At 38.9% G+C, this 144179-nt stretch overlaps 5 protein-coding genes and 2 long non-coding RNA genes across 12 annotated transcripts in view; 1 reads left to right on the forward strand and 6 right to left on the reverse strand.

The window, feature by feature from the left end:
• Positions 1-1555: 1555 nt before the first annotated feature.
• Positions 1556-26315, reverse strand: LOC144055294 (complement C3-like). Its single transcript, XM_077571145.1, has 43 exons — positions 26171-26315; positions 24630-24828; positions 24392-24554; positions 24210-24310; positions 23358-23446; positions 22982-23064; positions 22804-22891; positions 22603-22705; positions 22039-22162; positions 21242-21357; positions 20551-20703; positions 17645-17744; positions 17466-17560; positions 17188-17379; positions 16911-17066; positions 16557-16686; positions 15284-15352; positions 14962-15156; positions 14761-14881; positions 14417-14505; positions 14148-14287; positions 13789-14001; positions 12967-13030; positions 12770-12859; positions 12422-12628; positions 12220-12298; positions 11947-12106; positions 11740-11835; positions 8088-8238; positions 7771-7856; positions 7478-7555; positions 7246-7401; positions 7089-7151; positions 6682-6763; positions 6532-6580; positions 6294-6384; positions 6129-6218; positions 5931-6033; positions 4603-4692; positions 4123-4215; positions 3954-4037; positions 1936-2080; positions 1556-1816 (listed from the first exon to the last, which is right to left on the reverse strand). Exons 1-43 carry the CDS (start codon positions 26242-26244, stop codon positions 1675-1677), a joined length of 4992 nt encoding a protein of 1663 aa, XP_077427271.1. The 5' UTR covers positions 26245-26315; the 3' UTR covers positions 1556-1674.
• A 2411-nt stretch (positions 26316-28726) lies between these two features.
• On the reverse strand, positions 28727-34543 carry LOC144055299 (uncharacterized). Its single transcript, XR_013294829.1, has 2 exons — positions 30688-34543; positions 28727-30540 (listed from the first exon to the last, which is right to left on the reverse strand). It is a non-coding gene; the product is annotated as an uncharacterized LOC144055299 (long non-coding RNA).
• A 995-nt stretch (positions 34544-35538) lies between these two features.
• Positions 35539-93693, forward strand: LOC144055298 (uncharacterized). Its single transcript, XR_013294828.1, has 4 exons — positions 35539-35653; positions 91884-91974; positions 92543-92593; positions 93678-93693. It is a non-coding gene; the product is annotated as an uncharacterized LOC144055298 (long non-coding RNA).
• Positions 60020-87037, reverse strand: LOC144055295 (complement C3-like). 2 transcript variants are annotated; one of them, XM_077571146.1, is made up of 43 exons: positions 86908-87037; positions 82736-82934; positions 82498-82660; positions 82316-82416; positions 81467-81555; positions 80889-80971; positions 80711-80798; positions 80510-80612; positions 80069-80192; positions 79335-79450; positions 78640-78792; positions 75713-75812; positions 75534-75628; positions 75258-75449; positions 74981-75136; positions 74627-74756; positions 73352-73420; positions 73030-73224; positions 72828-72948; positions 72482-72570; positions 72213-72352; positions 71854-72066; positions 70989-71052; positions 70792-70881; positions 70446-70652; positions 70244-70322; positions 69972-70131; positions 69765-69860; positions 66619-66769; positions 66301-66386; positions 65985-66062; positions 65753-65908; positions 65596-65658; positions 65189-65270; positions 65040-65088; positions 64802-64892; positions 64637-64726; positions 64439-64541; positions 63111-63200; positions 62637-62729; positions 62468-62551; positions 60307-60451; positions 60020-60187 (listed from the first exon to the last, which is right to left on the reverse strand). In XM_077571146.1, the coding sequence occupies exons 1-43, from the start codon at positions 86979-86981 to the stop codon at positions 60046-60048; spliced, it is 4992 nt and encodes a 1663-aa protein (XP_077427272.1). In that variant the 5' UTR covers positions 86982-87037; the 3' UTR covers positions 60020-60045. The 2 variants fall into 2 exon arrangements, 1 of the variants encoding a protein (XP_077427272.1); XR_013294827.1 differs by lacking the exons at positions 60020-60187; positions 60307-60451; positions 62468-62551; ... (2 more) ...; positions 64439-64541; positions 65189-65270 and having other exon boundaries at positions 64668-64726.
• Positions 93694-93972: 279 nt separating the features above from the next.
• dennd1c (DENN domain containing 1C) lies at positions 93973-109023 on the reverse strand. 3 transcript variants are annotated; one of them, XM_077571147.1, is made up of 22 exons: positions 108809-109023; positions 108409-108473; positions 105487-105530; positions 105345-105394; positions 104010-104129; positions 103872-103941; positions 103719-103799; positions 102839-102892; positions 102609-102719; positions 102418-102518; positions 102304-102349; positions 102134-102238; positions 99986-100111; positions 99616-99717; positions 98761-98848; positions 98638-98678; positions 98493-98546; positions 98369-98416; positions 97936-98043; positions 96476-96555; positions 95505-95715; positions 93973-95245 (listed from the first exon to the last, which is right to left on the reverse strand). In XM_077571147.1, the coding sequence occupies exons 1-22, from the start codon at positions 108823-108825 to the stop codon at positions 94517-94519; spliced, it is 2451 nt and encodes an 816-aa protein (XP_077427273.1). In that variant the 5' UTR covers positions 108826-109023; the 3' UTR covers positions 93973-94516. The 3 variants fall into 3 exon arrangements, with proteins under 3 accessions (XP_077427273.1, XP_077427274.1, XP_077427275.1); XM_077571148.1 differs by lacking the exon at positions 98369-98416; XM_077571149.1 differs by lacking the exons at positions 97936-98043; positions 98369-98416.
• Positions 109024-109151: 128 nt separating this feature from the next.
• On the reverse strand, positions 109152-116953 carry LOC144055297 (tubulin beta chain-like). Its single transcript, XM_077571150.1, has 5 exons — positions 116809-116953; positions 113863-113971; positions 113671-113781; positions 113313-113557; positions 109152-111753 (listed from the first exon to the last, which is right to left on the reverse strand). The coding sequence occupies exons 1-5, from the start codon at positions 116863-116865 to the stop codon at positions 110941-110943; spliced, it is 1335 nt and encodes a 444-aa protein (XP_077427276.1). The 5' UTR covers positions 116866-116953; the 3' UTR covers positions 109152-110940.
• A 17119-nt stretch (positions 116954-134072) lies between these two features.
• Positions 134073-144179, reverse strand: part of gcgrb (glucagon receptor b) — a 27279-nt gene continuing 17172 nt past the window's right edge. For all 3 annotated transcript variants that reach the window (XM_077571972.1, XM_077571974.1, XM_077571973.1), the window contains 10 exons: positions 143051-143139; positions 142684-142790; positions 142397-142553; positions 140451-140610; positions 140212-140272; positions 139997-140066; positions 139199-139287; positions 137815-137959; positions 137512-137553; positions 134073-137236 (listed from right to left, as the gene is read on the reverse strand). In XM_077571972.1, the coding sequence (XP_077428098.1) occupies positions 136850-137236; positions 137512-137553; positions 137815-137959; positions 139199-139287; positions 139997-140066; positions 140212-140272; positions 140451-140610; positions 142397-142553; positions 142684-142790; positions 143051-143139 (1307 nt within the window). In that variant the 3' untranslated portion in view covers positions 134073-136849. The remainder of the gene's footprint in view (positions 137237-137511; positions 137554-137814; positions 137960-139198; positions 139288-139996; positions 140067-140211; positions 140273-140450; positions 140611-142396; positions 142554-142683; positions 142791-143050; positions 143140-144179) is intronic.

Here is a 144179-nt window from a genome sequence, read left to right on the forward strand (position 1 = left end):
AGTTTAAGCAGGAATATTTATTTTATATAAACATATTTTATATAAACATATTTTATATATACATATTTTTTTTATCTTTCTATTTTATATATACACCTATTTGGCGAAATACACTATTTTGTACACAAAATATTGACGCCATGAGTCCAAAACCGCACTAAGAATCAGGCGCCGAGGGGAGAAAAAAAATTGGCAATGTGATGAGGCCCGTGATTGACTCACTCACAGGTAAGTGTCCTGCTGCAATTGCTCGTTTGCTGTTAGTAGTTAGCAACAAGCTAACATATTATTGCCCCAGGCTAAGTATTGTCACAGTAAACCTCCAGTCACTCAAAACATTTTCTATTAATTCTGTAAAGTGCAAAGCAGTACAGTTTAAAGCAGATGCACCACCTGCAATGTCACTTTCAGTGTGTGCAAAATTGATCACAGCAAAAAAAAATAAAAAATAAAATAATGTATAATAATGTATCCATTCCATTGTAAAGCATCTTTGAGTGTCTAGAAAAGCGCTATATAATTCCAATGCATTAATATTATTCACTTACCTGCTTGTTATTAATGTATTCATTTAATTTACTTGTGTACTTTTACCTACTTATAATTATTTTATTTTGTTATTTTGTTTCACTTGTATTTATTGCACGGCTGAATTCTATTCCACGTACAACACTTTGTTTGCAGCAATGGTTGTTTTAAAGTGCTTCATAAATAAAGTTGAGTCGAGTTATTTTTGTGGTGTATCTGTATGTTATTTTGAAGGTATGTTTAATGTTACGATAGTGACCAGAGTCAGAGAGTGTTAGGGCAGTGGTAGCCAACAAAGGTGGGTGAGAGAAAGGGGAGAAGAGATTGTTGAAACTGACAACTTTATTTCAGCTGTTGAAAAATAACATTAATGGAGTGTTTAATAATAGAGAAAGAACTATGGAATTGCTGGTTCTTGTTCTTTATTTTTTTTCCACTTTTTTTAAATTTATTTTTTTATCATTGCCTTTGGGCCGAAACCTCGTAAGTCACAATTTGGCAAATTTGCTATTTTTTTCCAAAAATGATACTTTTGATCTGTCCGCATGTGGGTGGCATCTAAAGTGTTGAACATTTCTTGTTCTTTTTGATGATGCAATGTTAATGGTTGAAAAAATGTGTCGTTATTGGGGTCTCCTGAAGAGTGAAAGTTAAAGTTTTGAAGGTACAAGGTTTTGGTCCAACACCAGCAATATATAATTTGTTCAGGGGGCAGAAAGGATGTTAACAAAGACTTTGATGTTAAATACATGCTTTCATGTTATGTTGTTGGCGCAATGTTATGAGAAGGCTGCTGCTAATAAAGTAGCATACGAGTACACAGTGGATTCCCGTTTAGCAATCTCTATGTCCCCCAACGGCCCGTGGTAAAATTGTCAAGTGTTGATTGGTCCATAGTGATAAAAAGGTTGGGGACCACTACGCTAAAGAATCAGTTGCATGGCTCCAGACTACCCTTAAATTTTATCACTAGTCAAACTGACTTTCTATTTCTAATTCATTACAAAGTTAAACAGACACAGTGAGATTAGTAATCATTTAATTTTATTTAGTGCGGTATAACATTTCATGAAATAAAAGGAATGGATTTACATGATGGAAATTGCACACAAAAAATATGTTTTTATTGTATATGCTTGAGTTTGACTATAGCTCGCATCCAAAAGCTTTATATTTGTTTTTCAGTGACTCCATCCCTAAGCAAGTTGGTCCGTGCTTTGGGGTTTGACACTCTGCACTTGTTGGCCAGTATTCGATCCAGGTTTGCTCTCCAAGAATATATTGGAACCTGAAGACAAGCGGGTGAAAACAATTTCATGTTTCAAGTACACCTTACAAAACCATCCTTGATGCAAAAAAGACAATCTATTTAGGGCTTGCACAGACAGTACACATCGAGAGACTCACGTTTGTCGCTGTTCATCTTTGTGAATATCTCTTGATGCGCCCATGATTAAATAGGATTTGCCTATCTCCAATTCTAAAGCATCCCTGCAGTGTGGATAACTGAGGAATGTGCGCAGTTGGCCTTGGGCGGCAATATCTTCATTTCCTGTAATGGCAGCACGGGAGAAGAAAGAAAATACGTTGAAGGAAGAAGTATCAGTATGAGAGCATCAATATCGTCAGTGTCAGGCCAAAACCTCCTACAGGGCTTAAAAAAAAAAATCCTGAGCCTGAACTTTTTCTGGGGAGCGGTGGTGCAGTGTCCAACGTGCCGATTCGTTGTTCGACCAACATCAAGCCATTACGATTCGATTCGTCGCTGTGGATGGACTTGGCATTTGGGAAACTCATGAAATTCCCGATGACCAGTCCTCCCCAAGTGTCAGGTCATCTCTGTCATTATCCATTTATATTATGTATAGTACATCATAGCACTGTGGGTTGCAGTTCCCTCTAGTGGCGGTCGTTGCTCAGGGTGTTGAGACGATGTTTGATCCCTGCTCTCCCCGAGTCATGTGTTGTCGTGTCCTTGGGCAAGGCACTTCGCACACATTGCCTCCAGTGCTACTCATACTGGTGTATGGAAGGTGCGAATAATCAGGTATTTGGATAAAAATTATATTTTCGCATATTGAAAGAACAATTATGAATACAGAAGACATAAAAAATATATTTTCACTTAATAATGATCGACCAACTTTCATTTCTAAATAATAAACTTTTTATTTTAACTTAAATTTAAATTGTGCTTAACAGCACATTATTTCCTCTCTAGAAAGTTTAGGAGATTTTCGACAAATCTCTCCCCATGGATTTTGAAATAACCTTGTTAAATATTAGGAAACCTCCCTCTCTGCATACTCTTAAAACACATCTTTGTTCTTTGCCGTTTGACTCGGCATGAGACTCATCATTGTTGTTTTATGGTGCTTGATGTATTTTGTTATTAATTTATTTATTTACTAACTTGTGTTATTTTATAAGATAATGATTAATTTATTTGGTGTTATTTTGTATGAAATCAAATTCTGAGTTGAGTAGTTTTTGGTCTGTGAGACAAAGTGACCTCAGAAGTACAGTTGTGATTTTGCCGACCGTCAACTGCACAAGTGAGTGAGCTTGGTTTATTAAACTGATCTCTAGGAACGGCAACTGTATCCGGTTGTCAGCATCAAAGTGTGCAAATCATCACGTCGTTTAGACTGCCTTTGAAAAGTAGTCCGACGGTTCTAGCTGCAGCCGCAAGCACCGTTAGCATGCTAACACTGTAGACGCCCTAAACACTGGCAACAGGCACCGTGCAATACAATGTCAGCGTAATTAATGCTTTTAGTCCCTTTAAATGGCAATCAAACTTGATTTTAGTACGAAGTTGTTTTGTTGACTTTGGTCGCAATAATTTACGCCGGCAATAAGATTGGCAGACACACGTTCCACAAGACGGGTCAAGTCATCCATTGCGCCGCGACTGGCAAAACTCTCCCAGGAAAAACTTCTAAATAAAAACGTTTCTTGGCATTGCGCTCCACATATTACTTGGTATGGGAAGATTTATTTTGAAGTTGGCCTTCTCTCCGCATTGGCGGTGTTTTGCCAGACTGTCAAATATTCCCCACATGTAAACTGTTTACTTTGCTGGATTTGTCATTGCGCTAGTGGCTCTTACGTCGGAAATCCGGTACCGTGCCGGAGTACTTTAAGCCCTGCTCCTATGTCCAATTTTCACCCTTTTCTACAAATCCATGCAATTGGCAAGTTCCCATGTGGGTTTGTTATTTTTACAATTCATTGACCAGTTTAAAGTGTTGAAACGAGTTTGCTTTCTTTAATGGTGTAATTTAGTGGCTCAACAAACGTGCCGTTCTTTTTGTTTGTTTCCTGCAAAGTGATGGTTTTGGAGATGCTAGAATTCTTTCTGACACCAGTGAATATGCAAGACAGAAAATATATTTCTTAGGTCATTGGAAATCAAATCCCACCTTCTTTGATGACTTCGGTCACCCGCGCTTCATAGATGTCAGTTGACAGGCCATCTTTGAGTTCTTCCAATTGTATGCGGTACACTGAGGTCAGATAAGTTATACATTATCCTTTAAGTTAATCCTCGAATACGACAAATTAAATCAATATACTGTACATTTATCTTACCATAGTCTATCTTGCTGGTTGGGGTACTCTCACAAGACTTTTTAATGCGCAAATCATTACTGACTTGACCCTTCTTTTGAAGACTACAGTTCTCTGGGTGTGGGGGAAGAAAAAGACAAAATGTAAGTGGACATAATGATGTGTTAGTGCTGCTAGTAGTCAAGATTTCTTTTTGTCCAGTCCAGCAGGATCTTACAGCTGCTTAGTGACATATAATATACTGTTCATATACTGGAGTAGTGGTCATTTAAATTATACATGGAGAAAAAATATTTAATTAAATGTTCACTCGTGTGTGGCTCATGTTTAGATGGCGTATGTGAACAATGCTTAACGAAAACGTTTTAATGCAACAAATTTACCAGATTTCAATATCAAATGTAAATCTGTACAAACATGGAATCTATTTGTTCTTATTGTATTTCTCAGAAAATTCACTTGATACAGTCTGAGTGAACTGGAGGTTGCCTTCCATCTTACCTTCAGCACAGGTGCATTCATTACTTTTACATAGTCTCAGCAGCTCACCAGCTTTCCTCTCGGGATGGTAGAATTTCACACAATGCGTCTCTACAAATAGACAAGCAGTTTTTGTTGATCTAACACAAATCTTCAGTTTTTGTTGTCTTGTTTATCTGTGAATTGTGGTGTTAAGAAACTTGTGGTATATGGACCAAAGTACTAAGAGTCCGTTCTTATTTAATTAGTAAACCTGATTTGACAAGACCAATTAGTTCTCCCTGACTCTTCTTCATTTTATCAACACATTTAGGAAAAGTCTATGCTTCCAACTTTGTGGCAAATGTTGCGGGAAGGCCTTCTTCTGTTCCCAATACACAAGGCAAAGTCCACGAAAGCATTCTCATTTGGTGCAGATGAACAAACATGATATAACTAGAACAACATTTATAAGTGCATTGATTACATAAGTGACCTCACAAATTCTCAAGTTCATCTGGGTCTCTATGGATGACAATAGACAAAAAGCCCAGACTCTAAAATATTTCAAAAAGTTAGATTAACTCTATTTATGGTAGGATTTTTTTTTAACCAATACTGTACTACTACTGTAATACTGTACAATGAAATTCTACGACTTAGTTGAATTTAAAATAGCACAAATAATGTATAAAGTACACAATAATCTACTTTGCCCCAGTACTCAGAAGCTGTTTGAAATTAGAGAGAGTCCTTATAACATAAGGGGTACAAGTGTCTACAAAAAAAAATAAAACAAGAACAAATATTAAGCAAAGGTGTGTTTCTGTAAAAGGGGTTAATTTGTGGAATTAATTTGGAAGTGACCTGAAAAGATGTCAGTCACTTGCTGAATTAAAAAAAAATGTTTAAAAGCAAAATTCCCAAAAATTACTTACATCAGTCATGAGCTGTTAAAAATGTATATATGCTGTAATGAAAATGGTATATGTGAGTATGAGGATATGATTTATAAATGTATTATGGTATATGTCTATGAATTTCATGTACATATGTCGCTGGCAGATTTGCGAATGTTAAAGTGCACTTGTATATATGATTAGGTTTATACATTTCCTTGTGTTGAAATACATTACCTTATCATTTTATCAACATAAAACAAATAAGGGGTAGGACAAGATAGGTTTTTAACTTCCTCCTACCCCTTTTGAACACAAACTATTTTCATTCTTCCTATTCTTGTTTTCTTTTTTACTTCAATTTATATTTTAGACTTGTAATGTGCTTTCTTTATGTTTATATGTTCAATAAAACCATAAACCAAACTAATATAAACCACAGTCTGAGGCAGGAGTGACTTTGTGACTCACGATCATAGTATTCATAAACGGACACGGCAGCCGGTTGTAAGATGCCAACTTTCAGGGTTTGGATGATCCGAAAGCTGATTTCTTCACGGCGCTTATGAGAGACCTGTGGAGAAGGTAAGAAACAAAAGGGAAGCAGCTCTAAATGAGCAAAAGGGACATAAGTGTCAGGCAAGGTGAAGAGATGTCTGTCCGTCTTACTTTGTCCAGGTAGATGATGAGAGAGCCCTTCTCTGACAAGACTGTGTTCATCTCATACTTTGAAATGGTGGGGGCGTGTCCTTTGGACAGCTACATGGAAACATACAATCAGAAACTCTCCGAAGCTCTATTAACAATGTAAGGTTTGTCTGTGAGGGCTCGTACCAACTCAAGGTCTCTCTTGTCAACACGGAAGCCGGTCAACAAGCCAATGTCTAAGATTGTCATGGATGCATCATGCTCTTTGCTCACATACCTGCTCAGACACAAAACATCACATTATTTCATGAGAAACTAAAACAGAATCATATTTTATTTGTTATATTTTCAACGGGAAGGCAGGGGACAAGGATCAAATTTCCAACCTTACAGTTGCTAGTCTTATTTTTCTTGTGGTACTTACATGACCTCTATTTTTAGCTTGTATATCTTCTCTTCTTGATCAATTTTTTCTACAAACACATCATACGCAGATGTTCATGCAAATATTCAGGCAGATGTGCACATTACAATATTAAATACTTTTTTTTTTTATGGCAAGTATTTAAATTACCTGGGATAAGTTCCACCCACATGTTAAAGTTCTGACAGTCACTTTCTTTTTCAGAAGGCAGGGCATAATACAACGACACCATCTGTTAAATTGACAACAGCTAATTATGTGATGGAACTCATTTGAAAGGGATGAACATTATAGGATTTCTTCTTGTGTAACCTTTTTTGTAAACAGTACAGAACTTATAACTAGGGTTGCAGGAGAGCTGGAGCCTATCCCAGATGAATTTGTACTAGGGGCTGGCGACACCCTAAATCAGTCACCAGCCAATCGCAGTGGCCCAAATCTGATCCCAAAAAATGGTTATTGTATGAATTAAAAAATAATAATTTTAAATCTACAGTAGGCCTATACTGTAGCTGTTAACAACATCTTATCAGAACATGAAAAATGTGTTGACTTACTGTAAATGTTGCTTCTCCACTACCTTCGGCTATCACTGTCACATCTTGGTTAATTTTCTTCATCTAAGGGTTAAAAATGCACACAAAGGCCTTTATATAGCAACGAATTTGGACTGTAGCAGGAATGCTTACTTAATGCAACATTAGGCACGCTTACATCAGATGTTCTTGTGGCATGTTGGTTTTGCCTGTTAAAGGTATATTTGAGTGGTTTACTTCTGCCCGGCGACTCAATGTCCACTTTCAGATCGTAGTCTGGCTCTTTGGCATTGGCCCAGTATTCCGATATGGCTTGATACACCATGACTGTAGCCTAAACAGAGGAAAATGAGGAAAAAGTTTTAGTTGAGCCCAGATGACACGACTATTGCCGTAAAATCTTTTCTCACCTGCGTTGATCCATAGCCGCCGCCTACGAACCCCTGTTTTTTAAACCAACTCACCACTGGTCTTGCATCCTCATAGGCCTTTATGAACAGATGAAAAGAAAAACAATGCAAAGTAAATGTAGGAACTATCAACTACAATACTGTCAAAGGTGGTATTCTGAATTGTGCATTATAGTGAAGTTTTACATTGATTTTGACATATACGTGGTGACAAGATCAGTCTCAAACACAGTTTCTTTCAAGAAAATGTCACGATTTTTTTTCTGTAGCCACTATTAATCTCAGCAACTTACCCCAGCCTTAACCAAAGCCAGAAGAGCATAGGCTGTAGCCTCTAGTGTATAAATATGTCCTCTAGGCACAGGCCAATGGCTCAATTCTGCAAAGGAGACATGGAATTTGTAAAATAGTTTTCTTTTCTGTTTATGTTTGATCATACACAGTAAATTCGGTAAATATTAATCCAAACAGAGTCTATTTGGTCCCACTCTAAACAGAGTCAAATTTACACTTTGACTCTTTTCTATCATATATTCAAAAGTAACAGATAATCTGTTACTTTTGAATATATGATAGAAAAGAGTCAAATGAAAGCTGTTTTAGAATTCACCTGGGGAAGCGAACTTGAAGAGGATCTCCTTGTTCAGCTTATTCTTATTCGCTAAAGCATATGATGTCATGGCTACAGCATAAGGGTTGGTGAGGCTGGGCAGACATTTTTCAAGGTAAGACAGAGCTTTAGCTTCACTGTCTTCCAAACTCTGAAGAGAAAGGGAGGAGAAAATAAGTTAAAGGATCATGATGTTACCTACTACCAATACTAGAGTTAAATGACTTGGCTAAAAGATCATAATACAAAAAGGTGGAGAAGTTTGTTCACTTCGGTGAGCAAAACTCTTGGAAAGAGTGTTATAAGCAAGTGACAAATGAGAACTATTTTTGTTTAATGTAGCATTTAATGTACTGCACATGTTTTTTGGAAGATATAAAGCCTCTTTTGTTTCTAACTAGCGCGAGGAAAAATCCATTCTTATTTGTCTTTACTTGTATGTGGTCCTGATACAGATGTTTGCTTTCTGCTCATGTCAATAAATAATCAATATTTTTGCTAACTTGTAACGTACTGCCAACTTTCATGATTTGAATTTGTGCCATTAGCTAAAAACATTGCGCCTGATGTGTGCCTTGCAGTGGATTAAAACGTTCTGAATGTTGAAAGAAGATCAGTTCTGTTTTACCCCTACTGGGCCACCAAGGCAGTAGCCTACTTAAAGGCCAACACACACGATATGGCAGAACTCCACTCAACGCTCACACATTGTGTGGGGTTCTGCCACAAAATTTCACGAGTGGACGCAACTCGGTCACTGGTTTAGCTAAATTTGAATCGCAGGTGCATGATGTTTCAACGTCGCAATTATAGCCAATCAAACTGCATGAAAGCTTTCACCAAGGCACAAAATCAATTTCCAGGTTTTCCGCCTGTACGTTGGGGTTTACCACGGTGAATGAGAGGGTAGCCTCCCTCCGCCTTCGGGTGGGGGGACGGGTCATGACTGTTGTTTGTGCTTATGCACCGAACAGCAGCTCAGAGTACCCACCCTTTCTGGAGTCCTTGGAGGGTGTGCTGGAGAGCGCACCCCCTGGGGACTCCCTCGTTCTACTGGGGGACTTCAACGCTCACGTGGGTAATGACAGTGAGACCTGGAGGGGCGTGATTGGGAGGAATGGCCCCCCCGATCGAAACCCGAGCGGTGTTTTGTTATTGGACTTCTGTACTCGCCACGGACTGACCATAACGGACACCATGTTCAAGCACAAGATTGTCCATATGTGCACTTGGCACCAGGACACCCTAGGCCGCAGTTCGATGATCGACTTTGTAGTCGTGTCATCGGATTTGTGGCCGTATGTGTTGGACACTCGGGTTAAGAGAGGGGCGTAGCTGTCAACTGATCACCACCTGGTGGTGTGTTGGCTCCGATGGCGGGGTAAGATGCCGGTCCGACCAGGCAGGCCCAAACGTATTGTGAGGGTCTGTTGGGAACGTCTGGCAGAATACACTGTCAGAAAGAGTTTCAACACCCATCTCCGGCAGAGCTTCTCCATTGTCCCGGGGGAGGCGGGGGACATTGAGTCCGAGTGGACCATGTTCCGCGCTTCCATTGTTGAGGCGGCCGATCGGAGCTGTGGCCGTAAGGTGGTTGGTGCCTGTCGTGGCGGCAATCCTCGAACCCCCTGGTGGACACCAGCGGTAAGGGTTGCCGTCAAGCTGAAGAAGGTGTCCTATTGGGCCTTTTTGGCCTGTGGGACTCCAGAGGCTGCTGACAGGTACCGGCTGGCCAAGCGGAATGAGGCTTCGGTGGTCGCTGACGCAAAAACTCGAACATGGGAGGAGTTCAGTGAGGCCATGGAAAATGACTTCCGGACGGCTTTGAGGAAATTCTGGTCCACCCTCCGGCGTCTCAGGAGAGGAAAACAGTGCGCCGTTAACACTGTGTATAGTGGAAATGGGGTGCTGTTGACCTCGGGACGTCGTGAATTGGTGGGGAGAGTACTTCGAAGTCCTCCTCAATTCCACCGACACGCCTTCCTTTGAGGAAGCAGGGTCTGGGGACTCTGAGGTGGGCTCCCCTATCTCTGGGGTCGAAGTCGCCGAGGTGGTTGGAAAGCTTCTCGGTGGCAGGGTCTATTCAGGGGTGCTGGAGAGGAGGGTCCATCGGGAGGTCGAAACTCGGATTCAGGAGGAGCAGTGTGGTTTTCGTCCGGGCCGTGGAACAGTGGACCAGCTCTACACCCTCAGCAGGGTCCTCGAGGGTTCGTGGGAGTTCGCCCAACCACTCCACATGTGCTTTGTGGACTTGGAGAAGGCGTTTGACCGTTTCCCTCGGGGAGTCCTGTGGGGGGTGCTTCGGGAGTATGGGGTACCGAGCCCCCTGATACGGGCTATTCGGTCCCTGTACGACCGATGTCAGAGTTTGGTCCGTATTGCCGGCAGTAAGTCGAATTTGTTTCCTGTGAGGGTTGGACCTCCCCAAGTTTGCCCTTTGTCACCGATTCTGTTCATAACTTTCATGGACAGAATTTCTAGGCATAGCCGAGGCGTTGAGGGGGTCCGGTTTGGTGGCCTCAGCATTAAATCTCTGCTTTTTGCAGATGATGTGGTGCTGTTGGCTTCTTCAAGCCGTGATCTCCAGCTCTCACTGGAGCGGTTCGCAGTCGAGTGTGAAGCGGTTGGGATGAGGATCAGCACCTCCAAATTCGAGACAATGGTCCTCAGTCGGAAAAGGGTGGAGTGCCCTCTCCGGGTCGGGGATGAGATCCTGGCTCAAGTGGAGGAGTTCAAGTATCTTGGGGTCTTGTTCACGAGTGAGGGTAGGTTAGAGCGGGAGATCGACAGGCGGATCGGTGCAGCGTCTGCAGTGATGCGGACGCTGTATCAGTCCGTTGTAGTGAAGAAGGAGCTGAGCCGAAAGGCAAAGCTCTCGATTTACCGGTCGATCTACGTTCCTGCCCTCACCTATGGTCACGAGCTGTGGGTCGTGACCGAAAGAACAAGATCCCGGAAACAAGCGGCCGAAATGAGTTTCCTCCACAGGGTAGCCGGGCTCTCCCTTAGAGATGGGGTGAGAAGCTCGGTCATCCGGGAGGGACTCAGCGTCGAGCCGCTACTCCTCCACGTTGAGAGGAACCAGTTGAGGTGGCTCGGGCATCTGGTTCGGATGCCTCCTGGACGCCTCCCTGGGGAGGTGTTCTGGGCATGTCCTACCGGCGGGAGGCCCCGGGGATGACCAAGGACACGCTGGAGAGACTATGTCTCTCGGCTGTCCTGGGAACGCCTTGGGGTCCCGTTGGAGGAGCTGGCTGAAGTGGCTGGGGAAAGGGAAGTCTGGGCTTCCCTGCTAAAGCTGCTGCCCCCGCGACCTGACCCCGGATAAGCAGAAGAAGACGGACGGACGGACGGAATATTGGTAATTTTAGCAAATTTATTTCAGAAGTTTGTATCAAACTGGTAGCCCATTGCATTAATCAGGATCCAAAAAGTAGCTTTTAATTTTAATAAGGTTGGTGACCTTTTCCCTACACTGGGACAGTAAAGGATTATCCTTATAACCAAAAAGGGGATAAAAAAAAAATAAAAAAGAGAGGGTGACCTTATCAATCGTATGATGCAGCATTTTTTTGTCCATCACATTTTTGAAGTCACTTTCTGAAGCCACTAGTTAAAAGATAATGCCAAATAAATTGAGTTCAGTACTCACATTAACAGTGGCAGCACAAAGTGCTCTTGACTCCTGTATTGTAATGAGATGGAAGGCCGTCATAGACGCGTCTGTGTCTGCACCCTTCACGTCGCCCTACATGCATGCACACATGCACGCGCACACGAAATGTAGATAAAGCTACGTTAGCATCAGAATCGTTGGCAAAAACATCAATTCACAGCAATGAAAAACGATTGCCCTTACATTCATTTCGCCGTGAATTAGCTTGCCTACTTCCCTAAACATGCCATCAGGTTGCTGTGCATGGAGAATAAGAAACTTGACAGCATCACAGATCACATCACTTGGCACTGCCACCAGCTGTTCAGCCATGGCAAACACTTTGGCAACATAGGCTGTCAGCCTGAAGGACGAGAGGGCACACTTAAGTTCCATTCATTTGCGTATGCAAGAGTCTGACTTTATTATTTAGGAATAATGACAGATACATCGTTTTTTTTTATTTGTTTGACTCACCAGCTGCTACTACTACCTTTATCGGCCCACACAGCAAAAGAACCATCTTTCCTCCGGTAAGCAAGCTGATTTTTGTAGCCTGTGCCAAAAACAGTTGACATCCAGTTACAGTCTCTTTCATCACCTCCTCGGTGTGCAGTAATTAAGATTTGTACTTATTTTATTTAACGCCTGTTCCTTGAACAATATATTGTAAACCTACCAGTCTGTATGTGTTGCAGGGCTTCATCACGTTTCTTAAAGCCCACAGCCTCCCACTGGTTGGTTTTGTCCAAATAGGTGGTTGCAATTACAGGCAGGGTCATGCCAATCATGTTCTGCTCTCCACAACCTCGAGGCTGTCGAATCAAACTACCCATTGATGTCCCAGCAATGGCATTCTCCACCAGTCCACTAACTTGTTCTCTACCTGCACGCACACAGATATACACAGTTTAATAATCACCAACACATATTGTATTGTTGTTGCACATTTTGTTATACAACTCTATATTTTATTCATGTTTCAGCACGTTTTTGTAGATGGCTGGATCCAACCAAAATATCTCACCCATCAAAGAGATTTGTGTGACAGATTCTGTGCCTGGTACCACATCTTTTGTGGGAATGTGACTATTGATAGTGACTTCTTGTTTTCCATCTACAATGTACACACACAAGTTTGAGGATTAGTCGCCAAATTATTCAAATATTACACAATTACAATCTTCTTGCCACAGAGTGTAGTCGTGGAATGTGGAAACTCACTTATTCCCTTTTTAGCAGGGTTAAGTTCTATTGTCTGGGGAAACTTAGTCAGGACGCCTTCAGGCTGGAAAAGAAAAAAGAAAAAAAAGAAACTTAAAACTAAAAACTAAAAACATACGTTGAGTACAGGCCAAAAGTTTAGACACACTCAATGTGTTAATTGGTTTATTCTCATTACAATTTCTAGTGAAATGAAAATGAAGCTTTGTGATATATATTTTTTACTCCCCTAGATGGCACTCTTGGTATAAAGATGCAGTGATAATGTAATCACTTTCAATTGCCCTAGCCTTTATATTTACATCAAGAACACCATCTAGAGGAGTTTAAAAAATAATCACAAGTGCTTCATGAAGCAACTATGAATGAACACATGTGGAATTATGTACTTAAAAAAAGGTGAAATAATCAAAAATATGTTTTATATTCTTATCTCTTCAAAATAGGCACTCTTTGCTCTGATGATTTTATTTTTTATTTTTTTGCACACTCTTGGCATTCCCTCGATGAGCTTCAAGAGTAGTAATATAAATAGTACATTATACATTTTATAATATGTTTGGATTGCTGACATAAAGCCTTTTTTCCCTTGTATTTTGTTCATACAAATTTGACTTGACAGACAGCTTGCGGACAGAAACTTGGAGCTAGCACGGCTGCTTTAGAGTGCCTCAGGGAAAACTGAGTGTTCAAGTGTCCCATGCTCACCCCCGCATGAGAAGTGTATGTCGTGCAATAAAATGGCCAATATCAGTGGTCGGCACAACTGAGTTGGTCGACTTTTTCCCCAGCCCCACTAGCCGCTCTTAAATGTTCTTTTACCACCACTTTCAGCTGCTTCATTATTCCGTCAGAGAGATATGAGTCTCTCACGGCTGCTTTGACCTCGATGGCAAACGTTCCTTTTTGCATGGGAATGATGATAAAGGGCACAGCTAGCGTAGTTTGGGGCCCCAATTCAACCTCCTGGCTGAACTTTGAGCGCTTGTAGGCTGAACTGCACACATGCTCCGTCTCAAACAGATCCACACGCACCTCAAACACAAAGATGGAGAAGGGAACTGAAGGATGGTCACGTTTTATGGTGTCCACACATTGTTACAGCCAACAACAGAATGTCTATGCTCTTAAATATGGGTTCTTCTTCTAAAACAGCAATGTGAACACACACATAGACTTACTGTGTGTTCATCAGGGCTGTAGTTGTGGAGGATCGCCTTGATTTCAATCTGCTCTCCACGCACAGCCGAATAAGGAATCTTGAGGTCAATGAAGAACTCCTTCCTTACTATCACTTCTAAAGGTTCACTGACACAGATTCCTACAAGATAGCACACATTAAAAAAAAAAAAAAAAGTTCAATGGGAAGGAGCATTCAGAGCTAGCAGAACATTAAACAGTAAAAGCGGCTTTTGGTTTTAAGGAGAATTTGAAATGAGTGGCTGCTCACCATGTGTTTTAGATAGACTAATACCCATGAACTGCCATGTTGTTATGGAGTCTTGCATGGGAACATAACTCAAATCTGATGTGGTGGTACTGAAACAAAGAAAACATTTTTTTTAAATGCACAGGGTGTATGTATATCTCAGTGCTATATGGAAAATAATTGGACTTCACTAACTTATAATAAACTAAAGCCAGAGGCTATGTTAAATGAACAACTCTCTTAAGTGCCAATTATATCTGAAGTTTTTTTTTGTTTTTGTAAACAGCTCTTGTATTTGGATCTTATGCGATGTGCAAGTGTACCTACTCAGTATATGTTGACAGCAAATAGACCAGTTTCCTTACCAGTTAGGCTTTTGTGGAGGGCAAGCATTTAATGTGATTTCAGACCAAAGCCAGCTTTCAGGGAAATTTGTGCGGGAAACAATTTCAATGTTGTCCAAGTAAACGTGGTTGTTTTTCTGACCTTAAAAAGAGATTTAAAGAGTCACACGAGAAAATGATTTCAGTGGGCTATGCATAATGTCAAATGTGTCCATCTCTTACTCCGAGCTATTTGAAGGGTGTCGTGCTTCATCTCAGCTCGCTGGCCTTCCAACTCCTTGCAGCAATTCAAGAAGGCCTCAACACACTTTGCGCCCTCAGTAATGTACTCGCTGCGTGTTTCACAAGTGTATGAGAGACGAGTTTCCGCCATGCCATCCAAACAACATTCCTTCTGTTGCCCTTGGTATTTACCCGCTGAAAACAAGGAAATGTGAAATATCGGCGGCCAGTCAATATCTTTATGGTATATGTCTGATGCCAGTGTTTTTTTGTTTCGCAGTCGTTATGCATACATTGACTAGAAGTGTAGAGATAACTTTACCTAAGGTTGAAGTAAGCTGTAATAGAGTTGTAGCCCGTTTCCTCCTGCTGGGCGATGGACATTTCAGCTCTGGAAATGTAGCACAGTTTAATCAGAAAAACAACTCAGATACAGATTAGCTCTGTTGGTTAAATGTTGGTTATCTGCATTGTTAGGCATCATATTAGTTAATCAATTAGGAGACAATATTCATCCTTTATAAAATAAAAAAATGAATAATAACTGCAACTATCAATGAGACAAGTTTAACTCGAGGAAGCCAACTCGTGAGTCAGGAGGGTCCTAATACATTTTATAATTTTTAGTTTTTAACAGCTTTCTTTTTTTTTCGGGCATGTTGCAAGATTTAATGTGTTTTGATTAAAAGCCCAATGTACTGTAAGAGAAAATTAATTAACATGGTAAGAATCTAGCATTTTCAAATTCCTTATGCTATTCTATTGACAAATACGCTTACAGTAATGCTTAAGCACCTTAGCCTGGAAAGCAGACTCATCGCTGTAACTAGTGGATGAGTCTGGTCGCTGTCGGCATCAAGGGCATCCGGAAAAGTCGGCGATTTGATTAACTTGGTAAAAACAGCATGCAGCAGAAGGTAAGGGTTCAAACTAGCGATCTCCAACTAAAGTAAATATCGTGCTCTCTGAGTCCCGACTAAATGTGCAACTCCGACTGACAGGCGACCTTTGGTTGAAGTAGTAGATCCCATGGCACTATGGGCAATAATAACTTTTAATTTGTAAAATAGCAGTCACTAAAACACTCCAGGTCACGCCCACTTCTATTCAACAATCATTTTCTTCCGGCGTCCGTCATAGGGCAGTCACGTGATCACATGACATCGGTGCAAATGATCAATAAGCACCTGTCCTTTTGCCTGAATGAGAAAACAGCCCATTCTGTTGAAGCTCTTATTCCCCCCATTTACATGAAGTGAATAAGTAAGTAAAGTAATACAGTTTTCCCTAACTACTTCACAATTTGGTTGTTGCAGATTCACTCTACTATGGATTTTCATTTGTGACCATAACTTCTTCTATTGCAGTTTTACCTCACTATTTTACAGTTTTTCTTGCTATTTTAATTTCTTCTAAGTGAGCCCAATCCCAAAAAAATTAGGGGACAGGATATTTGTTTTACAAAAACTAAACATGAGAAAGCTTGTCACCCTAAATCCCCGTTTCTCATCATAGGTGTGTTCTGAAACACGCTCCAAGCGCGCTGCCAAAGGTGAGGCAGCACTTTAGACAGAAACCCCCCCCCAATCTGTCACCTTGTCGGTAAGGGGTTCCATGCCCAGCGCTGGTCTCAAACACCAGCCCAGCATCGTAGAACACACCCATTGCATCCTTGCCTCCACCTGGTGTGCAGCCTGGGTCGTCCTTCTCCACGGTTTCCCACACCTGTTAAGCAATTGGTAATTAATAGACCTAAAATTACCTAACAAGTCACATACTAAAATATGAATCTTGATCATTTTCTACTTTGCACAGTATTTGTATGATTGTTGTGTAAATGATTATTTATTATTATAATGAAAATTATCAGCTACTTGTGCAAAATCAATTCTCATCTGGAAGCATATTGATCCTAATGAGCACCAAACAAAGAAGTCAAAAGTGTTTACCTTTTTCTGGGTCAGACGGTGCTTCTTGTTCAGAACAAAAACCCCTTTATCAACTGCCACCAGGCCCACAGTGGCCCCTAGGTCTCCAGTGACGTTTAGTCCAAACATCTTGCGAGGTTCATAGGATGGTATCGGTCTTGATGGTTCCAGTTTGAGCTAAATAAATGATGAGAAACAGATCTATGTTTTCAATTCATGAAATCACTTAATCTTTTATACTGAGAATAAAACTTCACAATTATGGGTGAGAATTATGATAGTTTAACTGTGATTTTACCGTTCCCATGCAGGAGTCCTTGACATCCACCCAAACAGAGTCTGACACCACCTCACTGTTATCTGGACGGTAGTAAGCTACGATACGGAATGATGGGACCATATCTTTGGTGATGGGAATATTGAGGGAGATCAAAGTTTGGCCTATCGTCCTGTAACGGCCATATTTCACCAGTTGTCCCCTGCCAATGACCTGAAGAGGCAAACGTCAGGCGTTGAGCTTAGAAAATGACAATCAAACACACACACACACACACACTGGTATAAAACACCTCTCACCAAGTATGTGATGTCAGTATCTCGAGTTGGCGCCTTGTTTAGATTGAGGTTGATTTTTAGGGTGTCTCCCAAATCTAGTTCAGCTGTGTCCACACCTGCAAAAGTCACACTTTGAAGATGACATACTGAAATAGCTTCTGCAATGTAGTACATAGAATAATGATAGCGCGTCCTTTTACCGATGTGAATGTAGTTGTTGCTTTCGGTGTTATATGGTAACGCTTCCATTTCAGCAAATGCTTGCCTTTCTCTGGTAATTTTTGGGTCATTGGTCCGTACCTGTTGAAGAACAACACACAAGCAGACTATGGTGAATCTTTTTAAAGGACCCTCATCACGCTGTTTTAAGCCCTTCTACATTTAAAGGGACTACACCATGGTATTTTAAGCCCTTCCACAGTTAACTATAGACATTTAATGATGAAATCTTACCTTTGGCACAATCGCGATGTAATTTCTGTGGGTATTTACCCGGAAGTCAAACGTTCCGGTTCAGTAAAACCCCGCCTCTCCCCCTGTGGCTGCCACGCCCCTCCCATGACGTCGTCGCGCAACGCCCACGAAACATACAGATAGGTTTTAAGCCAATTTTTAAAATGGACTCTAAATTTCACGGGCTGCTAGAGCTCGGCGTTTGGTCACACAAGCCATTCATTCTTGAATAAACATTTGAAATACTTCAGAATCCAGCTACAGTCCAGACCAGACATCACCTACTACCCTCCGGGTTACCAACCAGAATCTTTCACCAACCCCAGAAGTAAGACACCTGATGCATTATTATTGTTATTATAGTCCACTAAAACCCCGCCTCTCCCCATGTGGCTGTCACGCCCCTTTCATCATGTTGTCCCGAAGACATCTGCTGCATACACTGGCCCCGAAACAGTAAATATGGAAGAACATATTGGGGAGCCTCAAGTCCTCGATCCAGAGTCAAGTGGCAGTCTTTAAACGGCATTGATGTACTATTCATCCATGCACATGCTAATGTGTGTCAAGTAAGTTTATTTTTTTATGCAACAAAGCTAACATTAGCACTTTAATGTTAATATAATGTCATCATTTAGTTTGGGGTTTGATTTACTGATTTACTCCCGTCAGGTTTAATTGTGGTAATTTCGCCAGTTTTAAGGTTTAATTTCTCCGGCCAATGGGCAATGGTACTGGGCAAGGTTCGCCAGGCAGTCCTCTGAAAAATGACGACAAATGCCGGGGAGGCCGGGTCATAGCACCTCTTTCCCGGATACACTTGTCTGGTGTCCGCAGGCTGCTGAGATAAAAGTGGGTGTGTGTTTAGTCTGTAGGGGCAATACGGGAGTGGGTCCTTATTTTTCTACATCGCGAAGTAAAACCCAGTCATTTTCTTGGGTTGTTAGAGGCTGGTGCTTGGAGAGCAGGAATGCTCAGAGATGCGTGAATGGAGGAATACACCACTTTGGGGGTGCTTTGGGTTAGGGCTGGATGATTATGAAAAAAACAATAATCAATCATTTTGATTGTGATTGAAATCACAAATAATAAAACGATTATTGAATTTAAATCAATATTTTTTTCAACTACTAAAACTAAACTACTCACAACTATGGTCATAGCCTTACGCCCATTCATCCCTTTACGTTGAACACTTTATTTTTGAACACTATTCCTTTTGTCAAGTATAAAATCACCTTGTAATTGTCATATGAAATTCAAGCCTCTTGCATTTTCATTCTTCATAATTCAAACTTAAGCATTGCATTACTCTCTTTATTATATTTATTTTATCTTATGTTATTTTTTACATGTCTGGGGACTTAGTGGGGTAACCTGCGACCTCAGATTTTATTTTGTGCTATGTCATTTGGAAATGTGTGTTGGTATGACAAAAATAAACAAAAATATAAAAAGATATTTGTGTCCTTGAATTTTGAGTATAGGAAAATATTCTTGAATCCTTGAAAACTTAGCTTCAAATATTTCTTAAAAGGACAACAATAAATAAAATTAGTAACAAAGTTACTAAAATAACATTAGAAAATAAATACAGTGTGTTCCTGTGCATTTTGGCCACTTAGGGGCACATACAATGAGAACAGAGGAATTCTATTAAAATGTTTTGTATTCAAATAAACAGTTGATGTAATTCTTCTTGTCCTGTGTTTAGTTTTACAGTTAGCTCCAACTAGGGTGTCATTAAATAGCCTAAAGGATAACTCAACACCAAATTAACTTTTTAATTTAATTAATTAATTTAATTTTTTCTGATAAACTGTATAAACTGGTGTCTACAAATGCTGTCTACATGAGCTGGTCATTACTTTGACATTTTAGTGCATGTTTGTTGAAAGCTTGAATTTGGGGCTAAAACCGTGTGTTAGGAGCCATATTCAGGTAACACACTGGGATGAACTCAATTTGGCTGTTTGTCCTCGCATTACACGAGAAAATACGTACTACGTCACTTGTTCCGCATGACGTAGTCGCCCCCGCCGTCCACCGGCTCATTCTCGTACACGCCTCCTTAAACGGCTTCTTAGCAAGTTGTTATGGGTCACAGCCAGACCACGCCCAACCCTCTCCCCATTTTCAACCCAACGGTCCTCCAGGCAACACCCCCTTTGAGCGCCATTTTCAAATCTTAGTGAGGGGTGGAGCAAGAGTCTGACTTCCTGTTGAGTTCTCCTATAAAGGGCACTTAGGGACGGCAGAATCAAATTGATTTGCTCCGGGCTAAATTGCAACAAGCAACATGGTAGCGGTGCATTCTGGGTACTTTCACAACGTAGGGAACTGGTAAACGCACCGCAGCGTGAAGCACATTAATCGTTTTTATTTATTATTTAGTTTATTATTTCGTTTTAACGATTGAGAGAAGCCAAAATCGAAATCATGATAAAATTTTGATTAATCCTCCAGCCTTACTTTGGTTGAGGATGTAGTATTGTAATATGGTGAAAAGCTAAAAAAAAAAAAGAGAAGAAGTTGATTTTGCACAATAAGTTGACAAACTGTGAAATTTCAAACAGGCCAGACGCCGACATGCACTGTTTTGTCCATGTCCTTTGCTAAGATCACCCACACTTAAAACATAGAAGAGACTTACATTGATCTTCAAATTGGGAATTGGATTCTTTGCAACTGTATTGACAGTGAGCTTGGCTACGCCGTTGTTTCCGGTGAAGCCGACCACCTCGCCTGGGTTCACCACCACAGGAACACGTTGTGCTGGAGTTTCATCAGGATTCACAACCTTAAGCTGCCTCCCAAGACACAAAAAACTGATTCGTCAGCAAACATTCAACTTTTTCATTCTATATTATTACCATAAGCCAAGTTTTACCGTTAAATCCCGTGAATAACACGCACCACTGTATGATACGTCCCAGCCCAATTCACCCTTAAAAAGCATTTTTTTCTCAGTACATCTGTGTGTTTTTAAAATCACGTTTTCAAAAATCATGCTGTTTTAGTAATTTTAACAAGCTATTTTTTATTTATTTTTATTTACTCTGCTTTTAACTATTTTTAAAGTAAGTGAAGCATATTCAGTTACGTTGTGTATGGAAAGCACTATAAATCAGTTACTCTATTAATTTTTTCTCTTTTCCTAGGACGATATTAGGTAATGTGTAGGTACTGGTCAACATTTAAACAATGTGAATTTTTTTTGTTTTTTATTAAGCCCCCTGTACAACAATGTAAAATAATTTCCCCCTTTTAGAAGCCATCAAAATTATTTGGAATTTTCTTTCTTATTGTTTTATTGTAGGCATCTACGTATGTATGCTCTTTACCGTGACTTCAAAGGACATTCCAGGTTTGTAATATTTGGGTGTCTTTGTGAATTGGATGGTGTATGGAGATGTGACAATCTGGATGCCTCGCAACTCTGCTTCCACCATTTCACTACCTGTAAACACAAATTGAACACACATGACAATGCACTTTTATACCCATGTAAGTGCAACTAATTAATTATTATCTGTGGCAGCAGAAATAAATCCTTTCTAGGGATGTAACAATAAAGGAAATATCGTGATATTAAAATTGTCACGATATCATCGTCTTCATTCTACGATCTTAAAAGTAGCACATCTGTTAACCCCTGGGCGTTATTTGACCATTTTTTGGCTTTTTGTTGGTTCTGACCCAGCCATTTCAAACAAAAATAACACCCAGGGGATTCCGTTTGTGCAGTTCTAGCACCCTCTGGTGGTTAGTTTTCAGTGCAGTTTATTTGTAATTACGAATGTTTTAGCCACTGCGGTGATTATCACTAAAATAAATCAGTCATACCATCAAATATTTTTCAACATCTCCATCAAATAACATCACATTTTGCCTGTTTCAGCCGAACACAGCATTGACTACGTTTACATGCAGGCAATAACCCAATGTAAACGTAGTCATTGTGAACTACATAGACAAATGATACTTTGCACCACATGACAATGACACGGCCGAGTTACTTCTTTGTCACTGCTGTTATTATTTTTCCAAGATTTTTTTGATGATGTTGTTGTTGGATATTGTAATCTGTTACATAATAAATTCTTACATGACAAATCAATCATTCAGAACATTTTCTTACCACTCAACGTCATTACGCTGGCAGACACAAATATGTGACTTCCCACCAATTCATTAATGTTTGGGACTGCTGGTGTGATGATCTGCGCGCGCTTGAGTGTGGCCACTCCATAGCCTTTCTCGATCTAAAAGTCCAAAACACAAATACACACACACACATATATATATATATATATATATATATATATATATATATATATATATATATATATATATATATATATATATATATATATATATATAATTTTTTATATATATATATATATATATGTATGTATATATAATTTCCTTCACTGTGTTTTTGTTTTGTTTCTCATTCTTTGCCTTTTTTAAACAAAATATTCAATGTTTAATTGTTGAAACGATTGTTGCAAAATGGTTATGTTTAAGATGAATACATCTGTGAAAAGACATTATCCATAGTATTTTTTTAGCTGTTAATTCATACAGGAATAATGTTACAAAAACCCCAATCGATTAATTGATCAGTGATTGTCCTCATTAAGTTATTTATGTATGAACTAACATAAAGTACATCATGGTGTGCGGTCTTGCATGCACTTACAGGCACTCTCTGAAGAGATTCAGAAAAGCTCCTCTTTTCGCCATCCTTGAGATACCCAAACACCACAAAGGCCGTCCCATCTACCTCTTTACCAAATAGATATCTAAATTGCATGGAAAGGAAGTGAAGTTCTCACAATGATTATAAACAATTGTAGAGCACAGACACTCGCTTTTCTGCACCAAAATAATTTTCACTTACGTGGCTGTGATGTCAACAGTGAACTCTTGACTATCGTGATAGAAGAAGGAGACCAAAGGTTTTAATTTGACTTCAAAACTGGGGAGCACTGAAAGCAATGAAAACATTTCATTTTTTTAATTGGATACAAAGTAACAGACTTTTGTGTGAAACGATTCACAATATGGTCGGTTCTCACCATACTCTTTGACCTCAAACTCTGCATAGTAGCTCTGCTGTGGGTGACTTTGGAACTTGGCCACTATTTTCCACAGTCCAGGACTACACAGAAATGCAAATACATTTTTAAAATTCGTTTGAAAAATATACTCTAGGGAGAGGTCACACTCTTTTTTTTCTTAAAAAAAAAAAAATAGGATTTACCTTGCATTAATAAACAAACAAAATTCAAGTCAAGAGTCAAAGAAAACAAGCAGAATGATGTAAAAATAAAACAAAAACAAAAATAAAATATATATATATACATACATACTGTATATAAACAAAATTTCCTTTATTTTTGACTCAAAAAAAGTAAGCAGAATAATGTAAAAAAATAAATAAAAATAAATCACCTGACTATCTCAGCAAGTTTGAAGTTTCCACTGAAGATCCCGGACTTCAAAAAGACTGACTCAAGAGGTAAAATGATGTCTTCAGGGGTCTAAGGATAAAGAATATTGAACAAATCATCATCAGCCTCACGTTTCTTTCTGATCATGTATTAGAGCCACTCCATAATAGGCTGCGAAGACGCCACAACAGGGCCGTCAACCCAGGCAATTGTTTCGGGCGCTGAGTTGAAGGCAAGAGATTGGCCTGACATTTGCCCATGTCAATGACAAAAAGCCAATAGCACTACTCGACTTAATCTCTTGCGTAGGGCCCCTTATTTGCTCCTTACCAACAATACAATTGGAACAACACACTGCAATAACAAGTCGGAGGAAGAGGATGTTAAAAAAAAAAAAACTGATAGTGATGGGTTTGAATGTGTATCTGTTACAAAAGAAGTGGTACCTGTAAAGAAGTGACCCCAGTTTTTCCCCAGTGCCACCAAGCACCCAAAAGGTTTATCACACATTATTAGCTCATATTAGTTAAACAACAGATCAGCTCCTACGCTTGTTGAGACCTAACAATATAAATCTGTTGAATTTGTTTACACAGCACATGTAGAAATATGTCTTATGAGATTAAGAATTCATTTGTTGTTGAACAATATGAACCTCAATTCTGCTGTCAGCTTTTTATATCCAAACGCCATAGTAATACTAATACTTCTGTATGATAAATGTTACTCGCAATTATTATTATATATATATTTTTCGTTTTAGTGTTTCATTTCATGTGAATTACTAGCTACTAATGACCTCACTTTCACCTACTGTCTACCGGCTGGGAACATTTGAGATAAAAATGCTAACCATCATCTCAATGATTACGGCGGCGGCATCATCATCTTGATTTTGGTCATCTTTCTCGATAGGTATCATGGTAGGCGTCAGTCCAAACATCCTGTATTTCACTGAAAGACAGCATGACACATTTTATTTGCGATAAGTTGATTTGAGCTATATGGCTGATGTTAACGCCACCCGTTGCGCACCCGTGCTGTCAGGGGTGTAGAGATTCTTGTCCGTCTGGATGAAGATGTATCCAGACTGGAAGGACACTAACACAACTTTCTCCAACAGCCGGTCAGGGAATTGAGCTTGCAGGTACACATACTGCTTCATGGTGGGGTCTGTGCTAAAGCCCTTTGCCGGTATCTAAGACAAAGACGGATATGTTGTATTCAAGTGTTCAGAGACATCCAAAGTATACTCATAGTGTCTCTGTTTTACCAAAATTTGTCCAAAGCCTTGGAAGTTGTTAGCACTAGTCAGGGTCACAGACGCACCCAATCCAAGCTTTGTGGTTTTGGTTGGATGGTTCATCACGTTTATGGCCACTTTTATGTCACCCCCAGTGCAGTCTTGACATTCCACAAAAATGTTTTCTGCTGTTCCTACCCGCAAAAGGTTGGGGGAAGACATCAGCTTCCTGCAGCACATTAGAGGGAGAATCACAAGTTAGTCACATCATTAGGTACACCAACACAATATAATGACTCTCAGTTGCAGGTGAAGGGCTATACTGTATATATATATGTATATTTTATAATTGCACAAAATATTAGAAACAACATGTTGTTACTAATACTTTTTTAAAGGACAGATTTACTGGATTTGCTTATCTGTTTAATCTTTTCTTTTCTTTTTTTTTTGCATCAGGGTTTGGAGTGAACAGTTTAAAAACAAATAAATGTTTTTTTCTCTCCCTCTCTGATTATTTCGATCATGTCACGACCATGATCTGAACACACCATCATGTTGTGTCTCAAGATAACCTCACATGCACCCGCCCTTACATGGACTCTGCAAACAATGAGTCAACTATTGATAATAAGGACTAAAATCCATTATTTGATAAGTAGTCTACATTTCACCACTGCACTGTTTACCGTGTTTGATGTAACGACACAAATAAAGACTAACGACTACTAACGACTGGCCATATTGATCAAATTACCTTGACTTGTGAAACGGCAAACTACTGGTCTGCTAATCATTATGCGAGTGGGCAAAGCCAATGTTTACAATTCGTTCATGTTATTAATAAGGGAAGTGCGCATTACGTTTGCGCATGCGTGAAAATCAAGTTTAAAAAACCTTGCTACCAAACAAAGCTGTCATTTGATTTGGCAGCGGATGGAGTGCTGAAAGTGTTTGCGTAACCACACACCTTAAAGCTTGCAAGCATTGTTTAAACGGCTTTCAGCCTTAAGTGACAAAACAACAGATGCACTTGGTGCCATTTTTAACTGTCCTAATGGAGTTATATAGGCAAAAAAAAAAACACCATTGCAAAGCTCGAGAAGACTGAAGTGTACGCTTGTAAACCTCCGTCCACTCTTCCCAATTTCCAGACAGAAAAGAAAGATCCAAACGGACGTTTTAGAGGCTAAAATGGAAAATTTCTTGAACACATTTATTTGGTCAATATCCTGAAACCGAGGGAGCAGACGGAAGCATCACGAAGCTTGCTAGCGGACGTACGTGTAACGAAACTAATGGAGTGATGGTCATTTAAGAACCTGCTTCTAGCCCCAATTGACCCCTTCAGTGAAGAAAGGTGCACGCTGGCACGATTGCACATATTTTGTCCATATTTCAAAGGCATTTTTGTCATTCATTGCTAGGAAGTATGTGGTCCTATGTGGCCCCCGAGTAGCACTGATGAAAAATTGTGGCCCCCTCCAGCATTGACATTACCCATCCCTGCTGTAGAGAGTACAAGCAGATCCTGTTGAAAGTGTTGGAAGGCGTGTGCAAAGTCTACTTACAGTGGAACACCATCAACCACAGAAGACAAATAGGCAAAGGCCAGTGAGGCCAGCAGCCACAGAGGAGTACACATGGTTCCCCCGATCCTGAGCTGCTGTCGATTTAGAGTTCAGCTCCGCAACGCTCCACTTTTATATTCCAACCAATCTCCTCCCATTGGGTCAACATAAAGGAGACAACATCATTTCCCGCAAGAAGCAGTTGCTTAACTGCTGAAATTGGCAAGGTCCACGAAAGATAAAGTTCAACAGACTTTCTTTTTGATGAAAAGGGTTCATAAATAATAAAAATAAGTGGTAAATGGAGTGTACTTATATTGTGCTTTTATCTATGTCTAGAACAACACACAAATAAACAAAGGTGTTTAGATGATTGGATGAATCTCAAATGTACATTTATAATTTTCATAATTTCTATTTAATGAACAATTCCGTTAGCATCTACAATGTGTGGAGTTGACACGTTTGTGTTGGTTTTCTCCAGGTATTCCGACTTTTCCGCACCTCCCAATGACACGCTATTAAAGTTAATCTAAATTTCCCATTAGTGAATAGAAAGCCGCACATCCAATGAACATTTTCTGACATACAAAAGTGCATCTATTTTTTGGGTACAGTCATTTTAGTTGATGTTCATTTTCTGAGCCTGTTGGGTCGATATGTCTTTTGAACATGCCCAAGCACACAAGGTTCAAGTTGTGTAATCACTGACAAACATTTTAGGAGTTTCAACAGCATGGAAATTTCCCCGATGGCAAACTTGTGCTTGGTAAATGTGATGGCCTTTGACTGATTTTCCCAAAATGGCTCTATTGATCAACTTTTGTCATTAAAGTCTGATGATTAAAATTCAAATTAAAATTATGTTCATTATCATTCTGGTATAGCAGTGATAACTAACTGATTGTGATTACCGATGTATTTAACAAGTTGCAACTGGGGCATCTTTACTAAAACAACCTCATGGTGACCAATTTTCAGACAAAGTACCTTTTCAGATCAATGCAATTCAACTTTTTATTTATATGAACCTTTTGTTTAAACTTGAAAGGAATAAATGAAAACTTCACTTTGTGTGAATTAAAGAAAAAAACAGTCTGCCACTCCAAGCGAGTGAAAAAGATATATATATATTTTTAACTTTTAATGTTTTGCTTTATTTGCTGCTCTTTTCATGAACAAAACAAATGGATTATATATTTAACCCACTCACATAATCAATAAATAAATCATTCATTCTCATGAGCACGCCTTCAAATTGCAGCGGTTTTGTAACACTTAAAATCAATATGGAGTCCAGATTTAATCATGTTAACACACACTGTGACAGGATCAACGAGACCAGTTATATTTCTTTTGCCACCAGCAACAATATCAAAGAATAATTTAAAGAATTTTGCTGCAAGGCAGTCAATCCTAAAACCGGGACCGTGTATGCATGTATGTGTGTGTGTGTGTGTGTGTGTTTGTGTGAGTGAATGCACAAAAAAAAAAAAAAACACTGCCAGCCTCCTACTATCAGCTGATGTTGCCAGAGAGATATGGGGAGAGATTTGTCTAAAAAATATACACACAAATACATTTCTGATTTTCACATGTGTTTTTCAGATCCACAAATGTATACGCGATTTTCATGTTTTTTAATTTTTTTGTGTGCATTTATTTATTTATTTTTATTTATTTATTTTATTACGCGCATTTATGTTTTAGACAAACATCACGCTGTTTCGAGATATTTACACACACAAGCTCTCAGATATTCACGTGTCTAAGGGCCCGTCCCGTTCCTCCGCCGTCCACGGCGAGGAAGTGTTACTGTCTCCATTGAACGGGAACGAGACGTTTCTGTTTCTCGTTTAAAATCGCGGATACATTTGTGGATCTGAAAAACACGTGAAAATCACAAATTTATTTGTGTGAATATATATATATATATATATATATATATATATATATATATCTTTGTCTCCTGTAAAAATTGTTCAACTCTGCTACTGATGGCGTAAAGATATAATTTGTAATCTTTTGCGTGTCCCAAAAAATTGAAGATGAGACTTCTTTGTGAAAAGGGTCCTTGCAAGGATGATTTATTACAGAGATCTCCGGTCACACAGTTGAATATCACGTAAAGAGTGCCATCCAAGAGTGCTTCAAGTTGTATTGAGTTTAACATTATTTCACCTGCTCTACACATCTATAACTAAATTCAACATGGTTAAGATATAAAATAAAGAATTAAAAATGTTAATAATGTTAACATTCCCTCTGTTGGTCTTGAAAAAGCCCAAAAACTAAACATTTAAACATTTTTACCAAAAGATTCCAGCGGGATCTTCATCGTCGCAATGGCTGGTGCAACATTAAAATAAGAGCAAATGAAAACATTATTTTAGCAGGAGAGGAGGTCAGTCATATGTCAAGAACAATGTGATTCATTAAAAGATTTTTTCAGTGAAATAAGCATATCATATATGAAGACGATGTGTTGTGGTTATGTTCAAAGTTGTGGTGAGGGGATCCCAGAAATACCAGATTGGCATGACAGTCAATATGAGAAAGAGTGTCATGATGTAACCGCAATTGAAGACGCAATTGAAGACGTGTTGTCGCTTTGAGTGCTGAAGTTCTTTGTTGAATGAGAAGGACGTTTGTCAGTTCCGTTTTTGTTCTTGCGTTTGTTTTTTTTTGTTTTTTTTAAGAGGGTCCTTCAGCTTCTTTTAGAACCCACGTCAACTGCCAGAGATGCAAGGATTGATCACCGGGATTTATCTTCCCAAGGTGTGACTCAATCTTTGTGGAATGATGCCCGGAAAAGGACACGAGACTCAATCTCCATCGAGTGATGTCCTCAGCGAGACTCAATATCCATTGAGTGATGTCCTCAGCTCGTCAGGTGGACACTGGAAGCAGGCCTGGTTTTCCAGTTGACTCGTCAGGTCGTTCCCGTTGGTGGGGGTTGAGCAGGAGGCGGACCCGGCAGGTCTGATAGGCAAGATGTGGAACGATGTGCCCCCAGTGAACTGGACCAGATTGACCTCTCCTTCACCTCATCTGTGTGCAGAACATTTTCATTTAGTCACTAATAAACATACATATTCACATCCCTTCTTTTTGAAAGAGCATCTGGTAGTTTTTTGTTAGTTTGGAGTTAGTAAATGTTAGTGAAGTTCTGTAGGTCCGTCTTGGGGAAAATTTCTGTTTGTTGTGACAGTCAATCAGAATCCAGCCTTTGGCTGAGTTTAATGACCTAAGCACATTCATTAATGCAACAATGAAAATCTTATAGCCAATTCAAATCTGACGAGGCCAATTTTTGTCTACAACTTATAATGGGTTCCATTGTGAAATGTTTTACCATAATATTTACTGTTATAGATATGGCATGAATGTGCTTCCAGCCATAAAATAAATGCAACTATCACCAGCATGTAAAAATCATCAAATAACATCTGACCCCAGGGCCGTCACGTCCGGCCGGACCGTGAGCACCCTGGGGAGAGATCCCTCAATTGTTTCGGAAATAGAACATATTCACCTTATTTTCGCCGTCTTTGCCAAAACTTACTCTTCTCCATGGTCAAAGTCCAATCACCAATCATCAATTGTCCTCCTGTGAATTCATTCATTCTCACGGACTATATAATTATCACATTGAGACTAACTTGTAATTCTATATTTATTTAATTCAACATGGACTGTTTGTGTGCATATCTCCCTTCGCGACGTTCCACACAGACAGACCAGTAATTCCCCCATCTGAAAAAAGATCGACTCAGATCATTTTTCAGACCAGTATATAAAAAAAAAATAGAACTGCAGCAGTAAATAAATTGTTGCTTTAAAAAGAGGGGAATTTTTAAAAAATTTAACCAGCAAATTCGCCAATGAGTCCCAACTCACTTGTTTAAATTTCAAAAGAGAAATGGGCAAAATATTAGAAGACCAAATTCAACAAGCCTCAAATAACGGAAAATATAATAATTAAGATTTAAATAAATTTTATCCTATCCTACTTCACATAAGCTGTTTTCAATTTCCGAAACCACATGAAATTTACCAGTATTTTCTTTTCTACTATAAAATAGAAATATTGTAGCTTAGGCCCATAAATTTACAAAGAACCCCCGTTTTCAGCCAACCATCAATTATTATTAAGATATGAAGTCGTCCTTCATTTATCATTAATATTGCGGCACCCAAACGGAGTGGGGTATTAATTTTAAAAAGTTATTAGAGCCACTTTAGACAGGCCCACATCAGTTGGGTCAATAGACCACAGTGCCGCAGTTTAGTTTAGTTTTGTAGTTTTAACATGTCACCATCAAGCTTGCTAGTCCCCCTTGTTGATGTCGGTCCAAAAGCTGATTGTTCTAAAACAGACATGGAGACAAACAAATCAGATTAAATCAAAATAGGCATCAAGAGTTTTAGAATATAATAAATCTGTGTGTATAGAGTGTTGCCAATCAGTTGCTTCTGTGTAAGGAATGTTTTATTGTATATGTTATCACCTATACCTGTCAAAAATAGAGTGCAGTGTACACAGTCAGATACCGCATCATATGGTCTGAGATCACTAACTCAAGGAAACATTCTGGGTGGGGGCGGAGTCACCAGCGCAGTGGAGCAGTTTTTATGAGAAGATCCTTTCCCATAGGATTCACAGGACAGTTCGGGGCGCAGGACAGTTCGGGGCGTACACGAATGCATGCAAGAAAGTCTGTGCGGAGCACTGTGTGTGTATTGGAGTAGTTTGTTTTCTTTTAAGACCTTTGCATGTGAGTTCAGGGTCCAGTCATTGCGGAAACCGTCCACCATGTGGCGCCAGGAACTGCTGCTGTTCATCAGGTGGCGGCAGGAACTGCTGTTTAGGGAGGGGCTTTGTTGTTGGCCTCCGCTCCGGATGCCACGTGAGTGCTGTCCACAGTCATTTGCAGTCATTTGCCCAGTAGCCGGCTTGACCTCAGTTGAAATAATGATCTCGATCAATGAACGGCACTGATTGAAACATAATAAAATCTGCCCCAACATTATTAGGTGATGACATATCAGTAGAAAGTCGGAAGAACAAAATCCTCCTTTATTTAAAAAAAAATAAATAAATAAATAAAATATAAAAAAAATAAAAAAAATAAAAAAAATAAAAATTCTGAAAGTTTGCAATTAAATAATGGCTAATTATAATTCAGTATTGTTATGTTTTACAGTACTGTATTTAATTTAATATTTTTTGCATACCTTCGTAAATAATATTTAAGATGAGATAGGACAGCTTTGCTCTAAAAATTTACAAATATGATACAGAGTCAGTTGGCAAGTGTCCAGTTTTCAACGAATATTCCACAAGAGCACCGTCAATGAAGGCCGCAGCCCCCTTGTCAGCTTTTGGTAAAACATCAAGTCAGAGATTATTTTTAATTACATATCATCCTCAAATTATGTTAAAAATGTGACAACTTCCAGATGGCGCCCTCATGGAAAGTTCTGTCCAGTCTCAGGGACTCGCACGCAAAATGGCCGACTTCAAATTCTGAAATGGGACTCAGATAGAAAACAAAGGTTAAATAATGTTCTCGCGTACGAGGAAAATTATGAGGGAGAAACAATTAACTATAACAAAAATATTTCATTTAAAAAAAAAAAAGAATAAAAAAAACAACCATATATTTCTAAAAGCAGACCTAATTATAAAAATAAAAATACGGTCGTCACCTGACTCTAGTATCTGTAAAAGTAGACCTAATTAAAACATATACAAGCGCAACAATCACACAATTAACCCTATCTCTTTTATAGAAAAAAATTATATTCCCTCCAAAGGTTTTGAGGCTTTCGGCTATTTAATTTGGAAAAAGAGTGACATCTGGCGGTCAGCTAGAGTCATAGTAACTATAATCTTCAAAGTGATTCGCCTAATTAATTTATATTCAATATCACAGCAATACATTCAGTCTTACAGTTGTGTATGTCTAATAAACGTGAGGTACACATGGAAGTGTTGCAATATTTTGACACTGTACCTCCATGTTATTTGCTGTTATTCGTTCGATTTGTATTAAACATAATTTAGATATGACGCAAGTGCGCTGTGAAGCCAGATAATCAAGTATTTCAACATCAGTCTTTAGGAGATGTGATTGAGGGCCTTAGAGAATCAGTTACGGCAACAATTTATGTAATGTCGTATAATTATTTAACGTAGGCACTGTAAAACAGAGTCGCGTTAGTAATATTACCGTCCCAATCCATTTATCCCGTTCAGCTTTTACTAAACAGTTTTATTTATTTTATTACGTAAATTTGTCGTCTACTGTCATGTTTAGTTTCAGTTTTGTTTACTCCCTGTCATGTTTTCCTTGTGTGTTCCCCTTGTCTTGTCATTTCCTGTTTTATTGTGAAAAGTCTACTCCTCTCGTTTCTGGTCACTTCCCCTTCCTCGTGTGGTGTCTGTGTCAACCCTGATTGTGTCCCCATCACCCTCATGTGTCATCCAATCAGTGCCCTCAGCCAGGTGTGTCTTGTCATGTCATTAGTGTTGGTGTATTTAGTCGGTTGTCTCCCCCCTGTCTGTGTCGGTTCATTTTTGCTGTTGCCACGTTCGTAAGTCTTTCGCCACGTCACGCTGACCTCTTTGCCTTATCCGGATCCATGTCATGTTGTTAGTCTCGCCTTAGTTGTTTTTTCATGTTTTGCTTCAGGTTTTGTTAGTTCCATTTGTTTTGTACTTTGAAGTTAGCCTTTTTTTGATTTGATATTAAAACCTCTTTTGGACTGCACCTCTGCCTCCTTGCTCTGCCTTCCCGCATCTGGGTCCTAAAGCCCCACCTTACTGACAGTCTACAGCTGTTTTTATTTGCAAAGCGAGAAAAATAGAAAGCTATTTACTTAGATATCATCAAAGCCATCCGCGCGATCTTTACAGAACCACCCAAAGTCAACATTTCAGCATTAATCATCATTTAATACACTTTTCTTACAGTTACGTCTGGGTTTTTCCTCTATATAAAAAATACATATATCTCTAACACTTTTGTAACCAGCGATCGGCGTTTACGTACACATACAGTTAAAATGCCTCCATCAAAGACATCAAGCAAACCACAGATCTTATCGGAGAGAACTAACCTTTTCCACAATAAATCTAAGTCCAGTCGTTCAATATTAAATACATTTCACGTCATTATTTGACGGCTGATTACAAAACCCGGAAGCTTCTCAAGACGTCTAGCGGAAGTACAATCAGGTCAAACCATTCGGTGTCGCGGACAAAAGCGCCCCCGTAATTTATATTAAACATTAACCTGTCTAGTTATTGTAATAAAGTTATATAAATAGTTATAAATGCAGTGACGTCTCACTTATAATACAATACCATTAGTCGACAAAATAGCTCATTGCGCCCCCGTAAAAATAGTAATAAATGACGTCAGACAATTATATTTCAGACAAACATAAAATATTGTTTTCGCGATTTACAAAAAAAAAAAAAATCATGATCTCTGTCCTCTTAAAATAATAAATACTGCTTTAAGTCAATCACGAAGCAGTCTCTCGGCTCCTTCGCAGCGAAACGTTGTTTCCAACTTTACAAATAGTTAACAATTGCCTCAGAAATGTAAGGACTTACACTCTCTAAGATTCCTTCAGAACGAGACTGCCATGTGTTTTCAGCAATTTAATAAAACGCCTACTTCAGCCTGTTTGTCACAATTATTTGATTCAATTGTGCAAAATCCATCGTAACGTTACGTACCAAACTCTGGTAGGATATCCTCATCTGCGCATGCGTAAATCTGTTGTCTTTCAGCTGAACAAACTTGTCCAAGAATCTTTAATACCAAATCATTCAAGGACCTCTCATTGCTCTAACAGCGGTGTACTAAATCCGCTTGTGTCAATCTGTTTTACAACGCTGAATAAATGTTCAAGGATCTTTACGATGTCTCAACAGCGGCAGTACTCTCCGCTGTGTCAATCTGTAGTCCTTCCGAAATTTATCCAAGAACCTCTCGTTTGTGTAAACAAACTGTTTTCATTGGCAGCTGCACACTTACATTGGCAGCTGCGCACAAGGATTTTAACAACAAATTATTCAAGTAACTCTCGTTTGTCTAAAACAAACTGTTTTACAATTCAGCTGCGTATAAACCAACGTGACGGCATTTCCGTAAACAATGCTCCCGTCACAACGTACGTGTACAGTTCAAACACCGTAGTAAAATCCGAAATCAGGGACTTTGCGTCCAACAAAACGACTTCAAATTTTACTACTACCTGTTCACACAGATCTCATCTCCAATGTAATTTTACAAGACGAATACCAGCTGTAGCGCTTCCAAACAGACAGAATTCCTTAAACGTGGATAAAATGTCCACTTACCGTAATTAATGGGGCCTGGAATTCTATCTGTCCGTGAACGCCACAGCCCGTAAAACGTCGTTCGTCGGGTGGTCACCATTTGATGGCGTAAAGATATAATTTGTAATCTTTTGCGTGTCCCAAAAAATTGAAGATGAGACATCTTTGTGAAAAGGGTCCTTGCAAGGATGATTTATTACAGAGATCTCCGGTCACACAGTTGAATATCACGTAAAGAGTGCCATCCAAGAGTGCGTGCTCCCCCCCTGAGAGACAGCCCTTTATTACAATCCGAGTTTGAAAGAAAAACGCCTCTTCTCCTCCCATCGAATAGAAAAAACAGATTGGTTCTCACAATATGTTATGTTGATCTTTTCATGTGGGAACAAAACAGAATCTCAATATGCCAGCTTGCACTTTCTTCACTTTTTAGACATAACAGATTCTCAGTGTGCCAGTTTGTACTTTTTTCCCAAAACAGAATCTCAATATGTCAGATTGAACTTGACAGCTCCTGTAGTAGTGGGAACAGCGTGTGTGTGTGTGTGTGTGTGTGTGCTTTCTCAAGCAAGACACTGGAAAGGGAATTGAGACAAAAACAAGATAACAGATAGGTTAAGGTCGAGTTGTATTGAGTTTAACATTATTTCACCTGCTCTACACATCTATAACAAAATTCAACATGGTTAAGATGTAAAATAAGGAAGTAAAAATGTTAATAATGTTAACACTACCTACCTTCTATCTGTCTAGCCAAATCCTTAGACAGGCCCAATTCTTGGGTTATTTTACAAATGGTCAGTCAATCAGTCCTGAGAGCATATACAACCCTCTCTCTCATCTTGGTGTGCACGCACGTTATAATAATAATAATAAAATTATCCAAGTGTGTAAAACAAACCAAAAGTTTTTTTAACGGCTCCTCGACCGATAATGAGAGACACTTCTGATTGGTCGATATGATTCACATGACCTGCTTTATTTCCATACAGACAGTCAGGTAGTGTTGTACCAAATAGTTTCGGTTGTGCTGAGGGCACGTCGATGTCTCGCTGTCTTTAAGCTGGGGCATTCACAAACGACGTGCTTCATTTCACCTGGACAGGTTCCCGGATCTTGGACAGGTAATTTTTCTCTCAAGTAACGTCATAGGTCTTAATGTTAACTGCAGCTAAGAAGCCGAGTGTTGGTGAGGGCTCTCAATTCGGTTCCTCCTACTGCTTGTGGCGGCTCCCAGCAACAGTCAGCCGAGCAAACAGGTGTATCAGGACGGGCTGCATTCCTTCCTGGCCGCAGAACCGCATCCTGATCTGCCACTCAGCACTGTTAACATATCGGCCTGGCAAAGGCAAAAATCTTATAGTGGTGGGCAGCACATCTACTTTTACTTTAGGCCTTCTTAGTTTCAGTGCTCAACTTGAGTGTTCCTCGGACCAGATTTTTACTTTCCCACTCTACATATGAAAACAGATACTGTATCAAGCGGTGTTTGTGATCATTTCGGAGGTAGGGGATGGAGTAATCCAAATGATGCATTCAAACCTTCCTCTCGGTAGACTAGTGAACACGAGTTAAGCATAGTACGTCGCCAATGTATACAAAATGTCATCAAAATTTACATCATTCTTACAAACATATTACACACAAAACGGAAAGGAAGTGAAAATGTTTAGAATTTTTTTTGAAGATATTATTTTTGAAGCAAGAAATCCCCACCAAAACCTCAATTTGTGAGACTTTGTTCAGTAATTCCCCAAAATATACTTTCCATAACCCAAATAATTCTATAATCATCATTTTCAATAATATTTTTTTTGTTATTGGAAATGAATAATCTACTAAAGTCTATTGACATGAGTAATATGGGGTAGGACTATAAATTCTTGTATTTCTTCCTACTCCCTTTGTAACCTGCATTAAACTGTGACATATTTTGATGATCCCTTTCTTTCTTTCAGCTTTTAATGTTCACAACTTGTTATGTTCAATAAATAATTCAATCAATGTGAACGTGAGGATGTAAAAATGTGAATGTAGAATTGGTCCAACACACAATAGTAGACATTTACTATAGTGGATTCATGGATCCACCATGAATTTTGCCATCCATCTCTTTATTAGAGAACAGCAGGCTGCTGTGTAAAAAATACAGAAGCACTGAATATTTGGAGATGTGCATTCACCTTTTTAGGGAAGGTTAAATTCATCCAAATATCATTGTCTTTTTATTGTTTTTCTCTACTTATCGGATATAGGAATGCTTGCCAATGTATATATTGTATTGTTAAATTAATACAATATAATACAATTTGGTCCAGTTGGGTCTCTGTTCTCTTTAATTTGATGTAGAAAAGAGCGTTTCTCTGATTGGTAAATTCTCTATACATGGGCTTCTAGTGTTCTAGTCTAGTCATTGTGCTGGCAATGTTGGAATTCAGCAGACCTGGTGCTGGTGTTTAGCAAAATTTGTGGAGGATGGCAACATAAGCTTTTACACACGTACAAATACATTTCCGAGTTTTAAGCGGAAGTGCTGCTAACATAGAAGAAGATAGCAATTTTGCCATTCAGCATCATCAAAATAACATTTGGGTATATGTATGACTGTTTTGATGAAAATGTACGTTAAGTAGTGAAGAGCGGCTATACAGTGTACCATCCTTGTTGCAGTCTGTGCAGCTGCTAGTCCCCCATTTCTCGTAGCCACGTGTAGTTTGCCGGCCACTCATCACACCAAGCAGATGCAGGAAACAACTGTCCACATTCGTGGGCCCCAGCCCAATCCAGCACGTCGTCGTGTCACCCAAGAAAAACACCTCTGGCCAATGATTGAACCTGCTTGACACATGATACACTCGTAATAGACAGAGGGAGATGAGATCACATCAAAAGAGTACTATCTGCTTATTGTATTTAATTTTTTTATTTATTTTATTATTATTTTTTTTTAATTCATTCACTACACTATAGCAAGTAGTATTAGTATATTTACGCATATGTCTACCATAGACTTCTTCTTCATTACATGTTACCTCAAATTATGCTTAAAATATGACAACTACCAGTCAGTGTCCACATGGGGGTCCAAAGCCTCAGGACTGCCCTTCAAAATGGCCGACACCAAATTCTGGAATGAAACTCAGAGAGAGAGAACAAAGGTTAAATCATTTTCACGCCCACGACTGAGTTATCAGGGAGGTAGGGGGGGAAAAAAAGAAAGAAAAATCTTTATCAAAAAACAATTATTACTCCACATTCAACTATAAAAGCAGACCTAATCATATAAAATAATATGGATGCCTTGTACCTAACATCCAGACCTCAACAGCTGTGCACAGCTTGAAGCCAACCAGTCCTGATGAGTCCTGCAAACACTCATTAAAATAACAAGCAGACGGTGCCTGAGACAAAAGATTACAAGTCTCCTTCTTAAAACAACAGCTCACCCCCACCTTTAATCCCACAGGCCTGTGTTGAAACAAGGGTAGGGGGAAGAGCTTAAAAATTCTCACAGACAAAGGAGGAATTCTCCCCCACAACAAAATATGTAGAACCAGTTCTACAACATTCCAATCTCACATACTTTATATTTGGGGACAAAGGAAAGAGAGAGAGAGGATTTTTTTTTTTTACTTTTCACCCTTCACAATAAAACCTGTTTTTACCACTTACCTATGCAAACGCCATTACCACACCTACTTTTATCTGTCACCCACATTTGGAGACAATGAAAAATACTTGTCTCCAACAAACTCTCTCCTCCTTTCTATTCTTTTCCATTTTTATAACAAAGAACATCAGAACACCATCAATAGACATCCTTAAACATACAGGTAAAGACAGTGAGGAGAAAAAAACACAAATACTTCCCTTTTACTTCAATACTCTCCCAGGACCAAATGCAATCCACCTTTTTCATTGTCACGGTCACTCAACGTATACAACAAAACATCAACTTCCTGCAGGCACACAAACAAGAACCCCCCCCCCTGAAGAGGAATGTAAATAAATTTTCCTCTTTACGTGTTCCAAAAATGAAGATAGATTTAATGTAAGAAAAATACACCTTTGCAAAAATTATTTAATGTAAGAAAAAGGTCAGAGATCTCTGGACAAATAACAGCCTCTAATTCATCACTTAAACAGGTGGGATTCAGAGCATCAAATTTAGCTCTTCCGCGTGCACAATGGTTTCTTATGGTTAAAAAGACCTCCTCCTTTTCATTTATAGACTAAACATATTCTTGGTACTTTTCCGTGAGCAGATGGCGTAAACAAGGTCAGGTGTGGGTGTTCAAAACAGATTCTGTTCTCAAGGACCAAATGTGTTTTTGCACAAAACTAAATAATATGTCCCAGTTTAAGGTCAGATTATGCCGAAATCAACACCATCTGCTCTGCACAGGACACAAAACATTTCGACAAGGTTAATATAAAGAATTAAAATGTTAATAATGTGTAACAATGGTTAATGAAATAAAATGAAGTATTAAAAATGTTATAATATCTATCAGTCCACCCTTTGGGCTTATTTAAAATAAAGCCCAATAACTAAATATTTAAACATTTTTAACAAAGGATTCCTGCGGGATCTTCATCATCGCAATGGCAGGTGCAACATAGGAAGAAGAGAAAAATGAAAACATTCTTTTTAGCAGGAGAGGAGGTCAGTCATATGTCAAAACAATGTGATTCATTAAAAGATTTTTTCAGTAAAATAAGCATATCATATATGAAGACAATGTGTTGTGATTATGTTAAAAAATTGTGGTGGGGGATCCCAGAAATAGCAAATTGGCATGACAGTCAGTATGAGAAAGAGTGTCATTATGTACGTGCAATTGGAGACGCGATTGAAGACTTGTTGTCGTTTGGGCTAGGGAAGCTTTGTTGACGTTTGTCAGTTCCGTTTTCGTTCTTGCGTTTGTTTTTTCAAACCGAGTCCTTCAGCTTTGCGATTGGCTGGCAACCTGTTCAGGTTGCACCCCGCCTGCTGCCCGAAGCCAGTTGGGATAGGCTCCAGTACCCTCACAATCCTTGTGAGGACAAGCGGTCAAGGGAATGGATGGATGGATCCTTCAGCCCACATCAACTGCCAGAGATGATCACCGGGCCCAAGGTGTGACTCATTCTTTGTGGAACGCCCCGGAAAAGGGACACATTCCTCCTATCTCCATTGGGTAATCCTCAGGTCATCTGGTGGAAACTGGAAGCAGTTGAATGGCCTCTCAGCTGGCACGTCTGGTCACTGGAGCAGTTGACTGGTTTCTCAGTTGGCTCCCGCTGGTGGCTGGCTCCTGAAGGTGGGGGTTGAGCAGAAGGCGGACCCCCTGCTGGTCTGATAGGCAAGATGTGGAAACAGGTGCCCCGTGGACTGGACTAGATTGACCTTTTCATCACCTCATCTGGGTGCAAAATATTTTCATTTAGTCACTAATAAACATTTATTCACATCCCTTCTTTTTGAATGAGCATTTTGGTAGTGTTATTAGTTAGGAGTTAGTAAATGTTAGTAAAGTTCTGTAGGCCTCTCCTGTGGGAAAAAATTCTGTTTTTTGTGAAATTCAATTAGGATCCAGCCTTTGGCTGACTTTAATGACCTGAGCACATTCATTAATGCAAAAAATGAAAATCTTAGCCAATTCAAATCTGACAAGGCCAATTTTGTTTACAGAATATAATGATTATTGAAATGTTTTATTATAATATTTATTGTTATAGATATAGCATGAATGTGCTTCCAGCCATTAAATAAATGCAACTTTCGCCAACAAATAAAACAAAAAAAACAACAAAACATCTAACCCCAGGGCCCCAGGGGAAAATAGAAATGGAACATATTCACCTTATTTTCGCCGTCCCTGCCAAAACTTACTCCTTCTCCATGGTCAAGGAAATCCCCAATTGTCCTCCTGTAAAATTCATTCTCACGGACTATCTATAATTATCACATTAAGACTAACTTTTAATTTTATATGTATTTAATTCAACATGGACTGTTTGTGTCCTTCGCAACGATATACCCAGACCAACCAATAATTCCCCCATCTGAAAAAATCGACTTAGAGAATTTTTCAGACTCTAATAATATACAAGTTCTGCAGTAAATAAATTTTGCTTGCTTTTTGTTTAAAAAGAGGGGAAAATTTTACATTTAAACAGTAAATTCAACAATGCGTCCCAAGCAACTATTTAAATTTCAAAAGAGAATTTGGAAAATATTAAAAGACTAAATTCAATAAGCGTAAAATATAATAATTAAGATTGAGATAAATTGTATCTTATCTTTATTCACATTAGCTGTTTTCAATTTCTGAAACCACACAAAATTTACCTGTATTATCTTTTGTACTATAAAAATATTGTAGCTTAAGTCAATGAATTTTACAAAGAATCTCAGTTTTCAGCCAATCCATCAAATATTATTCATACATTAGGTTGCCCTTAGTTTTAATGTTACCATTAATCTTGCTAGTCCCCCTTGTTGATGTTTGTCCAAAAAGCTGACTGTTTTAAAATAGACAGAGATAAACAAATCAGCTCAAATCCAAATAAACATCAAAAGTTTTAAAATATAATAAATCTGTGTGTATAGAGTGTTGTCAATCAGTTCGTTCTATTTACGTAATGTTTTACTGTAAATGTTATCACCTTATATCTGTCAAAATATAGAGTGCAGTGTAAACATTCAGTATCACATCATATGATCTGGTATCACTAACTCAAGGGAACATTGTTGGTGGAGTCACCATCGTAGTGGAGCAGTTTTTTCACAGGACAGTTCGGGATGCAGGAATGCTTTAAGGAAGCATTGGAGCAGTTTTTCATTTAAGACTTTTGCATGTGAGTTCAGGGTGCAGTCATTGTGGAAACTTTCCACCAGGTGGCGCCAGGTACCTCTGCTCTCCATCCGGTGGCGGTGGGTAGTGCTGTTTAGGGAAAAAGGGCAAGTATTGTTGTGATGATGCCCGCATACTTAAACCACGCCCCCTCTGCTGGTGGTAGTAGCCCCGCCCATATTGTTCATGTTGATTGAAGCCGCGAACATGTTGTTGATGGAGGTTATGATCATTCTGCTGTCCGCGGCCTTTGCTCCAGATATTATGTGGCTGCTGTCGGCATTCTTTTGTCCAGTGGCCAGTTTGACCACATTTGTAGCATTCATTTCTACCCGCAAAAGGACGTGGCTGGAACACAACGCGATCTCTCACAACATTAGGTGATGTAATACCCGTGGTGGGCGGAACAACAAGGTGCTCGTCTTTTTTCTCATGTGCTTTTGCCCGCGAGTGCTGTCTGCAAGCACTGGCCCAGTGTCCAGAACGTCCGCACTTGAAACAGCAATCCCGACCAATGAACGGCACTCTGTGAAACTTATTAAAATCTGCCCCAACATTATCAGGTGATGACATTTTAGTAAATATTAAAAAACCAAATCTTCCTTTATTTCAAAAAAAAATTCAAAAAATTTTGAGAAATTTTTTTTTTTTTTAAAAAAAAAAATAATAATAAAAAATAAAATAAAAATAATTAAAACAATGAAAGTTTACAATTTTAAATAATTGCTAATTATATGTCAATATTGTTATGGTTTACAATATTTAATTTAATATGTTTTGCATACCTTCATAAATAATACTTAGGATGAGATAGGACAGATATACTCTAACAATTTACAAATATAGTCAATTAATAAGTGTGTAGTTTTCAATTAATGTTTTCAAGAAACGCCTAGTCCGCTTTTTGGTCAAACATCAAAGCACAAATTATTTTTTAATTTCATAGTCAAAAATGTGATTCTTCCAGATAGCTCCTCCATGGAACGGTCCAATCTCCAGGACTCGCTTGGCCTACTCCAAATTCTGAAATGGGACTTCAGGCAGAAATTTACAGGTTAAATATATACAGGAATAATTAAAAAATTATTTTCTACTTATAAGCATGGGAAAAAACCCTTTTAAATTGTAATTAACACATTATTTCATCCCCAGGACCGGAATATGGCAGTTGTTGGGGAATTCTCTCTATAATGGGTGTGGCTCCTGATTCTGTAAAGATATTCAAAATTAAATAATGTTCTCGCGTACGAGAAAAATCATAATAGAAGAAACAATCATCTTATAACAAAATATTCCACATTAGTTGCCATCCAAATTATTCGTTTTTAATTAATTATTATTATTATTCAAATAAGAAAAAATATGGCTGAAATATGTCATATATACCTCTTTACATTAGTTGATTTGCTCTTGGCATTTTTAATTTGAAAAAGGGGGACATCTGGCGGTCAAAATGAGTCACAACAACTATAATTTCCAGTTGACCCGCGTCATTAATTTATTAAAGGGTGACACCTAGCGGTCAGCTAGGGTCATAGCAACTACAATCAGTCTTAAAGTTTTTTGTTCAATAAGCGTATGAAATGCATCGAAATTTTACAATATCTTAAAACTATACCTCTCTATGTTATTTGTGTATTAATATTGGTTCATTTTATATCAAACATAATTTTAAATATGACGTATTTGCACTCGAGAAGCCAGATTAAGTATTCAACATTAGTACTTAAGAAATTTATATAAGGGGCTTATAAAATCAGTTGCGGCAACAATTTATGTAATGTCGTTCAATTATTTAACACAGACCCTGAAGCTTGCCGTTTTAGCGTGGAAATTTTATTTGTAATTTTACCGTCTAATTAATTCATCCCGTTTAGCGTTTATTAACCATTTTCATTTATTTTATTACGTAAATTTGTATTATACAGCTGTTTTATTTGCAAAGCAACATTTCAGCATTAATCATTATTTAATACACTTTTCTTAAAGTTACGTCCGGGATTTTCCCCTATATTAAAATACATATAACCCTAATACTTTTTCTAATCCGCGGTCGGCGTTTACGGAAATACAAAGTTAAACTGCCGCCTTTGAAACCATCGAACAGATTACATATTTTATTAGAATAAACCAACCTTTTTCACAATATAATCAAGTCCCGTTGTTCAATATTAATTACATTTTATGTCATTATTTAACAGATGATAATTTAACCCAGAAGTTTTAATTACGGCTAGCAAAATCATTTAGTCATTCAGAACAAAAGCACACCGTAGCCCCAACATTATTACTTTATTTAAAGTTATATAAATGGTTATAACTTCACCAAAATACCTAAAGCTAATATTCTAGCATTATTCATCATCTTATCCAAAAATACACGATCATGTGTTGTTCTTATTTCACTCGTAAAAGCGTTCTATATCTCGTATTTCCACGTCGAACGCCCGGCGGCGCAAGCCTCAACGTCCCCCATCAATAAAATTAACTTACCGTAGCTTATAACGGCGCCATAAGATTTATTCCACCGCAATCGTGCACCCAGTCGTGCAATTATTTTATTTCTCATCTTTATTTCATACCTTTCACCGTTGACACCAGCGCATACGCTCTCAACCTTTTCCTAGCGTCATCCCGTAGTTTAACGGAAGCTTATTCGGGTCAAACAATTATATTACGCGCTCGAATAAAGCGTACATTTCTCTTCTTATTTATTGACTCCCGTATGTTATTAGCTTATTATATTATATTATATTGTAGTTAAGTCGTATTAATATTTAAAAATGAAGTGACGTCTCACTTATAACAGAATTAGTCAACTGTTCTCGTCGCGGTCACTTTAAGATTTTACCGTGACGTCAGATTTTCATCACCGACAAGACGGCATACAAACAAACGAATATCTCCTCCTAAAGTATTAAATACTGCTTTAAGTCAATTACGAAGCAGTCTCTCGACTAATATAGCCTGTCTGTTCACAATTATTCGATTCAATTGTGCAGAAACCCCTCGTAACGTTACGTACCAATATCCTCATCTGCGCATTCATATTTCTGTTGTAACAATGACGTGACACGCAACAAATAACATACTGCTTTAAGTCAATTATGAAGCAGTCTATCGGCATTTTAATAGCGTATCATCTTTGTCAATTAAAATTGTATGTCCATTTCAGCCTGTCTGTTCACAATTATTAATTCAATTGTGCAGAAACCTCATCTGCGCTGATAAAACAATCCATTATTCAAGGATCTATTATCGACATCTTCACAGCGGGCGATCTAGCCGTTGTGTCAATCATAATCTTCCTAATTCCATCCAAGAATCTCCCGACATTTAGTTTTATGCCTATTTTTCATTTTATTCAAGGAACTTTTTTATTTTAGATTTTACTACCAGCGGGCGATCTCTCCGCTGCTTCAATCTAGAATCTTTCCCTAATTCCATCCAAGAATCTCCCGACATTTAGTTTTATGCCTATTTTTCATTTTATTCAAGGAACTTTTTTATTTTCGATTTTACTACCAGCGGGCGATCTCTCCGCTGCTTCAATCTAGAATCTTTCCCTAATTCCATCCAAGAATCTCCCGACATTTAGGTTTATGCCTATTTTTCATTCAGCGCAGCTCCATTTCATCTTTATTTCATATTAGCGCATTTCCCAACAACGTGACAGCATTTCCGTATACAATGCTTACGTCACCACGTACGTGTACTTCAAACACCGTGGTAAAATCCGAAATCTGGGACTTCGCGTCCAACCAAACCACTTCAAAATTTATCACTATTTTTCTTACACAAATTCCATCCTCAATATAATTTTGCAAGACAAATTTATCAGCCGCAGCGTTCTCAGACAGACAGAACTCCTAAAACGTGGATAAAGTGTCCACTTACCTTGATTAATGTGGCCGGGAGTTCTATCCGTCTGTGAACGCACCGCTACAAAACGTCGTTCTACGTCGGGGTTCACCATTTGAAGAGGAATGTAAGTAAATTTTCCTCTTTACGTGTTCCAAAAACTAAGATAGATTTAATGTAAGAAAAATACACCTTTGCAAAAATGATTTAATGTAAGAAAAAGGTCAGAGATCTCTGGACAAATAACAGCCTCTAATTCATCACTTAAACAGGTGGAATTCAGAGCGTCAGATGTAGCTCTTCCGCGTGCACAATGGTTTCTTATAGTTAAAAAGAACTCCTCCTTTTCATTTATAGACTAAACATATTCTTGGTACTTTTCCGTGAGCAGATGGCGTAAACAAGGTCAGGTGTGGGTGTTCAAAACAGATTCTGTTCTCAAGGACCAAATGTGTTTTCGCACAAAACGCTGAGAAGGAACTTTTTTAGATTAAATAGTATGTCCCAGTTTAAGGTCAGATTATACCAAAATCAACACCATCTGCTCTGCACAGGACACAAAACATTTCGACAAGGTTAATATAAAGAATTAAAATGTTAATAATGTGTAACAATGGTTAATAAAATAAAATGAAGTATTAAAAATGTTATATATCTATCACCCCCCCAAAAAAAATCACACAATTCACTCTGGCCATTACACAACAAAAAACATCTCTTACAAGTCACACATTTCACAAATGATAGCCACATATTCCTGTACACAGATTCATCACACAGTCTAGCAAACAAATTCACATTCCATCTGGCTCCAGCACACACTCATCATACGCAACACGGATAAACCATCATCATTAATTCAGTGACGTCTCACTTGTTGTACCAGTTCAATAGGTTATATCCCTTACAGCAACGTTGCTCATCACTCCCCCAAAAAATAAAAATAACTACAGACGAACACAAAATATCTCCGAAGTGCACGGACTCACTTAATAAAATAGACCGTGCCTTCGTCGAAAAATAAATATATCTAGATCTATCGATTACTTCGCAAGCGGCTAAACACAACAAAACGAACAATAAACAACAAAAACAACAAAGCCGCTCGCTTCAACCTGTTCCTCTTAAAACTCATATCTCACGATTGCTCCGTAAGCAACCTGTACACCTCTTCTGCGCATAATCCATCGTAACGTTACGTCCTTAACTCCAACCTAGGTAGTCACGACACAAACTCGTCGCGCACATTTTAGAAGACTCCAGAAAACTCCACAACGGAACGAACAAACAAACGCGTACACTAAACAAAAATAATACCTGTTTACTCAGATCTCACGTACAACTTAGCTAAATTTAGCTGACGAAACTCGTCACAGAGTCCTCCACAGACAGGAATCCATTGTTTAACGAGGATAATTTGTCCCCTTACCTTACATTTAACTTGGCGCGATGGATCCTGTCTGTCGAGACTCCGCAACCAGCAACGTCGAACGGCAAATCTCGAACGTCAGGGTCACCATTTGAAGGATGAAGGAGTTTTACTATTTGCGTGTTCATGCCGTCAATTAATAAAACATACAATGAGATCAGTGAATTCAGGCATTTTCTTGTAGATTTATTCACAAATTCAAGGACAGGAGAATATGCAGTCTATTCACTCATATTGTTTCTCAACTGTCAAGCCCAACCCCCTGCTCGTCACTAATATCTCTCTTTGTCCTTTAAGATCCCTCCCATAGTCACATGATACCTCCGTCTTTTCTTCCCCCTCTAGTCACAATGATGTTACACAGAGATCAGATAAGAGTTGACGTTGTTTTTCAGAGGAGACTTGCTGGCGCCTAGCATAAACAAAGGGATCTAATTAACACATTCGTTTTCCCCCATCTCATATGTTCTAAGGAGAGAACAAAGAGAATCAACGCCCAAATTCGACATATTGAATCAGCGTCGGGGCATTTGATCACTGTGATTGGCTGTTATCCCGCCCCCTTAAAGAAGTTTTCGGTTGCCTTTAGGAATAATGACTACCGCCGCCGATTGTATAGAGGGGAATTACTTCTCGCGCATGCGCTGAAAGTATGTAATAGTCGGGGTCGGTGCTATGTGTATTTACGTCATTTTTCTACGCGACGTGCAGATGCCACAGGGAATGTGACCGGATTGGTGTATCTAGGCCTTTATGCCAATAGCTTCTCATTAAAATGACTGCGCTTCCAATCCCACATTACCGAGAGGAATGCTATACTATAGATCAGCTTCAAAATCTGTGCTCCCTTTAACACCCATGTGAAACTTAATTCCTGGTTAATTAGGTCTCTCTTCACTCACACAGACAAATTCACTATTCCATACTTATCATTTGTGAATTCTAAATTCACTTTGATAAATTGGCTGGTTTGCAGACATGTCACACTTGATACACATTCGGCTTGATAGGCTTTTTTCTTTTTTTGATGACTTGTGTGTGTCAGTATTTTGTCTCATTGCGACTTGGCAACTTTATCAATCTTCACGACCATTTTAAATGTTTAAATGTGTCTTAGTGAAATCATGTCACGCTAACTAACACAAACAAGCTCAGTTTGGTGAAGGAACGCATAATGTTACATACAGTTAAGTAATGGTATCTCAGGTTTGAACATATCACTCGGTGGGGACATTTGATGAAACATAGCTAACATGTTGAAGGAGAAATGTCAAGTTCTGGTCAGAATTCAAAAGGAACAAAAGGGAATTTGTCGATATTTTGATTCGTGTCTTCCACACGTTTGCCCTTCCATTTGGTTTTGTGGACAAAAGTTGTGTTATCTGCGGTCAGATCGCACCTGCTGTGCATGTTTTTAAACTGAAAGAGACCATCTGAGGAAAACTGCTTCTGTATTATCAGAGCACTTTGATCATCTGTCATTGATGCTGCTGGTCTTATTTGTGTGTGTGTGTGTTTTAATATCCTACGACTCAGCTCAAGCCATCACCTCTTTTTTATGCTTTATTCCATGGAGTAATGTTTCACAAAAAAAAAAAACGAGCATAACAGATTGAGCTGGCCAGGAAAAGCGAAAGCATCTGCAGCTAGCTGTTGGAGAGGCTAACATGGTTCTTAGTGTAGTGTATACATGTGGTCAGTCACTCCTTAAGCTATGACAGCAAGTGTTTTGACAACAGATTTTAAACATTCTAAAACAAAACAACCATCAAAGCTTCTTAGTGTAATTTTATAGCTTCTGTACATTTTGATGCACCGCCATTTAGGGGAGACCGGAGCTTGATGTTACACTTTTTACATCTTTTTGGAATCAATACATCACATATGTACAACAAAATGTATACCAGATGAAAGACCAAATTATCAGGTATATATTTTGTATTCATGTCATTTTCATATTTTGTGTCAGTGCCGAGTTATAAGCAATCAAATATTGAGTGTGAACATGTGACATGCAGCCCCACCATCGGGGAGGTTGTCTCACTCTAGGGGTAAAATGGCACATTGTATTTTGTAATAAAACAAGGGCAAAAGTATTGTTTTTGTTTTACTTGAAAGTGAGCTTTTACGTCAGCTAAATAACATTTTCATAATTACCTTGAAAAATGTGTTGAACATTTGTCATTTTGCAAGTCCTTAGGAACAGCTGGCATGTAGCTCATGGCTCTTAGCTTCAGATGCCAGTTTTGCCTTCCTTTGATTGAAAATTCAAGATTAAATTTAATTACAAAAAGAAAGCGCTGCTTCATCATGAAATTTAAACCAGACCTGAAATGTGGACATAGTTACAACAATAACTGGGCGATCCATTTTTTTTAAACACTCTGACAAACCAATTTCCTTACTCGTCAGATTTATCATCCGAAATTCAATTCTGGCATAAACCGGTTTGCCAGCAGAGCATTTTTCATTGGCCCATTCTTTGGATGTCTGACCCAAAAAAATGACATGTTGCTTCAAACTAAGATGTTGGCTAATATCAGCTCTAGGTTAAAGTTAGCTTAAAACAGACCAATGACTGAGGCATGAAAAGATTTCTGAACCTTGTTAGACATTATTAACATTTTTAATTCTTTATTTCATATATTAACCATGTTGAAATGTTTTATAGATGTGTAGAGTAGGTGAAATAGTGTTGAACTCAGTATAATTTGACCTTAACCTTGTTTTTGTCTAAAAATTCCTCCTCAGTGGTTTGCGCACACACATTCTCTTCGTGAGAACAGATTTTGCCACACACATACCCTGAGAGCACCATCACTCATGGCCACTCTAAATCCAGTTCAATTTGTTTGTGAGATATTGTTTTGGGAAGAAGTACGAAAAGTACCCTGAGAGTATATTTTGTCTAAAAAGATGAACACAGCTGCGGACTGTGTACGAAAATAATATTATGTAACATATTGTGTGAGAACCAATCTGTTTTACTTATTCATGATGGGAGGAGAATAGGTGTTCTCTTACTGATTTGGATTCTTTAAAAGCTGTATTCCGCAAAGGAGGGGGACACACGCACCCTGGAATTCCACCTTTTACGTGATGTTCATTGTTGTGTGACCGGAGAATTCTCTGTAATAAATCATCTTTGCAAGGAGTTTTTCTTACAAGAAGTCTATCTTCAAATTTTTGGAACACGCAAAAGAGGACAAATAATTAGCCTCTAACAACCTCCCCTCGAACGAGTCCACATGAATTTCTGCTAGAATGTGTACAAAATGTGTTGGGCTGAAATCTTATGTCACAAATTGGTAAATTTTATATTTCTCAAAAAATCTGTACTATTGGTCATGTGTGGGTGTTATTTATTTATTCATTTATTAATTATTATTATTATTGTTATCCATCCATTTTCCAAACTTAATATGCTTAATATTATTTTTTATTAAATTTTTGTAAAAAAAAATACATACAAATCATTGACCAAGCTAAAGTGTTGAAAATGTCTTTCTCTCGTTGATGGTGCAATATTAATGGTTAAACACGTTTTGGGGGTCTCCTGAAAAGTGTCTATTTTGGAGGTAGAATATTTCGGACTGATGCCAGCGATATATTAGGTTGAAATATTTTCCTTGCAAAATAGTTAACTCCTTCCAGTTCATAATGTGCTATTTTCTTTTCAGACAGGGTATTCCACTTTTTAGTTGCGCCCTCTGGTGGAGAAAATAATTACACACTGTCATGTTTAGTTTCTGTTTTCCTTGTGTGTCTTCCTTGTCTTGTTAATTGTGATCCTGCCCTTCCTCGTGTTATCCAATCAGTGCCCTCAGCCACTTGTGTCTTGCCCAAGTGTGTCTTGTTGTGTCATTAGTGTTTGTGTATTTAGTCTGCTGTCGCCCCTCTGTCTGTGTCGGTTCATTGTTTTTCCCCACGTCATGCTGCTTGTTTTTCCTTGTCATTGTCCCAGATCATGCTGCTTGCTTTTTCCTTGTTGTTCCCTCCCATGTTTTGCTTTGTGATTGGTTTTATTTTGTACTTTGGAAGATCTTTTCGTTTCATAGAAATTAAATCCTTTTTTTGATTGGGCCTCTGCCTCCTCGCCTTGTCTTCCCGCGTTTGGGTCCCCAAGCTTCCCCGTCGTGACAGTGACAACTTAACCCGTATGACAAAAAGCCCTTGTCTCCCTTACTAGTTCTCAATATTTTAGTCGAATTTCACACAGAAAGTTGTGTGCTGTAAGGCACTTCATCTGCAGTAGTTTGTATAAAATTGATGTTTTTTTTATGAATTTGACAATGAATGTGGAGGGGAAAAGAAAGGGGTGATTGGTAGTATTGGTAGGCTGACTTTCGTACATCTGGTGTGGGCTCAGTGCCGCATTTGGAATTGCCCTGTGATGATTTCATTCTTAGTCTTGGCCCCTACAGGATTCCTTTCAATGTCTGCATGATGACTCAAAGGATGTGTCCCCAGGTTTAGTACACAACTTTTTTCTTTCTTTTTTTACTCATTTCTATCACTTTCATGCAGCATGCACTATTTTCTTTCTTCATGTATATATTTATTTATTTATCTATCCCTGAAATGAGATGATTCATCAAAAGGGGTTTATCCTAATGAAATGACCGAGGCTTATCTAACAATACACTAAAACAACAATTGCTCACTTACTGAGCAGTACTTTTTCTTTTATAAAGAGAGGAGGAATTATTGACTAATTAATCTGATGTCAAATCCACATCAGCAATCAATCATTGCTATTTGTTTGTGTACTGTTGTAACCCACTTGTTAAGGCGTCACACTTTCTGTATCCCATCTACGTCACATTCAATGTTGACTAACATCATGGACAAAATGAAATTTGAATTTATGTATGATCAAACAATATTGTGTCTGATCGATGTTTCTGCAGTGGCACTTCTACTCAAAGCAGGCACAATGCTGGTATGTTGTCACACTTATAAGGAAATGAGAGGCTCTGGTGTTAACCCCCGCCACACATACAAAATAAGACGCACGCACACGCGTGCGCTCGCAACACACACACACAGAGCGAGAGCAAAGAGAAGTCTTGGCAGCAGTGACATAAAAAATGTGAGTGTAATATTTTACAACATGAATATCATCATTCCAATAAAGTTTTACTTAATTATCCCGAAAGGCCTTGTCTCTCCCGAAGTGGATTTGTTGCTTCTGTAATGTTAACACAGTTACTGAACTTTTACTACTACAGTACTACTACCACTACTTTGAACTTGAGTATTTATTTTTCAGACAACTTTTTATTTTTACTCCCCTTATTAACGGATATGTCATTTTAATTTGACTGTTTCTAATAGTTTTGACCAGATTTGGTTGTATTTTGAAACAGAATATTTCTTTCTATTTAATTATAACTGTTTTGATTTAGTTATGACTATTTAGAATTGGACAAAATTGCTTAAATTTAATCAGTATAGTTTTGATGTGACAATTCAAATGTTTAAAGTGTGAGTCTCCTAAAGGACGGATGAGATGGGGGGAGGTGAATGTGTGTTAATTAGGCCCTTTGTTCTGAAAGGCTGAAAACTCTGTGTTTTTCCACCGTGGGCCAGAGAGAGGGGGGGGGGGGCAGCATGGTTGACCAAATGTATTGAGACAGAGACAATTCTCTGTCACTTTAAATTCCTGCTAGCAAATGTATTGAGACAGAGTGACCAATGGGGGTGTAGTCATGTGACTTTGGGAGGTCATGTTTTGGAGGACAAAGGAATATTAGCCACAGGCGGGAAAAAGGAACTTTACAGTTGAGATTTCAAGATGGCGCGTGTGACTATCTTTCTCCTGTCCGGCTATGTCGTGAATAAATGTGAAGAAATGCCTGAATTCACTGATCTCGTGTATGTTTATTAATCAACGGCATGAACACGCAAATGGTAAGAATCCTTCATTTACAACAATTGGTGACGCCCGACGTTTGAGCTCTGCCATTCTACGTGCCTCGTGGCGGGGTCCGGACGAACAGAATTCCATGGCGCCGAGTTAATATGGTAAGAGGACTTTTTATCCTTGTTGTTAGATGAATTCTGTTTGTCGTGGACTCTGTGAGGGGTTTCGTAGGCTAAATTTAGCTACGTTGTACGTGAGATCTTAGTGAAAAGGTATTGTCTTGTGGTTTGCGCTAGAATGTTAGCGTTGGGTAGCGCTGTGAAAGTTGCGCGGATGGCGGTGTTAAGTGATTTTGAGAACAAGAAGGCTGATGCTAAGCTAGCGGCTCTGCCGGCGTACGAGTTGCCACGCGCAGGAGATGAGTTTTATCTTGGTAAGACATGTTAACATTATTAACATTTTTAATTCTTTATTTCATATTTTAACTATGTTGAATTTAGTTATAGATGTGTAGAGCAGGTGTAATAATGTTAAACTCAGTATAACTTGACCTTAACCTATCTGGTACCTTGTTTTTGTCTAAAATTTCTTCTCAGTGTCCTGCGTGAGAACATATTCTGTTCGTGAGAGAGAAAGCACACACACAGTTCCCACAACTATACTACATTAGGAGCTGTCAAGTTCAATCTGTTGACTGAGATTCTGTTTTGGGAAAAGTACGAGCTGGTACACGGAAGAGTATATTTTGTCTACAAAGGGAACACAGGTGCGAACTGTGTACTAAAATTCTGTTATGTAACATATTGTGTGAGAACCAATCTGTTTTACTTATTCATGATGGGAGGAGAAAGGGCGTTTTACTTTCAAACTCGATTCTATAAAGAGATGTCTTTCACAAGGGAGGGGGCACGCGCACGCTGGAATTCCACTCTTTACGTGATGTTCAGTGTGTGTGACCGGAGAATCTCTGTAATAAATCATCCTTGCAAGGAGTCTTTCTCACAAAGAAGTGTATCTCCATTTTTTGGAACACGCAAATGATGACAAATTATATCATCATTTAACAGACGCTACCGCGCGACTCTGTTTTTAAGGCTGAGGATGAGTTAGCTGCGGGCGTAGCCGCATCTGTTAAGCAATTGGAACAGAAATTGGATGATGTGTTGGCTGTGAGAGATGACCCGCGGGAAAAATTGAACCAAGCGAGAGCTCTTGGCTTGGAATTGAATTGAGTGTGCGTGTTTGTTTGTTTGCTAAGTTCCGTGGTGGTGTGTGGTGGCCACGCATTTTTTTTCATTGTTTGTCTTACAATGTGCGCGATGTGTCTGTCGCGGCTCCCTAGGTTGAGTTTGGTATGCAACGTTACGATGGATTGTGCGCGAATAAGTCGTCATTTGAGCTATACGTCTTTTTTACCGTCACATTGGATTCGGCGCTGCTGTGGTTAAGCCAGCATGAACAGGTAGAAGTTGAACGGCTGTTTGTCTTTATTTTTATGTGTGTTTTTAGCCGTTTCGCGAAGCAACCGGTAGATCTAGATATAAGTTATTATTCGACGAAGTAATGGTGTATTTTACAGTGAGTCTGTGCACTTCGGAGATTTTTGTGTTAGTCTGTGGTTATGTGTGAGATTTGTGTGGAGCATGTGTGAATTGTGTGTTTAAAGGGGGGGATTTGATTTTTTCTTCTTAATGTGCAGGGAATTGTGAATGTTTGTGTGACCCTGACAATGGAAAAGGTGGATTGCGTAATGTGTTGAAGTAGAAGGGCAGTTTTTCTCCTCAATGCCTTTAAAATTGAGAGGAACAGAAGTTAAGTGAAAGGAGGACTGAGTTTTGGAAACAGGTATTTTGTGTCTCCAAAAATGAGGGAGATAAGATAGGATGTATATGAATGGCATTTGCAGGAAGTGGAAAAGAGCAGGTTTTAATGAAAAAGGGGTGGAAATTAAAAAAAATTCCTCTCTCTCCAGTTTCTTTGTCCTCAAAAAAGGGTGAAGTTGGTAGATAGCAGGAGATCTGCATATTTTAAAAGTGGGGGAGAATTCTTCCTTTGTCTGTGACAATTTTTAAAGCCCTTCCCCCCATGCTTGATAAGAGACAGGTCTGTGAGGATGGGGGAGTGCTATTGTAATGAGGTAGAGGTGTAATTTTTTTGGGACAAGCAACATCTGGTTGCAATCCTGTGTGTGTGTGTGTGTGTGTGTGTGTGTGTGTGTGTGTGTGTGTGTCTGTGTGTGTGTGTGTGTGTGTGTGTGTGAATAGCAGGGGTCTTTTGATGCTAATCTGTTAGATCAAATTGTTCCTGTTAAGCGGAAAGATATAGAGGTCTAGATGATAACTACAGGCCACTATCCATATTATTTTTTTTAAATCAGGTCTGCCTTTTGTAGTTGAATGAGTAATAATTGTTTTCTTTTTTGATAAAGAATTTTCATTTTTTATTTTTTTCCCTGCATCTGATGACTCATTTTTAGGTGTGAAAGCCGGATCTGCCCCTGTAGTTTTGGTGTTGGCCAAATCTATCTTATCTACAGGACACAAGGTGTCTGTTTTTTCCCTCTTTGAAGCAGCAATTTGTTGCTGCAGTTTTCACATTCAGGTCTGAAATGATCAAAGTTGATCTTTATCAGATGGGGGAGTCAGTTACTGGTCTGTCTGTGTGTATCGTCACGAAGGAAGATATGCACACAAACAGTTCATGTTGAATTAAATAAATGTAGGACTATAAGTTAGTCTGAATGTGATAATTCTACAGTATGTGAGAATGAATGAATTCACAGGAGAAGAATTGAGGTGATCGGACTTTGACCATGGAGGAAAGTAAGTGCTGGCAAAGACGACTCATGACGAAAATAAGGTAAATATATTCAATTTCAGAAACAATTGAAAAGTATAATTTCTAGAGCCCATGGAATATGCCATTTAGGTGTGGAAGGAACATTGAGACACCTGGGTGACATTATTTCATGAGACAAGTTGTTAAAAATGAACTGCAGGACTGCAGTGTTTATTAAAGGTATAAGTGTATATATATATATCTCTTCTCAGACTGTTCATGGCCCGGCCGGACGTGAGCACTCTGGGTTAAGATGATGTTGTTTTTAAATGATTTACACTGCTATAATAAAAACCAGCGTCAAAAATACAGAAATTTGATGTATGACAAAAAGCACATTTATGCTTAATCTACAACAGTAAATATCATGGTAAAATATTTGATTAATCATTATCTACCATCATAAGGGTTTCCTAGGAATATTGGATCAGACAAAACCATTTCAAAAAGTAAACTTTATAATATCGAAAAGGCATTGAGATTAAAACATATTTGTTATAGTATATTATCTCTGATCACAAGGACAGATTAAGGAAAAATAGAAATATTAAGCAATTGGCCTCATAAAGTTTTAATTGGCTACAAGATTTTCATTGTTGTACCATTGAATGTGCAAATGTCATTAAACAGATTCTGTTTAAATGTCACAACAAAAATAACTTTTTCCGGATCCAACAGCACGTTCCAAGTCCTACAACTTAAACAATTAACCTTTACTAACTCCCAACTAAAAAACTACCACGTGCTCTTTCCAAAGTAAAGAATGGAGAATATGTACGTTATAAGTGACTAAATGAAAATGGTTTTGCATACAGATTGGTGAAGGAGCGGTCGATCTGGTTTGCTGCTCATAAAAGTGGGGGCCACATCCACCACATGTGATCCACATGTGGTCCCAGGCTAATCACATCACCTGATCCCCGACCGAGGGGGTTGACCAAGTTGTTGACCCAGATGCCCCGGCTGTCTATTCCAGTAGGATGCTAAGTGCCATCCGAGGCACTGTTCCATAGGGGGACCTTCATCAGGAGATGACTTCGCTGCACAAACACATCTGCTATTGTGTCGTGACACATTTTGTTGAATATAGCCACGTCACATAGGGTTATTTCTCATATATGATATGCCCCTTCCACTGAAAAGTTCTTAATGAATCAAATTGTTCTTTAATGCCATATGACTGCTAAACTACCCTCTCTCTCTCTCTTTCTCTCTCTCTCTCTCTCTCTCTCTCTCTCCCTCTCCCCCTCTCCTGCTGTTCTTATTTCTGAACTCCACACACAAACATTGCCTAATTTTGCGACGATCAAGATCTGCGCTGGACTTTCTCTCTGAAGTGTTTTTTTTTTTAAATGCTTATCTTGTGTGTTGGACTCTCTTTGTTGAGAGCCCAAATTATGGATTTGAAACAGAATATTTCTTTCTATTTAATTATAACTGTTTTGATTTAGTTATGACTATTTAGAATTGGACAAAATTGCTTAAATTTACTCAGTATAGTTTTGATGTGACAATTCAAATGTTTAAATTGTGAGTCTCCTAAAGGACAGATGAGATGGGGGAGATGAATGTGTGTTAATTAGACCCTTTGTTCTGAAAGGCTGAAAACTCTGTTTTTCCATCGTGGGTCAGAGAGGGGGAGGAGCATGGTTGACCAAATGTATTGAGACAGAGACAATTCTCTGTCACTTTAAATTCCTGCTAGCAAATGTATTGAGACTGAGTGACCAATGGGGGTGTAGTCATGTGACTTTGGGAGGTGACGTTTTGGAGGACAAAGGAATATTAGCCATAGGCGGGAAAAAGGAACTTTACAGTTGAGATTTCAAGATGGCGCGGGTGACTATCTTTCTCTATCTTTGCCCACGACGGCTATGTCGTGAATAAATGTGAAGAAATGCCTGAATTCACTGATCTCACGTATGTTTATTAATCAACGGCATGAACACGCAAATTGTAAGAATCCTTCATTTACAACAATTTCTAGTTATAACAACTTACAGAAAAGAGCAGTGTGGCTAATACCTTCCCCTCTTAGGTAAGACGCCCCACCTCCATACTTCTCTTCCTGACCACTAGATGGAACAATTTTTTTTTATCTCAGCTGCTTCCTTGGACTAAAGCGGCATTGTTAAACTTTACCTAGCATTGAAACAATTATGCTGGGAATCAAAACAACTGATTTTGAGGTAAGTTGATGTGATATTTTGACACTACAAAATAAACTTTTCTTTGTGTGTTTTTGTTGTTGTTTAAGTTTAACAGAGGCTATTAGTTTGAACAAACAATAATTATAGACAAAAATTATAGTTGCAGTGGAGCATGGGGGGTTGGGGCGTGAAAAATTTTCTTGCCGTGGGATGTAACAAAAAACATTTTTTAATAACTGAGAGGCACTGCACTAAAGAGAAACTGTGAGCCCACAGCCATTATATGTGATATGTGGCCATGTACATACTATGAAACGTCATGATTTTAATCCATACGGTAGTTTTGTGTTTTACCAGTGAAAGTTTTGCCAAGGCAAAGAAAGATAAGGACATAAAAAAGAAAGGCAGTGGCCATTTGACTGTGACCGGCAACTCTCCTGCTAGCATTATTACGGCTCTGAATTTTTACTCGCTGAGTGAGGAATTCTTTGCCTGCCGTAAATTGGCTATTTTTCCGTATTTAGCCTGCCTTGCTTCACCCCCTTTGTTCTCTTCACGAAGTTTTGTCTATAGCTGGGTTTCCATCCAACTGTTTCAAAATTGTAAAGCACTTACTTTACTGAAAATGTGCATAACGGACATGCGACGTATGCACGTTTCCATCTGTTCTTTTGCAAATATTGAGAGCGGCCTTTGTCACAGTAGGTGGCGGTATACACCATAGAAATGGGATCCACCAGTAATTTAAAAGAAAAAGAAGCGACTGTGCGGTGAGACGACATCATATGAGTTTTCTTTTGTTGATACACCGAGGACCGCCGCTTCTCATACGCTCATAATGCCTTGTGCATGTAGGGCACCACATGGTCCTAAAGGGCACTCAACTTATGTGTGTTTTTTTTCTTTGTTTTTCTATTATTTTTTTAGGCAGCATATACACACACATATGCCATGCTTTTGTTCAGACCAAAAGAACCCTGCACAAATAAAATGATAAATTAATCATTTAGCGGACAGTTGGCAATGCATTCACCTTCCTCCCTCTTAACATCATGACGTAAGGTCACATCACACCACTGTCTCCCCAGGTGCTCGTGCCAAAAGACTTCCCAATCCACTGCCCAGCCCTCTCCTTGGTAACAGTTTACGCAGGAATATTTATTTTATATAAACATATTTTATATAAAAATATTTTATATATACATATATTTTTTTATCTTTCTATTTTATATATACACCTATTCGGCGAAATACACTATTGTGTACACAAAATATTGACGCCATGAGTCCAAAACCGCACTAAGAATCAGGCGCCGAGGGGAAAAAAAAATTGGCAATGTGATGAGGCCCGTGATTGACTCACTCACAGGTAAGTGTCCTGCTGCAATTGCTCGTTTGCTGTTAGTAGTTAGCAACAAGCTAACATATTATTGCCCCAGGCTAAGTATTGTCACAGTAAACCTCCAGTCACTCAAAACATTTTCTATTAATTCTGTAAAGTGCAAAGCAGTACAGTTTAAAGCAGATGCACCACCTGCTATGTCACTTTCAGTGTGTGCAAAATTGATCACAGCAAAAAAATAAAATAATAATAAAATAATGTATAATAATGTATCCATTCCATTGTAAAGCGTCTTTGAGTGTCTAAAAAAGCGCTATATAATTCCAATGCATTAATATTATTATTCATTTACCTACTTGTTATTAATGTATTAATTTCATTTACTTGTGTACTTTTACCTACTTATAATTATTTTATTTTGTTATTTAGTTTCACTTGTATTTATTGCATGGCTGAATTCTATTCCACGTACAGCACTTTGTTTGCAGCAATGGTTGTTTTAAAGTGCTTCATAAATAAAGTTGAGTCGAGTTATTTTTGTGGTGTATCTGTATGTTATTTTGAAGGTATGTTTAATGTTACCATAGTGACCAGAGTCAGAGAGTGTTAGGGCAGTGGTAGCCAACAAAGATGGGTGAGAGAAAGGGGAGAGGAGATTGTTGAAACTGACAACTTTATTTCAGCTGTTGAAAATTTACATTAATGGAGTGTTTAATAATAGAGAAAGAACTATGGAATTGCTGGTTCTTGTTCTTTATTTTTTTTCCACTTTTTTTAAATTTATTTTTTTATCATTGCCTTTGGGCCGAAACCTCGTAAGTCACAATTTGGCAAATTTGCTATTTTTTTCCAAAAATGATACTTTTGATCTGTTCGCATGTGGGTGGCATCTAAAGTGTTGAACATTTCTTGTTCTTTTTGATGATGCAATGTTAATGGTTGAAAAAATGTGTCGTTATTGGGGTCTCCTGAAGAGTGAAAGTTTTGAAGGTACAAGGTTTTGGTCCAACACCAGCAATATATAATATATATATTTCTAATTCATTACAAAGTTAAACAGACACAGTGAGATTAGTAATCATTTAATTTTATTTAGTGCGGTATAACATTTCATGAAATAAAAGGAATGGATTTACATGATGGAAATTGCACACAAAAAAAGATGTTTTTATTGTATATGCTTGAGTTTGACTATGCCTCACATCCTTTCCCTTTAGATTTTTTTGTCAGTAACTTCATCCCTGAGCAAGTTGGTCTGTGGTTTGGGGTTTGACACTCTGCACGTGTTGGCCAGTATTCGATCCAGGTTTGCTCTCCAAGAATATATTGGAACCTGAAGACAAGCGGGTGAAAACAATTTCATGTTTCAAGTACACCTTACAAAACCATCCTTGATGCAAAAAAGACAATCTATTTAGGGCTTGCACAGACAGTACACATCGAGAGACTCACGTTTGTCGCTGTTCATCTTTGTGAATATCTCTTGATGCGCCCATGATTAAATAGGATTTGCCTATCTCCAATTCTAAAGCATCCCTGCAGTGTGGATAACTGAGGAATGTGCGCAGTTGGCCTTGGGCGGCAATATCTTCATTTCCTGTAATGGCAGCACGGGAGAAGAAAGAAAATACGTTGAAGGAAGAAGTATCAGTATGAGAGCATCAATATCGTCAGTGTCAGGCCAAAACCTCCTACAGGGCTTAAAAAAAAAAAATCCTGAGCCTGAACTTTTTCTGGGGAGCGGTGGTGCAGTGTCCAACGTGCCGATTCGTTGTTCGGCCAACATCAAGCCATTACGATTCGATTCGTCGCTGTGGATGGACTTGGCATTTGGGAAACTCATGAAATTCCCGATGACCAGTCCTCCCCAAGTGTCAGGTCATCTCTGTCATTATCCATTTATATTATGTATAGTACATCATAGCACTGTGGGTTGCAGTTCCCTCTAGTGGCGGTCGTTGCTCAGGGTGTTGAGACGATGTTTGATCCCTGCTCTCCCCGAGTCATGTGTTGTCGTGTCCTTGGGCAAGGCACTTCACACACATTGCCTCCAGTGCTACTCATACTGGTGTATGGAAGGTGCGAATGTTTGGTGGTGGTTGGAGGGGCCGTAGGCGCACACCGGCAGCCTTGCTTCCATCAGCCTGCCCCAGTGCAGCTGTGGCTACTTGAGTAGCTTACCGCCACCACAGTGTGAATGTGTGAGTGCATCATTAATGTATCCATTCCATTGTAAAGCGTCTTTGAGTGTTTAGAAAAGCGCTATATAAATCCGATGCATTATTACTATTATTATTATAATTATAGTGCTGCAGTTATCAAATATTTTAGTATTCAAATATCCTACGGAAAATTCTATTGAATAATCAGGTATTTGGATAAAAATAATATTTCCGCATGGTGAAAGAACAATTATTAATACAGAAGACATAAAAAATATATTTCTACTTAATAATGATCAACCAGCTTTCATTTCTAGATAATCAACTTTTTTTTTTTAACTTAAATTTAAATTGTGCTTAACAGCACATTATTTTCCTCTCTAGAAAGTTTAGGAGATTTTCGACAATTCTCTCCCCATGGATTTTGGAATAACCTTGTTAAATATTAGAAAACCTCCCTCTCTGCATTCTCTTAAAACACATCTTTGTTCTTTGGCGTTTGACTCGGCATGAGACTCATCATTGTTGTTTTATGGTGCTTGATGTATTTTGTTATTAATTTATTTATTTACTAACTTGTGTTATTTTATAAGATAATGATTAATTTATTTGGTGTTATTTTGTATGAAATCAAATTCTGAGTTGAGTAGTTTTTGGTCTGTGAGACAAAGTGACCTCAGAAGTACAGTTGTGATTTTGCCGACCGTCAACTGCACAAGTGAGTGAGCTTGGTTTATTAAACTGATCTCTAGGAACGGCAACTGTATCCGGTTGTCAGCATCAAAGTGTGCAAATCATCACGTCGTTTAGACTGCCTTTGAAAAGTAGTCCGACGGTTCTAGCTGCAGCCGCAAGCACCGTTAGCATGCTAACACTGTAGACGCCCTAAACACTGGCAACAGGCACCGTGCAATACAATGTCAGCGTAATTAATGCTTTTAGTCCCTTTAAATGGCAATCAAACTTGATTTTAGTACGAAGTTGTTTTGTTGACTTTGGTCGCAATAATTTACGGCGGCAATAAGATTGGCAGACACACGTTCCACAAGACGAGTCAAGTCATCCATTGACTGGCAAAACTCTCCCAGGAAAAACTTCTAAATAAAAACGTTTCTTGGCATTGCGCTAGTGGCTCTTACGTCGGAAATCCGGTACCGTGCCGGAGTACTTTAAGCCCTGCTCCTATGTCCAATTTTCACCCTTTTCTACAAATCCATGCAATTGGCAAGTTCCCATGTGGGTTTGTTATTTTTACAATTCATTGACCAGTTTAAAGTGTTGAAACGAGTTTGCTTTCTTTAATGGTGTAATTTAGTGGCTCAACAAACGTGCCGTTTTTTTTTTTTGTTTCCTGCAAAGTGATGGTTTTGGAGATGCTAGAATTCTTTCTGACACCAGTGAATATGCAAACAGAAAATATATTTCTTAGGTCATTGGAAATAAAATCCCACCTTCTTTGATGACTTCGGTCACCCGCGCTTCATAGATGTCAGTTGACAGGCCATCTTTGAGTTCTTCCAATTGTATGCGGTACACTGAGGTCAGATAAGTTATACATTATCCTTTAAGTTAATCCTCGAATACGACAAATTAAATCAATATACTGTACATTTATCTTACCATAGTCTATCTTGCTGGTTGGGGTACTCTCACAAGACTTTTTAATGCGCAAATCATTACTGACTTGACCCTTCTTTTGAAGACTACAGTTCTCTGGGTGTGGGGGAAGAAAAAGACAAAATGTAAGTGGACATAATGATGTGTTAGTGCTGCTAGTAGTCAAGATTTCTTTTTGTCCAGTCCAGCAGGATCTTACAGCTGCTTGGTGACAAAAAATATACTGTTCATATAGTAGTGGACATTTAAATTATACATGGAGAAAAAATATTTAATTGCTGTTCACTCGTGTGTGGCTCATGTTTAGATGGCGTATGTGAACAATGCTTAACGAAAAGGTTTTAATGCAACAAATTTACCAGATTTCAATATCAAATGTAAATCTGTACAAACATGGAATCTATTTGTTCATACTGTATTTCTCAAAAAATTCACTTGATACAGTCTGAGTGAACTGGAGGTTGCCTTCCATCTTACCTTCAGCACAGATGCATTCATTATTTGTACATAGTCTCATCAGCTCACCAGCTTTCCTCTCGTGATGGTAGAATTTCACACAATGCGTCTCTACAAATAGACAAGCAGTTTTTGTTGATCTAACACAAAGCTTCAGTTTTTGTTGTCTTGTTTATCTGTGAATTGTGGTGTTAAGAAACTTGTGGTATATGGACCAAAGTACTAAGAGTCCGTTCTTATTTAATTAGTAAACCTGATTTGACAAGACCAATTAGTTCTCCCTGACTCTTCTTCATTTTATCAACACATTTAGGAAAAGTCTATGCTTCCAACTTTGTGGCAAATGTTTGGGGAAGGCCTTCTTCTGTTCCCAATACACAAGGCAAAGTCCACGAAAGCATTCTCATTTGGTGCAGATGAACAAACATGATATAACTAGAACAACATTTATAAGTGCATTGATTACATAAGTGACTTCACAAATTCTCAAGTTCATCTGGATCTCTATGGATGACAATAGACAAAAAGCCCAGACTCTAAAATATTTCAAAAAGTTAGATTAACTCTATTTATGGTAGGATTTTTTTTTAACCAATACTGTACTACTACTGTAATACTGTACAATGAAATTCTACGACTTAGTTGAATTTAAAATAGCACAAATAATGTATAAAGTACACAATAATCTACTTTGCCCCAGTACTCAGAAGCTGTTTGAAATTAGAGAGAGTCCTTATAACATAAGGGGTACAAGTGTCTACAAAAAAAAATAAAACAAGAACAAATATTAAGCAAAGGTGTGTTTCTGTAAAAGGGGTTCATTTGTGGAATTAACTTGGAAGTGACCTGAAAAGATGTCAGTCACTTGCTGAATTAAAAAAAAATGTTTAAAAGCAAAATTCCCAAAAATTACTTACATCAGTCATGAGCTGTTAAAAATGTATATATGCTGTAATGAAAATGGTATATGTGAGTATGAGGATATGATTTATAAATGTATTATGGTATATGTCTATGAATTTCATGTACATATGTCGCTGGCAGATTTGCGTATGTTAAAGTGCACTTGTATATATGATTAGGTTTATACATTTCCTTGTGTTGAAATACATTACCTTATCATTTTATCAACATAAAACAAATAAGGGGTAGGACAAGATAGGTTTTTAACTTCCTCCTACCCCTTTTGAACACAAACTATTTTCATTCTTCCTATTCTTGTTTTCTTTTTTACTTCAATTTATATTTTAGACTTGTAATGTGCTTTCTTTATGTTTATATGTTCAATAAAACCATAAACCAAACTAATATAAACCACAGTCTGAGGCAGGAGTGACTTTGTGACTCACGATCATAGTATTCATAAACGGACACAGCAGCCGGTTGTAAGATGCCAACTTTCAGGGTTTGGATGATCCGAAAGCTGATTTCTTCACGGCGCTTATGAGAGACCTGTGGAGAAGGTAAGAAACAAAAGGGAAGCAGCTCTAAATGAGCAAAAGGGACATAAGTGTCAGGCAAGGTGAAGAGATGTCTGTCCGTCTTACTTTGTCCAGGTAGATGATGAGAGAGCCCTTCTCTGACAAGACTGTGTTCATCTCATACTTTGAAATGGTGGGGGCGTGTCCTTTGGACAGCTACATGGAAACATACAATCAGAAACTCTCCGAAGCTCTATTAACAATGTAAGGTTTGTCTGTGAGGGCTCGTACCAACTCAAGGTCTCTCTTGTCAACACGGAAGCCGGTCAACAAGCCAATGTCTAAGATTGTCATGGATGCATCATGCTCTTTGCTCACATACCTGCTCAGACACAAAACATCACATTATTTCATGAGAAACTAAAACAGAATCATATTTTATTTGTTATATTTTCAACGGGAAGGCAGGGGACAAGGATCAAATTTCCAACCTTACAGTTGCTAGTCTTATTTTTCTTGTGGTACTTACATGACCTCTATTTTTAGCTTGTATATCTTCTCTTCTTGATCAATTTTTTCTACAAACACATCATACACAGATGTTCATGCAAATATTCAGGCAGATGTGCACATTACAATATTAAATACTTTTTTTTTTATGGCAAGTATTTAAATTACCTGGGATAAGTTGCACCCACATGTTAAATTTCTGACAGTCACTTTCTTTTTCAGAAGGCAGGGCATAATACAACGACACCATCTGTTAAATTGACAACAGCTAATTATGTGATGGAACTCATTTGAAAGGGATGAACATTATAGGATTTCTTCTTGTGTAACCTTTTTTGTAAACAGTACAGAACTTATAACTAGGGTTGCAGGAGAGCTGGAGCCTATCCCAGATGAATTTGTACTAGGGGCTGGCGACACCCTAAATCAGTCACCAGCCAATCGCAGTGGCCCAAATCTGATCCCAAAAAATGGTTATTGTATGAATTAAAAAATAATAATTTTAAATCTACAGTAGGCCTATACTGTAGCTGTTAACAACATCTTATCAGAACATGAAAAATGTGTTGACTTACTGTAAATGTTGCTTCTCCACTACCTTCGGCTATCACTGTCACATCTTGGTTAATTTTCTTCATCTAAGGGTTAAAAATGCACACAAAGGCCTTTATATAGCAACGAATTTGGACTGTAGCAGGAATGCTTACTTAATGCAACATTAGGCACGCTTACATCAGATGTTCTTGTGGCATGTTGGTTTTGCCTGTTAAAGGTATATTTGAGTGGTTTACTTCTGCCCGGCGACTCAATGTCCACTTTCAGATCGTAGTCTGGCTCTTTGGCATTGGCCCAGTATTCCGATATGGCTTGATACACCATGACTGTAGCCTAAACAGAGGAAAATGAGGAAAAAGTTTTAGTTGAGCCCAGATGACACGACTATTGCCGTAAAATCTTTTCTCACCTGCGTTGATCCATAGCCGCCGCCTACGAACCCCTGTTTTTTAAACCAACTCACCACTGGTCTTGCATCCTCATAGGCCTTTATGAACAGATGAAAAGAAAAACAATGCAAAGTAAATGTAGGAACTATCAACTACAATACTGTCAAAGGTGGTATTCTGAATAGTGCAGGACAATATGGTAAACCTGTGCATTATAGTGAAGTTTTACATTGATTTTGACATATACGTGGTGACAAGGTCAGTCTCAAACACAGTTTCTTTCAAGAAAATGTCACGATTTTTTTTCTGTAGCCACTATTAATCTCAGCAACTTACCCCAGCCTTAACCAAAGCCAGAAGAGCATAGGCTGTAGCCTCTAGTGTATAAATATGTCCTCTAGGCACAGGCCAATGGCTCAATTCTGCAAAGGACACATGGAATTTGTAAAATAGTTTTCTTTTCTGTTTATGTTTGATCATACACAGTAAATTCGGTAAATATTAATCCAAACAGAGTCTATTTGGTCCCACTCTAAACAGAGTCAAAATTTACACTTTGAGTCTTTTCTATCATATATTCAAAAGTAACAGATTATCTGTTACTTTTGAATATATGATAGAAAAGAATCAAATGAAAGCTGTTTTAAAATTCACCTGGGGAAGCGAACTTGAAGAGGATCTCCTTGTTCAGCTTATTCTTATTCGCCAAAGCATATGATGTCATGGCTACAGCATAAGGGTTGGTGATGTTGGGCAGACGTTTTTCAAGGTAAGACAGAGCTTTAGCTTCACTTTCTTCCAAACTCTGAAGAGAAAGGGAGAAGAAAATAAGTTAAAGGCTCATGATGTTACCTACTACCAATACTAGAGTTAAATGACTTGGCTAAAAGATCATAATACAAAAAGGTGGAGAAGTTTGTTCACTTCGGTGAGCAAAACTCTTGGAAAGAGTGTTATAAGCAAGTAACAAATGAAACCTATTTTTGTTTAATGTAGCATTTAATGTACTGCACATGTTTGTTGGAAGATATAAAGCCTATTTTGTTTATAACTAACGCAAGGAAGAATCCATTCTTATTTGTCTTCACTTGTATGTGGTCCTGATACAGATGTTTGCTTTCTGTTCATGTCAATAAATAATCAATATTTTTGCTAACTTGTAACGTACTGCCAACTTTCAGGATTTAAATTTGTGCCATTAGCTAAAAACATTGCGCCTGATGTGTGCCTTGCAGTGGATTAAAACTTTCTGAATGTTGAAAGAAGATCTTTTTTTTTTTCTGGAGAGCTCAGTATTGTTCATTCGATTTGACATGTCATCATTGCTCTCCTTTTTTAAAAATATATATATATATATTTTTTGTATGTGGGTGAGTATGTGTATGTGCGTGCGTGCGAGTGTGTGTGTATTCATTAGTTCAGCTAAAACCTATTAAAAAAAATCCCATACCGTTCACCTAAACCAAACACTTCCGGCCAGAGTCGTGAGTTCGTCAGGAGACCCGAGGAAGGACCAAAGAAAAGAGAGGAAAGTGAAATCCAGTACCGACCAGACACCACCCACCAGGCCACTAACCAGAGTCCTTCACCAACCCCAGAGACATCTAAACTCCAACAAATCAGGGAGACCTCAAGAGACCAAAGGAGAGACTGAGAAAAGGAAGGACAGACGAAGCAGAGTGAGATCCACAGACACCAGCCTCCACCGATTCAATGACCTGAGGAAGATTGTGTCTGAGTTTCGATAGATGCTGGCGTGGTGGATCTGGCGTGCATGAAAATCTCCACCAAAGAGGGGAGCCGTCGACCCCCGCCAGGACAGAGCAAGCGCAACACCTCAGGGCCCCCCAGGCCGCGGCAGCGCTAAAGGACGACACCCGGGCCCCGCAGGGGCCACCGGCTGGAGAGCAAACCCAGGCGCAGGAGCGCCCCCCACCCCAACGCGGCCCGCGCCCCCAAGCCAACGCAGCAGGACGGGGCACTGCAGGCCCGGCAGGCACCCCACCAGTCCACAGCCCCCCCATCCACCCCCGCCATCCACCCCAACCCAGCCCGGCGATAGGGCTCGCCCCCCGAGGTGCCAGGAGGTCCACTGGAGCGGGGCGGGCACAACACCAACCCACCAACCCTCCCGGCCCCTGGAGCGCCGAGACCCGGGCCACGGATGGAGCCCCCGGCCCACGGGAGGGGTAGGAAGGCGGACAGGGGAGGGGGAAGGGACGGGGGAAGGAGACGACAAGAGGGGCAGGGGGCAGCGGCAGGGCCGCAGAGAGAGGGGGAGAGGAGGAGGAAGGGTGACGAGGGAGAAGGGACAGGGAGGTGGGGGACGGGCGGGGACGGGCGGGGAGAGGGAACCACGGGGCACCCCGGCTGGCAGAACTCTACTCAACGCTCACACATTGTGTGGGGTTCTGCCACAAAATTTCACGAGTGGACGCAACTCGGTCACTGATTTAGCTAAATTTAAATCGCAGGTGCATGATGTTTCAACGTCGCAATTATAGCCAATCAAACTGCATGAAAGCTTTCACCAAGGCACAAAAGCAATTTCCAGGTTATCAACGAGTAAGACAAAGCCACTGACCACACACACTGCCAAGCGACAGAAATTCAATATAAACAGTACATATTTTGTGTTTTACAACAATACTTAACCATATTTATAATTTCATATGTACCCTGTAGATGAAATAGCGAAGCTTGTGGTAAAAATATAGGCAAGCGACATACGTACTATATCGGTTACATTCAAATGAACGGGAGCGAGTCCTGCCTTTCTATATAATCCCATTTTTTGTCTTCATTTTCATAAATGCATCAGAGTGTGATACAGGCTCACATAGTTCACATCACAAGGAGTCTTTATGCTAAATTAGCCAATGTGTGCATGGGTGAGGGCCAACTGTCTTTTTTTGCGGTGGTCGGGTCTGGTCAGGTTCGGAAGGGTCGCCCAAAAGCACTGAATGTGCCCTTGGCACATTCGCATCACCAGAGGTTTTCCTAGAGAATTTAACCGTAGTTACATTTGTAACTTTCGTTTCACTGAGCTTGGCATAGCAATGTACAGAATAGTATGAACTAGCTAGCTATGAGTATGAATAGAGTCTTGCTCATGAAGCTGCAGCATCAATTACATCAGGGGTATGCACTGCCTACGGCCACCAGGTAGCACCCAAGGACCACATTAGTTGCCCGTGGACCGGTTCCAGTTGTATATATATATATATATATATATATATATATATATATATATATATATATATATATTTAAAAAATTGCAAATTTCCCACTTTATAGAAAAAAACAACCAAATTTGCCACTTTATAAAGTGCAAAATTTGTGAGTTTACAAAGTGGTAAATTTGAGACTTTTTCTTAGAATATTACCACCCCCTTTGAAAATAAATAAATATATATATATATATATATATATATATATATATATATATATATATATATATATATGTGTGTGTGTGTGTGTGTGTGTGTGGCCCTATTACGCTGTCGTAATCATTTATCTTTAACATGATTAGCGTTTTCACATAAATTAATATCATTAATAATATTAGTAATTTTAGCAAATTTATTTCAGAAGTTTGTATCAAACTGGACCTTTTCCCTACACTGGGACAATAAAGGATTGTCCTTGTAACCAAAAAGGGGATTAAAAAAAAAAAAAAAAGAGAGGGTGACCTTATCAATCATATGATGCAGCATTTTTTTGTCCATCACATTTTTGAAGTCACTTTCTGAGGCCACTAGTTAAAAGATAATGCCAAGTAAATTGGGTTTGATACTCACAGTAACAGTGGCAGCACAAAGTGCTCTTGACTCCTGTATTGTAATGAGATTGAAGGCCGTCATAGACGCGTCTGTGTCTGCACCCTTCACGTCACCCTACATGCATGCACACATGCACGCGCACACGAAATGTAGATAAAGCTACGTTAGCATCAGAATCGTTGGCAAAAACATCAACTCACAGCAATGAAAAACGATCGCCCTTACATTCATTTCGCCGCTAATTAGCTTGCCTACTTCCCTAAACATGCCATCAGGTTGCTGTGCACGGAGAATAAGATACTTGACAGCATCACAGATCACATGACTTGGCACTGCCACCAGCTGTTCAGCCATGGCAAACACTTTGGCAACATAGGCTGTCAGCCTGAAGGACGAGAGGGCACACTTAAGTTCCATTCATTTGCGTATGCAAGAGTCTGACTTTATTATTTAGGAATAATGACGGATACATCGTTTTTTTTATTTGTTTGACTCACCAGCTGCTACTATTACCCGTATAGACCCAGGCAGCAAAAGAACCATCTTTCCTCCGGTAAGCAAGCTGATTTTTGTAGCCTGTGCCAAAAACAGTTGACATCCAGTTACAGTCTCTTTCATCACCTCCTCGGTGTGCAGTAATTAAGATTTGTACTTATTTTATTTAACGCCTGTTCCTTGAACAATATATTGTAAACCTACCAGTCTGTATGTGTTGCAGGGCTTCATCACGTTTCTTAAAGCACACAGCCTCCCACTGGTTGGTTTTGTCCAAATAGGTGGTTGCAATTACAGGCAGGGTCATGCCAATCATGTTCTGCTCTCCACAACCTGTAGGCTGTTGAATCAAACTACCCATTGATGTCCCAGCAATGGCATTCTCCACCAGTCCACTAACTTGTTCTCTACCTGCACGCACAGATATACACAGTTTAATAATCACCAACACATATTGTATTGTTGTTGCACATTTTGTTATACAACTCTATATTTTATTCATGTTTCAGCACATTTTTGTAGATGGCTGGATCCAACCAAAATATCTCACCCATCACAGAGATTTGTGTGACAGATTCTATGCCTGGTACCACATCTTTTGTGGGAATGTGACTGTTGATAGTGACTTCTTGTTTTCCATCTACAATGTACACACACAAGTTTGAGGATTAGGCGCCAAATTATTCAAATATTACACAATTACAATCTTCTTGCCACAGAGTGTAATCGTGGAATGTGGAAACTCACTTATTCCCTTTTTAGCAGGGTTAAGTTCTATTGTCTGGGGAGACTTAGTCAGGACGCCTTCAGGCTGGAAAAGAAAAAAGAAAAAAAAGAAACTTAAAACTAAAAACATACGTTGAGTACAGGCCAAAAGTTTAGACACACTCAATGTGTTAATTGGTTTATTATTACAATTTCTAGTGAAGTGAAAATGAAGCTTTGTGATATATATTTTTTACTCCCCTAGATGACACTCTTGGTATAAAGATGCAGTGATAATGTAATCACTTTCAATTGCCCTAGCCTTTATATTTACATCAAGAACGCCATCTAGAGGAGTTTAAAAAATAATCACAAGTGCTTCATGAAGCTTCATTTTCCCATCACTATTATTTACATTGTAGATTCTCGCTGAAGGCATCACAACTATGAATGAACACATGTGGAATTATGTACTTAAAAAAAGGTGAAATAATCAAAAATATGTTTTATATTCTTATCTCTTCAAAATAGGCACTCTTTGCTCTGATGATTTTTTTATTTTATTTTTTGCACAATCTTGGCATTCCCTCGATGAGCTTCAAGAGTAGTAATATAAATAGTACATTATACATTTTATAATATGTTTGGATTGCTGACATAAAGCCTTTTTTCCCTTGTATTTTGTTCATACAAATTTGACTTGACAGACAGCTTGCGGACAGAAACTTGGGGCTAGCACGGCTGCTTTAGAGTGCCTCAGGGAAAACTGAGTGTTCAAGTGTCCCATGCTCACCCCCGCATGAGAAGTGTATGTCGTGCAATAAAATGGCCAATATCAGTGGTCGGCACAACTGAGTTGGTCGACTTTTTCCCCAGCCCCACTAGCCGCTCTTAAATGTTCTTTTACCACCACTTTCAGCTGCTTCATTATTCCGTCAGAGAGATATGAGTCTCTCACGGCAGCTTTGACCTCGATGGCAAACGTTCCTTTACGCATGGGAATGATGATATAGGGCACAGCTAGCGTAGTTTGGGGCCCCACTTCAACCTCCTGGCTGAACTTTGAGCGCTTGTAGGCTGAACTGCACACATGCTCCGTCTCAAACAGATCCACACGCACCTCAAACACAAAGATGGAGAAGGGAACTGAAGGATGGTCACGTTTTATGGTGTCCACACATTGTTACAGCCAACAACAGAATGTCTACGCTTTTAAATATGGGTTCTTCTTCTAAAACAGCAATGTGAACACACACATAGACTTACTGTGTGTTCATCAGGGCTGTAGTTGTGGAGGATCGCCTTGATTTCAATCTGCTCTCCACGCACAGCCGAATAAGGAATCTTGAGGTCAATGAAGAACTCCTTCCTTACTATCACTTCTAAAGGTTCACTGACACAGATTCCTACAAGATAGCACACATAAAAATAAAAATAAAGGTTCAATGGGAAGGAGCATTTAGAGCTAGCAGAACATTAAAACAGTAAAAGCGGCTTTTGGTTTTAAGGAGAATTTGACATGAGTGGCTGCTCACCATGTGTTTTGGATAGACTAATACCCATGAACTGCCATGTTGTTATAGAGTCTTGCATGGGAACAGATATCGAATGAAATTTGGTGTCACTGAAACAAAGAAAACATGAAGAAAAAAAAATGCACAGGGTGTATGTATAGCTCAGTGCTATATGGAAAAGAATCGGACTTTACAGACTTATAATAAACTAAAGCCAAAGGCTATGTTAAATGAACAACTTTCCGAAGTGTCAATTATATCTGAAGTTTTTTTTTTTTTTGTAAACAGCTCTTGTATTTGGATCTTATGCGATGTGCAAGTGTACCTACTCAGTATATGTTGACAGCAAATAGACCAGTTTCCTTACCAGTTAGGCGTTTGTTGAGGGCAAGCAGGCAATGTGATTTCAGACCAAAGCCAGCTTTCAGGGAAATTCGTGCGGGAAAAAATTTCAATGTTGTCCGAGTAAACGTGGTCGTTTTTCTCACCTTAAAAGGCGATTGAAAGAGTCACACGAGAAAAATTATTTCAGTGGGCTATGCATAATGTCAAATGTGTCCATCTCTTACTCCGAGCCATTTGAAGGGTGTCGTGCTTCATCTCAGCTCGCTGGCCTTCCAACTCCTTGCAGCAATACAAGAAGGCCTCAACACACTTTGCGCCATCAGTAATGTACTCGCTGCGTGTTTCACAAGTGTATGAGAGACGAGTTTCCGCCATGCCATCCAAAAAACATTCCTTCTGTTGCCCTTGGTATTTACCCGCTGAAAACAAGGAAATGTGAAATATCGGAGGCCAGTCAATATCTTTATGGTATATGTCTGATGCCAGTGTTTTTTTGTTTCGCAGCCGTTATGCATACATTGACTAGAAGTGTAGAGATATCTTTACCTAAGGTTGAAGTAAGCTGTAATAGAGTTGTAGCCCGTTTCCTCCTGCTGGGCGATGGACATTTCAGCTCTGGAAATGTAGCACAGTTTAATCAGAAAAACAACTCAGATACAGATTAGCTCTGTTGGTTAAATGTTGGTTATCTGCATTGTTAGGCATCATATTAGTCAATCAATTAGGAGACAATATTCAACCTTTATAAAATAAAAAAAAATGAATAATAACTGAAACTATCAATGAGACAAGTTTAACTCGAGGAAGCCAACTGGTGAGTCAGGGGCGTCCTAATTAATTTTTAAATTTTTTGTTTTTAACAGCTTTATTTTTCTTCTGGCATGTTGCAAAATTGAATCTGTTTTGATTAAAAGCCCAATGTACTGTAAGAGAAAATGAATTAACATGGTAAGAATCTAGCATTTTCGAATTCCTTATGCTATTCTATTGACAAATACGCTTATAGTAATGCTTAAGACCCTTAGCCTGGAAACCAGACTCATCGCTGTAACTAGTGGATGAGTCTGGTCGCTGTCGGCATCAAGGGCATCCAGAAAAGTCAGTGATTTGATTAACTTGGTAAAAACAGCATGCAGCAGAAGTTAAGGGTTCAAACTAGCGATCTCCAACTAAAGTAAATATCGCGCTCTCTGAGTCCCGACTAAATGTGCAACTTCGACTGACAGGCGACCTTCGGTTGAAGTAGTAGATTCCATAGCTCTATGGGCAATAATAACTTTTAATTTGTAAAATAGCAGTCACTAAAACACTCCAGGTCACGCCCACTTCTATTCAACAATCATTTCCTTCCGCCGTCCGTCATAGGGCAGTCACGTGATCATATGACATCAGTGCAAATGATCAATAAGCACCTGTCCTTTTGCCTGAATGAGAAAACAGCCCATTCTGTTGAAGCTCTTTTTCCCCATTTACATGAAGTGAATAAGTAAGTAAAGTAATACAGTTTTCCCTAACTACTTCACAATTCGGTTGTTGCAGATTCACTCTACTACGGATTTTCATTTGTGACCATAACTTCTTCGATTGCAATTTTACCTCACTATTTTGCAGTTTTTCTTGCTATTTTCATTCCTTCCAAGTGAACCCAATCCAAAAAAATTAGGGGAGAGGAAATTTGTTTTACAAAAATTAAACATAAGAAAGCTTGTCACCCTAAAATCCCCGTTTCCGATCATAGGTGTGTTCTGAAACACGCTCCAAGCGCGCTGCCAAAGGTGAGGCAGTACTTTAGACAGAACCCCCCCCCCCCCAATCTGTCACCTTGTCGGTAAGGGGTTCCATGCCCAGCGCTGGTCTCAAACACCAGCCCAGCATCGTAGAACACACCCATTGCATCCTTGCCTCCACCTGGTGTGCAGCCTGGGTCGTCCTTCTCCACGGTTTCCCACACCTGTTAAGCAATTGGTAATTAATAGACCTAAAATTACCTAACAAGTCACATACTAAAATTTGAATCTTGATCATTTTCTACTTTGCACAGTATTTGTATGATTGTTGTGTCAATGATTATTTATTATGATAATGAAAATTATCAGTTACTTGTGCAAAATGAATTCTCATCTGGAAGCATATTGATCCAAATGAGCACCAAACAAAGAAGTCAAAAGTGTTTACCTTTTTCTGGGTCAGACGGTGCTTCTTGTTCAGAACAAAAACCCCTTTATCAACTGCCACCAGGCCCACAGTGGCCCCTGGGTCTCCAGTGACCTTTAGTTCAAACGTCTTGCGAGGTTCATAGGATGGTATCGGTCTTGATGGTTCCAGTTTGAGCTAAATAAATGATGAGAAACAGATCTATGTTTTCAATTCATGAAATCACTTAATCTTTTATACTGAGAATAAAACTCCACAATTATGGGTGAGAACTATGATACCTTTACTGTGATTTTACCGTTCCCATGCAGGAGTCCTTGACATCCACCCAAACAGAGTCTGACACCACCTCGCTGTTATCTGGACGGTAGTAAGCTACGATACGGAATGATGGGAGCATATCTTTAGTGACGGGAATATTGAGGGAGATCGAAATTTTGCCTATCGTCCTGTAACGGCCATATTTCACCAGTTGTCCCCTGCAAATGACCTGAAGAGGCAAACGTCAGGCGTTGAGCTTTGAAAATGAATATCAAACACACACACACACACACTGGTATAAAACACCTCTCACCAAGTATGTGATGTCAGTATCTCGAGTTGGCGCCTTGTTTAGATTGAGGTTGATTTTTAGGTTGTCTCCCAAATCTAGTTCAGCTGTGTCCACACCTGCAAAAGTCACACTTTGAAGATGACATACTGAAATAGCTTCTGCAATGTAGTACATAGAATAATGATGGCGCGTCCTTTTACCGATGTGAATGTAGTTGTTGCTTTCGGTGTTATATGGTAACGCTTCCATTTCAGCAAATGCTTGCCTTTCTCTGGTAATTTTTGGCACATTGGTCCGTACCTGTTGAAGAACAACACACAAGCAGACTATGGTGAATCTTTTTAAAGGACCCTCATCACGCTGTTTTAAGCCCTTCTACATTTAAAGGGACTACACCATGGTATTTTAAGCCCTTCCACAGTTAACTATAGACATTTAATGATGAAATCTTACCTTTGACACAATAGTGATGTAATTTCTTATGAAATATGAATTATTTCGGTGGCTATTTTTCTTACCCGGAAGTCAAACGTTCCGGTTCAGTAAAACCCCGCCTCTCCACCTGTGGCTGCCACGCCCCTCCCATGACGTCGTCCGAGCCGGCTGCTTCGCGCAACGCCCACGAAACATACATACAACAAACATACAGATAGGTTTTAAGCTGATTTTTATAATGGACTCTAAATTTCACGGGCTGCTAGAGCTCTGCGTTTGGTCACGCAAGCCACTCATTCTTGAATAAACACATGAAATACTTCAGAATCCAGCTAGAGTCGTAAAGTTGTCAGGAGACCCGAGGAAGGATCAAAGAAAAGAAAGAAAAGTGAAATCCAGCATCGACCAGCCATCACCTACTATCTTCCGGGTTACCAACCAGAATCTTTCACCAACCCCAGAAGTAAGACACCTGAGGCATTATTATTGTTATTATAGTCCACTAAAACCCCACCTCTCCCCATGTGGCTGTCACGCCCCTTTCATGATGTTGTCCCGAAGACATCTGCTGCATGCACTGCCCCCGAAACAGTAAAAATGGAAGAACATATTGTGTAATATAATGTATATATGTTAATATAATGTCATCATTTAGTTTGGGGTTTGATTTACTGATTTACTCCCGTCAGGTTTAATTGTGGTAATTGCGCCAGTTTTAAGGTTTAATTTCTCCGGCCAATGGGCAATGGTACTGGCCAAGGTTCGCCAGGCAGTCCTCTGAAAAATGACGACAAATGCCGGGGAAGCCGGGTCATAGCACCTCTTTCCCGGATACACTTGTCTGGTGTCCGCAGGCTGCTGAGATAAAAGTGGGTGTGTGTTTAGTCTGTAGGGGCAATACGGGAGTGGGTCCTTATTTTTCTACATCGCGAAGTAAAACCCAGTCATTTTCTTGGGTTGTTAGAGGCTGGTGCTTGGAGAGCAGGAATGCTCAGAGATGCGTGAATGGAGGAATACACCACTTTGGGGGTGCTTTGGGTTAGGGCTGGATGATTATGGAAAAAACAATAATCAATCATTTTGATTGTGATTGAAATCACAAATAATAAAACGATTATTGAATTTAAATCAATATTTTTTTCAACTACTAAAACTAAACTACTCACAACTATGGTCATAGACTTACGCCCATTCATCCCTTTACGTTGAACACTTTATTTTTGAACACTATTCCTTTGTCAAGTATAAAATCACCTTGTAATTGTCATATGAAATTCAAGCCTCTTGCATTTTCATTCTTCATAATTCAAACTTAAGCATTGCATTACTCTCTTTATTATATTTATTTTATCTTATGTTATTTTTTACATGTCTGGGGACTTAGTGGGGTAACCTGCGACCTCAGATTTTATTTTGTGCTATGTCATTTGGAAATGTGTGTTGGTATGACAAAAATAAACAAAAATATAAAAAGATATTTGTGTCCTTGAATTTTGAGTATAGGAAAATATTCTTGAATCCTTGAAAACTTAGCTTCAAATATTTCTTAAAAGGACAACAATAAATAAAATTAGTAACAAAGTTACTAAAATAACATTAGAAAATAAATACAGTGTGTTCCTGTGCATTTTGGCCACTTAGGGGCAGTGTGGGGCAATGCATCATCCATGGAGTACGCTCACATACAATGAGAACAGAGGAATTCTATTAAAATGTTTTGTCTTCAAATAAACAGTTGATGTAATTCTTCTTGTCCTGTGTTTAATTTTACATTTAGCTCCAACTAGGGTGTCATTAAACAGCCTAAAGGATAACTCAACACCAAATTAACTTTTTTTTAATTATATTTTTTCTGGTAAACTGTATAAACTGGTGTCTACAAATGCTGTCTACATGTGCTGGTCATTACTTTGACATTTTAGTGCATGTTTGTTGAAAGCTTGAATTTGGGGCTAAAACCGTGTGTTAGGAGCCATATTCAGGTAACACACTGGGATGAACTCAATTTGGCTGTTTGTCCTCGCATTACACGAGAAAATACGTACTACGTCACTTGTTCCGCATGACGTAGTCGCCCCCGCCGTCCACCGGCTCATTCTCGTACACGCCTCCTTAAACGGCTTCTTAGCAAGTTGTTATGGGTCACAGCCAGACCGCGCCCAACCCTCTCCCCATTTGCAACCCAACGGTCCTCCAGGCAACACCCCCTTTGAGCGCCATTTTCAAATCTTAGTGAGGGGTGGAGCAAGAGTCTGACTTCCTGTTGAGTTCTCCTATAAAGGGCACTTCGGGACGGCAGAATCAAATTGATTTGCTCCGGGCTAAATTGCTACAAGCAACATGGTAGCGGTGCATTCAGGGTACTTTCACAACGTAGGGAACTGGTAAACGCACCGCAGCGTGAAGCACATTAATCGTTTTTATTTATTATTTAGTTTATTATTTCGTTTTAACGATTGAGAGAAGCCAAAGTCGAAATCATGATAAAATTTTGATTAATCCTCCAGCCTTACTTTGGTTGAGGATGTAGTATTGTAATATGGTGAAAAGCTAAAAAAAAAAGAGAAGAAGTTGATTTTGCACAATAAGTTGACAAACTGTGAAATTTCAAACAGGCCAGACGCCGACATGCACTGTTTTGTCCATGTCCTTTGCTAAGATCACCCACACTTAAAACATAGAAGAGACTTACATTGATCTTCAAATTGGGAATTGGATTCTTTGCAACTGTATTGACAGTGAGCTTGGCAACACCGTTGTTTCCGGTGAAGCCGACCACCTCGCCTGGGTTCACCACCACAGGAACACGTTGTGCTGGAGTTTCATCAGGATTCACAACCTTAAGCTGCCTCCCAAGACACAAAAAACTGATTCGTCAGCAAACATTCAACTTTTTCATTCTATATTATTACCATAAGCCAAGTTTTACCGTTAAATCCCGTGAATAACACGCACCACTGTATGATACGTCCCAGCCCAAATCACCCTTAAAAAGCATTTTTTTCTCAGTACATCTGTGTGTTTTTAAAATCATGTTTTCAAAAATCATGCTGTTTTAGTAATTTTAACAAGCTATTTTTTATTTATTTTTATTTACTCTGCTTTTAACTATTTTTAAAATAAGTGAAGCATATTCAGTTACATTGGGAATGGAAAGCACTATAAATCAATTACTCTATTATTTTTTTCCCCCAACCCCTAGGACGGTATTAAGTAATGCGTAGGTACTGGTCAACATTTAAACAATGTGAATTTTTATTTTATTTATTAAGTCCCCTGTACAACAATGGTATGTAAAATAAATTCCCCTAGAAGCCATCAAAATTGTTTGGAATTTTCTTTCTTATTGTTTTATTGTATGCATCTACGTATGTGTATGCCCTTTACCGTGACATCAAAGGACATTCCAGGTTTGTAATATTTGGGTGTCTTTGTGAATTGGATGGTGTATGGAGATGTGACAATCTGGATGCCTCGCAACTCTGCTTCCACCATTTCACTACCTGTAAACACAAATTGAACACACATGACAATGCACTTTTATACCTATGTAAGTGTAACTAATTAATTATTATCTGTGGCAGCAGAATTGGGGTAATCCTTACTAGGGATGTAACAACAATGGCAATATCGTGATATTAAAATTGTCACGATATCATCGTCTTCATGTCTCGATCTTAAAAGTAGCACATCTGTTAAACAAGAGCGGTTGTATTCCATTTGTGCAGTTCTAGCACCCTCTGGTGGTTAGTTTTCAGTGCAGTTTATTTGTAATTACGAATGTTTTAGCCACTGTGGTGATTATCACTAAAATAAATCAGTCATACCATCAAGTATTTTTCAACATCTCCATCAAATAACATCACATTTTGCCTGTTTCAGCCGAACACAGCATTCACTACGTTTACATGCAGGCAATAACCCAATGTAAACGTAGTCATTGTGAACTACATAGACAAATGATACTTTGCACCACATGACAATGACACGGCCGAGTTACTTCTTTGTCACTGCTGTTATTATTTTCCAAGATTTTTTTGATGATGTTGTTGTTGGATATTATAATTTGTTACATAACAAATTCTTACATGACAAATCAATCATTCAGAACATTTTCTTACCACTCAACGTCATTACGCTGGCAGACACAAATATGTGACTTCCCACCAATTCATTAATGTTTGGGACTGCTGGTGTGATGATCTGCGCGCGCTTGAGTGTGGCCACTCCATAGCCTTTCTCGATCTAAAAGTCCAAAACACAAATACACACACACACACATATATGTATATATATATATATATATATATATATATATATATATATATATATATATATATATATATATATATATATATATATATATATAATTTCCTTCACTGTGTTTTTGTTTTGTTTCTCATTCTTTGCCTTTTTCAAACTAAATTTTCAATGTTTAATTGTTGAAACGATTGTTGCAAAATGGTTATGTTTAAGATGAATACATCTGTGAAAAGACATTATCCATAGTATTTTTTAGCTGTTAATTCATACAGGAATAATGTTATGTTGCATGCACTTACAGGCACTCTCTGAAGAGATTCAGAAAAGCTCCTCTTTTCGCCATCCTTGAGATACCCAAACACCACAAAGGCCGTCCCATCTACCTCTTTACCAAATAGATATCTAAATTGCATGGAAAGGAAGTGAAGTTCTCACAATGATTATAAACAATTGTAGAGCACAGACACTCGCTTTTCTGCACCAAAATAATTTTCACTTACGTGGCTGTGATGTCAACAGTGAACTCTTGACTATCGTGATAGAAGAAGGAGACCAAAGGTTTTAATTTGACTTCAAAACTGGGGAGCACTGAAAGCAATGAAAACATTTCATTTTTTTAATTGGATACAAAGTAACAGACTTTTGTGTGAAACGATTCACAATATGGTCGGTTCTCACCATACTCTTTGACCTCAAACTCTGCATAGTAGCTCTGCTGTGGGTGACTTTGGAACTTGGCCACTATTTTCCACAGTCCAGGACTACACAGAAATGCAAATACATTTTTAAAATTCATTTGAAAAATATACTCTAGGGCAGAGGTGGGCATCGAGGGCCGAAGTCCTGCAGGTTTTGCATGTTGCCCTTCTTCAACACAGCTGATATATGATCAGTTCATCAGGAAGCTCTGCATTAACCTGATAACGATCCTGTTGATTGGAATCAGCTTGTGTTGGAAGCGAGAAACTTCCAAAACCTGCAGGACTCCGGCCCTCGAGGACCGAGATTGCCCACCTCTGCTCTAGGGAAAGGTCACACTCTTTTTTTTCTTAAAAAAAATAGGATATACCCTGCATTAATAAACAAACAAAATTCAGTCCAAGATCAAAGAAAACAAGCAGAATGATGTAAAAACAAAACAAAAACAAAAATAAAATATATATATATAAATACATACTGTATATAATCAAAATTTCCTTTATTTTTGACTCAAAAAAAGTAAGCAGAATAATGTAAATAATAAAAAAATAAATCACCTGACTATCTCAGCAAGTTTGAAGTTTCCACTGAAGATCCCGGACTTCAAAAAGGTTGACTCAAGAGGTAAAATGATGTCTTCAGGGGTCTAAGGATAAAGAATATTGAACAAATCATCATCAGCCTCACGTTTCTTTCTGATCATGTATTTGAGCCACTCCATAATAGGCTGCGAAGACGCCACAACAGGGCCGTCAACCCAGGCAATTGTTTCGGGCCCTGAGTTGAAGGCAAGAGATTGGCCTGACATTTGCCCATGTCAATGACAAAAAGCCAATAGCGCTACTCGACTTAATCTCTTGCGTAGGGCCCCTTATTTGCTCCTTACCAACAATACAATTGGAACAACACACTGCAATAACAAGTCGGAGGAAGAGGATGTTAAAAAAAAAAATGATAGTGATGGGTTTGAATGTGTATCTGTTACAAAAGAAGTGGTACCTGTAAAGAAGTGACCCCAGTTTTCCCCCAGTGCCACCAAACACCCAAAAGGTTTATCACACATTATTAGCTCATATTAGTTAAACAACAGATCAGCTCCTACGCTTGTTGAGACCTAACAATATAAATCTGTTGAATTTGTTTACATAGCACATGTAGAAATGTGTCTTATGAGCTGAACAATTCATTTGTTGTTGAACAATATGAACCTCAATTCTGCTGTCAGCTTTTTCTATCCAAACGCCATAGTAATACTAATACTTCTGTATGATAAATGTTACTCGCAATTATTATTATATATATTTTTTTCGTTTTAGTGTTTCATTTCATGTGAATTACTAGCTACTAATGACCTCACTTTCACCTACTGTCTACTGGCTGGGAACATTTGAGATAAAAATGCTAACCATCATCTCAATGATTACGGCGGCGGCATCATCATCTTGATTTTGGTCATCTTTCTCGATAGGTATCATGGTAGGCGTCAGTCCAAACATCCTGTATTTCACTGAAAGACAGCAAGACACATTTTATTTGCGATAAGTTGATTTGAGCTATATGGCTGATGATAACGCCATCCGTTGCGCACCCGTGCTGTCAGGGGTGTAGAGATTCTTGTCCGTCTGGATGAAGATGTATCCAGACTGGAAGGACACTAACACAACTTTCTCCAACAGCCGGTCAGGGAATTTAGCTTGCAGGTACACATACTGCTTCATGGTGGGGTCTGTGCTAAAGCCCTTTGCGGGTATCTAGGACAAAGACGGGTATGTTGTATTCAAGTGTTCAGAGACATCCAAAGTATACTCATAGTGTCTCTGTTTTACCAAAATTTGTCCAAAGCCTTGGAAGTTGTTAGCACTAGTCAGGGTCACAGACGCACCCAATCCAAGCATTGTGATTTTGGTTGGATGGTTCATCACGTTTATGGCCACTTTTATGTCACCCCCAGTGCAGTCTTGACATTCCACAAAAATGTTTTCTGCTGTTCCTACCCGCAAAAGGTTGGGGGAAGACATCAGCTTCCTGCAGCACATTAGAGGGAGAATCACAAGTTAGTCACATCATTAGGTACACCAACACAATATAATGACTCTCAGTTGCAGGTGCAGGGCTATACTGTATATATATACTTTATAATTGCACAAAATATTACAAACAACATGTTGTTACTAATAATTTTTTAAAGGACAGATTTACTGGATTTGCTTATCTGTTTAATCTTTTCTTTTCTTTTTTTTTTGCATCAGGGTTTGGAGTGAACAGTTTAAAAACAAATAAATGTTTTTTTCTCTCCCTCTCTGATTATTTCGATCATGTCACGACCATGATCTGAACACACCATCATGTTGTGTCTCAAGATAACCTCACATGCACCCGCCCTTACATGGACTCTGCAAACAATGAGTCAACTATTGATTATAAGGACTAAAATCCAGCATTTGATAAGTAGTCTACATTTCACCACTGCACTGTTTACCGTGTTTGATGTAACGACACAAATAAAGACTAACGACTACTAACGACTGGCCATATTGATCAAATTACCTTGACTTGTGAAACGGCAAACTACTGGTCTGCTAATCATTATGCGAGTGGGCAAAGCCAATGTTTACAATTCGTTCATGTTATTAATAAGGGAAGTGCGCATTAAGTTAGCGCATGCGTGAAAATCAAGTTTAAAAAACCTTGCTACCAAACAAAGCTGTCATTTGATTTGGCAGCGGATGGAGTGCTGAAAGTGTTTGCGTAACCACACACCTTAAAGCTTGCAAGCATTGTTTAAACGGCTTTCAGCCTTAACTCTTTCACTGCCATTGACGTTTATAGACGTCAAGTAAAAACCTACGGAGCACTGCCAATGACGTCTAAAGACGTCATCCAATTTTTTTTTTTTGAAACGGGTGCGGGCAAGGCTTCCGGAGCTGTGGTGTAAGTTTCCAGCCGGTCTGTTGTGCCTAATGACTATTTTTGGCCCCTAGAGGGCAGCGATGACTCTCTTTTGACAAGATCGGGTGGGCGTCAGTAGAGGCGGAGCTAGAGCGTCGAGCAGGAGATGAGAATGGAAGACAAAGGAAAAATGGCGGCCGGTCGCGAGGAGCTCACGCCCGAGCCGTTTTTTTCAAAGACCAAAAGCATTGCTGAAAGAGCACATTGTTGACGACGATGATCATCATCGATGATGAAGATGAGGGTGGTGACTCCCTGGTTGGGAAGCATTGACGCGGCAGTAGAAGACGTTAGATGGAGCTAGATGGAGGAGGGAACGGGCAATGGCGAGCGTTTGCAAGCAGCTCTACAAGACGAAAGGCATCGACCAACGCTAAAATAGTACATTGATGACGACGATGATCATCATCGATGATGATGAAGGTGAATCCGAGCTTGACGGCGAAATTGGAACCGCTGACGCGGCGGCTATGACGGTGTCGTAACGCGGAGCGCAACCGAGCACGCACAGGCGGACGTTCGATCGGACGACGGAGAGTGCCCCGAGTCCAATGCATATTCATCGGAGGAGTGTGTACAGTCTGCTACTTGCTTTTTATTCCCCGGAAAAAAAGCCCGTCAAGAAAGTGTAACGTTTGCACGCAAAACGGACCAATGCGAAAGTGAAAGTAAACTGTTGTGCGAGTCCTGGCGTCTCCTTGCACGCAGGAGAGCGTTACAAAAGGAAAAACTGTATTTGAAACATCCACATAATTGTAAGTAGTACCACAGTTGCACACATTTGTAAATAGTTTGCGAAATTGTTTTGTCAAATTGTTACACTGTTGAATGGAAATAAATGTATTTTGCAATCAAAAAACACTTTTTCATTGTTGGTGAAAGCGTTTTACAGAAGTAAAGCACTATTTAGGTGTTTGTGGCATCATTCATGGACAAAAAGAAGTGTACAATTCACTAGAGTGCATGAAATAACATCGTTTAAGGTAGAAACAAACTTTTTTTTCCTGATGAAAGCTGAGAGTCCAATCTTTCATTTGGTAGTATGTGTGTTTCCATAGTCCAAACACAACATTTTCTGTGGACCTTGAAAGATCACTCAAAATGCTTAAATCGGCTGGCAGTGGGGACAACCCGTTTCTGAAAACGTCTGGCAGTGAAAGAGTTAAGTGACAAAACAACCGATGCACTTGGTGCCATTTTTAACTCTTTCACTGTCACTGACGTTTAAAGACGTCAAGTAAAAACCTACGCTTCACTGCCAATGACGTCAAAAGACGTCATCCAATGATTTTTTTTTTTTTTTTGAAACGGGTAGAGCAAACCCTTCCGCATGTCTGGTGAAAGTTTCAAGTCTGTCTGTTGTGCCTAATGACTATTTTTGGCCCCTAGAGGGCAGCGATGACTCTCTTTTGACAAGATCGGGTGGGCGTCAGTAGAGGCGGAGCTAGAGCGTCGAGCAGGAGATGAGAATGGAAGACAAAGGAAAAATGGCGGCCGGTCGCGAGGAGCTCACGCCCGAGCCGTTTTTTTCAAAGACCAAAAGCATTGCTGAAAGAGCACATTGTTGACGACGATGATCATCATCGATGATGAAGATGAGGGTGGTGACTCCCTGGTTGGGAAGCATTGACGCGGCAGTAGAAGACGTTAGATGGAGCTAGATGGAGGAGGGAACGGGCAATGGCGAGCGTTTGCAAGCAGCTCTACACTTACAAGACGAAAGGCATCGACCAACGCTAAAATAGTACATTGATGACGACGATGATCATCATCGATGATGATGAAGGTGAATCCGAGCTTGACGGCGAAATTGGAACCGCTGACGCGGCGGCTATGACGGTGTCGTAACGCGGAGCGCAACCGAGCACGCACAGGCGGACGTTCGATCGGACGACGGAGAGTGCCCCGAGTCCAATGCATATTCATCGGAGGAGTGTGTACAGTCTGCTACTTGCTTTTTATTCCCCGGAAAAAAAGCCCGTCAAGAAAGTGTAACGTTTGCACGCAAAACGGACCAATGCGAAAGTGAAAGTAAACTGTTGTGCGAGTCCTGGCGTCTCCTTGCACGCAGGAGAGCGTTACAAAAGGAAAAACTGTATTTGAAACATCCACATAATTGTAAGTAGTACCACAGTTGCACACATTTGTAAATAGTTTGCGAAATTGTTTTGTCAAATTGTTACACTGTTGAATGGAAATAAACGTATTTTGCAATCAAAAAACACTTTTCATTGTTGGTGAAAGCGTTTTACAGAAGTAAAGCACTATTTAGGTGTTTGTGGCATCATTCATGGACAAAAAGAAGTGTACAATTCACTAGAGTGCATGAAATAACATCGTTTAAGGTAGAAACAAACTTTTTTTTCCTGATGAAAGCTGAGAGTCCAATCTTTCATTTGGTAGTATGTGTGTTTCCATAGTCCAAACACAACATTTTCTGTGGACCTTGAAAGATCACTCAAAATGCTTAAATCGGCTGGCAGTGGGGACAACCCGTTTCTGAAAACGTCTGGCAGTGAAAGAGTTAACTGTCCTAATGGAGTTTATAGGCAAAAAAAAAAACACTATTGCAAAGCTCGAGAAGACTGAAGTGTACGCTTGTAAACCTTCGTCCACTCTTCCCAATTTCCAGACAGAAAAGAAAGATCCAAACGGACGTTTTAGAGGCTAAAATGGAAAATTTCTTGAACACATTTATTTGGTCAATATCCTGAAACCGAGGGAGCAGACGGAAGCATCACGAAGCTTGCTAGCGGACGTACGTGTAACGAAACTAATGGAGTGACGGTCATTTAAGAACCTGCTTCTAGCCCCAATTGACCCCTTCAGTGAAGAAAGGTGCACGCTTGCACAATTGCACATATTTTGTCCATATTTCAAAGGCATTTTTGTCATTCATTGTTAGGAAGTATGTGGTCCTATGTGGCCCCCGAGTAGCACAGATGAAAAATTGTGGCCCCCTCCAGCATTGACATTACCCATCCCTGCTGTAGAGAGTACAAGCAGATCCTGTTGAAAGTGTTGGAAGGCGTGTGTAAAGTCTACTTACAGTGGAACACCATCAACCATAGAAGACAAATAGGCAAAGGCCAGTGAGGCCAGCAGCCACAGAGGAGTACACATGGTTCCCCCGATCCTGAGCTGCTGTCGATTTAGAGTTCAGCTCCGCAACGCTCCACTTTTATATTCCAACCAATCTCCTCCCATTGGGTCAACATAAAGGAGGCAACATCATTCCCCGTAAGAAGCAGTTGCTAAACTGCTGAAATTGGCAAGGTCAACAAAAGATAAAGTTCAACTGACTTACTTTTTGATGAAAAGGGTTCATAAATACACACGTGGTAAATGGAGTGCACTTATATTGCGCTTTTATATATGTCTAGAACAACACACAAATAAACAAAGGTGTTAAGATGATTTGATGAATCTCAAATGTAAATTTACAAGTTTCATCATTTCTATTTAATGAACAATTCCGTTAGCATCTACAATGTGTGGAGTTGACACGTTTGTGTTGGTTTTCTCCAGGTATTCCGACTTTTCCGCACCTCCCAATGACACGCTATTAAGGTTAATCTAAATTTCCCATTAGTGAATAAAAAGCCGCACATCCAATGAACATTTTCTGACATACAAAAGTGCATCTTTTTTTTGGGTACAGTCATTTTAGTTGATGTTCATTTTCTGAGCCTGTTGGGTCGATATGTAGCGGTTTTGTAACACTTAAAATCAATATGGAGTCCAGATTTAATCATGTTAACACACACTGTGACAGGATCAACGAGACCAGTTATATTTCTCTTGCCACCAGCAACAATATCAAAGAATAATTTAAAGAATTTTGCTGCAAGGCAGTCAATCCTAAAACCGGGACCGTGTATGCATGTATGTGTGTGTGTGTGTGTGTTTGTGTGAGTGAATGCACAAAAAAAAAAAAAACACTGCCAGCCTCCTACTATCAGCTGATGTCGCCCGAGAGATATGGGGAGAGATTTGTCTAAAAAATATACACACAAATACATTTCTGATTTTCACATGTGTTTTTCAGATCCACAAATGTATACGCGATTTTCACATATTTTTTAATTTTGTGTGTGCATTTATTTATTTATTTTTATTTATTTATTTTATTACACGCATTTATGTTTTAGACAAACATCACGCTGTTTCGAGATATTCACACACACAAGCTCTCAGATATTCACGTGTCAAAGGGCCCGTCCCGTTCCTCCGCCGTCCACGGGGAGGCAGTGTTACTGTCTCCATTGAACGGGAACGAGACGTTTCTGTTCCTCGTTTAAAATCACGGATACATTTGTGGATCTGAAAAACACGTGGAAATCACAAATTTATTTGTGTGAATATATATATATATATATATATATATATATATATATCTTTGTCTCCTGTAAAAATTGTTCAACTCTGCTACCTACCTTCTATCTATCTAGCCAAATCCTTAGACAGGCCCAATTCTGGGGTTATTTTACAAATGGTCAGTCAATCAGTCCTGAGAGCATATCCAACCCTCTCTCTCATCTTCATTCTACTTTTGCAGAGCCTACAGTTCAACATGTCTCATGACGTCTGCAACTCTTTCTGTGCATTTAAAACATGTCGGGGTTTCCCTATGCTAAAAAAACTAAAACATTCCTTATCCCCTTTTCGCTTGAAATTGGTTGTTCTCGTCAACAACCTTTCTCTTCCCTGCAGTTTTAAAAAAAGACATGATTGGGACTCGTGGGTGACTTTTCATTCCACTTGGAGCCACTTCAGAAGAGTAGGCCATAATAGATTTAAAAACACACATACATACAAAATGCCCAGGACAACGAAAATGTGGGGGGCTGCAGCCTTCACTAACAGGAAACTTTGATGTCAAGTAGGGGGCCGCAAATGGCCCCCAGGCTGTATGTTTAAGACCTGATTTAGCGTCTTCAATGAACCTTACATGCATGTTTAGAATATGGGAGGAAGCAGGAATACTTGGACAAAATCTACACAGAAAATGGGAGAACATGCAAATTACACACAGAAAACAACAGAACAGATTTGAAAGCAGGTATAAATTAGTTGGTAGTGAAGAGGGTATCTTAAAATTATAAACTTTTGCGTGTCCAATAAATCAAATGATGAGATTTCCGTGAACAGAGTCCTTGCAAGGATGATTTATTACAGAGAATCTCCGGTCACACACACTGAACATCACGTAAAGAGTGGAATTCCAGCGTGCGCGTGCCCCCTCCCTTGCGGAAGACAGCTCTTTATAGAATCCAAATCTGTAAAAGAACGCCTATTTCTCCTCCCATCATGAATAAGTAAAACAGATTGGCTCTCACACAATATGTTACATAACAGAAGAAAAACAAAATTTCAGTTATTTTCGCACCTGTGTTCATCTTTTAGACAAAATATACTCTCAGGGTACTTTTCGTACTTTTTCCCAAAACAGAATCTCACAAACAGATTGAACTTGACAGCTCCTAATGTAGTATAGTTGTGGGAACTGTGTGTGTGCACGTTCTCTCTCACGAACAGAATATGTTTTCGCGCAGAACACTGAGAAGGAATTTTAGACAAAACAAGGTACCAGCTAGGTTAAGGTCAAATTATACTGAGTTCAACACTATTTCGCCTGCTCTACACATCTATAAAACATTTCAACATGGTTAAAATATGAAATAAAGAATTAAAAATGTTAATAATGTCAACAGTAGCCGTTTTTTAGAATATAAAAATTGTTTTTAGAATGTAAAAATTGTTTGGACCAATTAAATATTTGTAATTATTTATTGTTACACTTTTTAAAATTATTATTATTTAGAGCAGTTGGTGTGCACGCACGTTATAATAATAATAATAAAATTATCCAAGTGTGTAAAACAAACCAAAAGTTTTTTAACGGCTCCTCGACTGATAATGAGAGACGCTTCTGATTGGTCGATATGATTCACGTGACCTGCTTTATTTCCATACAGACAGTCAGGTAGTGTTGTACCTACTACCAAATAGTTTCGGTTGTGCTGAGGGCACGTCGATGTCTCGCTGTCTTTAAGCTGGGGCATTCACAAACGACGTGCTTCATTTCACCTGGACAGGTTCCCGGATCGTGACAGGTAATTTTTCTCTCAAGTAACGTCATAGGTCTTAATGTTAACTGCAGCTAAGAAGCCGAGTGTTGGTGAGGGCTCTCAATTCGGTTCCTCCTACTGCTTGTGGCGGCTCCCAGCAACAGTCAGCCGAGCAAACAGGTGTATCAGGACGGGCTGCATTCCTTCCTGGCCGCAGAACCGCATCCCGATCTGCCACTCAGCACTGTTAACATATCGGCCTGGCAAAGGCAAAAATCTTATAGTGGTGGGCAGCACATCTACTTTTACTTTAGGCCTTCTTAGTTTCAGTGCTCAACTTGAGTGTTCCTCGGACCAGATTTTTACTTTCCCACTCTACATATGAAAACAGAAACTGTATCAAGCGGCGTTTGTGATCATTTCGGAGGTAAGGGATGGAGTAATCCAAATGATGCATTCAAACCTTCCTCTCGGTAGACTAGTGAACACGAGTCAAGCATAGTACGTCGCCAATGTATACAAAATTTCATCAAAATTTACATCATTCTTACAAGCATATTACACACAAAACGGAAAGGAAGTGAAAATGTTTAGAACTATTTTTGAAGATATTATTTTCGAAGCATAAAGCCTTTCAATGTGGATACTGAACAAGAAAACAAAATTCTTTGTCAGGATGTTGAAAATCGGCGCCGATAATCGGTCAATCCCTTTTTTAAGCAAAACAAGACATTAATACACATCTGCTTGACGTAAGAAACCAGGTCAACATGTTAATCTAATTTTTTGACTTGTTTTGATTTAAACAGACCCCGGGCATTCCCAAACGTCTGCGCCAGGGCCTATGAAAACTGAAAATACACTGAAATCCCCACCAAAACCTCAATTTGTGAGACTTCGTTCAGTAATTCCCCAAAATATACTTTCCATAACCCAAATAATTCTATAATCATCATTTTCAATAATATTTTTTTTTGTTCTTGGAAATGAATAATCTACTAGTCTATTGACATGAGTAATATGGGGTAGGACTATAAGTTCTTGTATTTCTTCCTACTCCCTTTGTAACCTGCATTAAACTATGACATGTTTTGATGATCCTTTTCTTCCTTTCAGTTTTTAATGTTCACAACTTGCAATGTTGTTATGTTCGATAAATAATTCAATCAATGTGAACGTGAGGATGTAAAAATGTGAAGGTAGAATTGGTCCAACACACAATAGTAGACATTTACTATAGTGGATTCATGGATCCACCATGAATTTTGCCATCCATCTCTTTATTAGAGAACAGCAAGCTGCTGTGTAAAAAATACCGAAGCACTGAATGTTTGGACATGTGCGTTCACATTTTTAGGGAAGGTTAAATTCATCCAAATATCATTGTCTTTTCATTGTTTTTCTCTACTTATCGGATATAGGAATGCTTGCCAATGCATATATTGTATTGTTAAATTAATACAATATATTACAATTTGGTCCAGTTGGGTCTCTGTTCTCTTTAATTTGATGTAGAAAACAGCGTTTCTCTGATTGGTAAATTCTCTATACATGGGCTTCTAGTGTTCTTGTCTAGTCATTGTGTTGGCAATGTTGGAATTCAGCAGGCCTGGTGCTGGTGTTTAGCAAAATTTGTGGAGGATGGCAACATAAGCTTTTACACACGTACAAATACATTTCCGAGTTTTAAGCGGAAGTGCTGCTAACATAGAAGAAGATAGCAATTTTGACATTCAGCATCATCAAAATATCATTTGGGTATATGTATGACTGTTTTGATAAAAATGTACATTAAGTAGCTATACGTATGGTATCGTTCCCCCCTATCATGATACGCATTGTATCATTAGGTTGTTGGGAACACCCAGCCCTAATACATACATACAGAACATAATGACATGCTGGTTCTGGTCATTTTCATCTGACCAGTTGTGCTCTTTTTCTTTTTTGGCAGATTCTGCATGATAAAAGCTGACGCTTGTTGGCTCCAATGTAAAGTCCAAGGCCGCCCTAGACCTCAAAGCGTCTTTCCTTTCTTCGGGGAGGTAAAACATTGTCACATTGTCTAAAATGTGTTTGTTTCTTTTTCCCTTATCTTGCAGTTTCTCATAATTACCCAAGGAAGTTTCTTGGAACAACATAGTATGATGTGATCCTATGATATTTATACGTTACAAGTTCTGACCATTTAACCATGTGGAATTATGTTGTTTTCTATGCCAAAGTCCGACTGAGTTTTCCTCAAAGCCATGCTTCTATTTTGAACTGTACCTCTGCATTTATGTATGGTCATAAATTCAGCATTCTGTTCTGGGGACATAGTCGTCCATAGTCAATTTTGAAAATTTCAACAGAAAAATAACGTCAAAAGAAAAATGACTAAACCTACGTGTGATGCAATCTGTTCTGTAACGCTGATTGGCTTCCAAGTATTTGACAAACCCTCACAAAATCGATTGCCTATACAGCCAATGTTTTGTAACATGTTGCTGTTTTTCAACTGTCACACAAAAGTATAAACACAACATTGTATTGTGTGTATAAAATCCATTAGATTTAAAAAAGTAAAACTTTATGAATCCATCTAATTTCTATATCTCTTGCTCTCATCAGGGTCGCCGGTGAGCTGGAGCCTCTCGAAGCTGACTTCAGGCACGAAACGGGGTACGTCCTGGACTGGTTACAAGCAACCGTTGTATGTATTTGATATTTAGTAACTGTAACTGCAAATAAGACATATTGAATAAGCGTCGGGGCATTTGATCACTTTGATTGGCTTTTAGCTAGCAAATCAGCACGCGGGGCAAGAAGAGGAAGTGACAAACGCGGATAAACAGTACTGATAGAAAGCCAGGACCATTTTTTCCCCGCTCTTTTTGCGCATCGTCACCCTGCTGTACCCTTCGCATTTGAACGTACAATGTCTGTCTGGACAGAAGATCGGGAAAATGAATTTGTCTCTTTGGTTCAAGAGAGACGGACGTTGTATGATATTGCTGCTAAAAGGGTATGCCGACAAAGGTATGAAAGCCAAACTATGGCATGACATGGAGAAGCGACTGGATATAGCAGTTAGGATTTACTTTTATGCTTGAGAAGTATAGTTTGTAATTGGTAAATATAATTACTTTTTCATGTTTGTTTACGCATTGCTTACGTTTTTATATCCCGCCCCCTTAAAGAAGTTTTCGGTTGCCTTTAGAAATAATGACTACCGCCGCCGATGGTATGGAGGGGAATTACTTCTCGGGCATGCGCTGAAAGTATGTAATAGTCGGGGTCGGTGCGGTGTGTATTTACGTCATTTTTCTACGCGACGTGCAGATGCCACAGGGAATGTGACCGGATTGGTGTATCTAGGCCTTTATGCTAATAGCTTCTCATTAAAATGACTGCGCTTCCAATCCCACATTACCGAGAGGAATGCTATACTATAAATCAGCTTCAAAATCTGTGCTCCCTTTAACACCCATGTGAAACTTAATTCCTGGTTAATTAGGCCTCTCTTCACTCACACAGACAAATTCACTATTTCATATTTATCATTTGAGTTTGTGTCAGGTAAAAAAAAAAAAAAAATTAAGGTTTGTTGCACACTGTGCTGTTGACAGTGTTAGCGATGTAGCTCCCATTAAACTGTTTTTTTTTAAAAATCATGCAAAGATCATGCAGTATACATTCAAAATTAATGCTGAAAATTCGAAATGATTTTTTTTCTTCCCTTAACGTTTTCAAAACCTTTTCACAGCTGTCCAGTACCATGACAATGCAGGTATCCTTCCCCGCCACGGTGTCTGCACTCATCTCCACTGTGGTTCTGCTCCTTGGCTTGCCTCTGCTACTTCTGCTGTGCGTCATAAAGAAGAAGAGGCGAATGGAGGGAACCTACCGTCCCAGCGCAGAAGAGAGGAAACAGGTCGGAGCAGCTGGATCCCAAAAGAATGGCCTGCCTTTTCCTTTGCCCAAAGAAGAACGCCTCATATGATTACACCACATTATGTTGAACTCCACCACTTATCAACCGTTTAGATGAATATGCCCACTCAGTTCTGGTGATTTATTATAAATTTTGCACCAGAAATCTTCTGACACACAATACACTTCTTCACTTGTATTCATCTTTTTAATTCAAATCTGTCAGCAGTTTCACTGCATTAAAAAAAAAGGAACGCGTGTCATTTGACTGCAGAAGTTTTGTTCCATGGTGAAGTCTATCATCTGAAGTTGTCCTCAGTCTGCCACATGAGGGAATGAACTGAACTTTGCTGTGTATTCAAACAAATGTTTGTTGGTTTTTACTGCACTCTGCATTATTTTGTCTATTTATATATACACACTGCTCTGTATATGTATATAATATATGAATTATGTATTACACTCATGAAGGTTATTGATTGACACTGGCAATAACTATGATGCACTTTTACTATATTCACTTTTGTATGTAAAAATGTGTACATAAATAAAGAATATACACACACCATTGCTGACTTCCTTATGGGCGTGATCTGGACTTTTTTTTTTTTTTTTTTTAGGTCAAGAGGAAACTAAGTGTTTCCTAGTCGGTCAGCCAGTGTGACCTCTCCATTAAGCTTCAAACATCTTTTTGAGTTCTGACACCTTGACAGTAGTTGCGCCTCCCTGCTCATGCTTGATGGTGCTGTTAGCATCCGAATGGGCCCTTAAATAATACGACTGATCTGTTTTAACAATGTCACTGCTGTTGCCTGCTCTGTCAGTCTCGGCCAAGTTCTTGTTCCATGAGTTCTCCAAGTAGTCTTCGGTGGACACATGAGATTGTAAAACCTCCTCTTCACTTTTCTCCAGCAGGTTTCCACTTCCCTCCTCGTTTGCATCAGTCTGTATTGCAGTGGATGTGTTTTCATCGCATGGCTCCTCATTCTGTCTCATATTTGCACCATCTTCCGTCTTTTTCAATTTCTCCTCATGTTGCTCAGCTGTTTCCTCCCCAGGACCTTGTTTTAAATTCACTTTCCTTTCTGGTTCATTCTCCCATTTTTCTGCCTCAAACTTCACTTCCTTTGAATTATTTCTGTTATGGATTTCAACTCCATGTTTCATATTTATCACAACCTTAATTTTCTCCTGTTTATCTGCAACGCCTCTCAGCAGCTCTTCTTGTTCTCTTACAATTTTGGACGCATCCGCAACAGTCTTGTATGAGTCAAGGCTCAGCCGATCCGAATTCTCAGTCAGCGTTTCCGCCTCTGACTGCTCCGGATTCCAGCTGTGAAGGCTGCCACTGCCACTCGTGGACAGGGAGAGACTCTCCTGGCTGGGATTGGCTCGACCAAGCTAAATACAACGTAAGTAGTTAATCAAATTTACACTTGGTAGATCTGCACAAGTGAATAAGACGAAGGGACAATGTAATCCAATACGATTGATTTGTAAAAAATAATAATAATAATAATAATAATCATGATGCTGTCCGCAGCCATCTCCTGATTTTTTTCATGCATTCTAATTAAGATGGAAAAAAAACAAATAATATACTGTAGTTAGATTTAATTTCTGCGGTGTGGAATTATGTATGTCAGTTTTATGTTCATACCTTTGTAATGTAGTCATGACTGTCTGGCCCAAACAGATCCAGGCTGCGTGTGCCATATAACAGGCCCCGGTCGTGTGAACTGCGGCTGCTGAGTGTGTCAAAGATCTCGCTTAGAAGATCCATTTCCTCTAGATCACACAGCGAGTCTTCCTCCTCCTCTTCATCCTTTTCAAGCTCAGAGTCGGGCTTGACCCCTTGCCCAGATATTGGCCTTGATACAAAGGGCCAAACAAGAATATACACAAAACATTCATGCTCTGCCGTAGTATTTAAGGGGTACATTACATCATTGCATCAACAGGAAGTGAAACTGAAAGTAAGCGAGTGAAGTTGGGGTAAGGGAAGCAAACAAATTTAACATATTTTTTAATCGGTTTGACTCAACACCTGCCCATCCACTCACATGTGGACAAACATGACAGAGGAGAGGAGGAGAAAGGAGCACTGTGCAGTCTTTTCAAAATTATTTATCTATGTATCTATCTACCTACCCACCCAGCCATCCATCCATCCATCTATTCCTTCAAGTCACCTGGGGATTTTTTTTTTTACACAGTTTGGGAGTGTGTCTGTGTTTGTGAGATCCTGTGAGAGGGCCTGATGACTCAGACTCACCTTTGTTTTAGTTTATCCCAAAGGTGTTTAATCAAAATGAAATTAGGACTTTACCCAAACTATTCCCACAATACAAAACTACTGTGTCCAATATGTCCTGGTAAGCTAAATGGTTAATGAATTGTAGTGATGTGAAAATGAAGTTTCATGAAGCACTTGTGATATGTTTTTGCTCCCCTAGATGACACTCTTGGTATAAAGATGCAGTGATAATTTAATCAATTTCCATTACCCTATCCTTAAACCAAGAGCACCATCTAGAGGAGTTAAAAAAAGTGTTTCATGAAGCTTCATTTTCCCATCACTAATGTAAGGTAACAGATCTCGTCACTTGTCAACAGGTTTATATCTCTTACCCGTTCCATGCATGTCCAGCAGCCTTGTTTTCCTGGCCTCGGGCGACACCAAGTTTGTAACCAGGTCGACGAGGGCGTGGCTGACATGCAACGTGGAAATAAAACAATCACCAGCATCAAACAAAAAAGCAAGGTTTGACAGACACATTAGTTTAAGGCATTGGATGTTGTGCTCTACTTTTCTCTCATGCAACTGACAAGTGTGGAAAGACATTTGAGCACTTTTTCCATATCCTTGAAATCCAGTTTAAAAGAAGGCTTCATTACTTTTACATGTGGCTTGATTGGTAAATGTATTTTTCTTGGATGCTGTCCCCATTTGTCTCAAATGTCAGGTCACCTTGGTGGATCAGCTGCTTTCAGCCGACATGTTCTTTAGCCAGCTCTTCCCCGTTATTACTGTAACAGTCGATGGAGTACTTTTTGAATTTTGAATTTGGACTTGAGACGGTCTTTGAAAGTTTTCTTCAACCCTTCCTTTGATCAGCTCAAAATAAAATATATGTTTGGGATGTCAGGTGTTGTTGCCCAATCCAATGATATGGCCGACCCAACGCAGCTCACTATCGATGACAAAATATTCAATGCTCTCAGGAGAATTTGGCGAGAACACTCAAGTTAGATCGGTAATCTTCCCAGCTGACATGGAGGATGCATCTGAGACAACGCTGTTAGAAATGATCCGGGGTCTTCAGGTAGTGACAGTAAAATCTAAGTCTCCAATCCATAATAACCTAAATCCATCTCAACCGTGCAACTATGTCGCTTTCATACCGAAGATTGTGATTTTGGATGACATGAGAGAGCTCAGCCTGCCATATCCTGTTCTAGCACATGCTGCTGGAAAGTCCACCAGCTTTTCTTCCAATTTGTTGTTCCACTCATCCCTCTTCGCCATGGTCTACGTATGTGAATAAATGACAACGCCATTGCAAGATGCAATCCTATTGGCTGACATCAAGGTTCTATGTCGCAGGGTTCGCATTGATATGTCACGCTACATGAACGATATCCATAAAAATCAAACGTAAGACATTTCATTTTGGCAATAGCGAGGTTTGCTGAGGCAAAATCCTTAAACGTGGATTATGTCACACTATAAGAAGTTTTATTATTCCTGACAAAAAATGTTGGGCTCGGTCTGGAAAATTGTTTGCAAGACTGGCCAATAACGGGGTTAAACTCTTGTTGTCTGATCCAGGCATTACTTGTGCAGAACAGTAGTTACTAATTAGGTTTAAAATTGTGCTAGTAGGCCGAAAGTGACACTCGTAGTGAAAAACATAACGAATCAGACACAGTCATTCTTTTGTAGTGTGCTCTAGTCAGTCTACTAGTGTGCTGGATTGTCTTACAATTGAAGATGAATAGTACTAAGTACATCGTCCTTCAGCTAGATATCAAGGATTTCCAATGACAGACATACATTTTGCATGAAATATTGTTGCTGTTATTGTTACCAATCCAAAGTGTTGAGTGATTGGCAGACGGTTCTGCAGGGAGTCCGACTGAGCACAATGGCATGATACAGATCCATCTCTCTGAATGGCCTGGGTTTGACTGAAAGCCTGCCTTACACACACCCACACACACATATACACACTTGTTGGTGGAGCCACAAAAGTATCACACCACATATCACTGCCGACGGGCCGAAACATACTTGGCAAATTTGACATTTTTTTGAATTATGTATATCTTTTTTTTCTTTTTGAAAAAATACAAATTATTAATCAATGTTTAGTGTTGAAAATTGCTTTTTTTCTTTGATGATGAAGTGATACATGATATTTTTTGGGTCTCCTAAAAAGTGACGATTTTGGAGGTACAATTTTTTGGCCCGATGCCAGAGATATGTACCCAAGTATTACTGCGACCACTACACTAGCTCACCTTATGTTTCAACCTGCTTTTCAAACCTGAAGTTGTGACACCTTTTGCCTTTTAAAGACAAAGAGCATTATTGTATATAAACAGTAAGTAGTTCAAGTGTTGATACTCCCCAGCTTACACTCACCCGTATGTTATTTGTTTTGGACTTCATGTTGAGGATCAATGCTCCTCCCCCTCTCTGTCAAAGACACAAGGGCATCCTGAATTGTGCAATAATATGGGATGATACTTTTTTTTTTCTTCATAACCAGTACTAACGTATAATTTACCTTTAAATGATCAACTAGCTGCAGGTAAGATTTACTTTTTCCTGGGAAAAAAAAACACCAACAAGGAGATAAGTGACAGCTTCCACAATCACATTATGTTACAACAAACTGTACACACTGTACCTGTTGTTTCACACTCAAGGATCTCCTCTTCAAAGAGGTCCTGTGGTACTTTCCCTCTGTTCAGAATATCCAGGCGTCCATCTATGAACTGAAAATATTTGACAAAATACTAATGTCATACATTATATCAGGGATGGCTCTGTCTTTGAATCACATTCATAGGGGGCCATTCTGTCCCTCAAAAGACAAAGTCAGTATGTACAGTACAGTACTTGTATACTGCAAACACAGATACAAGGTGCTGAGCGGATGTCGCCCTGCACCTGTTCTCCAGAATCAACATGTACGCTATTAGCACATGGATGTTCAATATTTACTGATATAGATTGGTGCATGCATTACTATTGTCCTGATAAATAAAGCACCCAAATGAACATGTAAAGCAATTATTTCAGTGTGTGTCAAGTAGTAATACCTAACAGTAAGAAACATTATCTTGCATGAAATATCCAACCAGCCATCCATTTTCTAGAATGCTCATTAGGTCCACTGGTGAGCTTAAGCCTATCAGAGCACTCTGGACTGGTCAGTCACCAAATAGAAAAACAATCATTCACACTCACATTTTAGTCTTCAATAAAGCCACATGTATAGTGTGGCTTTAAACCCATGCATGCACAGGTACGACGTGCACACCTCGCACAGAAATACGACCATGAATAAAATATAAATATATATATGTATAATGACTACTTATATTGAACTATATTAATGTACACCACAGGTAACAAAGATAAAATCAAAGGTCTTGCAATGTGCAAAATATTTTGTACCCAAGGATTTTTTTTCAACGTGTTTATACAGTACAGGGTTAAATATTTTTGTCCAGTAGAGAGCAGCAGACGCTTACAGTACCTGTTTGAAAAACTGTAAATGAATGGCACTCTGGAGAAACCGCCTCATACTGGGTGACTTGTGATCTAAAAACAAATCCTTACTGAAGCATACTTCACCCCCCTGGAAAATCACAGAAATGATTACAATATGTCAATATTAACAACCAACAAACAACAACAGCAACATACAACAACAATATACAACATAATAAGAAATTGAATTTCACATTGAGGATAAAAAATTATTTAAAAAAATAAATAAATTGAAAGTACAGTGATGTATACGTAAAAAAAAAAAATCTAACTGCATAGACTATTGTCTAGAACCTTTATTATAATTATGAAAACATTCGCGTGCACTCCAAGCCAAATGTTAATAAGAAACCGACCTTGTGATTCTGCAGAGCATCCTTGTACCCTCCAAACAGGACTGACTGGGCCCTGAGAAAGGCCCGTGAGACCCCACAACCAGCAGAAACTGCCTGACGCTTCAAACATACTTTCAGCCCAGACATCTGTAGACGGATATACTGTACATTCAAAACTGGTGACATGAAGGACATGCAAGATTTCAAAAGTCCACACACTCCTGTCCAAATGATGTTTGTGATATGCAAGAGACCGAGATTGCAAAACGTTTTCCACCTTAATGTGATTTATAATTTGTGCTCTATTGGAAAAAAAAAAATCTAAGAAAGAGGGAATGTGAAAGTAACTGAAATAATATGAGTGCACACCCTCTTATAAATGGGATGTGGCTGGTTCAGAATCAGTCACATTCAAATTTGTGTTAAATGGGAGTCAGCAAACCCCCAAAGGATGTCAGGTGTTTTGGTAGGCTTCTCTTGATATTGTTTTTGCTTTCTAGCAGAACCCTGACGTTTTTCAGGCTGGACTGGCTATCTGACATATAGGACAGATGCCCGGTGGGCTGATTTCTATTGACGCTGGTACATTGTTATTTAAATATTATTCTCATCCATTTTTTTTTCTTCAAGCGACTGTCTCATAATTTAGAAGGAGCAGCCCATCAATCCAATAACAATACAGAGAGAAAATTGAACCAATCAACATCAGTGGCAGTGGTCCGGAGTCATGTCTAAATAAAAACATTTTCAAGAATCTGTCTTTAGAATAGAATGTTTCATTGTTGCAGTCAATACCAAGTTGAGCCATTATTTTCACAACATAGCAAGCAAACAACATGGCTGAGAAGAATATTTTGCTCCAGTTCCAAGTATGTCTGTGCGCTTTTGCGCACTACAGGATAGGTGAGACCAACTTCAACGATCAATCCGGACTTCAAATAAAATGTAGATAAGTCACTGCTATCCATATACAGTACATTATTACTTGTTTTACTTTTATGTCCAACTTAACCCTCGCGGCATGTTGCATAGAAGCTGAAGGGGAAAAAAACATGGTTTGATATGTCCTCATGAAACCTCTTATATAAAGATATGTTGTTGTCCTGAATTGTTGTACGAATCCAGGTGCCCAACAATTTGTAAATAAAGGGCGGGATCAGCCTGGGAATTCTTCCTTGTTTTTACTACAGTTTTCTCTGCTTTGCAAAACATGTTTAAGAAAGTGTCTGAGAAAGGGCTTGGCTAGCCCAGTTTCCCACGCTAACAAATAAAAGACGGAGCGGCACACGGTCCGGACAGAGTCAGCTGCGGAACACGTACGATTGCCCAGCCGTTTTGCAGCTCGTTCTACCCGGACCGTAGGCTCTCCGGTCTAGTGTCAAGGTAAGCGCTGATGATGATCATATTATGCTGCTTAACGTTGTAGTGTATTGATTGCTGTTTGCGGGGAATAAAAGGTACAATAATTCTAGCAAAGCAAGTTGTGATTATTGCTGTTTGCAAGGAATGAAAGGTATAATCATTCTAGCATAGCGCAGGTGTTGGTTACTGTTTGCGGGGGATAAAACGTACGATTATCCTAGCCCAGTATAAATGTTGATTGCTGTTTGCGGGGAATAAAAAACACAGTTGTTCTAGCAAAGCATATCAAGTCTCAGTGTATTCATTGTTACCGCCGACCACTCACGATCCTGTATAAAAATATAAAGGTGAAGTAGTGTTTTCCACAAAACAGAAGCCAACAACAACTGTTGTCACGGCTGGCTTGACTATTTGCTACTTTTGCCACGAGTTGGCCAAACGTGTGCAGGAGAGCTTTTCGCTTTGACAATTATCTCCATGTAGCTGTGGCGCTTGCTTCAACGGTCTAAAATATGTCCTTATGTGGTCAGTGGTGCAAAAAAAGAGTGGCCGCCCAAGTTGCTTATACCACCTGCAAATAAAGCTGAATTGTTACGCTTTTTTTTCTTGAAATTAATCTTTTGATGTTAAGCTTCAATGAATTGTCCTGACTGTGCCAGTACTTTTGTAGGGGAGTGTACCGTCTACCACTTAACGGGGATTGTGTAGCAAGCATTCAGTGGGATGGGTGAGAAATGATCGCACGCCACCTGAAGGACAGCTACGAGCTAGGTAAATACATTCGCACAAACACAAAATATATCTTACCACATCTGAAGGTATCTTCTTCAGGTCATTGAAGGGGGTTTCCAATGTGTTTGTATCCACATTCAAAATGACAACTTCCTCCAACCCTTGTCTCCTCACCTTCTGCTAAACCCAAGATTTGATTAAGTCGGCGTGTTCATATATTTGTTCAATTTTAAACAATTTCGTACCTCGGTTAGACTGCTATGAACCCCAATAAGGTACGGCATAGGTGCACTGGAAAAGGGAATACCAGATGTGACATATAGAAATACGGATGACAGAGGACAGACTGACAGGCTTACCAGCAATAGTCCAGAAGGTGAGGTGGCAGGACTGGGATGAAGATGTGCTGCCAGTGCATTGGGTATAACAGAGCCCCAAGTGCGTGTACACAAGACGTCAGCTATATGCAACACAGAAGCACACACTTTGTATGTATATGTGTGTGAAGTTTATAAAACGTAATGTACAATATAAAATAAATAATACGCACAGTGCTGAGTTTGCAAGCAAATATGAGGATACGTCTCTCAAAAAGCATGCTGGCATAGAGCTGCAGAATGTTCGTCACATCTACAGCCACTATCAACTCTGTCAAGTTCCTCTGGTGTACGCACGCACACACGTACGCACACACACACGCACACACACGTGTAAATGTAAAGAAAGCAGAGTTGTTAGCAAGTAAAACTTGGGACGCTAGGTTTGATCGAAAATACTCACGTTTTCAGGAATAGACGGGAGACCTCTGGGATCCGGAGCAATGAAGTATGGAACCTGATCAGGATTCAACAATTTGGGAAATGATAATGAAAGGAACGATCAAATAAAACAGTTAAACAGTTTGAGGTCATCGGTAGAATGAAAAAAGGTCCAAGGGTTGGTTTCAGGAGACCCTAAATAAATATGCAACAATGTCATTTAAGTCAAATTTTTTCTAAACTTGGTAAATTATATACTGTTTGTTTGAAGATAAATAAAAAGTTTTTGGGCGTAGCTGAAATGCTACACCTAACTAAACACTTGTGTTTTCTGGCTTGAGTCCCCTCACCTCTTCCACTATAAGTAGGCCTACTGAATGCCTTCATTTCACCAGTGGCTACTACTCCTGGCTGTCCACAGGTTAGCAAACTGTTGATTTGTTTGTTGAATTTGCTTGCAATGTCATTTTTCCTCTCCCGAGTTGAGATCACTTTGTGGGCACGAGCCAGTTCCGAATACTATAAATTCTAACATATTGGCAAATTTGTGGACATGTGATTGAGTCATTTCACTCACCACAGAGCTGGTTACATTGCACTGTGTGCATCAACCTGCGTCAGTCCTGAATATTTCTGCTTTAATTTTATACCTACACAGTGGTATAAAAATAATAATTAAATAATATTTAATATTTCAATTAATAATGAAAATACCCTACATTTTTTCCTGCTTGCACCCTAAGTGTCAATCCAGCCTGCTCACTCTAAAAGGTAAAAGGTTTATGATGTAAACTGTCATGGTTTAACCACCTTTCGTCCCTCTGGATGTCTAACTGGATGGGCTAATAAAATGATCAAAAATGTATTGATACGGTATATAAGGATGACTAACAGAGACTTACCATCTGCAGTGTGATGGATCCATCTGCTGGTGGTATGGGTTGCTTGTAAAGTGCAGTGAGCATCACTTTCATCTCATTGGTCTTTTCAGCAGACAAAAAAATGTAATAATGTTTATTTGGAACATTCCAGACTTGACTTCAATACAAACTCACCTGTCCTTTATTGATGTAGTCAGCAAGGGTATTGAGAAATTTATAGAAGACCTCAAACCATGGAAGGTAACTGTGAATACAATCAGAGTGTCATAAACAGAATGATTTAACCTGGCATTTTCCCTGATACGTTCATACCTGAGGATGCAAAGGCACATCTGAGCACTGTTAGTGAGGCGGCAGAAGCCAAAGCGTTGGCATCCATCAATATCAGTCAGAACAAATGTAAAGTGCTGCACAGCTACTTCCTCCCTCCCCCTGAAAAAAAAAGCCATTCTTAGGAATACTGTGTGCAATCCACGACCAAGCTGAAAAAGTTGGCCCAAAAAACAAAAATGCAGACAGACATCATTTGTTTGCCCTATCAGATTGTAACAAAATGCAGCTTCTGCTTTTAGTGGCTTGTAGTCTGACAAAAACAGGGTAGTACTCTAGATGACGATGGAGGGGGCTTTATTACTGTATAAGCCACAAACAAACAAGCAAACAACGTTGACATCTTATGTGCACCAAAAAAGCTCTCACACTCACCAAATAACTCTCACTTCATCCCCAAAACCTCAAATTAACTAATTATCAATTATCACTCAGCAAAAAAAAAAAAAAAAAAAAACCTCACACAATAATAATAATTATATATATATATATATATATATATATATATATAGTGTGAGGTTTTTTTTGGTTAGTTTTTTGCTGAGTCTGATCATTTTTGGGTTAATTTGAGGTTTTATATATATACTCTCACTTCATCCCCAAAACCTCAAATTAACTAAACAATTATCACTCAGCAAAAAAAAACAAAAAAAAAACTCACACAATAATAATTATTAATTATTATTATATATATATATATAGTGTGAGTTTTTTTGGTTAGTTTTTTGCTGAGTCTGATAACTCACTCACAAAAACGACCTCTCACAATTATCAAGCAATTTTACTATGAGATAATTTTTGTTGTTGATGTGAGACCTTTTTTTGTCAAAGTGAAAATCAAATATTTTGTGTATGAGAGCCAAAACGGGCAACATGTCTGAACGCACAGACAATCAGCATTCAAGATTTGAGTTTTCAGCTTCATTTCAGACACTCACACACACGCATGCATGCAAATTTTGATTCTCACTGAAAAGTAGTTTTTAGTGACTAAGATAACTTTTTGGATGTAAGAGTTGTTGTTATAAATTGGTGTTTAGAGTTTTTTGGGGGGCTTAATGTGAGAGTATTTGTGTTATTGTGAATTTTTGGAATGTGAGAGTTTTTATGACGAGTGTGATTATTTTTTTCGCATATGTAAGAGTTATATCCAGTACCTCATTATTGTGAGGCCACACAAAACTACCAACAACAAAATGAGAAAATGCTAACATAGTGTAAATATAATGTAAATATAGTTTTTTTGTTTGCTGTGTAGTATCTTTCTGACTAACAAAGCACACCTTTTGGCCAAAGTAATTATGATGGAAAACTTACCCTTGTATGTTGTAAGGGAAGCAGAACCTGGATAATGATTGGCAAGACTCCTACAAGCAGATCATTATTTTTGTGTGATAAGCATGTGATTCAAAGTTGACAGTCGATGGATGTGCGCAGTACTGTACAGTACAGAGCGTACCTCTTCTCTGAAGTCCTCTGGAAACTGTAGAACCACACCGGGATCTGTAACACAATACATACATTTTCTGTAGTAATGTGAGAGAGGGCACTCACACAGTGTAGCGCTTTATCTACACCATATGGTGCATAAAGTGCAGGGAGCTGCCAGGCCCACTGGGAGCAAATGTGTGTCATGCCTCAAGACACTTTGTCAACGGACAGTGGAAGTCGGACTCTGCCTATCACCTTATCCATAGCAGTCCTTGGAAAAATCTTAAGCATCCTCCAAGCAAAAATGTCACAAAAAGTTGATTGAATCCGTTTGAAATCTAGGCCTAGTTGAACGCAAACCTGATATACTCACAAGAAGCTTTGAATTATTCTCTGGTATGAATGGCAACAGGTGGATACACAGATTTATTGTACCTTCTGCCACCTAATAGAAGAGCATTCTGCCTGTCACTATATGTCACTGGCATAGATAGATAAATAAATATATTGTATATGATTATAATCATATACATGTAATTGAAAAAAAAAAAATTCTGACAAATACACTGAAAATTGATTATTTTCTCCAGCACATGATCTTACACGGCATACCTAGTTGAGAATCACTGCTGTATCCAACTAATTCAACTACGTGTGTGTGTATATACTTAATTTTTAAAAAATTCTATTTGAGAGTATTTTGTCGGACCACCACACTAAGGATTTATGGGTAATTAATTGGGACACCTGGCCATAACACCTACAGTTGGTGTGCAAAATGTTTCCTTCAAGGGTCACATAGAGAAAACCTGAAGGATGCAAGGGCCACTTTGACAGTGACAAACTTTATTAAACGCACTTGAACCAATCAATTAAAGCTATTATGTATTATTGTTATTTTAGCTGTTTAAAAAAAATGTCATTAACACCCTAACAGTTTGGGACTTTTCATGATTTGGAGTGGCCCACAGCTCTGTATCCCACTAGAACAAATCTGCCCTGTCCTGAGCAGATATCCACATTCAACACAAACACAAGAGTAATCGATAATAAGATGTTGATTAAAAAAAGAAAAAAACATTTACATGAGGAACTTAATCTTTAATGTGATATATTTGCAAATCAGACCTTGGCACACTCACAGCAGCAGAAAGTAGGAGAAAATATGTTTTGCTTCTGAAACTGACATAACTTAATTCATGAGGCAATATAAAGAGAAATGTTGTTACTATTTTAGTTGTAAATTGTTTTTTTCCCGCATATCTAGAAAAAGTCTAGATTAATTTATTCTTAGGTGTTTTGCACACTTGGTGGATGGAGGTGATGTAACACCCCCTGCAACCCCACCCCACCCTTTTCAACAACCACACACTGCAAAAAGGACTGTAGAAAATTTAAGAAAAAAATATTGAAAAATTAGAAAATTTTTACTTCAAATAAGCAAAATTATCTGCCAATAGAACAAGAAAATTGTACATAAATTTACCTGTAAGATTTAAAAAAAGAAAAAGAAAATAAGACTAGGCCCATATCAAACACTGCGGTCTTGAAAATAGTATTTTCAGACTAAAAACAAGTAATGTTGACTTTTTTCAAGCTGTAATAAATAATTAATTAAAATTAAATAATTTTCTTATAATACATTAGTATCTTTTTTACGCTTGGATAATTTAGCATGAGTGTCAAGTAGGGAAGTAACAGGTCCGACTTCCTTTGTCATGACCCAGCCAGGAATTGAACCCACAACCTTCAAGTCTGTGGGTAGGCACATTACCACTAGACCACTGACCTGGTACTGAAACGAGGGAAAAATGATTTTAGTAAATATAACAAAATGAACCATCTTGCACTCATCTGTTTTCATACTTGTATTTTTCCATTTATCTTATTACTACGATTATGCACAATCCTAAAATAAGAAAACTTATGAAACCCCAGTTCAGGGCCTTTGATGTTGGTTAGTTGTCATCTTAAAATGTGGGAAATGCTTGTTTTAATCCTCACTGTACTTAAAACTGGCTGTTAACACTCAATGCCAAGACTGCTTGATCAAATAAAATAATTAGGTAATAAGTTTCTTAAAATAAACACAATGATTTTGCCAGAAACTTTTATAACTTTAGGTTAAATTTAAGAAATTATATCTTACTTAAGATTTCAGTTTTTGCAGTGTATCTAATATGGTTGCAGGCAGTGTCAAAAGTTAATTCATATATGCATATGAAAACAAAAATGGCGTTTGAGCCCTTTGTAACATGTACGCTTACAGGAAGATTTTCAAGATGTTGGAGGCTTGCTGTGGATTTTGTTGTTGTTGTTGCAACCAGTAGTACATTTATGAAGTCAGTGGTAAATACAGGAAGAATATCTTGAAGAGTGGTTAGTTAGCATGTCTGTTTCGCATTCAGTAGGTTTGGGTTTCGAATTTCGGCTCTGGCCTTCTTTTACTCTGACTTTCTCCTACATCTCAAAAACATGCAAGCTATTTAATAGGTTACTTGAACACTTAAGTTGGTGCATGTTAATGATTGTTTATGTATATGTGCCCTGCATTTGGCTGGTTGGTTCTTGAAAGGCAAAATCTGGTAGAGATGGGAACCTGTTGTCTGTCTGACTGGCACCTTTTGTATTTCCAAGATCATGACAACTTTAATAAACAGTAAATAAAACATATTGTAAATAAATGTTGCATGTTAATTAAAAAAAAGGTTTAGGGTCATACTAGGAAACAGATCACATTCATGTTACCTTCTGCTTTAAAGTGACAACATAAGTGTTGTGGTTTTCAAACCACAGAACGGGAAGTACCCATTGTTACAGATTGTGTTCATATCATCCATTTCAGGCAGTTGTTCAGCTATTGATGCTTTACATTTACCAGCACTGTCCTCTAAAGAAAAAAAAAAAGTCTGAGGAACAGTTTCTGCGGCTGAATAGTTCCACGACTCACCTTTGTCTCTGGCTATAGGATATGTTGCCTCAAAAAATACGTTGAACGCACGCTCAGGATTTTGTCTGTGCAAAACAAAGACAGAAGAGAACCCATCATACCAAATATGGTCTCAAAAGGACATTTATTTGACAATGGAATGTCATTTCTCTCAGGCAAATGAACAGTATATCAATATATTTACATTTGTAGGTTTGAATGGAATTGCAATGCAAAACTCAAATGATGTATGGTTGCCTATGAGAAACACATTCTGTTTGACTTTCTGTCATGTATTGTGTGCAGTGTCATCGCTGCAGGAAACTTTCAGAAATGAGAGGAAGTGACAAAAACCCCAACAAGGACATTTTTTTTTTTAAATCATAATTTGGAGAGTGGAGGAGTGACGAGATCAACTTACCTTACTCTAGAGCCCATGCTGTCTGAACGCGACTGCGTCCATGTGTCGGTACAGGATGGGCGAGATCTTCGGCATATGATCTCTGATGGCCTTCAGGAAGACGGAGACAAGTCGCGGCGGGCTGCACAATCAGCACTGTCTGCGTGTGACTGAACACTTCCTGCTTCATGTCAGTCTTGTGTCATCGTGTGCTCATAAGCATATGACACTACTAAGCAATTTCAAAACTTTAATATTCACTTTCTCGCCAAATCCAAACCCCTAATATTTCATTGTTTTGCATGATGTGCACATATTGACACGCAAACCTGCCCAATCTTATATATAATGCTCACGCTACAAATGTATTATAAATGTTCATTTATTGTTAAAACTGCACAGAAACATCCTTCTTTGACAGCAACACAAATAATCAGCATTGTTTACTTTTTATTTAGTTAGGTCTCAAATCCGGGTCAGGGCACCAATTGAAAAGTTCTGGGTGAACCTTCACCGGGTCCTTTTATCTTTAATGCTTGCGATATTATAATAACAGTAACGACCAGAAGACTGCATATTCTCAGATGAACTATTTAATGTATGCCAGAAAGAACTGTGGCCCTGTTTTCTTATAATGTGGAAGAAGGTCTAATCTGTCACACACAAAAAGGCTTCTACTCTTATTCTGTCTTGGCTGCCCGGCAATACGTGAGCGACTCAGCCTAGCCCATGTGACAATGTGTGACTTGATGGTCAACTAGAAAACTGAGTGCAGATAGATAGGATGACGGCAAGCCAGGACAGGTCACAGCGACACAAGCCTAGCTCAAGTTACAGGGAGGCAGCACGGTGGCTGACTGGTTAGCACGTCCGCCTCCCAGTGCTGAGGACGTGAGATCGAGTCCGGGCTTCGGCCTTCCTGGGTGGAGTTTGCATGTTCTCCCCGTGCTTGCGTGGGTTTTCACCGGGTACTCCGGTTTCCTCCCACATTCCAAAGACATGCATGGCAGGTTAATCGAACACTCCAAATTGTCCATAGGTGTGATTGTGAGTATGGTTGTTTGTCTCTGTGTGCCCTGTGATTGGCTGGCAACCAGTTCAGGGTGTACCCTGCCTACTGCCCGAAGCCAGCTGGGATAGGCTCCAGCACCCCCTTGACCCTTGTGAGGAAAAGCGGTCATGAAAATGGATGGATGGATGGAAGTTACAGGGAAAAACATGTAATCAAATTACAGGTACATTTATTAAAAATGGGGATTACTTCGAGGGATTAAAATTTCTACGATGAGAGAGGACGAGTGAGAGAGAGCGCGTGCACGCCCGCGTAAGTGGGACCGTTGCTACATGTCGGGGAGGTGGGAAAGAACGAACAAACTGACTAGTCGTGTCCTCCACACGCTGGCAGTTTGAAAAAGCTTCACGGACGGGAGGAGGAAATGGCGACCGGTAGTCACTGGAACTTACCCGGAGCGAAAGTTTGAGCTGAGAGTCCAGCGGCATGCTACGCGCTGTAGCTTCTTGCTAGCTAGCCCGCTAGCCTTACAACCATAATGTGAGTTACACCTTCCAAAGAAATTTTCCTTTCACCAATTTACTATTTAAACATCATACACAACATATACACGGCTAAACTTGTTACTGGGATAAAAGTTAATTTTGCAGTTGATGTCACCCATTGTCATTTTAATTGGATCAAACTGTGAGGGAGGTGTGGTTGCTTTCAGTGACTTTTCGAAAACAGCATATGACCTTCAATTAATCAATCAATCAATCAATCAATCAATCAATCAATCAATCAATAGCCTACATGCTTTTTATTTACATAAGGATTTTTACTATTTGTAGTCTGCCCTGGTCCGTATCACCCGCAAATAGCAGGGGCACATGATATTTATTTTTATTCTGTCTTCATGAGCATTCATTTATTGAAGTGTAATACCAAATGAAACACGTGAATTCAAATACAATGTATCGTATTTGGCCCAGATGTAGAACTGTGTTGTGAACAGTGAACATATGGCCACTGGGGTAAGAAAGAGAATCCAGTAAACCCACCGTTGACTGAAAGAAGAGGGCAAAGGTTTGAAGTCAGATAAGAGACATGAGACCCGGACAAAGGTTACGGTAGCCGAATTGTATAAGAGACATAGGCATTAGGCCTCTTCCTCCTCCTCCTCCTCTTCAAACTCTGCATCCTCAGCAGTGGCGTCCTGGTACTGCTGGTACTCCGACACCAAATCATTCATGTTGCTCTCCGCCTCAGTGAACTCCATCTCATCCATGCCCTCGCCCGTGTACCAATGGAGGAAAGCCTTGCGACGGAACATAGCAGTGAACTGCTCGGAGATGCGTTTGAACAGCTCCTGGATGGAAGTGCTGTTACCGATGAAGGTGGCGGCCATCTTGAGGCCACGTGGCGCGATGTCGCATACGGCCGTTTTGACGTTGTTGGGGATCCACTCGACGAAGTAGCTGCTGTTCTTGTTTTGCACGTTCAGCATCTGCTCATCCACTTCTTTCATGGACATGCGGCCGCGAAATATGGCAGCCACGGTGAGGTAGCGCCCGTGGCGGGGGTCACAGGCGGCCATCATATTTTTGGCATCAAACATCTGCTGAGTGAGTTCAGGCACGGTGAGGGCTCTGTACTGTGTGCTCCCCCTGCTTGTGAGCGGGACAAAGCCCGGCATGAAGAAATGCAAGCGAGGGAAGGGGACCATGTTGACGGCTAGTTTGCGGAGGTCCGCGTTAAGCTGCCCGGGGAACCGCAAGCAGGTTGTCACACCACTCATAGTGGCAGAAACCAGGTGGTTGAGATCCCCGTAAGTGGGTGTGGTCAGCTTGAGTGTACGGAAGCAGATGTCATACAAGGCTTCGTTATCAATGCAAAAGGTCTCGTCTGTGTTCTCAACAAGTTGGTGGACGGACAGGGTGGCGTTGTACGGCTCCACTACTGTGTCGGACACCTGCAGGCAAAACATTGCAATTAAAAACCAGAATTTCACTCAGCAGACTGTAGAACTCCAACAACGATGAAGTGTCAAGGGTCATTCTAGAGACGGAGGACATTTTCTTTGTCCTATGCATTTTCTAACTATCCATGCACAAAATGGAAAAGGAAGCACATGTCTAAATTATAGTTGTCCTGAGATCTTTGTGCAGTTTGTCACTTTTTTACTCACGGCTGCCACCTTTGGCCCAAAGCGTAACTCATGGTGCGCGTGTAAGTACGTGCACAATCTTAAAGCGACAGCCACAGTTGACAAACAAAGACATGACTTCAAATGAGGTAAGAAAAACTCCGCCCCTCCCCTCCCCAAAGAAAGAAATTGCGGAGTGTGCGGGTCGGCACACTCTACTATAAAGAGAAGATAGAAGCTGATAGGTGCAGTCAGACTAAAACAGTCAGGGCTCTTCGTACTCATCTGGGCATTGGTGGAGCATGCATGATATAGAAAAAGCTTTAATATTATCTTTTTAAACAGCACAATGCACCTTTAAGATGTGGTAAAAGTGTTTTTTGGAGTTTGGTAATGTTGATGTCCCCCTTCTAATCAAAAAAAAAATCTTAGCAGAGACATTTGAAAACGTAGCAATTGTGCTCTGAAGTTGTATACACATTAATACAAAGCTGTAACTACAACCCTTTTAGACATCTAGAGGACGAGGAAAAAAACAAGAGCTCCATGATATAAATGTGTGTGTGTGTGAGGCACTATCCTAACAAAGGAATAATTGGCTGCTATAACGTGATTGTTGGCAACCAATGAAAGGGACTTTGACCTCCTTTCACGCCTTCTTGACGAACTAGCTTAGCATCAGCGAGCGTACTAGTTTAACATTAGCGAGTGTAGCATTAGCAAAGATGAAGCTACTAGTGTAGCATTAGCGAGTTTAGAATTAGCGAGGCTGAAGCTACACCATGCTGCAAAAAGCTAGTACACACAACGCAGACGGATTTAAAATGGGACAAAACAACATCCTTGATTCTCCCGTCGGCCAGGCTACATGGTGCGGGATCCTGGTGCTTAAAATAAGTTATTTGAGTTTAAGTTATTGGCGTTGGTAGCCTACGCTGCGTCAACGGCCAGTGTAGGTTTCGGCGACTCAATACATTTGAATGGGATTAGAGAGAATATGGTTTATTTATTTATTTATGTGGTTCCCAAAAAATTTGTCAGAAAAACAGAAGTTTTTTTTTTTTCAAGTGAATGCAATACGCTTCCGTAGTAAGTAAATCATGAAAAGCAAACACTTTTGTATCACTTGCTAAGGCACCGTATCATTTACAAGTGCAAGTGCTGAGAACAAAAAAAAAAAAAGCTTTTTGTAGGCGTGTATTATTTCCAGAGGTGTCTTATCCTTGGGAAATTACGGTACAATGTATATTATTATCACCTATTTTTCTTGAAAAAACAATGAACAAATATGAATTAATGGTACGAGCTATGAAAATGTCAGTGCCTAAACTGTGCCCCAATTCTGGAATGACCCTTAACGAACATGAGCGTGAAATGAGTCGTACCTTGGGAGAGGGCACCACACTAAAGGTGTTCATGATCCTGTCCGGGTATTCCTCACGGATCTTGCTGATGAGCAGAGTTCCCATCCCAGAGCCGGTTCCACCACCCAGCGAATGTGTAAGCTGGAACCCCTGTAGACAGTCGCAACCCTCAGCCTCCTTCCTCACCACATCCAGAACTGAGTCCACCAGCTCGGCTCCTTCTGTGTAGTGACCCTTGGCCCAGTTGTTTCCTGCTCCACTCTGGCCTGGAAATAAAAACTTCATTTGTATCTTCTAGACCACAATGGAATTTCATACAATTATGTTTTCTTATATTATTTGCAATTATCAAGAAGAAGCATGAAAAAGTGTAGTTTACCAAAGACAAAGTTGTCAGGTCTAAATATCCTGCCAAATGGGCCTGACCGGACAGAGTCCATGGTGCCTGGCTCCAAATCCACCAAGATCGCCCTTGGGACATACTTTCCTCCTAGGAATAAAATAGTTCAACCTAAGCTTGGATTCTAATTCCATTAAAACACAAAGGTCATTGCAGTGCGTGATTCCTGACCTGAAGCCTCGTTGTAGTAGACATTAATTCTATCCAGTTGTAGGGAATCCTGTCCTTGGTAGGACCCAGTTGGGTCGATGCCATGCTCGTCACTGATCACCTCCCAAAACTGGTACAGTCACACACACACAAAATCACACACAGGAATAATTGTAAACACTGCGTCAGCGTATTGATTTGAACAACATAGTTTTCATTAGAGATGTTTGATACCATTTTTTTTCCAGACTGATACTAGTACGGGTGTTCAACTTTTGAGTAGTCACCGAAACCGATACAATGTATATTTTTGATACACATTTTATAAATGACATATAATTTGAAAGACAGACCCATATATCGCAATATAGCAGTTTTCCTTGAAATTGTCTGTATTTAACTCTTTGACTGCCAGACGTTTTCAAAAAAGGGATGCCGTGGGTGCCAGCCGATTTTAAGCATTTTGACTGATCTTTCAAGGTCCATAGAAAATTATGTGTTTGGACTATGGAAACACACATACTACCAAAAAAAGATTGGACTCTCATCTTTCATCAGAAAAAAAAAGTTTGTTTCTACCTTATTCCGTTTTTCAGTAATCCACAATAGAAAATGGTTAGTTTCACCTCTGTTTTGAAACAAACGTCTTTTAACGTCTTTGGCACTCCTCCATAGGATTTTACTAAACGTTATTTAACGTTTTTGGCAGTTACTTTCTGACTATTCTTCTAATTTGTAGTTTCTGATCGTAAAACGGCTACAAGAGGGTATTGGCTGCTGTCTCCAGTACTGGTGCCTTTACTTTTTAACTTTTCAGGTCAAAGCAATTGTTTATATTGAAATAAGGCAGAGTATTGGCCCGTTACTGACACCTGGCATCAGTACTCGCCCGTCCCTTGTTTTCATGATATTACTTTTTATACACCTCCACAATAATTTTGAATAAAATAATCAAAGTATTATTGAAGCGTAGATCATCACACACACAAAAAAAAGTTTCACATATATCATGTCAAAATGACAACAATTTAGGACAGACTAGCACTTTTTTTTTAATTCACCCAATACTTCTTTGCGATAATTTGCCTTCACTTGCTGCTTGTCTGCAGCTCTTCCCATATTCAGCTCTTGAAGTGAAAAGCATGCGGTATTCAGTGTTTCCCCAAATCAGGTTGTTGATGTCAACAATAAAACACTGACTTTTTTTTACTTCTTGTTAGACAGGCACATATTTCTTGACAAAAAGCTGCACCCATTTTATGGCCCTACCTGCACCAGTGGCAATCAGGTAGTGTGCAAACCTGCCTGCTCTTATTCAGGGCACGATGGGACTGGGAGCCATTTCCGAGCTCTTTTTCACTTCCCAGTGTGAAAATGGAGGCAAAACAGAAAGAATGTTCTGTATCAGGGTGGTGTCGCTAGAGAAGCAGTTAGAAATAGGGCAGCATTTGAATGAATTTTAAGTCAGACCTTACAACGTGTGTTGGGTGTTTTCTGTTACGTTTTGATATTTGTATCACAAACATTCTAAAAATGTTGCACAAAGTTTTTAAAAGGACTCTACTGGTGCAATCACACAACTAGAATAGTCATGTGAACCAAAAATACAATTGGTCTCCTGGTGTTATTGTAGAAAGAGATATTCTCCTTAGTACCTTCCAAAAGATTCAGGAGATAATATTTGAAGGCTTAGTTGCTACATAATACTTGAAATAGGAATTCAGTGTGAAAGTCAAACCACACGAGCAAAAAGATGTAGGAAAGAGGCTTTGTGCATTTACCACCATGCAACAATGACACCCTGCAAAAGAATCCAAACAGACCGGTGTGAGACGTGTCTTGCAAGTTTAACTGAATATTATACAAACATTTCTAGGGCTTATTTGAATAGTTAGGGTCCATTCAAATAATTGGAGTCAGATTGTTGTCTGAACAACCTGTTGACAAAAAACATAGTTATAAAAGTTTGGGACTTTTCATTTTACTTCATTTAATTTTTTATTTCATTTAGATTATTTGTTTAACTCAGTTAATTTTAATGAGTTTTTACAGCTTGTTTGTTTTTATGAGTTTAGTTTTGGTGTTAGTTTTAGTTTTTCTTTTTAATATATGCGGCACATTTTGGCAAGGTGTGAGAACCAAAAGTCAGAGGAGTCAGGGAAGTGAGGCAGGTGTCCACTCAAAAACACAATTTAATTTCAAAATTAAATATTTCAAAATAATGCAAAGAATGTACTTGGATTTATCAAAAATGCTAAATCAACAGAAGTCCAAAATAAATTGGTTCAAATTACCTAAACAAACCCTAGAAAAAGGACGTACAACAATACTAAGACAATTACATCCAAAAGGAACGAGTGCTCATGTATGATTTTAACTGATAAAAATGAAAAGGGCATTTTGAATATAATTATAGTTAAGATGTGGTTAGTTTTCAATCTTTTAAAAGCATTTTCATTTTCATTTTATTCTGTTAGTAAAAACGTATTTTCAATGTAGTTTCATTGTCAACTGTAGCCTTGTCTCTTAACCAGCAGACATGACATGCGGAGTTATAGCACTGTTGCTTGTTACACCATAACCTTTGATCCCGTGAGGGATATTAAATATGATCCACAATGATTTAGAGATTTAAACACATTTTTTTCCAGACAGTTTTCAACTACCACGCAAAATCAAGGGCTTCTTTGGAAAATCCTTCTTAAGTAGCTGCCAGCGATTTAGAAACACCAATGAACACTAAGAAACAAAATACTAACACATAGCAAAAAGAAAAAAATTAATGAACTTAATTCCGACAGTTGAGAACCAGTCACGTCTGTATGCAAATTTTTGACAGGTTTCAAACTGTCAGTGTTATGACACTTAGCACTTGCCCCAATGTTGACCTATTTAGTATTCATGACCACAAAGTGGCAAACAACAGAAGACAGGTAATGACTAAGTAACTTAGTAACATTGGCGTACCTTTGCTCCAATCTGATTCCCACATTGCCCGGCCTGCAGGTGAACAATCTCTCGCATGTTGCTGTGTTGTGTGTGGCGTCTAGCAGGAGCTGCTGTTAAACGCTGACTGCGTGCAGAGTGTGCTGGAGGAATGGCGGTGCACTGTGCCGTAGTTCTCAGCTTTAACTAACCCGCCCTTCCCACATTGGCCTACTTTACAACTTCCTGGAATGTGATGTCATCTTGAGCCTCTCAAACAACAAACTGGAAAGACTGGATAAATTACATGGGTAGGCCCATGCTTATGTTCAGCTTTGACCTTTAGGCAAAGTACTTTAATGTACACAATTTGAGTCAATAACAAGTCCAAATGTTTACTTTACAAATCTATTCATAAGAAACTGAAGACCTTGGCATTTAAAGTGGAAGTCAACCTTAAATATTTCTTGACAATAATATGTTATATGTGACCCCATTAGTCTAAACATGACATTTTTGGAACATGAGTTATGAAGCAAAATCCAGCCGTGGTTATCCATCTCGTGGGCGGCCATTTTGCCACTTGCTGTCGACTGAAGATGACATCAATGTTGCTCAGGGCTCAGGTAACAACTAATCAGATTTCACCTGTTTTCTGAAGCTGCACTTTGATTGGTTGTTACTTGAGACCCAAGCTACTATGGTGTCATTTTCACTCGACAGCAAATAGCAAAATGGCCGCTTTTTGATATGGTTAAAAACGGCTGGATTTTGCTGCTTAATTCACATTAGACGAACACAATATTAACCAGAATACTATATTTAGACTAGACTAAGTACAATTTCTGCAGAAATTGCGTGGGTATGCTGAAAGCTCAATGCTAATAGCTGAATGCTAAGCTGGATGCTAATAGCACTTGAACACTTGGAGGCGTGAATTTTTGAAGCAAGTTGAAATTTATATGGAAAAGTGTTATCTGAAAGTACCCGTCATTTATTTAGATGGAAAACTGGAACTAATGATATCCAATGGAAAAATGCAAACAAAAGAAAACAAAAAAACTCAATAGCACCACCTAGGCATGCAGTACCCTCCATTCATTTAGATCATAGGTGTCAAACTCCGGTCCTCGAGGGCCGCAGTCCTGCAGGTTTTGGAGGTTTCCCACTTCCAACACAAGCTGATTCCAATCAGCAGGATCGTTATCAGGCTTAGGCAGAGCTTGCTGATGAGCTCATCATGTATCAGCTGTGTTGGAGAAGGGAAACATCCAAAACCTGCAGGACTCTGGCCCTCGAGGACCGGAGTTTGACACCTATGATTTAGATGGAAAAGTGGAACTATGATAGTCAGTTGGTTAACATGTAAGCACTTAACATAATTTCCATGGATACATTTGCAATGTACAGTTGGAGGTGGGATTCAAACCCGTGATATCCTGGTTACTGGGCAATGCATTTTACCAAGTGCGCCACTGAGCAGTATCAGAGAGCTGGTAGTGATGAGAAGTTGTATGGATGGAAGTGGGTGTGGAAAATCCATCCATCCATCCATTTTCCTAACCGCTTGTCCTCACAAGGGTCGCGGGGGGCGCTGGTGCCAATCCCAGCTGGCCTCGGGCAGTAGGCGGGGTACACCCTGAACTGGTTGCCAGCCGATCGCAAGGGTGTGGAAAGTGTCAGTCCAATTGAAAATGAATGGCGGAAAATTGATATTTAACGTTTAATTGCGTGAATACTGTAAGTAATGTGGAATCAAATGATAAATAACCCGGAAGGCGTGATTTTTTGAAGCAATTTGAACGGTCTAAATCGGAAGTATTATGTGTGAGTTGTTTCTCGGGAAAAAAGGGAGGAGAATTAAAAACTAGTGGGGCTGCATAGAACATAATCTTGTCAAAAATGTTTGTTTTTTTGGGGGTTGACTTCCCCTTTAATGCAATCATTTCACAACACCTGATAGACAGAGTCCGACCCAACAACTCCGGAGTAAACTGGCTGATACAGAAGTCTGAGGAACACATTCAGCACAGGCTGAATGTGGCTCTGACAGGCTCTGCGCTGTCATGAAATTGAAAGTGTCATAAATATGTGCGGGGGGGTTAAGAACGGGGCAAATACTTTTTCACGGCACTGTAAATGTTATGTCACATTTGTTTTTTTTAATCCCGATGTAAAGGCGTATAGGCAGGAAAATACACATTCACACAATTTACGAGGAATTAACATAAATAGTTGATGAGGTTGTGACAAAAACTCAACAGGGTGCAATTAAACAGGACATCTGACAACAATCAAACTGACAAAACTTACGTGAAAAAAAACCAAAACACAGACACCAATTATTCAATAATGCATGAGAGCAAAAAAGGAAGGTGATTGGCAAGGAGTCCAAAGAATTAAGAGCATTTGACAAAGTGCTTCAAATAGATAAGGAAGAGCTACCTAGAAACAGGAAAGACTTGAACCTACCTTCTACATCCACTTGTTATGGCTAGATGAACATGAGCAGATCTACAGTACTCTTTCTTATTACTGATGAATGTAATCAAACCACCAGGCTTGTGAAAACACAGAGCTCATTGAAGAGGTTTGTTGGTGGATCACAAGGTCATATGTATACAGTACGTACTCGGGCACGGGCACGGGCACACGCAAAGAGATTAAAATAAGCACTAGAGAAAATGTTGAATTTAAAATAAGGCACTATAAGGACAAAATGAAAAACGTTTCCGTAATGGCTGAAGGGAATGGGTTCACTCTGTAGTTATTATAGGTTCTGATTTATTCAAACAGTATCATAAAAGTCAATGTGGGTTTTATTGGAGTAATTTAGAGTTGTTGCCATTCAGAACCCGTGTCTTTATTGATGGAAAAGCAATTAGAAGTGTCTTATTATATTTTTGTCGCGCCTGAAGGGGCTTATATGAATGAATTTGGTTACGCAAGTTGTTTTTATAATCAATATGATTGTTGCTGATTTCAAATAGCAGTGTTGTGTTAGCTCATATTAGAAAAGTTCCAGCACCAAGTGTCAAAACTGCAAGTTTACCCCTCTCTCCTTGTTCCATGTCCATTTGAGCCTGTTTATTATTATTATTATTAGTAGTAGTAGTAGTATTAATAATTTATTTATTTATTTTAGAATATGTGGTTGGCCCAATTAAGCCATCAGTAATTTGCCCCTCCTCACTTTTTTTGTTTTTTAAATATAATATATTATTATTATTATTATTATATTTAGATTTATATTGGCAAACTGTTCTCAGGTATTCTCTGCAAAGTTTTAAACATGTTATTGTACAGCCACTGCTAAAAATCTAGGTCTTGATTGTAGTTTGCTAGCCTATTTATGACCCATAGGTTCCATTTTTGTAACAAAAAAAGGAAGGAAGAAAGAAAGAAAGAAAGAAAGAAAGAAAAAGAAAAAAGAAAGAAAGAAAGAAAGAAAAGATAAAAGTACTCAAGTACAATGTAGAAACAAATCCTTGATGCTTAAAATGTTTATAGTGTCATAATGGTTGCAGAGCCTGAAAATGTCAAGTCAAGTCACATTTATTTTTATAGCCCTTAATCACAATAAGACTCACATAGTTTCACAGATCAGGAAATTGGCAAGTATTAATGAGTGAAAAGAAAATTCAAAAACCTTATATGAGGAAAAGATAATAAAATGCACACATATGAAATTGAGCAATTAAATTTGGGGTGTCATCCTTGTTTTAATTATAGTGTAAGTTCTGGTTGCCTGCAGGGGCCAAAAAAATTACTGTTGTTCATGCTTTGGCCCCATAACTAGTCCAGAAGAAGCTGCTGTTTCTTTCTTTCTTTTCTTTTTTTTAATAAAAACAAAACCAACGCCAGCTGTGATGTCCGCTATAGCCAGAAGCGGAGCTGCACTGTTTTTTTGTTTTTTTAAAAGATATACTTGATGTCCCCTAAGTAATTTTGTGTTTTTAAAGTTTTTTGTATAAACCCAAATATTGCCACTCATATCGTATAAGGTCCTTGCTTTAATTTCTCATTCTTTTGGCTGTGTTAGAACATAAGAAAAAATGTGTCAAGCTTTCACAGATCACATCAAATGACAAGAGCGGCCTTGAGTTTGACAAGTGTGAAGTATAGGATGACAAGGTTGTATTCAATCTCTAAATACTAATTTCAATACTGTTGTCACTATCGAATATTCATTTGGATTTTGCATTAAAGTGTGTTGCAAAAGCATTTCCTCACGGATTACTGTTTATTAACCAGTGATTGGTGTTTATTTTGTACTTTGTATTCATATAGTGATTAAAAAAAGATGGACTAATGTTGTACTATGTTACCGGTTCGGTCATTGTTTTCCAAAATAAAAACAAATGTTTGCAAATGTCTTATTTTGATTATACACAGAAGATAATCAGTCTTCTTTCATGCAGAACTACAGAAATCAATTACTGTTGATATGCTGAAATTAGAGGATTTGGACAATTTTAAATAAAAAAATGTCTCCAAACAATTACTCGATTATTAAAATAGTTGACGATTAATTTGATAATATTGTCGATTAATCGATCAATTTTGAAAACAGAAAGAAACTAAATTTAAGTGAAAACAATGTACAGGGACAGGAACTACCCAAGAAATCTAATGTGTGTTTGGATAAAAAAAAATTAAAAAAGTAATTTAGAAAACAAAATGGGAAAAAATAACTTTCATTACAACAAACTCAGGGAGCTGACTTTCAAATGAGGAAAAGGATGCTGACTGGCGTCTTGTAACAGTCAATCAGCCAAACAGTCGGCCCACAAATTGTGTTATTGTCTTCACTTGTCTCATCAACTCTGCTCCTAACTGACAAGAACTGAACAAACACAAGAGACTAAGGAGAACCTGACAAAACTCCAGATATCAATATAAAATAATAATAATAATAAAGATAAAACACAGATGATCATAACACAGTTCAGAAGCTTGCATGTTTTTATTTCAAATTATAGTAACTGGTATGTAAAAATGTCAATTCAAATCATTTGGTGGAACATACAATCCATGTTAATAATGTACGATTTTTTAAAAACAATTTATGTATTTATTATTATTATTATTTTTACGCTTTAGAGACATTTAAAAGGAAAGGAAATAAACAAACTGATAGACCATAGTAAGAAAATTATTTTAAAATTGCTTAAAAAAAAAAAATCAAAAGTATGTTTGGGGGAGCACAGTTTCGAACCTAATCAGTGTTTTTTATTTTTATTTTTATTTTTGATTATATCCAGCTGGCTGGAAAATGTTTGTAGAGTTATTGTCATATCAATTTAAGTTGATGCACTGATTTGTCCATCTTGTATGGAAATTAGTGTCACCTGATGGTTATAATTTTTAATTAAACGTTCTGTGTCCACATGGGCAAACAGTGATCCCCGACAGCCTTTAATGCAACAGTGAAAACAGATTTGCCATCTGCACAAAGTGCATTTAATGAATAGCAGCAAACACCATGCTAGGGAGGGTGTTCAGCTTGATTGTAATAGACCCATTATCATAATTATAGCCATTAGAGAGTTGAAAAGTAAACAAGCAAATAGTTGAAATGATGTGAGTGAGATGCATCTCTGGAGTAGGAAGCAGGAGTAGGCAAATACCTATTGTTATGCAGAATATTCATATGGTTTTATGCAGAAAATGGCATTTTAATACAGAGAGTATTTTTATTTTATTTTTCTAAGAGGTCAGATAACGGACACAGTGTTGAGCATTGGAGTGATATCTGGCCAAGAGGAAGCCTCATGCATAAATCGTTATATGGTACGTCTCCACATGCCAGGATGTGCCATCGGAGGAAGCAGGGGAGGCAGAGCATTGTAAGAAATAAATAAATGAAATGGAAAAAATAAAATTATTTCAATTTCAGTTCTCTGGTCAGTACTTTATATTGATTTTCATTTACAATCCAATAATTACTATGAATACAACGGATGTTGCTGGATTTATTCACTCGGCTACTCAGTTGCTGTCAATTCAACACCCTGAGGAGGAAATGACCTGGATGAATGAGAAAAATCACAAGAATCTTGCTGGATTTACGTATTTCCTGTTGGAACAGATGGACTAGACTGAAGTGAGGCAAGGAGCAACCAGCCTCACCTCAGATTGTGCAATCCTTCACGAAAAAACTGAGACAACACATAGCAACAGTAACATCAAACGTCTCCAATATAATGTTTTCAGACACTTTATGTGGTGAGATTTTTCATAATCAGGCGAATGTATTCGATATTTGTTGGTTACATATTTAGTTTTGCTGATCGCATAAGAGCATCAAATGTGTAAGTGAGGCAGACGGTATTCTGCCTCCACACTGTGGAGGGCCACACTAAAGAGGGCGTTTGAAAGCACACATGTTCACATTGGGGTCAATCTATGCAGACAGCTAGATAGCCCAGGTTATTTGACTTTGTAAAACTAAAGGCTGATGTCCTTTGATCACAAATTGTGGGGAATGAATGCAAACCACCAGGCCAACTTCTCATCTTTTTGGCTGAAAAAGATTTCATCCAGACTGTCGACAAAACTTTGAGCTCAAAGTTGCGTGTGAGCAAATCACATTCTTGGCATTAAAAACCCTCAAAACATTCATTCAAAATAGGACTGACAAGGAATACTGGCAAGGATTTCTATTCAAATGAGAGACTTTTGAATCTCGGAGGACTATGACAGCAGAATAAAAGATTGTTGTTCAGAGGGAGAGGTGCAAGGACTTCTTCTACAAGTAAATGTAAGACAACAAAAAAATTTAATCTAAAATCAAGGATGCGTAGCATGTTGGCCTCCGAAGTGAGACAAACCTGTTATGGATTTGCTGAGGAGATATGCGAACATGTGGAAGCAAGCTTTACAGTGTGCACATTAACAGTCAGTTTTCATACCACATGATGTCCATTACTCGTGCATAAAAATAGAGTTACAGTGTTATTTTTTCCCTTGACATTAATTATTCACACCAAATCAATCAATAAGGAGCAGACTCAAGGAAAGCGGACACCTGGACAAAAAGGTCATTTAAAACAAAAAAAGTTGATGGATTATTTTTCCTTTTTTGTAGCTGCTGGTTGGTTGTTTAGTTTTTATTGCAATAAATACGGAGGCCAGACATGACATTGGGGAGGGGGGGCTCATTTGTAGCTGTCATGGTCTGTGTTTTGGTTTGGTTCATGAGTCATGTTTTCCTTGTGTGTCTCCCTTTGTCAATGTCTCGTCAAGTTTTATCATGTCCTCCTGTTCTTGTCATTCCGTTTCCTGGTGTTACCCAATCAGTTCCCTAAGCCACGTGTGTCTTGTCCAGGTGTCTCTCATTGTCTCGTTACTATGTGTATTTAAGGAAGCAAAGCCGGCTTCGTTCCTCAAACAAATTTCGTACACACAGAAACATTTCAAGACTTGCGTGTGTCCAAAAGAAGACGTTTAACGGCTGTAATGTGTATGCCAAATCTGGAGTGGCGCTGTAGCGCAGCCACGAGGAGTTAGCAGAAAGCGTAGAAGAAGAAACACTTTTTTTAAATAAAACTTTATTGCAATCTACAGAGCAAACATGGCTTTGCGTGAATCAAAACAACATGAAAAAAACAAACACAGGAGAAGTGACAATGGCGGGTGATTCAAGTACAACATGCTTGTTGAACGTGGGAATAAAGAGGCAAAATATTTTGCTGCAAAAGCATAAGCAAGCTAAGGAGGCTGCGCAAAACCACTACGACACGGCTAGCCGCCATTGTTGTCAGATTGACGGTTCGCGCGCAGTCACGTGAGAATTGGCGTATACGTCATCAATCTGCGACAATGCGTCGTCATGGAGCTGTGACCATTACGTCATCGCTAGAGGAGTCACCTGCATATGGTGTCCAGACGGACGCATACGGGGCGTGTTTTGAAATCTTTCCACTCTGGAGCCCGCTTTCAAAAGTGATCGGTTTCAAGCTTCGAAACCGCGCCGAACGACCTAATCAGTAATAATCTTGTGAGGATACATTGAAACTGGCTTTTGTGTGGGCGGGGCCTAAGTTCCCTGCATTCTTTCAGTTCTTCTCCTGTCGTCATACATTCCTTGCTTAGCTGTGTTCCTGTTTGGTTTCTTGTTTTGACTTATGTTTTTGGACATTGTTGATTTTGTTATTTTTGCCAAGTACCTTGTTTGCCTTTTTCCTAATTAAATCCCCTTTTTGACTGCATCCTTGCCTGCCTGCATTCGGTTTCCTCAATCCCACGCCTGACAGTGGCCAACAGCAATTTATGCAATAGCTTTTGACATTTATTGCATTCCCTGAAATATGAAGTCTTTTGCCATCAATTTGGTAAAAGATAATTCTTCTGTAATTGCTGAAATAAGAAACACTTATATTAAAGAATTTCAGCAAATTGGCTCAGAGGGAATCAAATATTAACCACACCCGGGTGTAACATTCATTTCAGCATCAAATGTTTAATATTTTCTGCAATGTGATAAAGCATGTTTTGTCAAATCTGAATATTTTTTTCAAGATTGTTTCTTGAAGGCATAATTGAAGACGATACTTTATTTGCCTGTATATCATCTTCACAGATGTGATTTATTGGCTTTTTTCCCCTACTACAGTGAGCATATACAGACCTTTTTACACAATTAAAGTTAGAGGAAGCTGAGTATGACATTGTCAATAAAAAAATAACAAACGCAACGGGAGCACGGCTGAAACACTAGACACAGCTAGACCCATAAAATGACCCCGTGACATCAGTGAATACCATGCTGCACTGCAAAAAGGACAATAGAAATTTTAAGAAAAAAATATAGTAAAATAAGAAAATTATTACTTCAAATAAGCGAAATTATTTGCCAACAGAACAAGAAAATATTACTTAAATTTACCTGTAAGATTTTGAAAAATAATCAACCACTGCGGTCTTGAAAATAGTATTTTCAGACTAAAAACAAGTAATATCGACTTTTTTCAAAATGTAATAAATAGAACTACTTTCTTAAACTACATGAGAATTTTTTTTACGCTTGGATAAATTAGCCTGAGTGTCAAGCAGGGAGATAACAGGTCCCATTTTCTTTGTCATGACCCAGCCACGAATTGAACCCACAATCTTGAAGTCTGAGGGTAGGAAGTTTACCACTAGACCACTGAACTGGTAGTGAAAGAAGGAAAAATTAGCTTAGTAAATATAACGAAATGAACCATATTGCGCACTCCCATTTATCTTATTACTAGATTATGCAAAATCTTAAAATAATCTTAAAATAATCTTAAAATAATCTTAAAATAAGAAAACCAGTTCAGGGCCTTTGATGTTGGCTAGTTGTCATCTTAAAATGTCCGTATCCTTACAGTACTTAAAACTGTCTGTTAACACTCAATGCCAAGACTGTTTGATCAAATAAGATAATTAAGTAATAAGTATCTTAAAATAAGCACAATGATCTTGCCTGACAATTAAATGTTAAGTAGAAGTAATTTGTCAAATCGAAATAAGCAGATTTAGGTTAAATTAAAGAAATTATATCTTACTTAAGATTTTAGTTTTTGCAGTGTGAAGCCCACCTCTGCGGTCCTGGGGAGGACTCACTGCTCCCTCTCCTACAAAAAGCTGTTAATAAAGTAATTAAATAAAGAATTTGAATATTTGTAAGTGCAATATTTGAAACAACACATATTTATACATATTTAATATTAATTACAGAAACCGTTCATAAAGATACTATGACTGATGTCCTGGAATGTTTACGGCATCGACTGTTGAAAAATAAATAAGAAAATAAATGTTTTGTCATCCTTTCTACAGTTTAGTTAAAAATAAAATCCATTTTTACAGCCTTCTGTTCTTGTTTGTGTGATACATGCCCAGAAGTAAAATGAAAAAAGTCACAAAATATTATCATTACCTGTGAGAGAACTTCATTTTAAGTTTGTCCTCAACTTACCAGTCCTCATATGCTTTATTCATCAGTAGTTTTGAGAATATAACAATAAGAACCTTTTAGATTCACAAATTTGAAATGATGTTCCACCATTTTCATTATTGTGCAGGTCTATTGCTACAACTCTAAGTCGTGCACACTAACAAGAAAAAAAAAAAAAGAACAGATGAGATGTGAATTCACTGCTGTGTAGGCTGCAGTGTGTGAAGGACCATTTGTAACAATGGAGGCGTTTTACAGACCTTCACCAGGATGAATGATTTGACACGCACACAACATACCATTGGAGAGTCGTGCTTCTTTTGTGGTTTTGTTGTTCTTAACGATCTTCTAAAACTACCCACATGCTGAAAAATATGGGCTAAGGACACCCTTTAATCTGTCTTAGTCTGCCCTCGAGACCCAAGAAAGCAAAGAGCAGAAAGAAAATGTCTTTTAATGACCCTCGACTCTGGCACGGAGAAAAATGTCAACCGATGTTTGTTCACGTTGGATTATTTTTATCATTTTAGTGGTCCTAATCAAATGACGGTCTGTTCACATCTATACGTTTAAAAGTACGGTCCATTTTCCCCTTGCCTGCATCCTTCTCCCAAGCAGTTCCCATCATTATCAGTGATGACAGACTTTCAAGCCTGCAGGAAGAAGCGCAGCTATTTAATAAAATTGAGTTCTTTCCTCTCCACGATGTGCTTGTTTTCTCAGTCACGTGGAAGCACTGAAACAAAGAATCAAGGGTAAAATAATAATATATATATGTATATATATATATATATACATATATAAAACTGAAGTCATCAGAAGTGAGTTGCTTTAGAGATGGGAGAATGTCAACACTTGAATGCGGGCGTATTTGGCCTCGGTTCGCAACATTCACCAAAGCCCCAAATAGTTGGAGAATACTTTTAAACATTAAACAAAAAGAGTGTTGATATTTAAAATACAATTTTCATAGGTTAACATAGGCAACCTGGGTTCAAGTATGAATGATGTTATGTGCTTTGTATAGGCAAGAATTGCAGCTGTTCTGTGATTGGTCAACAGATAATTGAGCCACTGACAACTACAGTGAGCTAACTCCATTTTAGTTTTTTAGCTTTTTTTATGTTTAAGTGCAGAAATATTTGAGAAAAGTGTGACACCCTTAGAGTAGGGCGATCACATTTGTATGATGAAAATGTGTAATTTTGAGTAATTACTAAAAAAAAAAGGTAATTTTGTTGCCTTAATATGGGGGGAATATTTTTTGTGTGATTAAAATAAGGAGGAAGTAGTTGGTTTAGCACTTCCGGGTCGGGACCTGTACGGAGGCGGAACCTTGCCGCCGCTCCTCAGACGTAATCTGGGGAGAGAGCTGTGCAAATCGTCTTCACTTGGTTACCTTTTTGTTAAAATGATAATAAATTGGGTGAAAAAAAATCGAGCTGTAAGTGAATCTGCAGGTGCCGAGCCACAAGTATGCAGGGGTACACTGTAGTAGAGGATACGTGTTTATAATTTTCCAACCCAGCAAAAAGTAAATAAATGTGGTGGGAGAAACGGCACTTGTATTTCTTGACACAATTGACAATGATAAATGATCAAATAAAACTGTTTTTGTGAGCGCTGGATATATTTTTCTGCCAGATCAGAATGAAGGAGTGATGAAGAGGAACTGGCATCTGCAGCTGTAGGTTACCACTTAACCTGCACACTCACTAAGCCTTTTCCTATTCAGGCTGATGTGGCTTGCAGAATATCTCATCTCTGTAGATTGCTGATTGCTCTTTATACGGATCCTAACATGTTCATTACCTTGGATCCTGGATACGTTAACAGTACAGTAATTAAGAAAAGCCCTAGGAAAAGAATGGTGTCACGGTGGTCAGATTAAAGCACACACATGCACAGGATTGCTTGAAATTATTTTAATCACACTAAATATGCGCAGCTGGTAGATTTAGATCACTTAAACTGGAAACTGCAAAGATGTTCATAAACCTCAAGGATAAAAAGGGGCTTGAGCCCCTACACTTTTCATTCCTGATTTTTTTTTTTAAACAAATACATTGATCTCTCTCAAATATATACATATACATTCCTGCATTGACACAGCTTCCATATCGAATCCAAATAATAATAATAATAAAAAACACACACAACAAAACTCCAAATAGCTGATCGGATGAGGACGCTCAATGTGTTCTGTAAGAATGTTGCCCCCATCCCCTCCAATCTCACTCGGTTACCTTCACGACCTCTCAGACAATCGGAAATGACAAAACTCATGAGCAATCTTTTCCACTCAGCTGCAGGCCAGCAACAATATTCAATGATTATTTCACATTCACGAGAGAGAGCCCCGTGTACCATATACCACGTATTGACCATTTGCACCGACGTCACATGATCACGTGACTGCCCTATGACGGACGGCGGAAGGAAATGATTGTTGAATGGAAGTGGACGTGACCCGGAGCGACTTAGCAACTGTTATTTTACAAATTAAAAGTTATTATTGCCCATAGAGCCATGGAATCTACTACTTCAATCGAAGGTCGCCTGTCAGTCGAAGTTGTACATTTAGTCGGGACTCATAGAGCGCCATATTTATTTAAGTTGGAAATCGCTTGTTTGAAAACAGCCCCTTACCTTCTGTTGCCTGCTGTTTTTACCAAGTTAATCAAATCGCCGACTTTTCCGGAATTCACAGCGCACAACTTATATCATTATGTAGTCAATGCCGTCTCTTCTCCTTACGCCGGGACTGATTCAAAAGCTTGTTGCTGGCTGAGTCGCTGGGACGAGATGCTACGCTCACACCGGGGGACAATATACCTCGTAATGCAAAGGTAAAACTTGTTTATCATGCTAACTGACTTATTTTTACACAGTCCATTCTATATTGAAACGCTGTGATGATGTTATGTTACTATGTTTACTAGCATGGAACAAATGACTATCGTAGTGGCAAGCTATGCAGTAATTTCATGAATATGACTCCGGCTCCAGAGTTGAAAAACTCCAAGCACAAAGACGAAACCCCCCATTAATAAACAGTCAAATGCACTTAATAGTTTTGAAGAAGGCGCATTTTAAAACTAAGCTGCTAGTGCAGTAGACGCTAACTATCTGGCTCGTTAATATAAGATAAGATAAGATCCACTGATTGTGATTTGAAACACGCAATTCGACACCTCTGTTACAATCAATGTGTACAATTAGTAGTAAAATGTAAAAACATGTATCTACTAATGACAACATTTATCTACTAACCTCGCAAAAAATTATCACTGCAAATCCGTGAATACTTTTGTGGGCTGCCAGTCCTTTCTGTTGATTGCTGCTATCAATCGACGTCGTTCGTCTTCATTAGTAGGTATGCGATAAAAAGCAACATTTAGTTTACTCCTTTGTCTGTCTGTACAACAGACCGCACAGCAAGATATGACCATTTTATAAGATAATCGATTAGATAAAGGACTTTACGCTGTACAAGATTCAATGGTTACAATACAGGCAAGTGGCTCTTTTGCCGTCCAGCGTACCGTAGGGGGCGTTCCCGTGAGGGCTCTGACATCATATGCAAAAAGTCAATACAGTATGTACCACATTTTGAGAATCAAATTATCAAACTGAAAAGAAGAACCTAGTTGAAAAAAAACCACAAGATTTCCACCCAGTGCTTTATGGTTCTGGCGGCCCGCTAGGCTTTTCTTGCCCCCTGCCAGGTTAAACGTCAACCACCAGTTGATGAATAGTAATGTAGAATATGATTGCCGCAAGCCATTTATTGTCCGCCAACGAATATTTTTCTGGGCCTAATTTTGTTCCCAGTCTGTCCCTGCACCACCAAACTTAGAAAATTTTCAGGAGGAGTTGTTGTGCACAATCTTTTACCGTGTGATAACTTTATACGTAATGTCCCTGGCCAGAAACAGCCATTTCAAATTCAACTCACACCTAATCTAAATGTGGCTTTGCATATTAAATGTGCTCATGGATTGGAACATGTTGTGATTATGAGCTAAGTAAGTGCATGCGGCACGCTCGCGCACACACACACACACGTTGGGTCTAGATTTCTAGTGGGGACATCTCATTGAGGTAATACATTTCTTAGTCATTTACCCTAACCTTAACCATCACAACTGATTGCCTAATCCTAACCCTTACCCTAACCCCAACCAAAATCCAATTCAAACCTAAACTCTAAAACCAAGTTTTGACCCTCAAAAAGAGGTCTGGACTAATGGGGATCACCAAAATGTCCTCATAAGGACACAAGGTCTCCACAATGATAGCAAATGATGTGACGTAAATTTTTCCAATGGGCTCTTTGTTTTACAGTTTTTCTCCATAGGTTTGGCACATTTCTTGAAACTGAGATGACATTTTCAAAAAATACCATGGACAAATCCCAAAACCACTTTTCAATTGGTGTCAACTGAATGGCATTCGTCATTGCTTTCATCAAATTGCCAATGTCTTAGTACATGTCTAAATTGCCTCGGTAGATCTGTGCAAATGGTTGTGTACATTTAGCCTACAGTTAGCCCAATGTGCCCACATTTAGCACATTTTCCAAATGAATAGATCTTGCTGATTGCACTGGATTAGTTGTTTTTCAGTGAAATGGCTGTCCTCTCCAAAACATGTCAGCAGGAGTTCAGTGTGTAAGTCATAATATGCAAAATCATCTGTTCAATTGTCAAAATTAGTCCAGCATATCACAGGAGATCAATGTAAAGGGTGGTTGAGACATTCACGACGTTTTTTTCCCCTCACTGCATTCCGAGGGAAAATATCGGCTGCGACGTGGATGAAAACCTTTGGCCAAACAGAGAGCAGCGTATGGATGGTCAAGAGGATGAGGAGGAGGTGACGATAGTGACTACGGTGTAAATTCTGTAAAGTAAATTTGACTCTATTTTGGAGTAAATTTGACTCTATTTTGAGTGGGACCAACTAGACTCAGTTTTAGAGTAATATTTACACTTGGAAGAGAGTAAAATAAAGAATTGAAAAATAAAAGTCACTCAAGGGTTGAGAAACCTTCAGGTAAGGAGACGGCTGCTGTACCACCTGAGCTACGCCACTTCTGCTGTTTGCTTAGCACCAAGATGTTTTTGGTCTCGGAGTATATGAAGTTTCCAGCTGGCACAGAGCGATGTACTACAGTAACACACAGCAGAAGCTGCGTGGCTCAGGGAGTTGATTGGCTGTCTCCCAAGCAGAGGGTGGTGAGTTTGTTCCTCAACCCTTGAGTGACTTTTATTTATTTATTTTTCACTTCTTTATTTTACTCTCATCCAAGTGTAAATATTACTCTAAAACTGAGTCTATTTGGTCCCACTCTAAATAGAGTCAAATTTACTCGACAGAATTTACTGTGCAGTGAAAGTGTTACAATAGTTGGTTCTTCATTTACGCTGTGCGATAGATATAATTTTAGTTACTAGTTTTTCATAAATATACAGAATTCAGCCTACACTTTCTTTTGTTGCATTCTAGTATGTAGGTAACTGTTTGAACAAAAAGTGTTTCAATTTCCTTGACTGTGAGGGGAGTATGTCAAGCCACAAACTTTGAAAACTGCTCTTGTAAAATCCTCCCCCCCCCCCCCCCCCCTCAGTTTTATATATAATTGTATTTTGTTAGCGGCACCTCTGCTGTTGTGACAAAACATCAAATGATTTTGACCTGCAGTGCTCACAGAATGCCAAAGGGACAATGCATTTTGGGGGCACTGACTACTTGTATGACATAGAAATTTGATTTTGACACATAGGTAAGATGTTTTGGGAGAGATATGAGCTTTTGCAGATGATCCATGGTGTTGTGCAAAATCATGCAAGTTACTTTTGGCAAAAGCACTAAGTGAATGCAGATGAGCCAAAGCAATTGAGAAGGATCTTTGCAGCTGTGACAGTACCGACTCTGCTACATAAGGAAAGTGTTATTAAAATTTCCACTCCATCCTTTCCTTCCTCTACTACACACATACACAAGTACCTACTATCGCTCTCTCTCACACACACTCAATACAAACAAATGTGAAGTGTTTTTTCCTTCTTTGTAAAGTGTCAAGCCAACATTGTGATGGATGTCTTCCCCAGGGGGGCATCGGTGTCGTTATGTCATTGTTCTTCTTTCTCCCAAAATAACTCATCCTGACTTCAAGCAGCGAGTGTTCATGGTTCCATTTTGACTTTGACTCAATGGGCGTCAACCAGTTCACACAACGTAAAGAGATGAAATTCAGAGCAAACTGATATTCCAACTGTTTAAGATGAGAGACCCATTGTGGGAAAGCTGGACTGAACTATCATATAATTATTCATGAATATTTAACGCTTAATCAGTCCTGCATTCATTAATTATAGAGAAGAAGAATTTAGTTGAAGATAGCATGGAACCTCATCATTTTGATCTTCTCTGCCTTTTTCTCAATTGCATTGACCTACGGAATGTAATGAATTTCTTCTGTTCACTCTAATCATGAAAGCCTGTAAGCATTGTTTCCTGTCAATTGATATTCAACACAAGTTAAAAGGAATTTAAAAGACATTTGTGTTCAAAACTGAATGCAATGTAATTCAGTGGTGTTTTTATACACGTGCCAATATGCAGACTAGAGAAATTGATCGATTTACTGAGCTCATCCTCGGTTCCTATTGGCTGCCCCAAAATATGAATCCTGTTATATCGAAAAGAAAAGTTAATCCCTCAAAATGTTGTTTGTTCAATCCCATTGTGATCTGTCAGTTTCTCTGAGGATTGAAAGTGGACGGCTATACACACGCACAAATTCACACCTAGCATGAACATGTTCAAGTTGCCATTTGTAATAGGATCTGACATGCTCTCTTGAGATGTAAATAAACATGTAAGGTAGGTAGCACGGCTCTTCAAAGGATAGAAAATCCAAACGGAACTGGGCAGGACTGTTTTTGGTACACCATCAGTGTACTCTCCTTGGGGAACGTGAAGAGTTAGAGGACAGGCCACTTGAAATAAAATGGAGTGAATACACAGATATTCATTTTCCCGGCACCAACAGTTTTTGTTAAAGCCACATAACATCCAGGTTGATTTTCTTTTTTTAATCAGATCCAAAAATTTATGGATGGTTGGATAGATAGATAGATAGATAGATAGATAGATAGATAGATAGATAGATAGATAGATAGATAGATAGATAGATAGATAGATAGATAGATAGATAGATAGATAGATAGATAGATAGATAGATAGATAGATAGATAGATAGATAGAAAAAAGAAAGAGAAGAAATACACTTGTTTTATGGACCAAAACAGCTTTAATTGAATTCACAATAGAGACACAATAAAGCACAAAAAAAATGGTTTCCATTATTTTTTCAGCTGCATCTGACCTTTTAAATAATATTCATTAGATTTGAGTCAGCTGACCAGTATTTGTCTTTATAATATCATATTTTACCTACAGTGTATTTACAGTCTAAATTCCATTTTGTCATACTTCAGTGCAGTAAATTCATCTTTGCCATACAAGTTGAATAAAAATAAATAAAAATAAAAGATAAATACTTTTTACTCTGAGGCTCTATATATATATATATATATATATTATTTTTTTTTTAAAGGCTATGTGTGGCACATTCTGCTTCAATGGAAGGAGAAAATGTGTCTAAAAAAAAGGTCAAGTCCACAACTGTGCTCTCCTTTCAAAAAAGCATCACCTTCCCTTGACTACACTCCGCATTCAATTATGTGCGTGCATGCATCCGTTCCATAGAATAAAGCGCTGAAATTGTGAGCGATGACAGAATAGCATGATGACGGTAATCTAAAGCATCTACTGCAACACAAGAGAGCAATTTGTGTTGCATTGCTTTTCAGCTCTTATAATGCATGTATATTTATAAGTAATTGAGTGAAAATGACATCATCGTAAAACCAGATGCAGTAGCCAGTACACTTCTTACATAATAGTTTAAGACAAACATTATTACACCAGTTTCACCATTATACATTCACCAAAATATAAATAATGAATTTTCATGTAATAATTAAAGACACTAGTTTAAATTCATACAGCTTTACCCATTTGGCTTTGGTCACTTAGAAAAACATGTTTAACCAACGCGACATACACACTGTGGTCATTTTGCGCTAATACTTTAGGGACTGCACTAGGTGATAATGTGATGCATGCTGTAGTTCACATTCTTTTTTTTCTTTTTTTAAAGGCATTGATACTGAGTGAGTCATATTGTAAAGTACCACAAATGTGCAGCCAATGCAACGAACACACACACAACAAAGTATCATTCCAACATTAAAAGTACACAGTCACTAACACAGTCACACACTTTACAGTACATGACTTTGCTGGAGCTGTCATTAATTCGTTGTGCATGTTTGAAGTCTCTTCACCTGGGTTCGATCGAACTGCAGGGGTTCTGTGAGTCAGTCTCAGGGGTTCGGCAGAGGTGAAATGATTCGTGATGATACGCCCCCCCTTGGCCATCATTGGCTACAGGTGATCATGTTACATTGCTTGGACTATCCGTGCTGCAGGGAATTGGTGCGGTCAGTAGTCAACTTGTGGCTGTTGTGATGGTACATCGTGTGATTTATTTTTTAGTGTAATCCCTTCATACTATGTTGAGTAAAAAAAAGAATATGTGTAATATGAATTCACATGTATAACGGAATGTATGGTGTTCCGCATGGTTCAATTCCGGGCCTCTTGTGTTTACATCCTACTCAACAAAAATATAAACGCAACACTTTTGTTTTTGCTCCCATTTCTTACGAGATGAACTTAAAGATCGAAAACTTCTTCCACATACACAATATCACCATTTCTCTCAAATATTGTTCACAAACCAGTCTAAACCAGTGATAGTGAGCACTTCTCCTTTGCAGAGATAATCCATTCCACCTCACAAGTGTGCCATATCAAGATGCTGATTAGACTCCATGATTAGTGCACTGGTGTGCCTTAGACTGCCCACAATAAAAGGCCACTCTGAAAGGTGTAGCTTTGTGGAAAACTGATTTCTGGGTCCCTAGAATCACTCCAATTAAAAAAAAAACTGCACCTTTCAGAGTGGCCTTTTATTGTGGGCAGTCTAAAGCCTGATACACACATATGGATTTTCAAATCTTAAAAGATTTTCTATCTTTGTCAGACCCCACACATAAAGATATAAAAATCGGGCACTTAACAGTTTTGGTCGTATTGTGTGTGGGTTGCTCAGATAATCTCATCACAGTTCCGCAGACACATAAAGATCTTCTTCCACCACTGGTCAAGAATCCAGTCCTCCGAGGGAAAGCTCTCGCGTGATCACACGTGACTTCACAAACACTTTTTTTCATCTAACTTTGTTGAACAATTCTGAACAATACACAAATAAATTGTGAACACTACACAAACATGTTATTAATACAGAAAACTAACAAACTGTGATATTTAAATAAAAATGCCTTTAAAAGAGCATAAAGCCACAGTTTTCATCACTTTCTTGTTGATAGTGACTTCACAAACACGAAGTTCAGGCACTTCGTGGTATGCGCCGATGTTTGCCGAATGTTTCCGAAGGTGACAGGAGACGGCAGCAGTATAAAGTGTTTATGTTTGCAAAGAAATAATTGCTTTGGAAAAGATTTCTGGCACCTGGGCAACCCACGTTTGTATAAAAATGACATTGTGTAGGCATAGGCATTTGAGTAGGATGAAAACACGAGAGGCCCCGGAATTGAACCCTGCGGAACACCATACATTCCGTTATAAATTCATATAACACATATTCGTCTGACCACCTTTTTTTTTTTTTTACTCGTCATAGTATGAAGAAATCACACGATGACGAATCACAACAGCCACAAGTCGAGCAGCACAGATAGGCCAAGTAATGTAAGCGTTGCGTTTATATTTTTGTTAAGTATAACTGCTGCCCCGAGGTTTCATGGTTATTGCCCTATAACTATAGAGAATTGAGTGTAAAAAGAAAATCTGATTTTATTTCTAACGGTTCTGTGATTGCTCATGAAAACTGGTGGGGGTTCATTACCTCCAACAAAGTTAATAACCACTTCTCTATAAGAATTTGTTTTGTCCGAAACTTGTTCCTTGGTTAAAAGCATCACATTCACGAAAGGCTCAAGCATCATCTTCTTCTCCTTCCGTTGGGTAAGAGTGGCACTGCGCCCTCTCTTTCAGACACATTTCTTCTGAGGAGGTGCTGGCGTGACTGCCGTGTCCTCGCTGGGACAGGAAGGAGAGGTGATAGGAGTGTTTGTTGCTGTAGGACACGACCAATTGGCGGCTTTCATCAGGTGAGCCTCCGTCGGCTTTTTTGTGTTGAAGTGTACCCACTGAGCCCCCACTGGGGTCGCTTGTGTTGTTGTCATAGAGATCCGGCAGGTTTCCTGTGGCCATGCTGCCGCTTTTGATGTGCGGCGTCTGGCTGTGGGTGTGGCGGTACTCCTCGTCAATGTCCTTCCCCAGCTTCCACCGCTTCCACTTTTTCAGCATCTCTGACTGCACCTGGGGGATAATGGGATTGCGGATAGCCGCCGGCAGAGAGCCATATAAAGATGATGAGAGAGATTAAATAAGACACTCAAGTGGATGGATGTCTCTAGGCCAAAGGATGCATTTTAAAGTTTAGCGATCAGTTGAATGCCAATATGCTTGTCCCGTGTAGTAGAGAAAGCAGTAGCAGAATAAAGCTTTCAGAGATGAAAAAACACCAAAAACAAGGACACTGTTGTCATTCATCTGCACCTCAGGCCTTCAATATAAGATCACCAACCCCTCACCTCTTTGTTGACAAAGCAGTACAAGATGGCAACAAGCAGCCCCTGCAGAGAAAAGTAGAGGAGAGGAAAAAATTGTCCTTCCCTTTGGATTGTTCTCAAAAGAAGTTAAGCAAGGGAAATGCTACATGGAATATTGAAGTGATTCCTCTTAACTTAAAACGACACTTTCATATGAACCTTCACTTCCCATCTTTATTCACAAAACCATAGAATTTCTTTGACCAAATGTAAATCTGTATATTGCAGCAGCGTATTTACTTTGAGAACCAAACCATGAAGCATGCACAGTATACTACTTCGGACCTGGAAGGAGTTGAACAGGAGGTCACAGAAGAGACGTATCAGGCGCAGCATGGAACCTTTTGGGACGGATTCGTCGATGACAAAGGTGAAGAGAATGGCGTGAATCCCCAGCAGAGGGATAAGAGTCAGAGTGGATTTTGCTAATCTGGACCAAAATACAAACGTAAACATTACAGGCTGGACTAATCGTATATGGAGTACTACCAGTAAAGTAAAAGCCTCCTCTATCGCGGGTTCCAGATTCACTGTTTGCTTTTTTTTTTGTATTCATAAACAGAGATGGGCACTTTCGTCTCTCCGTCGTTGACGGATGCCCACATTTTCGGCGAGAGCTTTATGACGCAAAGCCTCCAAAAACTACACAGACCGAGAAGGACCGTCTGTACTGACCTGGATCGAAAACCTGCTTCAGTCGTTGCTCAGTCCGTGTATTTTTTTCGAGGCTTCTCATCATAAAGCACTCACTGAAAACGTGGGCATCCATCAATGACAGGACCGGGAATTTTGGGTGTAACTGTTGGCCACAAGGTGGCGGCACACTACTGATTTGCAATGTAACTTTGACAAAAGAAGACTGAAAGCAGGACGTAACAGCATTACAAATGTGTGTGAAACTGATTCAATAGCCGTTTCTCATTTTGTGTTATTATCTGATCTTGTGAACTCTTCCAATTGAAAGTACGCATACAACACGAACCGTAGCATACCCGGATGTTGTCCTTGGCAACTAGCTTAAACAAAGGATGCATCGATTGTTGCTTCTGAATGCGTGGCTACCAAAATATACCATGATGCATTTTGCGCTGGTATTGTGTGATACATCAGAATCTCCAGGGGGGAGGGGTAAATTAACAAGTACACAGCTGTTCCAATTTACAAAGAAAATGACATTTTTAGGAAGAACACTCTTAGGGATGTTAGGAAGACCATACTTCGCAATTTCACAAGATGTTCTTTATATTGAGAAACAGCCACTTTAAAAAAAAATAACGCAAATGGGAGATTATTGGCCTTAGTTAGGAATAGCATGTTTTATCCTGCTCTTTTATTTTATTATTCATGAAGTTTTGTTGCGTATACTGTGTGTGAATGGTGTGTTTTGTTCTTTGGCCTGCTTCATGTTGTTCACTGTTGCAAACCAGTGGCAAATTGTCTGCCATTGCCTGTGCTGAAGTAAAGCCTCGCTTTCCGTCTTGTGACTCACCATTGCTACACTATTAACTAAGGCAATTATATCTATCATTTAATCACAAATTACATCATCCTTGAGGGGGGTATCAATTATTTGGTCGCTCTCCCCCGTGAATATCGGGGCTCATTGTACGGCAATTGTATCCAATATGATGAAATGAAACAACTCTCAAATAAAAATAAAAGATCTAACCTGAACTTGTAGTCTGTGTATCTCATCTGATGAGCTCTGAGCTTAGACATCAAGATTTTGATGATTCGTATAAAAATGAAAAAATTGATCTGTAATGAGAGGAGACAATGACTGTAACTGGGTTACTACATTTTGTAACACTTATACTTATTGCAGTACTTCCTGCCAGGCTTTGTTCAGCCACACTCACATGCAAGAAAGCAAGCAAACAAATGCACGCACACTCACACAGACATATCGGCGAGCTCGTCCAGAACACTCTCTGATGACACATCACTTGATAGAACACTTATGTTATTAGCTTTCCACTTGTCTCAAGCGTTTATGTTGGTGCGTTGTGTGAGTCTCAGTGTGCACAAATAAAGTTTAGAGACTATATTGCATAATCCCATATTAAATTTAGTATTTGCAACCTGATTATTCCTATTATTATTATTCATCCATATCCATCTTCCAATATCTGAACCGCTTATCAGGCTATGTAAACTTATGAGCTCACTGTATGGTAAAAAAAAGAAAAAGAAAAAGAAGGTTTAATGCCCATAAAATCTAAAATACTGTGCGAAATGTTTTGATATTTTCAAAAATTGACATTGACATGGGTAGAGATGTTCATGTGAATTTTGATAACAATTCATAGCATTTTTGTGTTATCAAGCGACATTTAGCATTTGTACAATTATTGTTGTGCTCATAAGTTAACATACCGCCAAGCATACTGTAAGTGTATATAGACATATAACATATAGAACAATCGCCACACAAACACAGAGGCAAACAAACTAAAAAAAAACTTACCAGGCAAGCAATCAATATTGGGGAACGGATGATCCACCAGTATCCCATGTTAATATTTCTCTCCCAGCACCTACACACACATACATATATACACACACACACTGTACCCACTGTTCTCAATATGAGGAGCCGTGCCGTGCATATATGAAATTCACGTTTCTCATTAAAGGTCATTGATAAAGATGGTTACGATAACGTTGAAAAAGATCACTCACTCTTCATTCTCGTAGAGGTACTTGACTGTGATCCAGGGTGAAACAAATGCGAGTGGTGCACCTGAGAATGAAGCAGAAATGTGAGGGCCGAGGGTCCCCCCACCCCCTATAGGGAAACATTTTAAAAGGTAGACAAATTCGGCCCAAAAAAATCTAATGATCCATCATCGTGCCAAACAGTTAATGATGACTCCTTATATGTAAGTCCTTATTTGACAATGCCAGAAACTCCTACTTACCCCAACCGATGGCCATGTAAATGTAAAAGTATTTCTTCTCACTGAACACGGTGATGACGAGCAGACTGTGCAGGTAGATGCCCTCCACCAACAGCCAATAGTTGTTGGCCATCACGGTGTACTGCATCATCACCATAGCGCCCCGACACCACATCGCGGCCTGCACGGCAGCGGAGGACAAATAAGACAAGAAGTGCACAGCTGCGCAGGTTTACTCTTTCATTTATTGGTGTTAATTGCCTCATGGTCATGTTTATTTGACTGTCATTTCAAAAGCATGTGCGTATGTGTACGTGTGTCCATTATTGTGAGTTACACTGCTCCTTTCAGTCAAGGAATAATGAAGCGACAATATGTAATGAATTCGCATTGAAATAAAGTTGCCAAACTGTGGCTCTGTCGTTGCTAAGGTAACCCCTGTTCACATACTTTAGTAGTCTATTGTATGAGTGAACTAGCCAGGGCCACTGTCAACACTAAATGTATGTCATTTAAAGGAGAAGTCAACCCATCCATCCATTTTCTTAACCGCTTGTCCTCACAACGGTCGCGGGGGGTGCTGGAGCCTATCCCAGCTGGCTTCGGGCAGTAGGCGGGTACACCCTGAATTGGTTGAGAAGTGAACCCCCCCAAAAAAAAATTGATAATAATATGTTCTATGCAGCCTCACTACTTATGTTGTTCCCAACCTTTATTACTTATTATTATAATTATTATTATTATAGTATTTTATTCTCCTCACTTTATCACAGAGAAACAACTCCCACATAATACATCCAATTTACACCGTTCAAATTTCAACTTGCTTCAAAAATTCACGCCTTCCTGGATATTTATCATCTGATTCCACATTACTTACAGTACTCGCATAATTTAACGTTAAATATTAACTTTTCCCCATTAATTTTCAATGGGACTGACATGGAACTTTTTCAAAGTCCCACTTTCCACGCCCACTTTCATACATACAACTTCTCATCATCAACAGATTGCTGAGTTGCGCACTCGGTTAAGTCCTTTGTCCAGTAACCAAGAGGTTGCGGGTTCGAATCCCACCTCTGACTGTACATAGCAAATGTATCCATAGCAATTATGCTAAGTGATTACATGCTAACCGACTATCATATCAGGAAATGCATTATAATTTCACTGAAATGATTAAAAGCGAGCGGCACGGTGGCTGACTGGTTAACACGTTTGCCTCCCAGTGCAGAAGACGTGGATGGAGTTTGCATGTTCTCCCTGTGATCGCGTGGGTTTTCGCCGGGTACTCCGGTTTCCTCCCACATTCCCAAGACATGCAAGGCAGATTAATTGAACACTCCAAATTGTCCATAGGTGTGATTGTGAGTGTGGATGGTTGTTCATCTTTGGCTGGCAACTAGTTCGGGTGTACCCTCGCCTACTGCCCGAAGCCATCTGGGATAGGCTCCAGCGCCCCCCGCGACCGTTGTGAGGACAAGCGGTTAAGAAAATGGATGGATGATTAGAAGCAATTGTCCCCATTCAGCCTTGCCTTCAGCATCAGATGTCACTTTTCAATATCAATACACCATAAGACATGATTTTGAACAAGACAATTTAGGCTAGTAGTTTGAATCTTTCTGCCACACTGGAAGATGTGGGTTCCATCCCTGCTAGAAACAACTCATTTGTAGAAATGCAATATTGAATAGTAATCAGGGTCAAATGACTTCAAATCCGTTCTTTTTGATGTCATTCGTCATTATTAAGTTTTGTTTCTATATCATCTGTTTTATATTCAAAATTCAAATTCAATGCAAGCTTTCAGTATATACTGACATATTCACTGCAATTAAATACAATGTCACAGATTCTTCTATGACTAAAGTGGCTGAGTGGTTCAGAGAAAGGGCTGGTGATCAGTATTCCTGGGTAGAACAAATGCAATTCTAAATAACAGTCATTGTCAAATGTTCTCTAACCGGTATGTTGATCCAAGTTTGAACCCGAGTTTGACCGCTGCTCCTTGGGTCCAGTGTAAGGGTCAGTAGGGCATCTTTGACCAGAATGGACACGGCTCTCAGGATGAAGGAGGCAAACAAGTTCATGTGGATGCTGTTCCTCATGCAGTGCAACTTCCTGGTGCAGAGTTTAATTCATTTACAGTAAGTACTGTAGTCTTTCCATATTGATATTGTTTGTAAGCTTCATTGAAGCCTTATTTATAGTACCAGTAATGTCCATTTGTTGCCTTTGTTTGGTGATTTACCTGAAGCTGATGAGAATTCCCAGGGCGAGTAGCAGCGCTCCAAGAGACAGCGAGTATCCCACCGTATACATGATCCGAAACTGACCGAGGATGCGGCCATACCACTGCTGCAGACATAGCAGAGGTGGCGTTTTACTGTCATGCAAAGCTTTTAAACCACATACATAGACATGAGAGATGAAAAGAGCTCTAACAACAGATGGGAGATATGACTTTACATAAAGCACGTATGTCTAGCCAGTCCTCACATTAACTACCCATCTGCTGCCTAAGGCTGCCTTTTAAACATGAAGGACGATTAAGAAAACACACACCAGCGTGTATCATTTGTGATAGGGGCGCACACACACACACACACACACCCCACCTGGCCTTTGTCATCCTCACATTCACTGGTATTCTTCTGGGCCCATTTACCATCTTCACCACAGAATCTGTACACCAACCCATGCTGGACTGTTGAAATAGGCACATACTGAAGATTAAGAAGAATTATGGACAAATAAAACCATTCAGCTCATGACAAGCAAATCTGGCTGTGGTAGAGCAGTTTGACTCATTGGAGAAGATATCCATAAACACAATAAGAAATTCAATGCAAATTTTAATTTGATCAATCCTTTGTATTATAGTTCTTAATGCACAGTACTCTTCGTATATTTGCTTTGAACAGTAGAAAACGTTATCAATTCAAATGATTTAGCTATTATTGGATCAATTTAATTATTTTTTTCACTTAGTACTGCATTTCATGCTGATGGCATCTGCAGCATGAAATAAATAAATATATAAATATGAGAGCAGTGTTTTTATTTGTTGATTTACATTTAATTATATTTATATATTTATTTCCATATTTTTATATATATATATTTTATATTTCTATTTTATGAATCTCATTTTATATATGTATATATATATATATATATATATATATATATATATATATATATATATATATATATATATATATATATATATATATATATATTAGATATTAGTGCTGTTAAAAATAAAGCATTACCTGATTCATTAATCACAAAAAAATATCGCATTAATCATGAATTAACTGATTAATCACACTAGTAATTTTAACCATAGACTATCCTTTAGTGTGACACTGAATGATAAATGTTTGTGTATGACATTTAGAATATTTGTTCATGTCAAATTATTGGGGTCATTTATTTCTCATTTTAAATTTTGCAAGTAATTCATTGATTAGAAAAAAAAGAGGAGGATGAGCGTGTGCAGTGGATCAAAAGGTGTTGTAGACGTCCTCATAACTTTATATGTCAAAAGAATTAACACATAACCGGTGCTCTTCAAATCTGGCGGGGAAAAAATATTGACAAAAAAAGCCTTTTTTATTAAGTGATTAATCGTGATTAATCAAAATTCTAAGATGTGAGTAATCTGATTACAAAATGTAATCGTTTGACAGCTCTAATATATATATATATATATATATATATATATATATATTTTTTTTTTTT

Source organism: Vanacampus margaritifer, chromosome 7 (assembly GCF_051991255.1).
Source record: "Vanacampus margaritifer isolate UIUO_Vmar chromosome 7, RoL_Vmar_1.0, whole genome shotgun sequence".
Lineage (NCBI taxonomy): Eukaryota > Metazoa > Chordata > Actinopteri > Syngnathiformes > Syngnathidae > Vanacampus > Vanacampus margaritifer.

Coding starts and splice junctions, on each gene's coding strand:
- LOC144055294 (XM_077571145.1), bottom strand. CDS start 26,244: ATGTGTACTCCTCTGTGGCTGCTGGCCTCACTGGCCTTTGCCTATTTG. Junction 14,506..14,760: donor CCTCCACAAAAGCCTAACTG/GTAAGGAAACTG, acceptor TCTTTGTTTCAG/TACCACCACATCAGATTTGA. Junction 4,038..4,122: donor AACCAGCAAGATAGACTATG/GTAAGATAAATG, acceptor ATCTGACCTCAG/TGTACCGCATACAATTGGAA.
- LOC144055295 (XM_077571146.1), bottom strand. CDS start 86,981: ATGTGTACTCCTCTGTGGCTGCTGGCCTCACTGGCCTTTGCCTATTTG. Junction 79,451..80,068: donor CAGCGTAATGACGTTGAGTG/GTAAGAAAATGT, acceptor TTGTGTTTACAG/GTAGTGAAATGGTGGAAGCA. Junction 63,201..64,438: donor CGTTTATGAATACTATGATC/GTGAGTCACAAA, acceptor GTCTATTTGTAG/AGACGCATTGTGTGAAATTC.
- LOC144055297 (XM_077571150.1), bottom strand. CDS start 116,865: ATGCGAGAGATTGTTCACCTGCAGGCCGGGCAATGTGGGAATCAGATT. Junction 113,782..113,862: donor CTACTACAACGAGGCTTCAG/GTCAGGAATCAC, acceptor TTTTATTCCTAG/GAGGAAAGTATGTCCCAAGG. Junction 111,754..113,312: donor GTGTGGTGCCCTCTCCCAAG/GTACGACTCATT, acceptor TTTTGCCTGCAG/GTGTCCGACACAGTAGTGGA.
- dennd1c (XM_077571147.1), bottom strand. Junction 102,893..103,718: donor GATCCATCACACTGCAGATG/GTAAGTCTCTGT, acceptor AATCCTGATCAG/GTTCCATACTTCATTGCTCC. Junction 95,716..96,475: donor GCTGGACATGCATGGAACGG/GTAAGAGATATA, acceptor CTTTGTATCAAG/GCCAATATCTGGGCAAGGGG.